This window comes from Rhamphochromis sp. 'chilingali', assembly GCF_963969265.1.
Source record: "Rhamphochromis sp. 'chilingali' genome assembly, chromosome: 6".
NCBI lineage: Eukaryota > Metazoa > Chordata > Actinopteri > Cichliformes > Cichlidae > Rhamphochromis > Rhamphochromis sp. 'chilingali'.
Window position 1 is genome coordinate 18,879,101 of NC_137933.1, and position 144,179 is coordinate 19,023,279.

Consider the following 144,179-nt stretch of genomic DNA (forward strand, 5'->3'; position numbering starts at 1 on the left):
TTATCAAGAACTTCCTTAAATACTCTGCAAAGTAAGGGAATCAGTGCGGGAGCAAATGTCCTATAAAACTCACTTAGGTACCCATCAGGGCCCGGCGCTTTTCCTGTCTTCATACCCCGAATTGCTTTGTCTATCTCCATGACAGATAAGGGTTCCTCTAACCTATCTCTATCTGCTGCCTCTAGTGGTGGTATTTCAAGGTTTTCAAAAAAATTCTTCACTCGGTCCCTATCATTTATTTCTGAGGTATACAAGTCCTCATAAAAAGATTTAAATTGATTGTTAATCCCCTTCTGATCTGTAATTTTATTACCCACATTGTCTCCTATCTCTACTATCATACCAGCAGCTGCTGATTGTTTCAGCTGGTAGCTCAGGAGTTTGCCGGCGCGCTCACCATGCTCATAGAGATCTTGTCTCGACCTAAGGTATAAATCCTCCTCGCGCTGACTTGTCAGAATGTCATATTCGGTCTGGAGCAAAATCCTTTTTCTATGCAGCTCCTCAGATGGAGTCATAGAATTTGCCCGGTCAACTTCTTTTATTGCTGTCATTAATTCTGTGGTACGTTTCATTCTTCTTTTCCTTTCACCAGCACTGTATGAAAACTATTTGCGAATTGATGAATTCTTTAAAATCATCATCAGCCAACAATCTACTATTAAGACGCCACATCCTCTGAGGTGGTGTATAGTCAGGGAATTTAAGTTTCAGTGTGACTGGGCTATGGTCAGATAGTACTATACCAGGGTATTCTACATGCATTACCATTGGGGTCAATTTCTTGTCTAACAAAAGATAGTCGATTCTAGTATAAGTTTGGTATGGCAGGGAATAAAAGGAGTACTGTCTAACAGTTGGATTTGCATATCTCCATGGATCGAATATACCATATGCTTCACAAAAGGAGTTAACGCATTGAGCAGATTTACTTAGCACACCGGGTGTTGGGCTAGAGCGGTCCAGAGTTAAATCTAGGACACAATTCAAGTCTCCCCCCAAAATCAAATTATGTGTGTCCAAGTTAGGTAGTAACGAAAACAAATCCTTAAAAAATTGAACATTATCCCAATTGGGTGCGTATATATTTGCCAACACTACTGGCATATTGAATAATTTCCCAGCTACAATAACATATCGACCGTGTTTGTCTTTTATGGCGGTTGTTTCTATGAATTGTACATTCCTGTGTATAAGGATGGCCACTCCTCGACTCTTACTCCGCTCCCTGGTCTCTTAAATATGAAAAGATTTTACTCCGTTTAGCCGGTTTGTTGATCGCCCTTACGTTCCAGCTAATCAAGTTCGTGCCCATTCCGCTCACAGCCATGTCCGGTGCCATGCCAGGAGTCCACAGCCCAACATGTCCACTACGCTCCCATGTCGTCCACCATCTGGTCACACCCTGAAGGTCTGGCAGCAAAAACAGAAAAAATAAAGGGACGGTGTCTGGGAAAAAATGGGGAAACAACACACACACATACACAAGTAACACACAACACATTGCATATATGAATACGAACCCAAACACAGTGCTCATTAACAAGCACCCTCGTGGCCAACCGGTCCACCATCTCCTACACACCAAGCCCACCGTGTGCGGCTCCGTGCAAAATATCCCATGGTTCTAAAAATATAATATCACCCTCTAAGCTACCCACCTCCTAAAAAGAGGGGGGAGGGGAAAAAAAACAAAAAAAACAGTCGGGGGAAACTTGTAGCAAAAAGATCCTTGAAAATAAAATCCAGTAATACAAAAATAACATGTAAGTAGTATAAAGCAATTTCTTAACCCTCCTGCCATCCTTTAAAAAACTCACACCCATCACCCTAGGGACCATTCTCAGCCACGCCATAAAAAGACCATATATCCATATTTTATTCCACTTTAAATTAGCCAACCTTGTAAAACTACTTCTCCCTGAAATATTCATGTAAAGTTTTAATTATATTTTCGTTGTTTTAACCCTTCAAATCCCAGTGTTATTACATGAGCGCCCTGTGTTATAAGCCCCAAAAACCAAAAAACGAAACTAAATATTTCCACAAAAAACCAGTTGAAGTAATATGTGATTGTCATTATAAGTAGGCCTTTAGATGGACCAAAGATTGGCACCAACATACATTTTGACCTGCCATTATTTTTTTTGCATTTTTTTTGCAATTTAAAAATTAAAACTTCAAGGCCCTGAGTCTTCATTGACATCCAAGAAAAGAAGAAAAAATAAAATCATATGATGATAATTTGGGGTTGAAAAATAGCATTTATAATGGAAGTCAATGGGCAGAAAATGGTCCCCAGGGTGATGGGTGTGGGGATTTCTGCTGCTCAGCCATTTTAGGCTGATTTAAGGAATTCACACTGGAATATTAACATTGACAGGTAAAAACTATCCTGTGGCAAGTTTGGTTATATTCCACTGAACACAGTGGAAATGGCAGCCATTTAACACATAGCAGTGGCACAAAAAGGTCCCAAGAAGGCAGGAGGGTTAAACAAAATATTCAAATATAAAACAAGATGAGGTGGTACTTCACCAATATTGCAAAATCCAATCACCAATATCTTTCCTGAGACATTTAAGTCCTTACACCAGTGTAGCCCTTATACGTAGCCAAGCTCAGACCAGCCCATATGTTTCACCCGGGAGTCAGCGTCTTCTTGATGAACTCCATGGCGTCTTTTGGGGTCTCGAAGGTTTTCGTTTGTCCCCCTTCTGGTGTAATCACCAGCGTTGCCGGATAACGGAGCCCATATCTGACCCCCCCGTAGGTACGCAGGAGGCTCCTTGCTTCTTTGAAGGCTGCTCTCTTGTTGTTTACTTCCTGGGTGTAGTCTGGGAAGATATGAATTCGTCCACTCCGACCTTCCGGCGTTCTCTCCATTTCCCTCGCCTTCCTCAGTATCTCCTCCTTCTCTATATAGTAGTGGCATCTCACCACGAACGCTCTCGGTGGAGCCCCGGCTCCGTCTCGTCTCGCGCCGAGTGTTCGGTGTGCTCGGTCAAGCGTCGGTGTCACCGATAGCCCCAGTTTTTCTTTCAGCAGTCCAGCTATGAACTCCGACGGCGTCTTGCCCGTCTCAGCCCCTTCTCTTACCCCCACGATGCGTATGTTGTTGCGTCGTGATCTCGCCTCGAGATCTTCACTACGTCTCCTCAGCGTCAGCATCTCCTTCTCCAATTCTTTCAATTTCGTCTCCATGCTGGTTATACTGTCAGACTGGTCGTTCAGCGTGTCATCCACTTCTTTTTTCCGCGCTTCCATCTTGTTAGCCAGACTGACGGACGTCTCGCTTATCAGTCTCACCTCCTCACGTAGCAACTCAAACTGAGCTTTAGTGTTATCTTCCACACTCTTAGCCCACTTTTCCATCTCGGCTTTTGACTCTTTTCTTCCTTTTTCTATTTCCTCCTTGCATCTCATGATCTCGGTTTTTGTCTCCTCTCAGTATTTTGTAATCTCAGCATTTGTTTTTTTGATCTCGGACATCATGTCTTGAGCCCACTGAGGCATGTTGTCGGCGCGTGCTGGGTTAGCAGTGGCCTTGCTAGCTGCGGCGGCAGTGTTGCTATCCGCATGCAACTTTTCTACGCCGGCACGGGTCTGTCGGTTGGACATTTTCGGTCATAAATTGCCCCGTGAGCACCCTCATTCACTCCACAGCACGAATCGTATTAACCGAGCTTCCTCAAAATGGTAACAAACTGGCGATATCACTATTTTGACTACTTTTACACGGAGCCTCCGCACGCACGTCTTCACACGGCAAAGCACATCCGGAAGTCCCCCCTCTTCCGGTATGATAAAACTCGCCAGCAGCAGACCAGGGAGGAGGCTCCTATCGCAGACCTGTCTCATCCGGACAGCGCGTCGCCGCACAGTCCCGCCCTACTCCACACCTGAACACGGCCTCCCTCGTCTCACCGTCAGATGCAGGCAGAAGGGCATCCCTGCCCTGTTGTGCATTGCGGCCATCACCACCCACTGTTGCCGTTGGGACTGGATCGCCGAACGACTCGCGGCACCCCACAGTCAGGCAGCAGTTCGTTCCACACAAGTGCGGGCTTGCACGCGTTCCTATTTCTCCTGCTCACCCTTCGTGCGTCGCTCCTTTTTTCCTGTCTCTGCGCTTACTATCCCCTTTAACAGGTCAACCTGGCGGCTGATAGGCCACCTTGGGGAACGCCCCCACCTCACAGGTGCCTACAATTGTCTGTTTAGTCCACAGTGGATTAAAGGAACATGGTACAACATTAACACACATAATATAAATATGAGGATAAAACCATGCAGTATAAATATCAATAAACAAACATGCAATATAAATATCACAATAAAATCATGCAAATAAAATCAACACTATGTACCAATACACAGATTGATAAAACATAAAAACACAAATTTCCACTGTGTGACATCATGACATGAATAAAATTGTAATTTTATTTAAATAAAATTTTTATTTTATTTATGTAATTAACACATTTTGAACTCTTAAAGAAATATAACAAAAGGAAAGAACCCAGTTGAACTAAAATGATCCATGTAGCAAACAAAAACTGTTGTGAGCCGCCACCCTTATATCGTCGTTGGGCTTTTGTAGCCTTGACCTGACTTTTAAAAAATAATTGGAAAAAAAGCACTATGCTGCTAAAAATTAAAAAACAGATATTTGCAAAATTCTGCGTAAATATGTATTTCACCTGGTTAATGTGTGTGGCGGGGCGTGGTCTGCAGCGCTGCTGCAGGAGAGGCGGACGCACCTGAGCGGCACCCGCAATCACGCCTGGCCGCCTTAACGTCTGTGCCATTTATGCTGTTTTGTTGTTGTTGGTGTACGTCGGGCTGTGAGCTGAAAAGCTACAGCCGGCTGTACAGCAACTGTGTGTGAAAAGTGGTCAATAACGAGATGCTGAAAAACATGTTCATGGAAACATCGTGGAGTCTGCCGTGGTATGTTTACAATGGGACTTCTGCTCCTGAACCTCTGTGCACAGCGTCTGCAAATCGGGGCTGTACGAAGTCACTTTCATCTTTACGCAGGACTGTAAGCTGTCGTCTGTGAGGCGCAGCGGTGTTTGTTTTTAACATAATTCACGGTGGAGAATAGCTGCTGACATAATATGGATCCGAAGATCCATAATTGGCCTACCTGGGGTTGAAAGTCTGGATAAATGCATGGCGTTTAGGCGGGTACACCGGCTTCCGCGAGTGTGACGCTTATTTTGAGTGATCAAAAAATAAAAGAATATAATTTTATGTTTGTATTTCAATATCACAATAATCTTCCAATTTAGAACTACAAGTTAAAAAAGAACTAACATGAATAAAATACACTTCAGCTAATTACTTAAAAAAACAAAAACAAATTTATTTTCCCAAGCCACACGGAGCCGCACTAAAAGGACTAAAGAGCCGCATGAGGCTCCGGAGCCGCAGGTTGCCGACCACTGGTCTATCTGGTGTCCCAACTACAAACACGTGGTTAAACCTGAAGTTACCTCACTGTAGGTTTGCTTATAATAATCAGTCCGCTGTAACTGTATGCCAGGCGTTTATTAGCAGCCAACATGAACGTTGTACACTCGTAACAGGAAGTACACATAACCCCCAGAGAGAACCACAGCGACACCTGCTGGAACTCTCCGTAACAGCAGCAACAGGAGGCAGTATGGACAACCATAACATTGCTGTTATCTACACTCACTAAACCTCAAAGCCTGCATCACAGTGAAGGCTTTTCATATCACAGCACATGCAACATGGACTTTACTTTCTTTACTTTTGGGAGTTTAAATGTTCATTTTCAAAATTTAAATCCTCTGGCCATAGTGTTATCACGCTTGTTTAATATACTCTTACAATTAAGAATACCAAAAGACATGAAAAATATTTTCTTAAAATTTTATTCTTGTTATTTTAAAAATATCTCTAAATTTCCAGTGGAGACAATTTAGAGAATTTTTATGTTTTACAAGAAATTTAATTCAGTCCAAATGAGTTCCAATTGAGGGCCAATTCACAATAACACAGTGCTTAACAAAGTTAGTTGAACATCACCTAATGTAAGAATTTGGGGTGTTCTTATTTCTATGACAGGTGATGTAATAAATTTGTTAAGCACTGTATATGTAGAGTAAAAACCCTACAATATAAGAGAAGAAAAACCCCAACAATCAGATGATCCCCTTTGAGCAAGCACTTGGCAACAGTGGAGAGGAAAAACTCCCTTTTAACAGGAAGAAACCTCTGGCAGAGCCAGGCTCAGGGAGGGGCAAGCCCTCTGCCACGGCTGGTTGGGGGTGAGGTGAATCAGACTGTAAACATCTTAATCAGACATGTCTTACCTGGTAGGATGGACATTTGCTGGAGGAAAAAAATGGGTTAAATTGAAAATTTTTTCCAAGTACAATTATTTAAATATGTGTTGCAGTCTGATTCACTTTCACATTTTTCCTCTCTTTTCTTTTATAGATGGAGTTCGTGGGAAGCTAGTTATGCCAGCTTTCCATGAACTCGGAACTTGTACAGACAGGAATACTCACGATTGCCCCAGTTGTTCAACACATGCAGCGTAATGAAGCGAATGACGTCTACTTTGTCGTCCTGAGAGACAAAACAAAAACCAGATGGGTTAGTTGCATAATAGTTTTCTTGACTCTTGAAAGGATGGTAAATTTAGGAATACTGTGATTATTATGAGGGAGGATATACAGATAGCAAGGGGAGCTAACCTCTAAGTACTCTGGATAGAAAAGTCTATGTGCATGTGTATAATGGCACAGTGTACTCACGGGTATCCTGAATGTTTGGAGTGGATCTCCATTTTCATCATAGACGAATGTTCCCAGGTGGACACCACTGTCGTCTAATGCTCTCTTTCCCTGAAAAGACAGAAATAAATACAGATAAAGTTGTTCTCTATATACACATATGTAAAATGCAACAGTTGAACAGTGGTGCAGTGGAAATCTGTGACTTACAAACACTGAAAACATCCTGGGAGCACTGGAGACCTTTCCAGATGGTGACACCATCTTAGAAATGTGACCCAGTGTCACATGACTGATGGCGATGCTGTGTGACAGCTTAATTGTTAAATGTCCCTGGGAACCCGCAAAACTCCAACACACTGCTGGGAGCATGGGTGCTCGACCCTACAGAGAAAAGGAAACAAAAACAGAGTTCAGTTTGGACCGCTAGTGTTTGACTATTAAATCATGCAGATGTGTGAGATAGTATCTTGTTTTTTTGTGAAAGTAGATTATACCTGAATAACGACTCTTGAGCTTACACAGGGTGGTTTTGCGGGTATCAATGTAAGCCCCCACAGCTTCAATCCACCCTGTTCTGAAAGGTAGGATGCTGAAGACTGTTCTTTAACAATCTTTGCTCCTGTAGACAAAAACACAGAGTGAGAAAGGAATCGCAAAACAACAACAAAGAAATTCTTACGTGAATTCTGATCCGATTTCATGTCTTACCCAGTTCCTCCAGAGCAAAGTTGGGCATCCTGTCCCCAACTGGAAGAAGGAAGTCAATTCTTTTTCTTAAGTCCATTAACTCCCTTTGCAGCTCTTGTACCTTCCTTTCCACCTGTTCATGTCTATTCATTAAGTACTGCAAATGAGAAGAACCATTCGTGTTATAATATATATATATAATAATAAACTGTCATCTGATTAATTTTCAGGGAATATATTATGAGCTTCATATGTTTTTTATACCTCACTCATGAACGGGGTGGAAAAGTCCATTTTCAGCCCTCCAATACTGAAAATCAATCCTGGTGCATGAAGAGAAACACAGAATAAAAAGAGAAGCTTAATCCAGAAGAAAAGCACATAGTACTAGAAAGACTGTAATTGTTTGTGGAAGGAGATCATTTACCAAAACACAAGGCCAGCATGAGGACCAAAAGTCCCAATGCCTTGATGGCTCTAAAGAGACCTCTGCTGCTGCCACTACTGTAGTCAATAAAATCATCAGTGGTGTAGTCCACAGTGTCACGGTCATCGTAGTTGTAGTCCACAGTGTCACAGTCAACAGTGTTGTATTCAACTGTGTCTTGGTCAATATTGTCAGGGATTGGACGGGGCCGTCGCCTTTTGGAAACTCTGCACAGAAAAAACAAAATCATGTAAGAAAAAATGTACATGGAAGAATAAAATGGATTATGATTACAAAACCTGCATCTATGTCAGTGGATGACAACAAAGAACATGTAGACCAGCACTAACCTGTGTAAAGTCTCCTTGTAGGAGATTAACGGCTCTCCTTGTCCGTAATAGCCGTTAGACTGAAGTCTTTGGCTTCTTCTCAACATGGCTGTAAAATGAAAGGGAAACATGGGGTTAAGTGAGTCTCTAACACAAAGCTTATCAGACTTCATAACTATGATTTGAGCATGTTTCCATCAGAAGCAAATCAGTGCAGATTCTCTTAGATATAAACTTCACGGTGCCAGCTTGTTTTGTTTTTAATGAACAGAATTATATTTGAATCACACCCATATATGAAATGCGCTCTTAATACAGAATTTTATTTTTCCAGCGTCATATTGTTATGATTCATATCATAGCAACAGATCACAACATTTTCTTGTTTTTCTTGCAAAAAATCTCTTTCAAATGTCAGTTTGTTTGTTCACAATGTAGTTTTTAAAATTCAGAAAAAGAGGAAATCACCACAGCGGTAAAGAAAAGCTCAAAGCAACTAAAAGAATTTGGCCTAAAATCGTATAAAAGGGTCTTTAAGAATTAAAAACTCTTTGTTTTTATAGTTAATATACAAAAGGAAATCAATTTTTATCAGACAAGCTGCGTCTAACAGGTAAGCAGTAAAATCACCTTTACAGTAGAATGTAGCTACTAAAAAGTGCTTTTCTGACATAATCAACTGGATATCATTTTTAAAATGTTTAGATTTGAAACACATATATTAAAAGTAAGATGTGAAGCCAAAACATACTCTGTTTTTGTACTTGCTGATTTTTAGTCTAAAGATTGCACTTACCTTCACTTAAAACGAAAGTTGAAGAAACTGAATCGCTAAGTGTGCTTTTCCGTAAATTTGGACGTTTAGCGCTTCTCACTGAACTCATCTGAACCAGAAAATTTAGGTGCAGAAGAAAAATTTCAAACCGCAGCTTTTTCAGCGACGTTACAAACAGACACATGCACAAATCGAATATGACGCACGCGCGTTCCATAAGAGCAGCACTTCGTGTGCGCACGCGCAAAGGTGTGAGCGTAGATCTGTTTTGTTTTTTTTTAATGAAATTTGCTCGAAATTTACCTTTCCTTCTCAGTCCCTTTATAAACACCGCATCATATTGTCAAAATTCATACAGCACAACACATGCACTCACGAGCCCATGTGCAAAGGTGTGTTGCAGTGAATGAAGGAAACTTTTCCATATTCACTGTCACTAATTTGTTTGATTTTGCTGTGAGAAAATTGTGACGTATATGAGAATGAGGGAAGACCACGGTCATTTAAATACGGTATTAAAGTGTAATGAAACTGTTTCTCAGAGGGAAAGCGTGGTTTTAGGAGACTCGAGCCAAACATTAGCGGGCATCATTCTAGCTTATAATCAACAACGGATCCAAAGGATCCGGGCTAGATGAGCTGGGAAGCGACCGATCCAAATCGGGTCCAGTCATGATCTGTTCCAAACTCGCTGTGCAAGTGGACTCCGATCCGGACCCGGGTCGCGGATCCGTTACAGAGCCTGTAATGTCTTATTTATTTTGGTAAAATACGTTACTTCTTTTAGGCCATCTAAAACATCTTTATTGTTGCAATTTCTGCTATCCTCTTTGCCAGATTACTCTTAAAAAACACTTTTTCTCATGGTTCTCCCTGTTTAGTTATAAGATTTTATGTTTCAAATTACCATAAAATCACAGCAGACAAAGGGTGAAAAAACAACAACATCTAAGCAAAGAGAAAGACTGCTTAGTCAGTCCAAATCAAAAGTTCAAGAGAAATGCTAGAGTCTAAAGCAAATAATCTTCTGTGTGAAGTTAGACAGGGAGTTCACTGAGCCCAGAAGATATGGGGAACAAGTCCAGGAAGGAATCAGTATCCGGCAGAGGTGTAGTTTCACATAAACACAAAGTGCAGTCAAATGGGTTACAGATTATGTTGAATCACTGTTAATATGATTGAGGAAAGGGTCAGAGATTTCAACAAATTCAAAAGTGTCAGCCAGATGATAGCGAACCTCTTCAATACACAAACGTGCAATCCTGTCACATAGCCAAACCCTAAACAAGGGGAGAGATGGTGATTGCAGGCTCTTTTAGCTACAATCATGCTGGCTTTCTGAAGGGGACGATGTTGTTATGTTTTAAAGAAATTTAATTCAGCCCAATTGAATTCATTTTAAGTAGGGGCAATTCACAATAACACTGTGCTTAACAAAATTAGCTTCATATGTTTTTCATACCTCACTCATGAACGGGGTGGGAAAGTCCATTTTCAGCCCTCCAGTACTGAAAATCAATCCTGGTGGATGAAGAGAAACACAGAATAAGAGATGAATAAGAGAATATGAGATGCTTAATCCAGAAGAAAGTGTTGTAGTCAACTGTGTCGGGGCCAGAAAGGGGCCAGAGATGTCACCTTTTGAAAATATACATGTGTATTGCAGTTGTTGAAGAAAACTTTTCTACAATCATTCCTGTGTCCCAAGTTAAGTGTGTTTCAAATATTAATAAATATTGTTCTTTTCATAAAATGTGGTTATATTTGTTCAAATATTTAGGGTTTCTCAGAGGGAAAGTGTGATTTTAGGAGACTCGAGCCAAACATTAGCGGGCATCATTCTAGCTTATAATCAACAACGGATCCAAAGGATCCGGGCTAGATGAGTTGGGAAGCGACCGATCCAAATCGATCCAAAGGTTGCCGGTTCGAGCCCCGGCTCCGACAGTCTCGGTCGTTGTGTCTTTGGGCAAGACACTTCACCTACCACGTACTGGTGATGGCCAGAGGGGCCGATGGTGCGATATGGCAGCCTCGCCTCTCTCAGTCTGCCCCAGGGCAGCTATGGCTAACTGTAGCTTGCCTGAGTGAATGAATAGTGGAATTGTAAAGTGCTTTGAGGGTCTTGAATAGCGCTATATAAATGCAATCCATTATTATTATTTAAACCAACTGTTAAGTATTATTATTCATATTGCCGCATTCATTGACCTTGTTTATAGGTAATTTCATTGTTTAATCACGTTAAAATGTTCCTAATTTAATGTTTAAAAGCACTTGAAAATCCCATGTAAAATTAGGGCAACAAACTGTATTGTCATTACTGAAAATAGCCGTATTTTTATGAGAAAGTTATTTTCTGGTATTTTCTGGTATTATTTTGGCACCCCAGCTGCCGGAATATTACTGTTTTTTTGTTCAACGAGTCATTTACACCAGATTAAATATGAATCCACAATCATTTTTTGGTACAACACCGGTCCAGAGACATTTTGCCATCCAGGCTTGGCTGGATCATCCCAAGGGCATGCTGGACACTTGCCCAGGGGACCATGCACTGTTGGGGGCTCATCCAAGAGATTAATGACAAAAAGATCAGAATTATCTTAAATATTAGATGTTGAAAAACTATTATCAAAACATAGAGATATAATTTTTTTCTTAACACTTACATAATTGGTAGAATACCGTAATGTGTATTCCACATGCACCTTTCTGCCCTTCACTGCTGAGGCTGATGGTCTCACTCAGAGTCAGCTTGCTAGTGGATATGATATTTCCAACATGAATGAAGCAGCCAAGACAGGAAACGGCAAAAATGGGGATGTGTAACTTTTATAAAACTGCCATTTTTATTCAATCAATTCAGGATGAAAACATTAACATTGACGTTAAAGTTGTTGAGATCTTCAGTGCAATGACATGCGAGCTAATCCAGAGGTTAGCAACTCACAATATGACCTTTAAAGCTTATTCAGATGTCCTCATATTGCACAAAAGACTTATTGGCAGACATCTCTCCAATTATCACCAGGATACAAGTTTGCATGTATCACTGGTTGACTTGGCTTCATAAGACAGTGCTGTCTTCTCCCAGCATCCACAGGCGGCTAGGAGGGTTGTAGTACACCAACCAGACGTCCTTCCACCTCCACCTCTTCAATTTGATAGCTTCAGGCTTGAGCCCACCATCTAATACTACGCATCTACAACAAAAGGGGGGATTATTTCTTTTTTACTGTAACATGAAAGTATGAAAATCATTTCCAAAAGGCTGTTAAGTAACCAGTATGCTGAAAGTTATGTCTCAGTGATAAATGTAATGATGAACAGAATCAACCATCTGAGATTTCCCTCATCCCTGGATGATTGATGCACAGGCTCTTTCATGTTCCTTTCTCAGGTTGCATCTGGATTTGTTTGACATCTGAAAAAAACAAACCAGAATTATGACTCATTAGTTTTGTGATTTAGAATATTTGTAGACTTTTGAACAAGTGTGCCCTCTAGTGGGCACTTTGGCTGAAGCTGTGTATGTGATGTATAAAAGTCAGATAAACCTGTAAATACCTTTAATTATCTGATACTGATTTTCAGTCAGTTGTTAATCAATAATGTAACTAATAATCAAAATTACTTCGTATAAGAAACAGTGAGTCCAGTGTAATTCATCTTTACCATTTGCAATCTGTTCTAAGAATGAGGCCTTGATGAAAATGATTACCTTCACATCATCTATGACAAAACAACAAAGGCATCATCCCTGTGTCTCGATCTTTGAAGTAATGCATTTTCTAATTCATTAGCATACAATGTTTCTAATGCATTAAACAATTTTAACAACTGCTTCAAAAACATCTGTGTCACTGACATGTTATAACAAGGACTTTATTTTCTTTTGAAACAGTGAACAATTAACGCTGATCGTGTCTTGTTTACAGTTTAATTGGTGGATCTGTGGGTGTGTCTTTGGAGCTTCAACGTGCCAGCTCAGTCTTTAAATGGTTAGTTTGTCACCTGCAAATTAATTTTGGTTTTAGGACATTTATTGTCACCTAGTTAATATTTGAAGAAACCCATAACTGCACTCTGTTTAAAAGCTGATTTCTATGTCATGTGAACTAGTCACATGAATTCCTGTTAACTTCATTTGTTGATGCTGAACTGCAGACGCACACTTTGACTCATATCGATACACTTTATTGGTATACTTTCCACTATTGTCGAGCGGTTTTACATAATATTCTTTGTACTACTGTACATGTATGTGTGTCTTTACTTGTGTAGAGTTACTTGTGGCTCCAGTTGTCCTCGTGCTCATGTTGGTTATGTCTTTTCTCCGTCTCACCTTCTCTCAAGCTTACTTCTGCACCCTGATGCTCCTCAATCAGCTCTAATGGATCTTCTGGCTCAGATTCAGCTCGAGCACTGATTGTGATACTAAAGACACTCCAATACGCATGCATAAAGCACACGTAGGCCAGGGCGGAGCTGCGGGCAGATATACGTCACGATGAGCTCAGAGGTAGGATGACCCTTTCCTTCTTTCTTTGTCCTTTGTTTCGTCTCCTATGCTGCACCATTTCTGAACCACAGTGTTACTTTACTGCTTTGTATTGAATTTAATCAAATACAATCCCAATAATTATCTAATAAAACAATAGTTCATCTTGTTAAGCTACTTAAAATACCACTAAATCATAGCTGTAGTTAAAATTACAGGACAGCTGAACTGAATTTTTATCTAAAATGTGGCGTCTTTAGTCCTGGGTCACCCACCCCCATCCCCACTCAGGCTCTTGTGTGTTTAAGTGTGTATATGAAAGGTTCACATCAGTCCTTTCCACCCTCTGCGTCTTCATTCAAAGAGTGCACACGTCCCTTGGGGCTAATGTGTTTTTTTTAATGTTTGTGTGTGTATGTGTGGAGTGTATGGCCACGACATTATTCTCATCACTGACTTTCTATGGGAGGAAAAAATGATGGTCCAGCCAGCACACCCGTTCCTTCCTGTCTTTAGAAAAGAGATGGGCTGAAGGCGAACCTGCTGTGAAGCAGAGCAGCCCTCAGGAGATCAACAAGACATGTAGAGAAATAAAGATACTACAGACGCATCAGCATTGTACAGCTTGCTCAATTTTCCAAACTAACTTTGTCAAAGAAAAAGGTCCAACTCACATTTTTCTCAGGACACAATATTAAAATATACATTGTACATACATTGTATGCTTCATATGAGGGTGGCTGTCGATCCCCAACTTCTCCAGTCTACATATTGATGTATCCCTGGGGAAGATACTGAACCATGACAAGGCGATTAGGTACAGACATTAAAAAAAAAAAATTAGTTGAATGTGTGTGATTGGGTTAATAAGTACCATGGTTATCAATACATCTGAACAAGAAAATATATGACTGCAAATTTGAAAGGACTGCCAAGAATGTGAGACAAATGTTCATTTTGAAGGCACCTGTTCACCAGGATCGACAAAGATGTCTTTGATTAAGAGAAGAAAAGTGGAATATTTCAGCCAGTTTTGGGTTACCCACCAGCAAAATGTTGTCAAATGTAGTCAAACCACATGTAAACTTAGCAGTATATTCAACCAAAACAAGCAAAAATGTAAAACTAATCATCATGTTGCACTTGTTTTTCTTTTCTTTCGTTGTTTTTTTGTCTCTACACACTGACCATGGTGCATCGGAACAATTTGATTCTCATTGATCGAGTAGAGCTGATGGCTCTCCCCTACTTGTAAAATCTGGATTTAAGCAAGTCTGTCAGCCACAGCTAGAATTCCATATTGCTGAAGCTGATTCGTGGCTCTGACTCATTAAGAATTAGTAGGTTTGCTGATTGCAGAGCATTTGTCTCATTCCTGCGGTGAGCTCTAGACAGTCTACCTGCAGCCAGCGCGAATGGAACAAAGCTGCTTGTATAATTAAGTTCTCCTGGCTGATTTGATTAGAGCAGCCATTGCATTCATTTTGCTGCAGATGTTCCTCAGCTGCTTGGAGAGACTAATGGAGGAGATGGACAGATATATGGGAAACAATTAGACGTGACATTATTGTACGGTGTGTTTGTGTACACATCTGTTCATGCATTGGAAAAAAAGCATCATGTTTGTACCTAAAAGCAGAAAAAGCATTATTTTTATTTCTTTATTTCAATTTGCATTACTACATCACACACACAGCACCACATTTGTCCTCAAATGGACATCGCTTGTTTGTCTTATCCCCTCCTCCCATGTTTCAATTAGCTCCCTTGTGATTAAATTAGGGGACATTACTTAAGAAGGACATAAATAGCAGACATGATAATGGTGCATGAGCCTTAGATAAGATATGAGCTTGTGTCACATTGTGTGCAGAGGAGATAGAGAATGCATGTCCAGATTTCATCAAAGGTTTCCTCCACAGTGTGCATTTTATATTATTACTTCACTTTGTATATCGGTGTATTTGACCATCACTGAGCAGGATGATGCACAGGGGACTCCCCCCCCCCTAAAAATAAATAAATAAATAAAAAAAATAAAAATGTTTTTTATAATACCAGATAATAAAAAACACATTTCTTTGAGGTATCAAGCATTTTAGCTGCTTTCTAGTCTGTGTTTCAGCACCAAGACAGGGTTAAGTGATTGGGGCTTGGAGCTTTACTAAAATAAGATTTCTCCTTATTAGATAGAGTCTTAATAAATGAGCAAAGGGCTTTTGAGATTGCCTTCACAGTGCCAGGGCTCCAGATGATGAGGCTAGCTTGTATTCAGTTTTTATTAACTTGTAAAAATAGTTTAAAATGTGATTTAATCACTTCAGGGTTATTTGAATTTGTCTTCAAAAGTGGGTATCCTAAAATGCAATTCACTTCCTTCTTTGCCATAACATAGTTTTAAAAATATAAAAGTCTTAAAGTGAAAATTCCTTTGGCTTGATTATTTGCTGCATTACTGTTAGAAATACTCTGCCAGATAGTGTTTGTTTAATGTTAATGTTGTAATGTTTATATTTTTACTGTACGTTATTCTTGTGGCGCCGTGGCTTTACGTGTGTTGATGCGCTTTGTTGTGAGCTGTTTTGGTGTCACAGTATTGTTGTTGGTTGCTGGAAGCTCAGTCTCTTTCAGAGCTTTAAAAAAATAAATAATAACCAATCCTCACAGCAAATGGCATTTTCCAGCAAGCAGTTTGATACCTGAACAGCTACCTTACCTCGAGTCTGCTCTTTAAATTTATGCCCGACTGCAGCACGTGAGATGTGTATCTGAATGTGCCGTCTGTAATCTCATCTCCTTGTGTCCACATTCAGGGAAAGCGGGACCTTGATTCCAAGAATTCCTGCTTATCTCTTCAGGTTGGTCTGGGAAAATGAGCTCACAAAGAAATCAGAGAAGACAGCTGAAGCAGATAAAGTGCAGTGAAGGAAAAGTGTCTTAAGACTTTTATAAATGAAAGAAATTTCCACCGGCTGCTGTTGGTAAGACCGACATAAAGAATGTTGGGGTCTCAGTACAGTAAGTGTTACTTGGGAGAAATTTAATAACAAGTCACATCACTAGACTACAGTGAGATTTGAAAACCTCTAATTAAAAAAACAACAAAAAAAACCCCTTTTTACTCCCCCAAAAATTATTGATCCCGTTTAGGGAATTCTTTGTTTGCTGGTCTCCTTTTGAGATCTAAGTGCATATTTTAACAACATCCCTTCGTAGAAGAACAGATGAAAAGAAACAATTAAAAAAAACATTAGAATTTCACGATGAAAACAAAGACCAAACTATCAATGACGCCTGCAAAGACATCCCAGGAGACTCTAAATATATCTAGTGCTTATGAATCAACAAATCTGTTTTGGTTTGTGTCCAAATTCTCTCCAGATGACAGTCCTCTGCAGAAAACCCTCCCCCAACAATCTCCTCCTCCCGTAAAGGCCTGGATAAATGGATTGACTTTTGGACAAGTGACAGTTCCCCCCCCCCATAATTGTTAATTATCATGAGTGCTCTCTGAGGTACTTTCTATGAATGGAGATGGAACTCGCTCTCTTTCTCCACCCTCTGTTCTCTTTATGGGATTGCTCCAAGTCCTCAAGGACGTCAAGAAAGGACACTGATAATGTAGGGAGGCGGTGTGGCGGATGGGTGGGGCACCTGCGTCATTCCTGCACTATTCCGGAGCTGGTGAATTTTATGGCATCGGACGCCATTAAGGTACACCACCCAAGTCTTATCTGCCCCGCCTGATCACGAGCAAGTCTGCCCACCCTCGGATGGCTCCTCCCTGAGTCCAGATGACAGAGAGTCCAGCACTTAAAGTAATGTAAATAACCAGAGAGGAGAGCTATTTTAAGATGCCATCTTTCACTGTGGACAAGGAGGGGAACAAAAATGCAAGCCAAGCGATTGTAATTTCAGTCACGTTTTTGGACGTTTTCTTGTTCCTCAGTCTGCCATCCAGCTAGCTGAAGGGCCTAACAAACAACAACACGTCTGGAGAAGCAAATTCATGTTCAGCCTGTCCCTGCATGAAAGAAAGTCTACATGTCAAAATAACTGACAGCGGGGGGGTCGCAAGTGGTTAGCTCGCCAGAATATAAGGAAATGATTACAATTGGCTGTAATACTCTAAAATAACAGAAGAAATAGATATCTGAGGCTTTTTCTGGTCTTTGTTCCTTCTTTTTGTAAATTATAGGTTATTTTTTTCTAATTTAGTGTGAGTGAATAATAATCCTTTTGGTTGAACCCCTGCAATATGAGTCACAGCAATCACATGCCATTAAGGTTGGAAACCACTACCATAAAACCCCCACAACAAGACCTCATCCCTGAAAGCTCACGGTTCTCTGTGCGTTTCGTTCCCGACTGAATAAAACAGAGAAAGCAGCTAAAAGAAATATATAAAGAAATATAGAAATGGATGTGCTTAATGGAAATATGACAACTTCAAATATTCAGTATTGAAGATCATTAAAAAAACAGACAAGAAAGAAGTGAAGTGACAATTTTCTCTTCTTATAAAAATTATTTTTATATATTTTTATAATTTGCTTTTTTTATTGTTTCAATTTTTTATGACATCAAAAATAAATAAACATCCTTCCTATCGTATATGAATAATTTTAACCAGCATTATTTGTCATCCTTGATTTTTTTCTCCACTCTTGTATGTACATAAAGATACACATCACAGAGAAAATAATCTGTACACTGCTGACAACAAGCAAACAACAGATCCGTCTGAACCTGCCACCACATTGTTCTGCAACACTTTGCAAATCATGAATAAAAGCTAGAAGTACACTATCGGATATAATCCGATTTTTTTTTTCCTGTTTTTTTCTTTTTTGGTAGAGGTTACATTCATATTCAAGTCTTAGTTCACTGCAGTCTCACCGGCATCAGAGCTGTGGAAACGAGAGCATCTGTTTTACCGAGCTTCATTAAGGCAGCTGATTACAAGATCATTTTAAACACTAGTTTACATACTTTAAAACAGTGTCTACACCTGACATTAAAGAGAATATTAGCTAATGCTTCAAGTCGGCTACCATCACTACTGCTTGTATATTTTCTACACGGCGTGGCACGTGATTCGTGCCTTTCTTGATTCACAGTAATTATGAGTATAGGTTCATTGATCTATAACGAACATGAGAGACGTGACTTCCTGTCTGTCTTTATGTGGAATTGTGTGAGAACTAATTTATATATGAAAACCCAGTTTAATAAAAGAGAAAATCATATCCATCATCTCCTTTTGCTGATCTGTTTCAGTTACTCTCACAGGCGGCGCTCTGTAATCATTTCCGTACAGCTGTTAAGGTGTGTGTGTGTGTTATTGCTTTCATCTGATTTGTACATTGAGTCTAAACAGTGGTTGTGCTGTCAGTCTGTGTTGTACTTCTGATTGAATATTTCACCCTCTTTTGCTCTGTGTGAACAGTAGCATCTTTCAGCAAGTGAGCGCCTTTCTTGTTATCGATGGAAAATTAATAATCAATTAAAAAGTCTCTAAACACAGTTTTCACCAAACCAGTTAATAAAAAGAATGAATATATAGTAGAAACAGCTATTGATAAATACTCTGAGTGTATGTATGTATGTAGGCGTGTTTGCTTTACTTCACAGAAAGACCGCTTCATGTCTTGACAATCAGCAAGCTGCTACACTATATATCCTGGCACGTAGCTGTTATCCAGTCAGGCGGGGTGCTGTATTTGTAGTCCCGTAAGACGATGTTTCTTTGCTGTCTTTTGATTCTCTGTCAGTTCAGTCAATTGCTCACTTTTTGTTTATTTAATTTTCTTCATTTTACTGCGTCATTCTTCCTCGTGGTGGGAGGAGTCAGGGCTGGACTCTTCCTCTTCCTCCTCTACTGTTTCTGTTGGCAACGTATCACGGCGTGTAAAGGCAGCCGCCAAGGTCACACTCAGCCGCGGTTTCATGGGCGCCATCTCCGACAGCCCGATGGCGTTGCCACGAGTCACAAGCGTAGTTTTATCCATGATCTCTCCGCTGTGCTTGGACACCACGGCATCAAGAAAGTCGTATTTGTGTGAAATCTTGCCACTCTCAAACAGGTACTTTGCCAGGTATGAGACAGCAACGTTACCCAGAAAGGAGGCCAGCATCGATACGGTCTTGAAGGGGAACTTTTGGACAACGATTTCTTCCAGTTCTCCGGTTATATGGTGCTTCCGCTGCTCAGTCATCCAGCCGGGGTAGTAAATGAAGGGAGGAAGCTGCAGGTAGGGCTCACCTCCGCCTATACGCAGCACCATACCAAACAGATATGCAGCTACTGAGCCGTAAGTGTTGGTTCCTTTGACAAAGAGCACACTGAGCAGCTGGGGGAAGATGATGACGTAAACCAGATCTGAGCTCAGGTACCAGAGGCCGTAAACCGTGCCGGTTACCAGGGCCATCAAGGTGGCAAGACCGCCGAATACAAAGATAGTGATACGCATCACCCACACAATTTCACGGTCAGATGCCTAAGCAGAAAGATAGAAGCGAAAAATACACGTCAAGATGAATTTTATTTAAACTTAAAGAGAAAACTGTTAGTGCATAATTACATGTGTCCAAGGACCAGACATGCACTTACTGACTGTCTGAAGGCAAGCTGGTAGATGTTCCTTGCAAACATGGAGCTTGCTGAAAGGATGGAGGAGTCTGCAGACGACATGACGGCTGCAGAAACTGCTCCCAGGCCAAAAAAGGAGACAAATGGAGGGCAAAGGTGTTGGAGGACAATGGGTAATATCATATCTGCTTCAGTTTTGTTTTTAGGGGGAATGGCACCGTAGGATGTCTGGTTCCAGTCTGAGGACGGCAAAATAAACATTTTAAAAGACATCCGTGATGAACAGAAGTGCAAAATACACCCACTAATATCTATAAATCTATACAAGCACATTCATGCAGAGAAATTCATAATTCTGCACCAACGAAATTCAACCAAATAAACAGAGAAACATTAAAGCCATAGCTGGACATGCACAACATGTTAAATATTAAATATATTTGCACTGGAGAATCACATTTGTTCTTTTAAATTTCTTGCTTCTGCAAATAATAGATATAAATAATATATATTTTAGTACAGGACAAAACAGAGCAACATCACCTGTTCACTGAGGAATCTGAAGCCAGAAAAAAATCTGAAGATCAAACTACTAATTCGGTCCCTTGCCTCCCTCTAATGTAATATTTACACAACCAGCATGGTTATTAAACTGATTGCTGTTTCATTATGGATGAGGCGAACCAGCTGCTATTTACCAGGTTCTCTCAGATCTAAGGGCAACATGGATCCATCCAGAGCAGTCCCAAACAAACACACACACACACACACACACACACACACACACACACACACACACACACACACACACACACACACACACACACACACACACACACACACAAACATACATAGAATGACACCTTCTTCTGGCTTTATACACAACATAGAAGTACTTCACAAAAGACATGAAAAGAATATAAGATAGCAGCATCAGGTACTTGGCATCTATGGCTAAGTACTGGGAGGCAAACCCATGGCACACTTTGGCTGAAACACACTCATTGTTGAATCCAACCTTCGTTTTTCATCTGAAGGTTCTTGTATAGATGTGACACTATTGTGAAGTATCAACACCTGCCACAGTATTCAGGACAGCACTTCCACTTTACCATGATGACAGAAGACAGAGCTGCTGACCCTCATCATACATACATATATGAATACACCATACATTATTGTCTCTAACCTGTGGAGGCCCCGATGGCCCCGATGAGAACGGAGGGCACAGCCATGACGAGGCACCCGAAAGCAGCCAGAAAAGAAAGGACCTGGGCGTACGTAGCCGAAGAGGCTGACAGGACTCTCTGGAAATACACTTGCCAAGGTATTCCTCCTAACATCTGCAGCACAGTTCAAATCAAGTGAATAGCACTCACGGTCAATATAATCTCATTTATTATAACCCCAAATCATAAATCTGTACAACAAGCAAAATCCTCTAATCAAAAAGATTTTTAACTGGGGGGGATAAGAAAGTTATTAAAAGCACAAGATGAGGTCATGATTGAAGGAGAAAAATACTTTTAATCATTTGCATTTAATTTGTGTTTGCATAAAAACATTTAAAAAAAACCAAACTGTGCTATAAAGTAAAACCACATTACAGTCAACTATTACAGCTTCACAGCAGCTGCCGGTAAGCGGAAGATTCATTTTGAGAGTCTAATACATTTTATTGCTGCAACAAGCAGTTATTACTATGGCAAATTCACTTTTAGATGATTTATCAGAGTAATCAGCTGGCAGAATTTGTCTCCAAAATAAAAGAAGAAACTAATACAAATGTAAATCAGTGGTTACTATAGTTCACCGATTTTAAATGCCTCTGATTGGCAGCATTCACTATTTTCAGCTCATTTCAGTCATTTTGGAGTATTTGATCAACAAATCGTCTCACAATTTAATTTATCCATCTAATTAGTGTCAGTATTTTTCCAGGGTAATAAAGCAGTGAGATAAAACATGAGATCAACAGCTCGTGGTTACAGTACCAAGAGGCAGAAGTTGTCAATCCAGACCCAAGTGTCCCCCTTCTGGACGCTGCCTATCCAGGGTGACTGGTACAAGTGCTTCACGGCAGTAACAGTGATGTCTGACACCGCAGGGTTGATCAAAGCAAAAGGGACACTGATCCACTGCAGACAAGAAAAACAAGTATCGATGGAAAAGAAGATGAGAAGAGAGACGCTGCATACAAGAAAATCCAAATAAAAGAGGGTTCTTAAAAAAATATATAGAGGTGAAGCAGTATATATTTGCATGTTTTTTGTTACACTACCGTATATTAATGAGGGTGATTTAATTTTCAGATTGGCGTGAACCTACCAGACCAACAAAGATACAAAACAGCTGCACAACATCTGTGTAGGCCACAGAGTAAAGTCCTCCAACCAGGGTGTAAAAGATTGCAATAAGCGCAGAGATGACCACGGACATCTTAATGTTGATGTCCACGATGACACTCAGAGTGGCACCTGAGATCGTGAAGAGATGAACAGATTGAAAGGATGTTATGATCACTGCAGCATCATGAAGTCAAATGATGAAGCTTGACTTCACTGACCACACCGATCGCTTATCTTGTACTGATTACAACAGTAAAATTTACCGAGGGCTGATAAGATGGCGGCAGACCAGAAAATCTCGCCCATGAGAGCAGGTATGAAGAGAAGGCCTCCCATTCGTTTCCCGTACAGCTGCTGGAACGGGTCCAACATAGTGACGTAACCTCGTGAGCGCATGGGCTTAGCAAAAAAGAGACCACCTGGTACAAAGGGTGCACACATTACATATTATGTCCACAGCCCCTGGCAGAAAAAAACAACAAACAAACAAAAAAGCAAACCTAAAGAGTCCCCCTCAGACTCTTTAGCAGAATAATACTTGTAGAGGTCTGATTAGCACCCAGTAAGTAAGAGCATTAAAGTGCTGCTTTGTTTAAATGTAAATGGGTAGAAAGATATCAGATCTGTGTCCAAATTGCCCCAAATCCTTTCTCAAGCAATATAATATCTCAGAAGCAATATAAAATCAGCAATTTGCATTATTTTAAACACAAAGAAACACTCACCCAGAACTAGACTGAGTGCATATCCAAATGGGGCTTGAGCCCAAGCCAAGCCATAATCTGGAAGATACACATACTCTGCAGTGCCATTGATGTACCCTCCTCCAACCCAGGTCGCTGGAAATTTTGCACATACACGCATCAGATTAAAGCTTCCAATATGAATTATAACGAGCAAAAATCTGAACACAAACTTGGCCAAAGTGAAATACATTTACAGAACTAATTAAAACAATCAGAAAATATTAATTTAAGCTCATTCCACTTATTAAAAGAAGAAAGTGTCTTTAAAAAAGACACCAATCTCCTTTGTGTCACTTAGTTATAACAAGTTAAAACCTCACCTGTCATGGTGAATCCACCCACAAATAATCCAATATCTCTCCCTCCGACCATGATGGTTTCGCTGCGGTCGGTGCCCTCCGCCTCTCCGGAGTGCTTGTTCTTCCATGCCGCCCAGATGCCAACGAACAGGATCAGCAGATAAAAGACCGCGATAGCCACAAGCCCCTCTACATGGATGGTCATCGTCGCAGCGGTCTTCCGCTAGGAACGGGAAGGCATCAAGACCTGTGTGGAGTCAAAGTTAAAAAAAAAAAGAAGTAATTATTTGGCTTTTATTTCCGACTTTTGGACAAGAAAGTGACAGAAGCAACATGTTGAATTGTTAGGTTGGTTTGAAATAAATGTATAAAAAATAAACATCTTTCTATGCTCGATTTGATGTAATGACTACTTTAACTTTTAAAATGGTAAATTACTTTTTATTCCCTGTTGCCGATACAGAAGCAAATTTCATGTGCTTTTCTACCTTTACAAACAAAAGAAAAAAAATCGAGGTAAAGAGTAACCACAAAAAGCTCTTTATAAAAATATGTTTTTTGGCTATTTTGGGGTAAAATCATCTCCACATTATCGCGTAAGATGAAAATGTATTGAAAATAAATACCATGTTTTCTTGGTACGGTTTATCAAAATAACATGATACAGCCCAAGGTGCATGTTGCCTTGTTGGGGAAAAAACATAGAAACGATTCTTTAAATAAAAAATAAACCAAACAAATTGTTCAGAATTCATTTTAAAAATGGTCAGCGGTCCTATGGTAATAGACTTTGGTCTGTCCTTTTCTTTGTCTGTCTCCTGTAATGAATCATGTACGTAAAATTCAATTTACGCACAGAGCGCATGAAAAAAAATCATTACCCATTTTTGACACGTTAAAAAAACAAGAAAGCGTCCTGTGCAAAAAGCTATTTGCTAAATGCTTCTAAAAATGTAGGAAAACTTGAAAAACATGCAGAACTTACCTGAAGTATTTTTAGAGTCATGTGCTGGGGCACTTAAGGGTAACGGAGCGCGTAACAGACTTTTTCTGAAGACCCTCGACCTTCCGCCGCACAGTGAGGAACAGTCAAATTGAACTGTTGGTGGAGGTCTCCCGGGTGACTTACTGAGGCTTATAAAAGGGGGCAGGTGCCGTTAGAGAACTGAAACCTACGTCAGAGAAACCAAACGTCCCTCTTAATGAGCACTTTGTATTGAAACGCGTCACAGTGTAATGGCTGATGTGAGTGGTGGGAGGGCGGAAGAGATTCCTTTACGCCAAAAGGAGGATGGACGGACATCGTTCACTTTTTAAAGAAGCTCAATAGCCTGACATGAATTTGAATGCGGCGTTTTTACGCACCAAATAATCAATATGTTGTGGGGGAGTTTCAAGCTTCCAGTGGCTCCTGCTCTTCCAAACTCAAGTGATTGATAGTCACTTGACTGCGCAGCCACACTTCACGGCCTTTTGTCCGACGTCCTCTCCTCGTCTCACAATCGCAAACAGCTTTGCTCCGCGCAAGTTTTGAGCGTCGAGGACGTAGAAAGCTTGTCCGAATGTCCTTGCAGGCGAAAAATTATAAAGAGACAAATATCTGTAAATAAAAAATTACTTTAAATATATATCACTCAAATTTTTAATTCCTAAAACCTTCTTGAAGACACTCTCATCTTGGACCTATTAGAACTCGTTTAAGTGTGTCTGCCACTTCCCCTTCAGGATATACTTGAGCTGTGACCACTTAATGGCTTCCTCTGCACGAGCTCGTTTAATCTGGACCTCTTGCCAAAACTGAGGCATCCAATTAGGATGGATCCTGGAGAGCAGCGGAGAGATTTAACGATACGCTCTGACTGGCGAGCACACACATACACACGCGCGCGTATAAGTACAACTGATATCTGATAGAGGGCTGTGGTTTTTACCAAGACAAAAGCTTGTTTTAACTGCTACCCATGTACAGCGCCCTCTTTGGGAAAGACAACATTCTCGTTTCAGCACCAAGGACAGTGGACAATATTCTAACCGCTCAGACTGCGTGAGAATCTGATATGTATGATTGCTACTTCCTTTTAATTATCATAAAGTTAATATTTATGATTTCTCTTTGAGCTCTTTTATTTCATTTGATTAAATCATACGGTCAACAAAACAGAGTTAGACATTAGTAATATGACTTTGGAACTTACCCAGTCTAAGAGTAACAAGGGAGTCTAACATGGCTTTTCAATATACGGTTAATTCTGCAAAACACAGTCAAATACGGTTTGTTTAAAGGCCAAATTACGGCGACAATATATCACAGGAGCATGTGAAAAGCTGAGTACTTGTATGATGGCTGAATTAAAAGTATGTTTTTTTTGTTGACATCTAACTTGATTCTAATCAATATTGATGCCAAAAGCTAAAACATCCGGCAGACAGCTGGAAAGCTTTCTAACGACATGTTTCACAGATGGCTGGGACACAACCCCGATACATTTTCAAGCTAAACACTGAAGCTAAGACTCTACATTTTGTTTAATGGTTGAAGTCTCATTACATACACATTCCTAATAATATTGTTACCTAAAACAGATCGGGTGTGATATATAGCATAATAAGAGCAAGCCTAATAATTGTCATGAATGAATGTTTATGTTTAAAGAAAGTAAATTGGTCAGGGCCCAAGGAGTGGAGGTTTAATGAGCAGCTGTTGCTGGCAGAGCTCAAGATGTCTGAGAGGAAAATCAAGCGCTAAGGAAGTCAAAGATTCACAGAGATGTGTAGAGAGGATTTTCCATATGAAACATCCATCAATTTCCAAAACATGAAACAATTTTTTTCTCCACAAAATGCATTCTTTGAAAGTTAGCACATAGATACAAAAGATAATAAAAAAATAAATAAACAGAGCTTCTGTGAGACACACAGCTTGTTGGGAGGATCTAAGAAGTCTGAGTTTGAATCACAGTCTGGTGAATAAGAAACTTGATCTCTCAGGGAACATCTGCTTGTTTAGAAAATATGCAGGCCTTTGGAGAATTTGAAGAGTTGACCAAACTTATAAAAATAAACAGTCAAGGTTAAAAATAAGTATTCTATCTTCCATTTCTAAGGTTTATCAGAACTTGACAAAATCCTGTCCTTAACCAGGTCTTGAAACAAGATTAATACAACCTGAGATGAACATGACATATTACATATTATTATTTATTAAGTGTGCGCGCCTCTATGCAAGCAGAGGTTTGACAGTCTGTAAAGTCGCAATAAAGTTGCACAGAAAACGATAACATCAAGTTATTCTGCTACACGTGGTTCTACAAGCTGAGTCAGTGTGTATTTAGTTGTTGACACGCTGCTTTTGCTTCATTTTTGCCAAATTAAAAAATTAGATGGTGTAAAAAGTCATGTTTTATAAGTCATCTGCAGTTGTATTTAAATAATTATATTGTGATTATTTTTAATTTTATGTGCCGATACATGAAACCTTAAAATTGAAGGTAGTGCACTTTTTTTTAACCATCACTATAAAGTAGCAATTCAATGTAATGTCCTTACAGCTAACATGAACCAGTACTCAGTGTCTGTGGAGACTAAGTGGGCTGAAAGTTACACATACACCAACTCTGTGCAGTGAAAAACATCACTGGTCATAGATTATTAAGCTCCTGATGTCAACAAGCTTGTTTCAGCTTGCTGTCCTTTTCTGTAAGCTAAAGTGATCAAATGAGGTCTGTTCTGCTTGCTTCATATCAAATCTGTCTGTGATGTTTTCTGTTATTTATTTACAACTCACAGGATTAAATTTGCATTCACATTCACAGCTGTTTGATATTGTCAACCACAGAAAGCTTACAATTCCTTTCATTTCTTTCATTGGATAATGCAAAGAATATTTTCTGCAGTACGTAACACCTGTATAATTACAATTTATAGAGGAAAAGCAGAACTCCAGACTGTGCAGTGAACAAAACAATATTTGGGATTTGTACCCTGAAAGCACCCAAAACACTGAAAATGATTCATTTTTAATTTAAAGCTCAATTAGGGGATGGATCCTGACAAACACACCCACAAACCCCCAAAAATGCAACCACACAGTCAGATCTGTACTTGTTTTTAATGCAAGCTTTCAGCCAGCTAAAGCACAGGACAAAAAGCTTGGGTTCTTGACTTGGTGCAGACTGAGCAGATGTTTTGTTTAGCTGGTCTGCCTTCTGATCACAAGTACCATCAGTCAATTCTAAGAAGCACAATGTTTGATACATTTTCCTTTCAGCAATGAAATAAGGCAAAAAAAGGAAAACGTTAAAATACTTTCAAACAAACATTACAGGCTAGCATTACAATCGTGTATGAAAATCATTTTACAGCTCGGTAACTGATCTCTAGACCCTACAGTTACTGTTACCCATGAACAAAAATACACACGACTTATTTTACAATTTTGTCACTTCGACTACAACTGGAACAATGGTTATCAAACACAAAGCAGAGCTGCATGTGATGTTAGCTGCAATAAGGTAACAGCTGTTGCTGTTTTCTTTTAATGCGGCAGTGAAATGGCCCTCTATGCAAACTTGAAAAAAGGCGACGCACTGGAATACGTGAAAATATTTGGTATTAACGACACAAACAGCAGAAGATTTGCCTATGCTGAAGATATATATGAGAGCAATAGATTGAAATGTATCCTCAGTGGCCCTGAGAAACACAAAAAGTTGAAAATAAGAGAGCATTTGGCATATGTCAGAGGTGGGAAAAAAAATCTTTCACTTATTTCCCAAAATTGTTTGACTTTTAGAAATTTGTGTGATATATGGAGGCTCTCAAAAAGCGTCCATAAAATTTCAGAGCACAGCATTTATCTCCTGCTGTAATGGCGCAGTGGAAATGAATCGTGAGTCAGTGGGGAAAAGGACACAATAAGGGATGAGATAAATGGAAACAGACTTCTTCAGTGAGAGAATGCTTTAAATATTATTTTTCCTTTCAAAACGTCCATGAGGAATTTTAAACATGAGCACTTTGCCATGTCTTCAGTCACAGATTTCTCACTGACCTTTTCCTCACAGTCAATTCATTCTTTACATTTTTTTACTGATACCAAGTTTTTTCGACTGACAAAAATACATTAATGAAAAAAAACAAAAACCCATTCTGAACATTGAATTTTGGTACAAATAAAAGACTAGACTGCGACTTCTGGCCGATGCCCCTTCACGCCCTCATGTTCGCATTGTTTTGATTTGATCTGGAAAAAAGTGAGAAGTATGGTTAAGAAGGAATATACAGCACAGGTTTCATTTATGCACTGCTATCACTTATGATGCAGGAAACCAGAATACTGACCAAGTCGTCTGTGGAGAAAATGGCATATGCTGCAGTAACATTGATTCTATGAACCTTCTGACTCCACGTTAAACTGACGACTCGATAATTAAGCGATAATGGTCAGAGCAGAGCATTCCTTTATGAATCTGACATCATTATTAAGGATATAGGAAAGGGTACACATCTAGGCATGGTTCACTGTTACACCCAAATAATCCTATTCTCCACTAACCAAGGCACACTGACAGTAAATCAGTAAGGTAGAACTAATTTTGAATAAAATCTACTAGACAGCATAACAATAAGACAACACAGCATTTAGTACTCACTGCATAATTTGATCTATGGCAGGATTTTAGCGAGAGCATTAAATGTTAAAAAAAAGAAAAATAATATGACGATGCAGAACACACTGTGCTTTGCTCAATGACATAAAACACATGACCATTCTGATATGCTGAACAAAAAGATATTTGAAAATTTTCCAAAAAAGGCATGAAAAAATAAGATTATCAACTAGTCGTGTGAACAAGACAGTTTTCTTAGGACTGTATGCAGTCATGTGAAGAACTAAGCAGGTTCGCTGCAGGTCTTAATGCTCAATTCCGATTTTTTGATCAAATCCGATTTTTTGTCTGCTTCTTCACACTACAAATAAAATGTGACAGTAAACACGCTCTAGTGTGAACCCTCAAAGCGGCCCGCATGCGCTAAAGAAGACGTCACACAAAATGCGCTCTGTTTAGACCCAGACCAAACAGTATTGTTTGACTGTTTTGGACTTTATGTTTCCCAATCTTGCTTTAAATTATAAGGTTATTTTGTTATTTAGATATGGCCTAATAATTATCCTTATTGCTGTTTTAGAGAGGAGCGGTGCTTCAAAGGATAGTTGCAGATTTCTGTAAGAATCTGCAGATTATACAGTACAAATAAAATGTTCACGTTTCTCCAACGTTGTTTTTCCAACAGTTTCACTGACATCTACACTGGATGGCCAGGAAGTGTTCACGATGTCTTCTCTGGAGCTGATAATTGGCGTCTGTCTTGTGTCAGTGATGTAAAAGACGAATTTAATGCGACATGACCGTTCAAACAGCAGTCGCTTTCTGAAACATCAGACATGTATCGGATTCAGTACCACATACAAAAGTGACCCAGATCGGATTTGAAAATATCGGATTTGTGCCGTTCACACTGTCATACTGTCATGGTCCCTGTGTCTCCCCGGCCAGCCCAGTGTGGCCACAAGTGTTTGTTGTTTTTCTCTCGCTCTCTCTCTCTCCTACCTGTCTGCCTGGGCGGAGCTCTGATTGGGCTCCTGCCCTTGGCCCACGCACCTGCAGCTGATCTCAAGCGAATTGCAGTTCTCTGGCTTTTAAGGCTGGGGCTCTGAGCTATTCGTCGCTGGAATATTGAGTAACTCTCGTTAGTATTGCCTGGCTTCCTTGCGATTCTACTGTTCCCGTGTTTGCCTTCGACTTACCCTCGTCTGTGTAAACAGGTTTACCTGGATCAGCCCTTTTGTGACCCCTGGACCCCGTGAGTAGGAAAGTGAGCTGAGCTGCTTGTGTGGAGACTGTTTGGACGAGGAGCAGAGCGAGTGCGAAGAAGTGTGTCTCCCCAGCCTATTGATCCCCGGGACCCTGGTGTTTCCCCCCTCCCTTCACGTGTATATAGCGCACCAGTGTGATTAATAAAGTGTCGTTGAACTGTGCTACCTCAGTCTGCGCCTGAGTCCGTTCCACCCCCGTGACAGAATATTCCAGCCACCATGGACTCAGCAGATTCAGCTTCCTCCCCGTCTCCCTCCGCCCCGGTCACAATGGAAGCGATCTTACAACGCCACGAGCGAATACTTGTTCACCTCAGCGAGAATGTCGCTGCCTTAACGCTAGCAGCTGCTCAGCGCACTCCATTGCCGGAACCCTCGCCTACCAGCGAACCCGCCCAGGTGTCATCAAGCTCCGCAGTACGTGCTGCCTCACCGGTTCCGATCCCGGCTGTGTGTGAGTTTAATCTCCCCACACCTGAGCTGTTTTCAGGGGATGTAGGGAAGTGTGCGGGTTTTCTTATGCAGTGCTCTCTCCAGTTTCGCCAGCGGCCTCATGCCTTCTCTAATGACGGGAGTAAGATCTCATATTTTGTTCAGTTGCTACAAGATCGTGTGCTGACCTGGGCACAAGCCGTGCTGAGCGCTAGTCCCGAAATCACTTATGATGATTTTTTGTCTCTGTTTCGGAGTGTTTTTGATAAAGGCTCCACTGCTGCGGCGGCTGGGCTCCGCCTCATGAATCTGAAGCAAGGTAAGCGGAGCATGGCAGATTTTTCAGTTGACTTTGGGACACTAGCGACGCAAGCGGGGTGGGGGCAGGAAGCATTAAAGACGGCACTGCTAAATAATGTGAGCGAGGAGATTAAAGATGAACTGATGGTGCGTGAGTTACCCTCCTCTTTAGGTGCGATCATGTCCCTATGCATCTGAATAGACGATCGCCTGTGTGCACGGCGAAGCACGCAACGTCGCTTCGCTCAGCCTCGGCCACCGAGGGACGCCTCACCGGGGCCTGGAGCGGCACGCGAGCACGGCGAGGTTGAGGAGGAGGAGCAGCCCATGCAACTTGGACGTTCGCAGCTCTCGCCCGCAGAACGTCAATGGCGTATGGCCGCCGGTGAGTGTCTATATTGCGGCCGTCAGGGCCATTTTGCCTCTTCATGCCGCGCACGGGCAAAAGGGCGCGCTCGCCAGTAGTTGAGAGAATACTGGTGGGCGATATAACGACTAAAAGTTCTCTCCCCTGGCTTATGTTACCTGCAAAACTCACCATTAAGAATGTTACCCACTCTCTTCAAGCTCTAGTGGATTCAGGTGCTGAGCAGAGTTTCATCGCTCTGGCGAAAAAGCTAAACGTCACACTACACGCCCTACCCGATCCACTTGCTGTCACAGCCCTGTCTGGGCAACGCTTGTCGGACATAACCCAAATCACAGAACCCCTGTCTCTTACTCTCTCGGGTAACCACTCAGAGTGCATCGAGCTTTTCGTGTTTCAAGCACTGCGCACCCCCCTTGTATTGGGTTATCCATGGCTGCTCCAGCACAATCCGCACATCGATTGGAAGAAAGAGAGAGTAACCGGGTGGAGCAATGACTGCTACATGAACTGTCTCAAAGCTGCACCTGCTCCAACCACATCTCCAGGGTCTGACCAGCCGGTCGAGCCCCCGGATTTGACCTCGGTCCCGCGTGTTTATCATGATTTGGCTGAAGTGTTTAGTAAAGACGGGGCGCGTTCACTTCCCCCTCATAGACCGTATGACTGTGCGATTGATCTCCTGCCTGGGGCTCCGCTTCCATCTGGTCGTTTGTACAGCATTTCTCAGCCAGAGAGGGAGTCTATGGAGAAGTATATTGCAGACTCTCTCGCTGCGGGCATCATTCGGCCGTCGTCCTCCCCAGTGGGAGCGGGGTGTTTCTTTGTTGCTAAGAAAGACAAGACCCTTCGCCCCTGTATCGACTATCGCGGGCTTAACAAAATCACCGTTCGTAACAAGTATCCTCTGCCCCTTCTTTCTTCTGCTTTTGAGTTACTTCAGGGTGCCACGATCTTCAGTAAGTTGGACTTGCGCAATGCCTACCATCTGGTGAGAATCCGTGAAGGGGATGAGTGGAAAACGGCCTTCAATACTCACCTAGGCCATTTCGAGTACCTTGTGATGCCGTTCGGCCTGACCAACGCCCCGGCCGTGTTCCAGGCTCTTGTTAATGATGTTCTCAGAGACTTTATTAACCGATGTGCTTTTGTCTACTTAGATGACATTCTCATCTTCTCCAAGTCTAAAGCGGAACATGAGGTATATGTGAGGCAGATCCTGCAGCGCCTGCTGGAGAATAGGCTCTTTGTTAAAGGAGAGAAATGTGACTTCCACATGGATTCAGTGGCATTTCTGGGCTACATCATCACCAAAGGGGATTTGAAACCTGACCCGGCAAAAGTTCAGGCAGTGTTGGACTGGCCCAAACCACCCGATCGCCGGCAGCTTCAGCGCTTTCTGGGGTTTGCTAACTTCTACAGACGTTTCATCAGGGATTTTAGTAAAGTTGCTCTGCCTCTCTCTAGGTTAACGTCACCCAAGGTGCCATTCCACTGGGACCGGCTGGCTCAGGAAGCCTTCTCTCACCTCAAGGAACGGTTCGCCACCGCCCCGATCCTTCGCCAGCCGGACCTCTCCCTGCAGTTCGTTGTGGAGGTGGATGCATCGGAGTCTGGAGTAGGGGCCGTGCTCTCCCAACAATTCGAGGGTAAGCTCCACCCCTGTGCCTTTTTCTCTCGTCGTCTTTCCCCAGCCGAGAGGAATTATGACATCGGAGACCGCGAACATCTGGCCGTAAAGCTGGCTCTGGAGCAGTGGAGGCACTGGCTGGAGGGGGCTGCACAGCCGTTCATTGTATGGACCGATCATAAAAACCTCGAATACATCCGCTCGGCGAAGCGGCTCAACTCACGGCAGGCCAGGTGGGCTTTGTTCTTCACCCGGTTTAATTTCACCATCACTTACAGGCCAGGCTCCCGTAACGTTAAACCAGACGCTCTTTCCCGGCAATACGCCCCAGTCGGAGAGGAGTCCGACCCTGGATCTGTTCTGCCTACTTCCTGTGTTATTGGAGCAGTTACATGGGAGATCGAAGAGCTCATCCGGGAGGCACAAGAAACCGACCCTGATCCTGGCACGGGCCCCCCTGATCGACTCTTTGTTCCGGCGGCTGTCCGGTCCCGGGTGCTCCAGTGGGCTCACACGGCCCGTTTTTCCTGCCATCCAGGAGTTAACCGCACCACTGCATTCCTGCGCAGGTATTTCTGGTGGCCCGCCCTCATTAAAGACTCACGGGAGTACGTCACCGCCTGCACCACTTGTGCTCAAAATAAGCACTCCAATCAACATCCGTCTGGACGTCTGCAGCCACTCTCCACACCCAGCCGACCCTGGTCCCACATCTCTCTGGATTTCGTCACTGGTCTGCCACCATCTGCAGGTAACACTACAATATTGACCATCGTTGACCGTTTCTCCAAAGCTGCCCATTTCATTGCGCTTCCTAAGCTCCCCACAGCCTTGGAGACTGCCCGACTCCTCACCACGCATGTTTTTCGGCTCCATGGCATCCCTGAGGACGTTGTCTCGGACCGGGACCCTCAGTTCACGTCGCGGGTGTGGAGGGAGTTCTGCTCTGCCATAGGAGCCAAGGTGAGCCTCTCCTCTGGCTTCCACCCGCAAAGCAACGGCCAAACAGAGCGCATCAACCAAGAGTTGCTTCGTGCCCTTACGTGCCGAATCTAAGAAACTCACCCCCAACTTCATCGGCCCGTTTGAAATCAGTGCTGTAATCAACCCTGCTTCCGTCCGCTTGGCTCTGCCACGCAATATGCGTATTCATGATGTGTTCCATGTCTCTCAGGTCAAGCCAGTGGTCTCCAGCCCGTTGTGCCCTCCTTCCAGGCCCCCGCCGCCCCCCCGGCTCGTCGGTGGCCAGCTGGTTTACGCCGTCTCGCGCATCTTGGACTCCCGCCGCCGGGGTCGGGGTTTTCAGTACCTGGTTGACTGGGAGGGCTACGGGCTAGAGGAACGTTCCTGGGTGCCCCGGTCGGCTATCGTGGGTAGGGGTCTGCTCCGGGACTTCCACCGCCTGCACCCGGGTAAGCCTGGTGGGTCGCCGGGAGGCTCCCGTTGAGGGGGGGGTACTGTCATGGTCCCTGTGTCTCCCCGGCCAGCCCAGTGTGGCCACAAGTGTTTGTTGTTTTTCTCTCGCTCTCTCTCTCCTACCTGTCTGCCTGGGCGGAGCTCTGATTGGGCTCCTGCCCTTGGCCCACGCACCTGCAGCTGATCTCAAGCGAATTGCAGTTCTCTGGCTTTTAAGGCTGGGGCTCTGAGCTATTCGTCGCTGGAATATTGAGTAACTCTCGTTAGTATTGCCTGGCTTCCTTGCGATTCTACTGTTCCCGTGTTTGCCTTCGACTTACCCTCGTCTGTGTAAACAGGTTTACCTGGATCAGCCCTTTTGTGACCCCTGGACCCCGTGAGTAGGAAAGTGAGCTGAGCTGCTTGTGTGGAGACTGTTTGGACGAGGAGCAGAGCGAGTGCGAAGAAGTGTGTCTCCCCAGCCTATTGATCCCCGGGACCCTGGTGTTTCCCCCCTCCCTTCACGTGTATATAGCGCACCAGTGTGATTAATAAAGTGTCGTTGAACTGTGCTACCTCAGTCTGCGCCTGAGTCCGTTCCACCCCCGTGACACATACCATGATTGGATATGGGTCGCATAGGGTCAAAAAAGTCAGATTTGATGCGCCTTCGCCTGCAGTGTGAACGCAGCCTAAGTGCACCCTTACTGCTTCCGTTAGAATTAAGAGGATAAGAGGCAGCCTGGTGCTGCTATCAAATACACTTGATTAATTGATGATCAGCAAGTGCGAGCACCACTATAAACACAGAAGGTTTTGGCAGTTGTTGTGCGTTAACAGCAGTGGATCTCCCAGTAAATTCACACAAAGGTCAGAGTTACATCTCAGATGCTACAGGCCTTAGTATACTAAATGTTAAAGTTCAACAGTAAAATTTGAAAAAGACTGAACAAGTATGGATTCCTTAGAAGGGTTCCCAGGAAAAAGCCTATTCTGTCTAAATAGAAAATTGCAAACTTCTGGAACAATGTCCTTTGGACATATCAGTCCAGAATAGAGGTGTTTGGCAATAATGCACAGCGCAATGTTTGCTGAAAACCAAAACACAGCATATTAGCACAAAAACCTCATACCAACTTTCAAGCACGGTGATGATGATTTAGGCTGGTTTTGCAGCTACGATACCTTGGCACCTGGCAGTCACTAAGTTGACCATGAACGCCTCTCTATATCAAAGTTTACAGAGGAAACCATCTGTAAAAAAACTAAAGCTTGGCTGAAATTGCATCATGCAGCAAGACAATAATCCCAAGCACAGCAGCAAATCTACAACAGAACGGCTGAAAAAGAAAAGAATCTATTGAGACCTTAAGAGAGCTGTGCATAAAATGCAAGCAAACCTCAATGAACCAAAACAACACTGTAAAGAAGAGTAAACCAAAAGTGGACTGGAATTTCCTCCTTCATGTGAAAGGCCAATAAAGTCATAAAGAAAAGGTTTACTTCAAGTTACTCCTGCTAAGCGTAGTTTTACACGTGGCTGAATTATGGGGTTACCATATTTTTCAGACCATAAGGTGCACCAGATTATAAGGTGTATTAAGTGAAACAAAACAGTCTGATAAGTCAAACTTTATTCAACTCATTCTTCTTGCTTCCTCCACTGCGGTACGGCCTGTATTATTAATATACTGCAACAACATGCTCTATTCCCATGTTGTTGCAGTATATTAATAACCGACTTTATATTGTGGATGGATTATCTCAGTTGTTCTCCTGACTGAAGTTCGGTCCGTTTACAGCATCCTGCCATGCGACTGCATTTGTCTCTAACCATCAGGAACGTTCTTGTTAACTTTTATCAAGTGGAAAAAGTTAGCATTCATCCTCCAGCTTCACTGTGTTTATGTTATGCAAACCTAGCTGTGTCGCTAGCGATCACGTAGCACATCATTATAAACCAGCTAGTTCAACTTTAGTAACAACTACAGAAGTCACTGCTGTTTAGTTTTCTGTCTTCATTTATGTTGGAAGTGATAGCAGAGCTGTACGTTTTAATTTTTTTCAGAAATCTCTCAGTCAGAACATGCTATATCATATTTAGGTGGAAACTAGCAAGCTAACTTCCTGTTAACTTCCTGTTAACTTCCATCTCCGTTAAAATATAATAAATTCTGTTTTCATGGATGCCTAGATGTTAAACTTAATTGTTACACCTGGTAAAGCAATAACATTGATCATTTTATTAAAGATGAAAGAATTTAGACAGTTTTTAATGCCGCAGTGATCGTTTGACCTTGGGGACCTGAAGCGGAGTTTGGACCCTGATTACTCCGCAATGCTCCCGACTTCGGTACTGTACTGTACTGTTGGTTTTTGAGAAAATTAAAGGATTTTAAGTGCGCCTTATAGACAGAAAAATACGCCTGTTAAAAAAAAACAAAAAAACTAACTGTATAAATCTTGAAAGTCATTTAAAATGTATGTAATATGTACTCTAATGGTTAACAGTGAACTACACTGTGAGATGAACTCACTAGTGGATGTCCACTTTCCCCATTTTCATGTATATTCATTCCTACTATACCTTGTAACCAGTCGACTCCCTCCTGTAAACCGTCTCCTGTCAGAGCATTGGTGGCACTGAAAAATATCAAAATACACACTGATAAAAGCACAAAGCAGAAAACCTTCAAGTGACTGCTTTGCCAAATCCACATCCTTAATACTGAGGGTGCAAAGGCAAATCGAAAGAAATCCATTAACCACTGTGTAACAAATCCCTATTTAGGGTTTTTTGTCAGTCTTGTGATTTAACATGGGATACTCTTAGTATGCTTAGCTGTGTGTGGTGTCACTTGCACAGAACATGGAATTAATTTCTTTCTTCCATGTTTAGATTTAACAATGTGCACCAAGTGACACTGTATAATTCATAATATATGAAGATAACACATATAATAAGATGTATAATATATCTTATCTGCAACCAGCATAAAAAAAGGAATAAAATCGCAGAAGGTTCCGTATATTTTTTGTTCTGGTGAAGGATAAAAAAATATTCATTTTCATTGTCAAGTGTTAACGAGCTTGTGTCAATCAATAGAGTAATTTAGTCTCAGGTCACTGAAGTAAATGTTCTAGTGTAACAGTGAAGAGATAGAAATATTTTTGCTGGGTTAATATGACATCTTGTGGCAGATGGCAGATTTATCCTGTCTTCCTCCCATCATCCTAACTGGTTACTTCCTGTTAAAGGGGAGTTTTTCCTTCCCACTGTCGCCAAAGTGCTTGCTGATAGGGGGTCAAATGATTGTTGGGTTTTTCTCTGTATGTATTATTGTAGGTTTTACCTTACAATACAAAGCGCCTTGAGGCGAGTGTTGTTGTGATTTAGTGCTGTATAAATAAAACTGAACTGAAAAATAGATGTTCATCAGAACTATTTCCAGTCATACAATATAAATGTCCCAGTATTAATATCCTGGACTTCCGCCGAGAGGAAGTGATCAGTACAGTTTGGGCATCTTAGTTCAATATGATCGTACACCAGACAATAACAAAAAACAAACTTGCATGCTGTGTAATAAAACTTGTTCTGCCCTTGAAATGGACTTTCGTATAATGTGATGCATCAGGAAAACCGCGAATGGTGCTGGTATGCTCACATCAGACTGCAGTGTAGCTGTTGTGTCTATAATAACTACACTGCTTCAATGGCAATGACATAAAAGTAAAAGCTCGTACCAGATGTGCCAGGGTTTGTCTTTGATGTTCTCCAAACACAGCAGCTGTGAGACCTTAACTGAAGTCAGAGCATCCCTCATATCCATCTTATTAGCAAAGAACAGAATGGGGATCCTCCGGTGTTTAATATCTGCAAGGAGAGAGAGATTAAAGTTTCAGAGTTGTGCTGTTAATTAGAAATGTTATTAGCTTCAAATAAATGAACAATATTTTGAAACTAAATTTAAAAAGGCAATTAAAAAAAAGAAACCTTTAAACCTGATTTAATTTTACACAAAATAAATATGTGAACAAGTGGCTAAAAAAAAAAAATCCTTACCAGGATGATTTAGTAATGTGTCCAGTTCTTCTTTGGCCACTACCATCCTCAGTTTGTCTGCGCTATCAATGACAAATATGATAGCCTGGCCTTCCCTGGGAAGAGATGAGAGATATTAATTAACGTATATCAAAACAAAAATCTTGCAAAGGCTGTTTTGGGATCACACTCACTTGTAGTAATGTTCCCAAAGGTTTCTGTATCTGCCTTGACCTGACATGTCAAACACTGTGAAAGAAAGACTAGAAGAAGAGAAGAAAATCACATGTGTATGAAGTTTATGTAAATAACGAGACAAGCAATAAAATATATTAATCTGTAACAGATGTTCAATAATGTAAAGGATGACAATACTTTATTACTGGGTTTCAATTCAATATTAAACCACAGCAGCTACCTGGATGTCTTGAACTTCTCTATGCTGAAGCCAATTGTTGGGACAATATCTTGTACCTGAGCCTGAAAAAGAAGGGCACCATGTTCTCATTAGCAGCTTCAGGTGGGGAAAACACAGTATTTAGTAGTAGCAACATTCCCTCTACAGTACTGTCTTTTTCTCATTGTATTGGCTACATCTCACCCTATCCTTGACATCCTCCTCTGTCATACCAACCCCCTGCACGCCCCCCTTCACTACATCTACAAATCTTCTCTGTGGTTTTTCACTTTTCCTCCTGCCTGGCAACTCCACATTCAACATCCTCTTTCCAGTATATCCACTATCCCTCTTCTGCACAAGTCCAAAGCATGTCAGACTTGCCTTCCTAACTTTGTCTCCGAACCGCTTGACCTGTACCGTCCCTCTGATGTAGTCACCCTAACCCTAACCCATCTTTAGCTGTGCCTCCTGTCTTTTTGTCAGTACCCCCGTCTCCAAACCATATATCATAGCAAGTCTGACTACCAGTGTGTGAATGTGTGTGTGAATGGGTGGATGACTGGTTGTGTAAAGCGCTTTGGGGTCCTTAGGAACTAGTAAAGCGCTATACAAATACAGGCCATTTACCATTTACCATCTTCTAAACCTTTCGTTTTACTATTGCTGGTATCCTTCTGTCATAAATCACCCCTGACACCCATCTCCACCCCTTACACCCCACCTTCACCTTTCTCATCAGCGTTATCAACATAAAGATGAGTGATGCAACATCTCTTGTATTAGAAAGACTTACATTCGAGGGCTTCAGTCTGTTGATGATGGTGGTTTTTCCACTGTTGTCCAGACCGAGACACAGCACGTTCACCTCCTTCTTTAAGCCCAGCCAACCCGCCAACTTGTCAAACAACCCCATTGGCTACTCAGCAACCATCAGCTGTCTTTATGACCTTCAAGTAACATAACATAAACACAGAAAGATTTAGAATACAGCAATACTTTACAGCAAGTGCTGGAGATTATACAGGGTACTTCACGTGTCCTGGAAAATTCACAACATGAGGACCTGCAACTCTAAAGAAGCTGTGGTCACGCACTGATCACCCACCTGTTGCTAATCACATGCAATGGCTATCAGAAACAAGTCAGTCCTAGGAACCCTTTTAAATGTTATACTTTAGCCTGGTGACCCCGAATGTAATCACACGGTAACTGGGCTGTGCGACATAATGTTATCTGTTGTTGTTCGATAACATTAAGCCACTTCTACAAAAATAATGAGTAATCTAGACTTTATGGGAATGGGAACGTGTCCTGTGTGGGAAACGTTTCATATTTCATTGCTAGCATAGTTACAGTACTCATCGTTAGCTCTGAGATCACCAAAGGGACAGCGAAAACTGAACAAGTTCACATTTCTGCTGCATAATTAGCATTCACACTCAAGTTGCTGCAATAACAGATGGACGGCATAACGCCAAGAAATAGCGTTTGTGTTTATGCCTCGCCAAACCCAACAACATTTAACCTTGTTATCGTTAGCCTCAGCTAACGTGCTTAGTGGGCTCTAGAATATAATTATCAGTCGCTACTGCTACTTCGTTAATCTCTTGTTGTTACTGAAGCTAGTTACCCTTAGCCAACCTCTTTCCACAAGCTTTACATCAGCGAGCCCTCGTAACGCGGTAGGCTTTTAAAGCCTAGTGCGGTACTCGATATTTAAATGAACAGTCTCAGCCATCAAGGCAATATAGTTCATCGTTGAGTTACCACGACAGCTAGTGATGCTTTAGCTATGGTTAGCTTGTATTATCCTGTGCTAAAGTGTATATTGAAGATGTACTTTACCTGTAATTTTCGCTTGAGTGTCTACGTTCGAGTCGCCCTTCCCTTCCCTTTACTTCACTTTACTTAATATTAAATCGTTTTTGCATTCATTTCTCTGCTTGCCTCTTAAGCTCCATGACCTGCTGAAAAACCCACTGAGTTATTTACACTGTGTTGCTGGGAGACCACCGAATTGACTCTAGTCTGACCCCTACAGGGCAGAACAAAACTTACTTCCAATCTGATACCTTTAGCAGCCAGGTTTTAGGCACGCAAGGTGTGTCAAACATAAGGCCTAGAAGGCAGATTCACCCCGGCAAAGACTGAAATCAGGCCCACTGGAAGGCTTTGGAAAATGTGAAGATTTTTGAACTGTATTTTACTGTATATATGTTTTACAGCTTTCTCTATTGATATGGACCTCCCCCACTGCCATTCACACTACACTAAAGTAGTGAAGTAATCGATAAAATTCCAAAAAGACAAAAAAATAAATAAATATCAAATGATTAAAAATACCTTGATTTTTAAATATATTATACATTATGGCTATTGTAAATACAGAACCGTCTGGGGAATGAGCTTTTTCTGTATTTTTACACATTTATCATGTAAAGAAAACTAATACTGCTGGAAATGTACTTCTTTTGCTTCTGTTTAAATATTTCAGGGTTTAAATGTTTAGTTGACTGTCTTTACATGGACAGAAAGGGGAGTTTCATTGGGCCAGCCCACTTAAAGATCAAAGTGGGCTGTATGTGACCCCGATTAAAAAGGTGTTTGACACCCCTGCTCATGTTCATACTGATCTTTACTGACAGTATCCACTTTCCAAAACAAGTTATTCTATTATCTAGAATAAGGGAACGAAACACACCAAAAACACAATCAAAGTAAATACAACCATGAAACAATTAATCTGAAATTATCATAAACAAGAAACATTTTTAAAAGTGAAGCAATAGTCTGTTGTTTGTCTTAATTAATCTACTGATGTCTTATAAGCAAGACATTACTAACATACTGAGAACCAAACTACTTTTATGTTAACCTTCACTGTCCAAAATATTGTGTAACTACATATTTTCACTGTTAAGTGCAAATCCCTATAGACAGTTCTGATATAAAATAATGACTGTAAGCCATAAAAAAACAACATTTCTCACAGAATCTAAAACTGTCTACATACTGAACACCTACTTTGGCCAGACATGGCTTTCACCTAGCACCTTTGATAAGCACCCATGTGACAAACTCACCTGACAGTGACACAGAAAATGTGTCAGTCTTCTGAGTGACAATTAAGATAACTTGTTTTTGAGTGAGAGATGGCATCTATGGACATCTGTGTGTGTGTGTGTGTGTGTGTGTGTGTGTGTGTGTGTGTGTGTGTGTGTGTGTGTGTGTGTGTGTGTGTGTGCGCGAGTGTCTGAAATTGGCTCCCTTGCCACTTCATTAGGTATACCTGTTCACCTGCTTGTTAAGGCAAATATCTTCTCAGCTAGTCACAGAGCAGGAACTCAGTACAGGTGAATAAGACCTGCTGAGGTTCACACTGAGCATCAGGAAAAAAGATGATTTAAGTGAAGCATGATTTGGCATGGTTTTTGGTGCCAGACATGCTGGCCTGTGTATTTCAGAAACTGTTGATTTTCCTGCCCAGTCATCTCTAGAGTTTACAAAGAACCGTCAATAATACGGAAAACACCCAGTGATCCAGCCAGTTCTTCGGGCTGAAATGCCTTCCTGATGCCAGAAGAGAATGGGCACACTGTTTTGACCAGCTGGGAAGGCAATAGTAACTCAGATAACCACTCATTGCAACCAAGGTATGTAGATGAGCATTTCTGAACACACAAAACATCAAAACTTTGAAGCAGATGGGCTACAGCAGCACAAGACCATACCTTTTGTTACTCCTGTCAGCTGAGAGCAGAAAACGGAGGCTACAGTTCAGAAAAGCACCACTGAGACTACAGTTCACCAAAAGCAGAAAGTTTTTATAGATGTTAACTGGATTGATTAGTCTTGATTTCTGTTGCAACATGATAGAGTCCAAATTGATGTAAATAGCATCCTGTTTTGCATCAGCTATTCAGAAAACTTCTATTCCATATATCAAAATGTTTCCAACACCTTGTTGACTTAAGGTGTAATCCTGTACTGGCAAAGTGTACCTAATGAAATGTGTGGCGTATGTAGAGATTGAGGCCAGGGGTGGTTAAAGTCTGAGAGAAAACTAAGTATTAAAATAGGGTTGTTTATTCAGGAACCAACATACTGGATAAAACATACAATTTTCACAAGACTTTTTGTACAAGACATACTGCATCATCATGAAGAGAGAACATACATTTCTATAAAATCTTTTGACATTCAGCGGTCTTCAGTTCAAAAAACATGATTGTATTTTACCATCCGGTCAATCTTTATTCTTTTAAGTGAAGTGTTTCATAAACCAGCTGGAAAGGTAGTTATTAAAGTCACACACTGTACCACACATCACCAAATGATTTCTCCTGTCCTCATCTTCTCTGGTCATGAGGTAAGAAACTTTAGACCATTCAAAGTCAATACAAACCATTGGATTGTCACTTGGAAAGAGAAGAGGTATTGGTGAACACTTGAATAGACACTAGAGAAAAGAAGTCCTAAATTCAAGTGAATGCTAGTATTTGCTGAGATAATAAAGAGACCGCATTTGGCCAACGCCAGAGGTTGGTTGTTGTGGAGGCTGTATTGATAATGATCCAGATGATGATGTGTGTGCTAACTAGACCACATGTGGTCTAGCAGCAGACCGCTCTCATACGAGCAGCATGTGGTACCTGCTACACCTAAGAGTCTGGTGTTTTGTGCAATTAGTTGAATGACGATGCCAAGGAACTTGTTTCCAGCTCAGTTTGTACACACAGTCTGACTCTGTGCAATGGGCTCACACTTGAAAGCCACTCTGCTGAATGTGGTGAAGCTGCAGGCGAAGGGACTGTATGCTGCTTATGATTCTCCTCTGATGGCCAATCAAACAGACTCCAATACGTCTGATGTCACTGAAGAAAGAGGAGAGAAGAGATAAGAACAGCAAACCTACTTTCTACAACAAGGAAAACACAAAACTGTAACAAGCAAAAAGTTGACGGTGTTAACAATGACCACATTTAACGTGAAAGCACAATAGTGGCAGTGTTGTAGTTTATGTTACACAGTCAGCATATGTGAATAAAACTTGGCTTACAGTACTGTGTAAAAGTCTTGAGCCAACATTTCTTAATAATTTACATCCAAGGAGGCAAACGTCATTGTAATTTTTAAAGTGGTCTTGAGCAATAGTTCTCCAAAGCTCGTCTTTGGACTGGCTGCTTTATCACTCATTTTCAGTGAAGTCCTTTATTTTTTAAGGTGGTTTACACTGACAAATTGTACAAACATAAAAAAGCACCTGAATTAGTGTTGTGTTACTACCTGTATGTCGCAAAAACAAATAATTTGTTACAGTTTCTTTAGTTCAGTCTAAAAATTGTCAATGACAACACAGTTTGTCAAACATGAGCTTTTTTGTACCAAAAAGATGATTCCCAAAGTGCTATTAGCTGAAAACCTGGCATATCTTTGCATAATATGCAGTGTGTTCTTAACAAATTAGAGGAAATTGGATAAGTGGAGTACAAAAGAAGAAGTAAAGGGCTTAAAAAAAACCCTCTACACAGTAGATGAACACTATCTGAAAGTAAATTTCTTAAGAATCAGAAAAAAGAAATTCAGCAAAGACAAGCAAAGAAGTGGTCTCAAATGAGGATGCCTGTCAAGAAGCATTCTTAACAAAGGGAAAGGAGGAGAAAAGCCTGAGGTATCAGTGTCAGTAGGTCTGATTGAGTGATGAATCCACATTTGAAGTTTTTGGTCAAACCAGCATCAGTATCTATGAAGGAGGTCAGAGAGGCACAACAGTAAGTGTGTACAACCCTGTGTAAAACACGGTGGAACCTGTGTCATGGTTTCTGGGTGCATTTCAGTCAGTGGTGTTGGGGATGTTTTCAAATGAAATCATGAAAACAGAAAATGCCATCCAGAAAATATCCGATTGACAACAGTTTCATTTTCCGCATGGCAATGATTCCAATCACACTGCCAATGAAGTAAAAGCATTCCTGGAAAGAAAAACACATAATGGATGGATTGGCCTCCCCAGAGACCAGACTTTAACATTATTGAAGCAGTGTGGGATCGTCTTTATAGAAAACAGAACAAAAGGCAGCCAACATCTAAAGACGAGCTTTGAAAGTCCTTAAAAAACCTGGAGAACTGTTCCTGAAGACTACTTAAAGAACTTACAAGTAAGCTTACCTAAGAGAGTTCAGGTTGTGTTGAAGAATAGGTAAGGTAGTCATACCAATATGACTTCCAAGTTTTTTTTTTAAAACTTTACATACTACATATTCCAATAATTCCCTATACCGATTTCCTGTTTTCCTAGCAAATTTAAGACTTTTAGCACAGTATTGCAGTTCAAGTTTCTTGACCGTGCTGTGGTTAAACCAGCAGGCACACACAGCATAAAAAATAGGATATTTAAAAAACAGCTGCACAGCACTGGACAAAACTCAATAGTTGAATCGTGTTTTTTACAGTGTCAATATTTCCTGCTTGTTTTATGCAACTTAGTTTCCTTTTAGTGTACGTTTTGATAGTGTAACTGCTCTCCGTATAATTTGGCTCTGCTCACTCTATGCTCATGATTGAAATAGAATCCAGCGTCGTGTATCCTGCTGCAAGAAAGTTGTTCTTATACTGGCTCATTTTGATGGAGTCGAGCCAGTCGCCGATAGAGATGAAAAGAGGGTAATCTGGCATGTCGTCTGGGGAGTCAGCGAAACTGATATGGCAAAGAGAAAAACACAGGAAATATTCTTTGAATAAACAGTTTAGATGCATAAGAATTACCAGTCAATCAAAATTATACCTTTACCTACCTATTCTTTTCTGATAGTTTCCTTCAGGTTCAACATTTTTATTGGTTTATGATGTGATGCACTGGGACGCTACAGTAATATGCAATACATGTCAAACCTCATAATTTTAGTAGTGTAATTATGTAGCTATAATTCTTAGACATTCCTTTCTGTGTAGTTAAATGCACCCATTCTGCATCCTGAATGTTTATGCTGAAATGCTTTTAACCGTGGTTATATGTGTCCTCATACTTTTGTGTATGTTTTTTTAAATGCATGCATAGTCATATATGCCATCATGATTGCATGTATTTTTTTCGATGTTTTTTATGTAAAGCAACATGCTATAGTCGTAACTGTACTCAAGACCAGGAAAAATGAATTTGCCTTATTTTCAGTGCAGAACAGCTCCATATTTTCCAGATTCTACACTATCTTAGTGTCTGTATATACTGTATATAAACAATGGAAACAGTCTCTGCGTTATCCGATACTTACCTCTGAACATCATTGGCTAGATTCAGCAGCCCACTGGGATTAATTATGAGTTTGTCGAGGAACGACAGCACATCACTGAAGTGTGGGCGCTGGCTGTATTCCTTTTGCCAGCAGTGTAGCATGAGCTGATGCAGCGTCACAGGACAGCCCATTGGTGCTGGTAGACGATAGCCTTCTTCAATAGATAAAATGACCTGAGATGAATGTCAGTAAACATACTGTTGAATCTCAAATAAAACAATGATTCATTCATTTGTTTAAAGAGTTACACTCCTCATACAAGAGACAGAATTGCAAGAAATTGAATGAAGTGTTGACTATACTGAGGAGTTTAGAGCGAAAAGCAACTTACGTCTTGATTGGACATCTCCCAGTAGGGCCTCTCTCCATATGACATCACTTCCCACATGACAATGCCATAGCTCCATACATCACTAGCTGAGGAAAACTTTCCATAAGCAATTGCCTCTGGTGCTGTCCAGCGTATTGGTATCTTTCCTCCCTAACGCAAAATAGAAACACAGGATCCTCTTGTTAGGGCGATATTCAGACTTCAGTATCATTATTGATGCTGTAAAATCTTCCAGGAGCTGCACTCACTGTAGCTGTGTAGGCTGCTTCGGTGTCATCTTCAAGAACTCTGGACATGCCAAAATCGGAGACCTTACACACCAAGCTTTCATCAACCAAGATGTTGCGAGCAGCTAGGTCTCGGTGAACATAACCCATTTCTGAAAGATAGGTCATACCAACTGCGATGCCCCGCAGCATGCCAACCAGCTGGAGCACTGTGAACTGACCATCATGTGCCTGAGGTGGTATTAAGACAGAGAGGGTACAAACAGCGTGTGAAGAAGACAATCTTCAGGAATGCACCATACCAGTGTGAACATGCATTCCCCTTACCCGGAGGAAAGAGTCCAGTGCTCCATTTTCCATGTACTCCACCACAATCATTATTGGTCTGCCTGAGGAAAAGGAGAAGGACTTGATTTGACAGCTCAACGGAAAGAAAAGAGACCAACTGCAAAAATGCAACCCCCCCCCCCCCCCCCCCCCCCAAAAAAAACAAGAAATGGAAGTCAAGCTGTGTAAAGAGCTTACTCTTAGTGACCACTCCCTCCAGCCTGATGATGTTGGGGTTGTTAAACTGCCCCATGATCGAGGCCTCACGCAAAAAGTCTCGTCTCTGTTGGTCCATATAACCACCCTTAAGGGTCTTTATTGCCACAGAGATGTCCATCCTGCCTGGTACACGCAAACGGCCACTGCAGACTTCTCCAAATTCACCTACAGAACACAGAAGATTTCCTTTCACTTACATAATAAAACATATTCAAAGTAAAAACTAGAAAACAGATTAAATGCTGGGTATTGTTCCTGAATCCTTACTCTAAAGTGAAAACGACAGACGAAATAAAAATGAACATGACTCAGATAGACATGCAGCCTAATCACTGGAGGAGATATATGAAATTCATCACCACTAGGCCTACTGCACAGTTAGTTGTCTGACATATTTAAAACCATGCAACTGCACATGGGTTCCACCAGATGGAGCTCATATTACAGAAACCCCTGAGAAGGGGGCACCTTCATAATTACTCAGGGGTTTATAAGCCGACACAATCTGTTCAAATTAATGAACCATCAAACTCCATTATTCAAAGCCTGCAGTGTTAGCATCTCTAAGGTCCAATACTAATATGCTTCAGCATTTCTTTTTATATAGCAGAAAAACATTACTGGCAAGTTTTGCAAATGCCTATGTATCACTTTCTTGGAAAAAACACCCGGGTTGAAGTCCGATTTCATCCGTTTCATCCGATGAATTATCACGACTTACTGATTTGTATTAGTTGTTTTACCTGCGCCTATCACCCTCTCGATGCATATGTAAGAGGGGTTTATCTCTTTGGCAAATTCCTCCACAGCCTGAGTGGGGTCTTCATATGTATCTGGATCCACATAGGTCTTTATTCCAGAAAATGGGACTAGAAGAGAAACAGACAATATAATGTATTCTTTTATGTATATTGTGGAGTAGCACATAAAAGTTAGAAATGAGGTTGAACTGCTTTAATACATGAGTACAAGTTGGATAAAGTTCTTACACATTTCTCCACAACAAGGACACACAACCAGACAGAGAGAACAGTGTTAAACACATGTGCTCAGAAGAGATTGTGAAAGGGTTTTTAAACACAAACTGAACTAAAGATGAATTCTGCCCAGGGAAAAAAAATGATAATTTTTATTGATTGAGTGAATGATTGATTTTTACACATAAGGTATGGAAATTCTCATATCTAACATTATCTAATCAGGTCCAGGAGGGTATAAAAGATCTCTTAACTTTGTCTCAGAGTGAGACGTTGAATGATAGGTTATTTGATTATGAAATTCTCATCCTGCATGACTTGAATGAGAAAACTTTCTTCCCAAACAGATATTAGTTTTATCAACCACAGTGCATATTTTGTTAATCTATTCAAAACCTGAAGCATTTGCAAGCATAAAGTCATTATCTGGCTTCTCTAAGCCTGCAGGATATTCTGTTATACTGAAGCCAGACTGTGCAAGAGAAGGTGATTCTTTATTCAACTGTGTTAGTCCATAATTGGTCGACTATTTGCGTCTCTTATATTGTGAGGTTTTTCTGTTATTTTGTCAAGGGATGGAAAAGGGGGCAGAAAAAGAGAAAGAAAGAGCTGGAAAAAAAATCCCCAGAGCAGTATAAAAAGACATTGCAGACAGTTAGAATTCTGCATCTTCCTCTCTGGCTGAGGCTGGGGATGCTGCTGCAGTGGTGTGCATTATGACTGGCACGAATGATAACTGGAAGTTGTCCGTGGTACACCTCAAGCAGATGAGCTTGGGACTAAATGTACTTTATAGCTGCGTCAGCTTGTGTTGTGGAAGCTTGAAGGCTTCGTCTACCCACCTCTGTCTCCAGGGTGTCTAAGCTCAGCTCTATAATAGAACAAGCCTTTTCTACCAGTTTGTTGAGCCTGGTGGCATCCCCCCACCTGGGTGATGGCTCCCAAGCACACACGAGCAAAGAACAAATAGCACAGAAAAAACTGGTGCGACTCATATAGATTTCATTCTACTGGATAGAAAGAAATGACTCATAAAAGTACATATGTATCAGCAAGGCCATTGTTACTGTTTGGCATAAAGTAAAATTAGACTCATTCTTAAATAAGCTGCTGAAAAAAATCTCTGTCCAACTTCCAGCACCATCAAGGAAAAGACTCGGAGAGCAGTATTAGGACAGCAGATGACTGAAATAATTATCAAATGTGGACACAAGCACCAAAATATGAGTGTTTGTTCCTCTGCAAAATCCCATTAGCCACTTAAATTTTCAAAATGTTCCAATTTGGCCATCCTTTGCATTTTATGAAACAACATTTTTCACTACAGAATGTCATATAACTGATCAATTTTGGAAGTTTTACACTTAATTTTGAATTATTTTAACAAGTCAGATGTGTTACTTGAAAACTTCCTCAGAGCTGGTTTGTTTGAAGTAAAACAAGATAACTGCAGATACACATAATATGTTACATGCTGCTCCAGTGGTCCAGTAACAGTGCTGTCCAGCTTGACGGATTACCCTTTTACTCATACATACAACTAGATTCAGATATTTAACATTCATCTGGTGCCAATGAGTGAATTTTATGAATTCAGTGCATGAAGGCTTCTTTACCCTTGGCTCAGCTCTCTCACACTGGCGCACTCTGTCATCAACGTTTTTAACGGCTTATTTTTTCACCGGCTAACACAGAGAGATAATCATGTACCGCCACACCAGCAGACACTTTAGAATCACCCGATAACCTGACAAGCATGTCCTTGGACTGGTTCCGGCCTGGAACCCTCATGCTGTGAGGTGACTGGCGGCACCACAGCGGTGTTGTACTGAGTAAGTCCTGTAACTAATCTGACTGTCGTAAGTTCATTAGTGTTTTATCCTTTCCCAGTTTAGTCTATGGTAAACTGACTGCAATTATTAGAGTGCTTTATTACTCTCACCTAACACTCAAAGTACGGCATGAGCTCCATCCATAAATGCATTTTTAACATTAACATGCAAACCTAGATGGATGCTTCAGAGGATTCAGAACAAACACGCAGTATTAATCACAGTAAGTAAGTGATCATAAAAGAGTATATGTACCAATTTTAGTTCTCATATCACCTGTAAACAATTTCCCTGTAATTTCATTTACCTGCTGCACTATAGAGAAGAACCAGATTAGTTACCTGCACACAAACAGTAGCAGTGCACACTTAGAGATGGGCCTTGTGTCCAAAGGACAAGAAAATGGTATGTCAGCATGTTACAATATTTTCCTCACAGTCTTTAATGCTCTTCTCGATCAATAAAAAAAAGCCCCAATCAAACACACACAGGTAAAATTGTTAGATTTGTGTCGAGAGCCAAACTTGTTTCCCTGCAGGCCTCAAATCGGATCCTACAAGAGCTCTCACTGAATTGCCTAAGTAAAACACAGGGCACAATAATACGTCCTCCCTATGGGGCAATCTATAACCCTGTTTTTATCTGTAATTGTAGCACCACTGTAATTATTAACTGGAACAGCAGTTTTGTCAAAAAACCAATAGTGGGTTTCTGGCAAACTGTGAGTGATTTAGCACAGAAAATAGGCCCAATCTGTGTGACAAAAGCCCAAACATAGTGAGAGGGGACTTGAAATGGATTTTTAAGAGTCAAAATCTCACCAATAGCATGCTCAATGGTGAGCGAGACAGAGGGATTTCTTTTTGTATTTTGTAAGACGATGCAATGTGTGTGTTTACTCAAAGTATTAAAACGACAAAAACAAGGAACATTGGCGCTGCAGGTTAATCTTCTGCTTTCTGGATTACTGACTGACATTAGAGTTTTAAAAATATATTTTAAAGTCCACATATGTGTATACCTGAATTTGTAGTTATTGGTGCAGGACATTTTAACTGTAAAAAACTTCTTTTAATAAGTACAGTTAACCTAATATTTGCCCTATATTGGCTGGATACCTGACTCTTACCTGAATATAAATTTAAAAATAACATTGCTTTTTAAGATTACTTGCAGTTTTCATTTTTTTGCCTTAATCAGTTCTTTTAAAAGGCTATTTGGCTTTGATCTTTTTTCATTGCACACTAACATTCGCCTAATGTAGGTTTGAACAAGCTCCAAATCCAAATCAATCCACCCTATCTACCAGCACGTGGATGGACTGTAATGAACCAGTGTCTTTAAATGCATCCTTTTGGTCTTATTTTGTTTTTGAGCCATAACAGGAATTACAAAGAATTGAACTGTAATAACTGAGTTTCATTCAACAGAAAATAAGAGAGTCCATAAATTCTGCTCATGACAATATAAAAAATGCATAATGCATAAGAATTGTTGCTCTAAGGCAAACAGTGACCACGCTTTGTATAACTTCTTGCAAAACTAAAGTCCTGGGAATTACAACAAATGTTGTCGCACTCATCTTACCTGTGTGAAATCCCACATTAAATACAGACACACACAGACACCCACCGTGTCCACTGTGAAAGCGTGTCCTCCTCTTCTCCTCAGATTTCATCCGAGCTTTGATGTACCCCTGACACCTGCACATGTAAGACACATTAACACAACAGTTAAAGATCTGAATGAAAATGCTAAATGAAGGTAAATTAGTTTTCATTATCAACATGAAGCATGACTATTTTTTCTTTTTTGCCATTTGGCTTCTCTCTGTGATCCCACATAATCTGCCTTTTGGTTTACAAAAAAATTCTATTTGAAAACCGACATTATGCCATTATGTTCTTTTCTATCACTCGTTTTAAGAGCAATTTTTGCTCTTTCCTTGATTTAGATCTTTTTTTCTTCTTCTTTTCTTCCGTTTTAGTATTCAGATCCCCACATGTTCAAACTTTCAAGGCTCCACAGATTCGGACTCAATTGACAATCAAGCACTTGTATTAAGCAAAAAGAACAATTTAGATCCTCTTTGCAAAAACTACCCAAGAAGAAGACTGCTCTTTAAAAATGTCATCATAGGATTGCATTTTTCTGAAATGTTGCACTTTATTTACACACTTTACAAGTCACTTACACAAGATAATACTTTATTGATATTTGGGTGCAGGTAAACCTGGTTCAAAGACAATGAGATAATGAATTCACACACTGCGACTCTTCTGGATTGGTATTGTTCACACCTCACACATAAAAAAGCTGCAACTATATATGAAAATCATCTCTGCAGAACAGTATAACAGGTTTAAAGCAGACACCTGGTTACCTCTGCAAAATTTTTATTGCCAGTTACAGTTCTGCAAATTGTCCAGAAAAATGGGGAATAGGTGGATGAGTTTACTGACAAATATATAGGAATACAGTCTATAATAAGAAATCTTAGATTTTATGATTCTAAAAAGCTTGAAAATGAATATTTGGTATGACCACCTTTATTCTTCAACACAGCCTGAACTTTCTTGTAATTTCTTTACGTCGTCTTCAGGAGTAGCTCTTTGGGCATCTGGAAGGACATTGAAAGCTCTACTTTGGATGCTGGCTGTCTTTTGTTCTGTTCAAAATGTTCAGTACTGTTGAGGTCTGGACTCTGGAAAGGTAAATCCATGATTGATAATGTTTCATTCTGTGTGTGTGTGTTTTTTTTTAAAATCCGGGTATGCTTTTACTGGATTTCTGCTGAGGCTTCAGTTAACAGTAGATGGATCAACCGAAGGGCCAGATGCATCTCTATGGTCACGTGTCAGGTCTGTGCCGGATTTTATTTTTCATATTTCTTAAGGACTTTCAGATATTATTGACCTGCTGTAGTTTTCTATTAAAGGGTTTTGAGGAAGTGCCAGGAAATGCCAAGTTTTCAACTAACAGTCTTTGCAAAAATACATTGTTATGCCTTTCAAACTGTGTTAACGTTGACATTCTTCAAAGATTCAATAAAATAAAAAGATACTGGCAGCCGCCACTGCTGACCTCTTGGCCTCCTAGTCAATGTACATGTTGTCTAAGTATAAAAATCCTAGTTTATCTTCCTCTTGAGTTATTGCATTCAGAAAATTTTCAGAAAAGTTGACCTCTGACCTTGGTCTTGAGGTCACTGAAATTCAAACTTGTCTGAGACTTTTAGTAGATGGACCCATGGTATGAATTTAAAAAACCTGTTTCCTTCTTCTCACCCACCAGCCTGCCCAGTCGGGTGATGACAATGATGCATCAGTGTTTTACAGCTGAAGGGTAAAAATGAGAACAAATAATGAGTTTTTGTGACAGAATAACAAAAGTAGTTAAGAAAAAATCTAAGATTGGTTCTTTGCTAAGTTTTCTGTTATATGTAGACAACCATGGTTCATCTCTTGAGTCAGGTGACTTTTTCCTTGAATGACTCATAGGTCAGTGTTAAGTGGCCTATCCCTCAAGCTCCTAATAAATACACCTATAGCAGGGCTGGGGAACTCCAGGTCTCAAGGGCTGGATGCAAGTAACATCCTGGGTCAACACACCTGATCAGTTCATTACCAGCCCTCTGTCGAACTTCAAGACATGTTGAGGAGGTAATGTAGGCATTTGAATCAGCTTTGTTGGATCACGGACACATCTAAAACCTGCAGGACAACGGCCCTCGAGGCCTGGAGTTCCCCACCCCTGACCTATAGCATCAATTTGAAAATATTACATCATCTTGTTCTTGAGTTATTGCATTCACAAGATCTGCAGAGAACTTGACCTATGACCCTCTGACCATTAAACCTACTATTATTAGATGCACCTATAGTGTCAATTTGAAACAACAATAATTTCCAAACATTACTCTGGAAATGCTCAGGTACAAGGAATGAATTGAAAATGAGTAAAAAAGCAGCGAGTGTCCAAAGAGATAAGAGACTTTCAGGATGTCTGGAGAACTATTGCTCACCAGCACTTTAAAAAATTACAAGCCAGTCTGGATTCTTGGCAAAAAAGAAACACTGTATTTACTGTATATACCTTAACTACATTTCAGGTGCAAACAAAGATAAAAGTAAACAAAGTAACAATGTTGGTGGCTCATTTCCCATACAGAGTCATTTTAACATAGATAGTGATGTCATCCTTTTTTCAGCTTTTTTGTAGACTGGAGTTTAGATATGTTCAGCTTAATGTAATGTTTGCAAATTGTGTAATCAAAGATTATCATTCGGTTTGTATCACAATTAAGTCAGAATCCAGACAGAGTATCCACACTTTCTGGCCATTTTTCATTGTTTATTAATAAGTGCCACTAATGGTAAAAACGCTGTGAACCAGAGGCAGACTGAAGACAACTTTGTGAGCCAACCTGGGGAGGTTAATGGAATGAAGAAAACTGCTGGTACATGCATTACATGCTGAGTAATTAGGCAGAAAATTGGTTCAGCCATTTGTAAAATAAGGGTGTCTGCTTGGTGGCAAAAAAGGAGTCCATTAACAGACTTCTGGTTGTGGCCTCACTCTGGAGATTATGAGAGAAAAAGGTGTGTGTGTGTGTGTGTTTCTGTGTGCGTGTGCACACAAAAAAACAGGGGATGTCTTACCGTCCAGTGATTAAAAGGAAGAGGGTAAGGATGACCAAAAGGGAAAAACCTCCTACAGATGCTGTGACAACCACCAGAACTTGACCCTGATCAGCAATATCAGGATCTGAGGAAAGTGAGAACAAAGTGACGGTAAAAACGGCAGAAAGATCATTCATCTGAATATTAAGAACTCTCCCTCCCAGACTTGATACCAGAGGAAGGACAAACTGCTTTGCGACACAAAATGTACTGAAAAGACCGACTGTGGTTTCTCTGTTACTAATTTAAAACAGTATCCATGTTTATACCCAATGAAAAGAAACGATCCAGGCATTTTGTAAGTTTCCTCTGTAAAAGATTAGTTGTCTCTCCTGAAATGAAAAGCCTATTTAAAGTTATTGTTGCGATTTGAATTGATTGGCTTCTGTTTTGACATTTGATTTGTTCTGACTAGGTTATTATAATCTTAATCTAAAAGAGTGAGATGTGCATGATGCGGCTGGATTGCAAGGAATTCATCATATTAGATGGAAAATTCAGCTGTACATTGAAATTATTATTATTATTTTTTTATCAATTGCATGTGAGTGACAGTCATTGATATTTATTTCTCCATGAATGTCTTAAATGCACTTTCCAGGACTCAGTGCGGTCCTGTGAAAAAACTAAGTACACTCTTTCGTAGGATTTAAGAGGGTAAGCAGCTGTCAGATGCTGCTAAGAAAATGCACTTTAACTAGGGGTCACCAGGAGGAGTAGTCACCTCCATAAAAGGAGAAGTTTAGGCATTTTGCAGGTTTGGAGCATTCAGGTGAGTTAACATAATGTCACAATCTTCCAAAGAGTGAACATCCCAGACAGTCAGCCCAAGGTCAGAGTGCGCAATGTCAAAGGAATTGTGAAATCCTAAGGACTACATCTCAGATGCTACAGGTCTCAGTTGTCATGTTAGATGTTAAAGTTTAGGACATTACAATCAGAAAAAGACTGAACAAGTGTATCATGTTTGAAAGGGATGACAAGAAAAAGTTTCTTCTCCCTAATAGGTTTGCAAAGCTGCATCCAAACATACTACAAGGCTTCTGGAACAAAGTCCTTTTGACAGACAAGACCAGGGTGGAGATGTTTGGCCATAATGCACAGCATCATGTTTGAAGACAATCCAACAGACCATGGCATGGTGGTGGAGGGGTGAAGATTTGCGCTAGTTGCAAAGCCACATAACCTGGCCGTCTAGCAGTCATCAAACAAATTCCTCTGTATAACATCACATTCTTGCAACAGGGCAATGATCTCAAGCACATCAGCAAATCTGGGGCCTTAACAGAGCTGTGCAAAAATGAATGCTTGCAAACCTCAATGAACTAAAACAACATTGCAAAGAAGAGTGTGCACAATATGAGAGACTGATAAAATCACACAGAAAACAATTAGTTCAAGTTACTGGTGCTATAGGTGGTTCTACAAGCTACTGAATCATGACGAGTACTTATTTTTTCACAGGACTGCACAGGAAACAAAAAACTGTTTAATCACATCTGCCTTTAAACAAAATTTCTCTTGCACTGCAAAATAACATCCTTTTTTTTTCCGGTGTTCGTCTTGCATCCATTGTCAGTATCAGCTTGGTGATATATATTTGGTTAATAATAAGAAGTAGCAGGAGACAGGGACATTTCCTTTACTGACATGTAAATGTTTCATTTCACATATATTAAACATTTACTTGTGGATAACTTTTCTTACATTTCTCCAACAGTTATTGTAAAATTAAAGTATACGTGAACTGTGCGACTTATGAGTTGCACTATATAATGTCAACAGACTTATATCAAATTCACTCTTATAGTGAAATGTGAGAATATTCAAGTGAATATGTACACATTCATCATCTAAAGGGTGCCATACATGCTTAAGCAGACCATCAGAACTGGGAACTTATGGAAGCTTATAAGCACTTAAATAAATGGCTCACGCCTCAATAAGCCCTGATGAGTTTCAGTGACTCGTAGCAAAGAATGATCATAAAACGTCTCCAAGGATTATATAGAGTTGGTAATCGACAGTGATGGCTCAACATCTGTGGCTTTCCAACTCCCTTTCTCTCTTGTGCATTGTTTTAAAACATACTCCAAATCCATCTGGAACAACAAATCTGCCTGATTATCAGTGCCGTTCCTCCCTAGCACATACAAACCACAACTCCCAAGTGCCCCATCCCTTGCAATCATACCCTCAGCTGCTGTTGTAAACTCAAAGTTGGGGCTGTATGCTGTGTAGCCAGCAGCAGTGCGAGCGCGCACATGGAAAACATAAACAGTCGAGGGTCTGAGGCCTGTCACCACAACACTGGGGGCTTTGGTCCGTGTTGATGAGTAGCTCAGCTGCTCTTGCTCCTAGAAAAGCAGAAACAGATTGCCAAACATGATAAACAAAGCCACATTATGGCACAAGAGATAAACGTGTTTTTGCATAAACCCATTATCACAGCAATGTCTTAACAGAAGACATCATTTCTGTCCTATTAACTATCAGAGCAGATGGTGAACAAAGCAGGGATAATGACACATTATGGATGCTCTACACTTATGTTTGGCTTTCTCAATTATTCACTGTGGTGCATTCTAGAGCAACGGCAATAAAAAACGCTTTTGCCACAAAGAGAATTACACATTGTACATAAACATAGTCTGAGAGAAGAAGAAGAACGTCATTCAATATGACAAAAAGGGTTTACCTTCTCATAATATTTCACTTCATAATCCACTATGTCTGAGGGTGGCTTTTCCACTTCTGACCAGGAGAGGGCGATGCTGTTTTGAGAGGCCCAGTCCTTCCTGACTACACCCACCAGAGCAGGACCTGAGGGTAAAGTGAAAGAGTGCAGGGTTTTGAGTCAGCTGTGATAAGAAAGCTGTGAGAACAACAGCGCTTCAAAGCTTGAAAATGATGTATTTTTACATGACTGGCATTTCTTGATAAGAAGTGTCTGTATCCATCACCGTGTTTCTACAATCAACAAAAAATACTTGACTTATTTGACTGACTTTCTTCCAATTGGTTGGCTTATTGAAAAGTGTCTTTATCAAAAGGGTGAACCTGTAAACACATTAACACTTTGGGAAGCATAAGCAAGCAAAAAAACACAATAAACAATATGTTTCTAGCACATCTGGGGGACCGAGAGTCGCCTGGCCAAGAAGCCCAGTAGACTGAGGAAACAAGTGATCCAGGCCATTTCCTGCTCTAGCCTCTGTGGTGAACTCTGAAGTATATTCACTGAATTTAGAGTCGGTACTGCAAAAGGGATTTCACAAGTGTCTTCAGTCATCAGAGAAAAGATGTAAGCATCAAAGAACCAGTTATACGGCTGCAATTGCAAATGAAAAGCTAAATAAACATCTGAAGCTGAACTTATGTAGTTTGTAGTAGACAATCTCAGGTAAAATAGCTGTTGTGAAATATCACAAGTAGGGCAGAGAAATGCATTCGGCATCACAGGAATACCCAAGATAAAAGTAAGACAGGGAAAAAACATTGATTTTGAAACATTTTTATTGTCCAGCTACTGTGTAATGTTCAGTCTCAGAGAGACATTTTTGTCACAGAAACCACTAGACCTACACCAACTGTTTATCATGTTTGTCATTATTGCTGAGTTTTGGGGGAATATTTTACACAAGGCTGCTGAGGACATCATAAAATCACCTAGCAGAGAGTCAAATATTTACCATCAATTATTCATAAAGCCTCTGCTTCAACACAATATGATTTGGCAAACTAACAGATCCAGTCCCCCCTGTTGCTGTGCGTGCTGTTTGAGAGATCATTGTTGGAATACAAATTCAGGAGCAGATTGATGTCATAAATTGTCCTCATGCTCAGAGAAGCAGATAACCTATTCTATACCGAAGTCCACAGACTGGATGCGGCACTTCACAAAAAGGTGACATGTCCCTATAGCGAGTCGGATGCATTGGGGTGCAGAGGCAACTCTTACATCTTGTTAAGAAGCCAAAACGTTCTAGCAGGAGCTCAGCCCAGACACAACGCTTCACAGTCCAGCGGCTCAACCACTTGTATTTATTTTTGCAAAAAGAAAAATGGTGCACACATGAAACATGGTGTTTGATGCTGACTCCTGCAAAAATGCACACTCTGGGTGACAAATATGCAACATGCACACATCTTCAGACTCAAAGTGGTTTAAAAATGTATTTCTGTGTGAGACTGTAACTTCAGATGACTGTATTCTTCTGTGATACAGATACTCCAAAATATATCCATGTCAGAAATTTTTAAAATATAATGTTGTTATAATATAATCTTGTTATAAAGACGCCATAAAGCTAAAACTATCATAAAACTAAAGAAATGGGGGTCCACACAAAAAAATCACCTGCCAGCTTGTGGAATCTTTTCTGTGACATTTTAATCAGGTAAATGTGTGACTGTAAAAATGCATTTAAACGAGAGTTGTCTGCGTAAATGTCGAGGTTGCAATTGAGAAAGATGTTTTTCAGTTGGCTTTAGTGTAATTGAGCAGATCTTTACTATATGCATAACCCACTTAGGGGATAAAACTTTGTGAGCATCGTGTTACTAGAAGGGATTTCTGTTTGCAGCATACTGTACTGTATAAATTTATGCCTTTACTGTGTGAGAGAACTTGAGCTCGATTTTTAATTTTTTTTTTTTTCTCTAAATCTCTAGAAACCTAGTGCGCACTTATGGAAGAAGTTATTTTAGGTTCGGCACAAATCAGTCTGCTGCTCAGACACCTTCTGCTATGGATGAGTGACTCAAAGAGAACAATTATGGTCATTACAGTTTAATCACAAGTCACAAGGCAAACGATAATTGACGATTGAGCTTACTCTATAAGCTCTAGTTGGTTTATTGGCAACATGCAAAAATAGGTTAACCCTCAACTTCAAATGCTCAAAGAAATAAAGAAAGGACATGGGGGAAGAAGAGGGAGAGGGAGAGAGAGAGCAAGTGAGCAGGAAAAGCTGTAAAGAAATCCCATGGGGTTGCATCTCCCCAGCATCTGAGCATATAAATAGAAGTCAGTCTTATTCCCAGAGCAAAGGAGGATGAAAACTGAAGAGAATCCACTGGAGGAAAAAGGAGAAACAGCGAAGTAAGAGAGAGAGAATCTTCTGAATCAGGACACAACATGCATGGATTCAGCATGTGAGAACTTTGTGTGACCTGTTGTTTTTGCCTTACAAAAAGAAATCATTATGATGAAGGCAGTAACAGAGCTAAATCTTTGTTTTTTTGTCTGTTTCTTGTTTCAGGCGGATCAACAGTAAGACATCTGCGGTATGGCGTAAAATCAAAAATCGACTGCCAGAGAAAAGAGCATGGAACAGACAGGACTTCTAATGTACAGTAATTCGAAGCTTTGCAAAGCTTTGCACAGGACTCTGTGCAGTCCTGTGCAAAACTAAGAGCACCCTTACTGCTTCCATAAGAATTCACAGGGTAAGTAGCTAATGTGAGCACCTCTATAGCAGCAGACGTTTTAGCAGTTTCTCTGGTTTGAAGCATTTCATTGTGTTAACACAATCCCAGGAGGGAATGTCCAAGCAAATTCATGCCAAGTTCAGACTGTGCAATGCTCAGAGAAACCGCAAAGAAACCGAAGAGATACATCTTAGACTCTACAGGCCTTTGTTAGCATGTTAATGGCTAAATTTCATGAGACTACAATAAAAAAGAATCCCACAAAAGAATAAGCTTGCTCTGTTTGGAAGGGCTGCAAGGTTTGCAAAGTTGCATCTGATTAAACCACAAGACTTCTGGAAAAATATCCTTTTAACAGATGAGACCAAAGTGGGGATGTTTGGCAGTAATGCACACTGGTGCATTTTGGCCAATCACGACATATCAGCACAAACTACTGATGCCAATTGTCAAGCACGGGGGTGGAGAAGTGATGATTTGGGCTTGTTTTGCAGCAACAGAACCTGGGCACCTTGAGGTCATTTGACCATGAACTCCTTTGTACGCCCAAGTACTCTAGAGTCAAATGTGAATCTGTCTGACAGCTAAAGTTTAGCCCAAACTGGGTGATGTAACAGGACAATGATCCCAAGCACAGCAGCAAAACTACAACAGAATGACTGAAATAGAAGAGAACTGAATAGTGAATCAAGGCGGTGCAATGGCCCAGTCAAACGTTAACCTGACTGAAGTGCTGTGGTGGAAACCCAAGAGAGCTGTGCATAAATGTTGAAGTGAAAAGTGGACCTACCCTCCTCCACATTGATGTGAAAGACTGATAGAGTCACACAGAAAATGATTACTTTTAGTTATTGGTGCTAAAGGTGGATCTACAAGGTACTGAATGATGGGGTGTGATTAGTTTTTCACAGGACTGCATAAAATCCTATGAAAAATTCATTTTTCATGTCTTCAACATTCTTTCCACGCTCCTTAAAAAAAAGGTAAATTAAACTATTGATTGATATTAGCGTTTTAACACCTCTGATATAGGTGCCGTAAAATTTGGTGAAACAGTCTCATTCTTGGTGAAAAGCTCCACTGAAATCAAATTTTGAATGAATTTATAGCATTTTTATTGACATTATGCCCTTTGGAAAATTTGTCAGCTATAGTCAGATAGAATTGTTTTAACCACCACTGAAAGCTGTTAGTGATTTCTTATTAATAAGTAATCTTCGGGATTTAAAAACTACTATGATGAAGACAAGTCATTCAGTCTGGAATGAACTAAACAACAATGTGCAAAAATCTTAGGTGACTTCATAATTTAAACCAGAAGTTATTTGATTTCAATTATTTCAGCAAAGGTTCAGTGCATCATTCAATCTCACATTCTGATAACGGTTTGATTCAATTTGATATATAATTCAATACAAGTGATTCTTCTGTGCTGTGATTCTGCAGTCTAAATTTTGACAGGCTTAACAGATAACATGTTCCGCCTCTGCTCGGCTTTCTTTTTTTAAGTACGGTTTACTATTAACCCAGAGTGGGTCTATATTTGTGGCTGTCCACAAATATTGTAGGTGGACATTTTTAATCTGTGCACCGAACACCTTACACAAATATGCAGTGACTTTCTGTGTGCCTCCTCGCAGAATACTGCAGTGAACTTTGTGGGAGGCATCTTCAGTGAGAAATCCTCTGCTGAGCATCAACTACAGCAAGCTCAGAGCAGAGTGCAGTTCACGCTACATAAATACAGAGATCATCGTGCTCGCTCTGCAACGCATTGCTGCCTTTAGAGGTGAGAGGACAACAGCTGATGACTTTGACCTGTGCAGTGAAACCAACTATGGAGCAGAGAATGCAAAAATAGTCATTGAGATGAGCAACTGAGACACCATGACATTGAAAAAATACCCCTCAGAACAACAGTGTGACAATTAATTAACCAAATATCTCCACAATATCTCATCTGAGTCAATGAAAACTATTCTATTTAAAGATAAAGTGGCACCTTAACCAGGCATTTAACTTTTCAAGGTTAAATAAGCACCCTAGGAACTGAGAAGAGAAACGATTACTAATTCTGATTAATAGCTTTAACATATTAGCAGCATAATGAGTCATTAATAAACAATTTACCAATGATGGAAGGGTAACAGAAAATATATTGCTACTTTCCTCTCACTACATAATCCAGTTAATTTTTTCATTCTGCTTTTAATTGTCTATTATTCCATAATTGCCATAATATCACAATCAATTATTCGAATCACCTTGCAGCATCTGTCTTAACTGGTAATGAGACTGTCCATCCACAGTCTCCCCCCCCCCCCCCCCCAAAAAAAAAAAAAAAAGCTTAAGCAGACAGCATTTTTCATTCCATGAACATCCCACCTTAGTTGAATTTATTTTAAACCTATGCAGCGGTTTGAAGAGTTTAACATGATTTTCAATTTTTCTTTTTTAAACATCATCAAAAAAGAGCTTCCTGGAATATTTTTCCTTAATGCATAGCTAACTCATGCATACACCGACAGCCCCTTTGTTAGTTACAAAGTAACCAACATGGCAGCAACTCAGCACATTTAGGTGTGAAGACATGGTCATGACGACCTTTTGAAGTTCAAACTGAGCATCAGAATGAAGAAAGGCGGTAAAGTATCTTTTATCTTTGGCATGGTTGTTGGTGCCAGATGGGCTGCATGAGTGTTTCAGAAACTGCTGATGTGATGGGATTTTCCCACACAAGTGTTTACAGAGAAGAACCATTTAAAGAGAAAACATCCAGTGAGCAGCAGTTGTCTGGACCAAAATGACTTGCTGATGCCAGAGGTCAGATGAGACTCATCGGACTGCTTTGAACTGATAGGAAACAGTAACAGTAACATGCAACAGAAACCAAATAACCAGTTGTTATAAGCATATGGTCATGTCTGAATGGAAAAGACGCTGAATCTTGAGGCAGATGGGCTACAGCAGCAGAAGACCATGCAGCATGCCACTCCTGTCAATTACGAACATGAAACCGAGGCTTCAATTCACACCGGCTCACCAAAAATTAGAAGAAAGGAAAACTGTTGCCTGGCCTGGTGTATCCATTTCTGCTGTGACAATTAGATGGTACAGTAAGGATTTGGTATAAACTTTGACAAAACATAAATACATCCTGCCTTGTATCAGAAGCTTAGGCTGCTGGTGGTGTAATGGTGTGGGGGATATTTTCTTGGTGTACCGTGTAATGTTGCTGACTGTGTCCTCATCATGAATACACAGCTGACAAATCTCAAGCTAAAAATAGACCAAAAATCCCAGAGGATCACCTTCCAGCACCTTATTGAATATAAACCATGAAGAATTAAGGCACTTCTGAAGGCAAAAGCACTTCCAACACACTATTATTAAGGGGACCCTACTAAAGTGGCTTATATTAAATGTCACATGTTCATTTAAATTTGCATAAAAAACTCCATGTGATGCTGAGAATCAGCTGCTGACTCAAGCAAACGTGTCATTGCACAGATTCAATAATTCAATCTTTTAGTGAATATATTTCTTATTTTTAAAACTTTGCCCATTTGTCATGTAAAATATGCAGAACAGGATCACTTTTATTTATCCAAACCACAACAAAGAAGCTGCTGTAATCTCCGTAACAGAGCTACGGTGTATGTGTTGTATCAATCAACAATCAAAGAAAAGTGAGTATTTCTGGTTTCTTTTCAGAGGAGTAATATAACAAAATGCAGATGAAATAACAGGAACGAGCTGAGGAAATGACCAGCACACCATGTAAAAGTGTGGGTGATACATGCGTGCAAATGTCTTATTTGTATGAATTTGCTTGCCTGCTTGTTTGTGTGTGTGTTTCTGGCTCTCTCTCTGTGTGCGTGTGTGTGTGTACAGTATGTCTACTGAGGAAAGGCAGTTTGACAAGTTAATCCACTCTAAACATCCTAATGGGAACATCCCCACAGGCTGCTTCTCTTCTGCTATGGAGATTATTTTTGCATTCCAACTTCCTCCCACTGGGCTTGCTGCCTTTGCCAGAGAGATGGGTGCCAGGCATGACACATACACACCTGACATCTGGTTTGCATGGTATGATGACAGCCCATCAGCACACATTTCAGTTTGTAAAAATAAAAACCTCGACACATTATTTCTCCCTGTATACTAAAGAGAATTATGAGGAATGACTGCGAAGTATTTTCTTAATGAGCAGGAGCATAAATATAATCTTATAACTGTCTGGACTCCTTGTTGTCACTTCATCATTAATGCTGCTTCATTCTCACTGCGTCTCACTGCTTTTGACACAGCAAGCCAGCGAATTCTACACATGGGCACAGGTTTTAAAATTTTAATCTGGATCACAGTTTGAAGAGTCACCCTAATGAGCTGGTTGATTGGCCGGCTCACCACTTTGGTCCAGACTGAACAGGCTCAACAAGTATTGAACAGACTACTGTAAAATGTGGAATTTGGTACAGGCATTTCCCAGGAAATGAATCCTCCTGACTTTGGTGATAATTGGACTTGAGATGTTAAAAATAATGATGCATAATTTTTTAACAGGTTTAGATTTTTTCCTAAGCCTACTTTTAAAAAATGAAAAATGAGGAGAATTAATTAAATTACTACTTTACTTTCTGTTTTATTAAATTGAAATCATGATGCGCATGATCACTATTATATAATATAAAGATTAGCCAATTTATCAATTAAAAGAACATTATTGGTCAAGATTTTGACAATTCATGAATCATTTAAATGGTTAAAGAGTGATTTGGGGGCCATAGGCCAAAAAAATTCATAATAACCTTTCAGCATATTCAAGTAGTCTGTTATCTATGAATGTTTAAATATACTATTTTACACAATTGCTGAATTCTACTTCCATTCATACATCAGGCTGCCTACGTATCACACATACAGGACCTGCTTGGCCATGGAAACCCATGAAGCGCCCAGCACCAGAGGAGGTTTGGAGCTCTGCAGTTATTGAGTCAGCAGAGCGTTGGTGACTTTTACGCTTTGTCTTTCAGATTTCCAACCATTGCAGTTCTAGGTTATTTTTCACAGCCAAATATGAATAAGTGTTCTTAGAGGTGACCCTGAGCTGCACTACACTGCAAGCATTTCACTAGAGTAAAAATTACAGCGTGTGAATCTGAAAAGTTACATGCCCACACCAGTGATTACGTCTGTTCGGACTCTTTGTCATTAAAAAAAGATCAGAGTTCAGAACGTTAAGGACATGGTTCGGCCAGCAGTGATGGTGATATTTAACCCAGCAGAGGCTGCGACTGGTCAAACCAGCTGTCACTAATTATCAGTTCAAAGAGTAATGAGAGACTAAACACGACGGGCCTTCTGTTGGTTTTTGCAGTCTGTTCTTTGCAGACAAGAGTTTATGAAATAAAAGCTTCTCTTTGCACCACCGCTGTGCAACCAAGAGCATTTCTTCTTTCTCAGAAGCAACGGTGTCATCAACTCTTGATTGCATCGCTTTAGTTTAAGGAGTCACACTCTTCCATTTTCATAACTTATCATTTATTTAAGCTCATCAGTTTGATAGTTTTGGTGCAAAGTCATCAGTATTTTGATCAAGCAGTTCATGAATAATGAGTTGTGAAATATTTAGAGGGCTTTAGCGTTTACTTGAGTTCATTAGATACATATTTAATCAACATTTGGGTAAACATTAAATACATTTAATCAACATTCGGGCAAATATTGTGCCGGAGTGTCAATGTGAGCGACCACGGGAAAGGGATCAGCCTTCAAAAGATTGTTACATCCAGTTATATGTTGTTTACATTTCCCAAGCTTCAAATATCTTCATCATTCACTCTTCTCGGTTTAAATACTTAAATAAATGTCAAAGCAGTATTACAACAATGACAACTATGATTTAGCACAGACACTCACAGCTCCTCACTGTCTCGTTTGAGCTGCTGATAACTGAGATCACTGAGTACGACTCTAGTTCTCATCAGGATTTAATCTCAATACAAACTTCATACGCATGCTGAAAGGGGAGGAAACGTGCACATACATCCCAGCATAATTTATTAATCCACCTGCTTCCCTTCCTTCATCTCAACCTTCTCCATCAATTATTTCACTACTATTCCCGACCTTGAAGTTTAAGGTTAAAGCTGAATTTCAGGTCTCTTATTTTTTACTAATTCAAGCCTGAGACGATGTTCCTTTGTGAACTTGTAGATCTAGTTGACCCCGGGTCTGCTGGGTTTCACTAATTAGGAATAGGTTCAGGTCACACTGACTCTGTCAGCAATTCAAAGGTCAGGAGTGCGTTCCATTTATTGACGCATTAAGCTGGAGGGAGAGATGGAGACTTAAGAGGTCTCAGGGTCCCCAGGAAAGAGGAAAGTAAATCCCCTTCCTCATTACTGTAATGAATAACCTAAACTGCAATGCAAAAAACAATATTCATGAAGTATGAATTAGTTCCTGTCTAACCACAGTGTATTATTGGTCAAGAATAATTACAATTATGTAAATGTAATGGGGATTGACATTTATTTATATATAACTCAAAAAATGAGAAAATTACAGTGAGCAGCAGGGGTTAGCTCTGCTGCTTCACAGCAAGAAGGTCCTGGGTTTGAATACACTGGTCATCCTGAGGCCTGGTTTAAAACTTCTTCCTGTGCCTGTGTGGGTTTTTTTCCGGTACCCCAGCTTTCTCTCACTGTACAGAGACATTGTTAGGTTAACTGGTGATTCTAAATTGACGATAGTTGTGAATCTGAGTGTGAATGGGTGTCCGTCTCTCTGTGTTAGCCCTGTGACAGACTGGTGGCCAGTCCAAAGCGTACTCTGCCTTTTACCCCTGAGAAGGGCATGAAAGCTGAAGGCTCTGCCTCCCATTCTACTTTTAAATACACTGAAGAATCACGAGTAAGCCTGCAGTCTGGGAGTGAAGGGCTCTATTGGAGTGATACGGTAGTATGAGGTCTTTAAGATAAGATGATTATAATCCATCATCAATTCTGTTTAATCTCTTATGAAATTATTAATAAATTCATCAATATGCTTTCTCGTTAAATAAACTGTATTAATACAGATCCTATTTGCAGGTAGGGTTACATCTGCCTGCTATTATTACCACCACCATTTTAAAAAAGCAAAACAACCAGAACTGGAAAACAAAACGAAAGACCGCCTGAGTGAACAGGACTTACCAGCTTGGTGTGTCGTGACGGTCACATTTGCCAGCGAGCGTGCAGTCATACCCAGCCCAGAGACCCCGTTCACAGCCTCAACGTGGAAGGTGTAGCTAGCGAGCATTGCAAAGTCCAGTATTGCTACAGAGGTGCCAGTAATGCCGAGTGGCCGTGGGATAAAGTGCAGGTCAGGCTCGCACGGCTCACACTGTGTCACAGCACCGCTGCTGTCACTCCCACCACAGCGCTGGCACAGTATGTTGTAAGTGATGTCCTTTCTGCCTCCTGTATCACTGGGAGGCATCCACTGCAAGAAGAGAGCTGTGTCATTGATGAGTGAGACCAGGTTCCTGGGAGCTGATGGAGGCCCTGAAAGAGAGAAGAAAAGTATTTAGAGACAGACATTTTTTTTTTTTTTTTGGCGACTGCACTTGCCACTTTTTGAGATGGATATTCTCCAGGACACTTATGCGACCTTGAATATGAAGCAATGGTTGGCACATGATCACCATAATCTGACAAGTTTGCACGCTGAGCATATTTTTATTCCTTAGCATGTGTGTTCAGTGTGTAGGTACAGCAAGTGTGTGGGTGGTTGGCTTTCAACATTTCCGGCTTCATTCCAGCAACTTGTGTCAATTTCCCGGCTAAAATTTCAGGGTTTTTTTTTTTCAGTTTTCACACCTGTACAATAAAAAAAAATCTGAGCTGTTTGAGTGTATCTTCAAATATCTGCATGTAGGCGTGTGAGAGGATAGCTCTCAGAGTGTAAGAGTGTTTCATTCCAGCATGATACTTGTCAGTTTCATCGATACACCGCTCAGAAATGTCCAAACTTGGTGAGCAGAAATTTAAATGTGACTCAATCACACTGTTAAAACTTAAACAGCAAAACGAAACTAAAAAAATAAATAAAACCAGAAACGATGGGGTGAATGTTGGCACAGCAGTCACAAAATTGGATTTCTGCAAGCAGGAAAGAGACGAAAGGTTTTGTAGCTTTCTACTAACTTGTACAAGCCATAGTAGTGGGGTCTTTGAGAGCCCTGTAGAAGCCTTTATCACAGTGACAGATGGTGGCCGCCTGGTCATGGCTAGAGCTGTGTAGAGGACACTTGGAGCATTTAGTGTTTCCAGCATACGCCTTGAAGGAGCCAGGCTTGCAAGCTGGAGAAAAAAGAGATGCAAAGGGTGAGTGCTCCTTATGCAACTGCATTTCCATCAGCGCACATACTCTTAATCGAAACTCCAGCTGCTTCGCTCCTCACCTGTGGTCTGACCTTATTTCCCGAGGTACTATCTGTCACCTTCTTATTAGCTCACTAAGCCACATGTCCTGTAAAGTGGCCCTTCTAAGAAATGGCACACACCTGTAAAGCCATTTCTTTTTTACAGAATAGAGAATCACAAAATCACACAACCCACATGGTGAGCTTACAAGGTTTATTAGGCCACCTGTCATAAAAACAAGAAAACGCAAGCGTTCTAGAAATCTGTCAAAAACTAAACTAACCAAATAAATATGTTATTATTTATCAGGCAAATAAACTGAATTCATGTCATGATTCAACTGAATCAGTACTTCAAGTAAATAACAACAACAACAACAATAATAATAATAATAATAAAAATGTTTAATACATTTTTATAAATCTAGATATATTTGGTAATTGCCAGTACTGTTAATTTAGGGCAGCCGTGACAAACCTTACATTGGGCAGTGGTCTAATAAATTTGTTAAGCACTGTATACGACAATATGTTGTTTAAAAACACATTAGCACACAAAGTAAAACACATGCTGATACAGTCCATTCATCTATTATCTTAATCACAATGTTACAAGAGGCTGGAGCTTATCCCAGCGGAAAATGGGCTAAAGGTGAGTCGTAATTATGTCTTCAGACTGTGAGAAGACACAGAAAAATCCAGACACATGTCCTATCCGTGATTAACCTTAGCACATTAATCCAGATATTATTCTGAATGTTTTTCATGCAACACAGTGGCTGATGGTGAACAGTACTCCTGGCAAATGAAGATGAGAGTTACTGTAGGTAGACGTTTGTTAGATGACTGGATATCAGAGAAATATTTCAAAACTAAACAATGCAAGAACACCATGCACTCACTGTGCTGTTTACACTAAATTCTGACTCCACCATCTGAATGTTACAACTCAAACTGAGACTCATCAGACTAGGCAACATTTTTTCAATCTACCGTTGTCCGGTTTTGTCAGTGTGAATTGTAGCCTCAGTTTTCTGTTCTTAGGTAACAGCAGTGGCATCCAGTGTGGACTTCTGCTGCTGCCGACCATCTGCTTCAAATTTGACGTATCGTGTGGTCAGAGATGCTTTTCTGCTCACCTCAGTTATACTGAGAGGTTATTTGAGTTACTCTTGCCTTTATCTGACCTCTGACATCAGCAAGGCTTTTTCATCAGCTACTACTCACTATTTTCTCTTTTTTAAACTATTCCCTATGAAAACTCCAGAGACTGGGAAAATCCCAGTAGATTAGTAGCTTTTGAAATGTTCAGACCAACTCATCTGGCACCAACAATCATGTCACACTCAAAGTCACTTAAATAATAATTCTTCCACACTGTCATGACCATGTTTATATACTTAAATGCGCTGACTTCCTGAGATGATATTTTCCTTAACTTTCAGTTGAACAGGTGTACCTAACAAAGTGGCCAGTGACCATATTTTTTGCTTAAGTCCTTCAAATTGACAAAAAAGGAGTAGTAGCTAAAGGCTAAATAACGATTTTTGGCAGCAATTTGTTTTAATCAGCAGGTTTAACCCAGTTTAAGGTCACTTTGTAGTCTTGCAAGTAGGTAAAAGAGGAGCGATTAACATACGAATAATTCATTATTAAAATGTTAACACAACCTGCTTCCTGCTGAAATCTCAATCCACTTACACAGTCCATTCTGCTGACCGGGTATTTGCAGTTCTCCATCCTTAGACTGTTTCACTTTACCTCCAGTGTTACTTGCCCATTTCTTTCTTTCCATCAACTCACACAACTCTCCTTTCCTTATCTTTTCAATTTTTCTCTCTCCCCCCCCCCCCCCCCCCCCCCCAACTGTTATGCTCTGCAACAATTTTCACCTATTCTTGTTTTTCATCTTTATTCCAATGTATTTTTTTCTTTTCCCATCTCTCGTCTTCTTCGTCGCTCTTTTCCCTCGAGGCTTATCAGAAGATGGAAAAACCACTGCAGATTGCCTCCTTTTCCCCAGACTTATCTTGGCACAGAAGAATAAAGCATTAATAGTGCAGTTATTTAATATTCTGGGAATTTGTGGATGATTTTATTGCCATTTTATTGCAGTTGAGTTGAGTGATTTTTTTTCTTTCTTTCTTGAGAATATATATACTTGTGGGTGGAATAATAATTAAAGAAATAGGAAATACTGTATATATACACTGAGAAATTCAATCAAGCCAGAAGGTTTATATAATTTCAGCTTCATTTTAATATCTTCATATATTTTCTGTAAGTAAGCAAAAATACATAGTAGTTAACTGACTTTATTTTTCCGTAATCACATCATCTTCATATATTGCCTAATGCATTAATGCCTCCATTGAAATACACTACCACTTTAAATTCTCTATTGACGCTAGCCTTTTTTTTATCATAAGCGTGATAAATGATGTCCTGCTGTGACACAGTCCCCAGCACTGTACAAAGGATGACTGATGGAGGATTATTACTGTTTGAAATCAATTATATTCAATTATTTTTGTGTGTGTATATAGTAATGCTAAGATATAATGTTTCATGAAAGTGATTTTTGCAGTGACACCAAATCTGTTCGTGCAGTTTCTCCAGGATCTACATACATCAGCTTTTCAATACTCAAGAGAGTACTGCATGACTGAGAAAGAAACTTCCTCCCTCAAGCTGGATTGCTGCTACTTTAGTCAACCTAGTGATGGAAACTTTCTCACTGATATTATTACACTAGATAAGACAGGAAAAACTGCAGTCTGTCACATAATCTTGGAAAATTAATGTAAAGAGAAGATAACTTGGACTATTTTAAATACACCTCCCCCGTCCTGTTCACCGAACGGAGAAACTGATCTAACTAAACACTAATCTTCAGAGTGGTATTTTTTTGTGAGTGTGGGATAAAATTCATTTCTTCTTCCAAAGAAAACTGAAATTGTATCATAGTATCCCTGCCAGTGTAAGCCTGGCAGGGATACCATGCCAGAGTTGGTACCTCTGCCAAGTCTGGCATGTAAAATAGTAGAACTAGCATAGAAAATAGCCACTTTTATGAGTATATCACATAAATGTTTATCAAAACACCCCAGACACACTACAACTTGACATTTTCTGCTCAAACAACCCTGTGCCAAGTGTGGAGTCTTTCAAGTTCCTGTTCACTATTATCTCTCAGCTCCGGAAGTGGGAGCCCAACACCAACTCTATTCAAAAAGTCCCAACAGTTGACGTCCTTTCAGCTGAGGAAGGATGGCCTATCATAGGAGCTACTGATCAAGTTCTACACTGCGGTCATCAAGTCTGTCGTGCGCAGTCTGCTTCAGACACAAAACAGGTTAGTATGACTACCTACCTAGTACTACTAGCGCTACTATAAACTCTAAAGAATGTAGAGAAAATAACTGGCGTCCCCTTGTCCAGCCTCCAGAACTCCTCAAGAACCAGTGAGCAGGCAGCAAACATGATCAGAAATTCCTCACACTCTGGACACAACTTTTTCAACTCTTCCCCTCCGGCAGGTGTGACAGATCCACCTACACCAGAACAACCAGACTCAGAAACAGCTTCCTTCCCACTGCCATTATCCTCATAAACAACTAAGTTGTACCTATGCCAAGTATTTATTATTAGGTAGTCTAGGTACTGTAGTTATTGCATTCTGCTCTGAATCTACAATGACTGTGTTCTACAACAGTTCTACATGTACACAACATTATATTTCACACATAATGCATAATCGTTGTGCTGCACCAGTCTACTTCCTTACGCATGTGTTTGTCTTATATTTTATCTGTTTGTGGTTGGCAGTAAGCCTACTCTGTGTATAATGAATCCATATATAACATATATTGTTTAGACTTTTCTAAACACCCAGTTGCTGGTAATCAGATGAACTCGATTAATTGATCAACGGCGAGTGTGAGCAACTCTAGAAAGCTTTGAAAGTTTGCTGACTTGGAGCATTCAGGTGTGTATTAACACAATGCCACAATCTTCCCAGGAGTGGATGAGAATTTAGCCACAAAGTCAGACCATGCAATTCTTAGAGAAACTACCAAGAAGAGCTACATCTAAGACTCTGAATGCCTCAGTTAGCATGTTAAAGTTCATGACAGTATAACAAAAACTAAGACTAAACAAGTGAGGCCTGTTTGTTAGAGTTGCCAAGACAAAGCATCTTCTATCTACAAAGAACATGGCTTAGGTTTGCAAACTGCAAGACCTCTGGTACAATGTCCTTTGGGAGTGGAGATGTTTAGCTATATTGCAAAATATAAGAAAGCTGTGCCTAAACAAACGTCCACTAATCTCAAAGAAGTGAAGCAACATTGTGAAGAAGAGTGGTCCAGAATTCCTCTACAATGATGTGAAAGAATGAGACATACAGAACATTATTAAAGTTATTGCTGGTTCTATTCAATTAGGGCATATTTAGTTTTTCACAGGACTGTATATAGTGGAAACACCATCAACTGAAGTGTCCTTGTATGTGTAACACCCTTGGTTAAAACAAATCTGATTGTGATCTGATCTGTGAAGGACAGTTTTTAAATCAACTTATAATTTTCCCATTTGAATCGCCAGGTAACAAAAAGATCAGTCACTACAGTGGGGCAAAAAAGTATTTAGTCAGCCACCAATTGTGCAAGTTCCCCCACTTAAAATGATGACAGAGGTCAGTAATTTGCACCAGAGGTACACTTCAACTGTGAGAGACAGAATGTGAGAAAAAAATCCATGAATCCACATGGTAGGATTTGTAAAGAATTTATTTGTAAATTAGGGTGGAAAATAAGTATTTGGTCACCTCAAACAAGGAAAATCTCTGGCTCTCACAGACCTGTAACGTCTTCTGTAAGAAGCTTTTCTGTCCCCCACTCGTTACCTGTATGAATGGCACCTGTTTGAACTCATCATCTGTATAAAAGACACCTGTCCACAGCCTCAAACAGTCAGACTCCAAACTCCGCCATGGCCAAGACCAAAGAGCTTTCGAAGGACACCAGGAAAAGTATTGTAGACCTGCACCAGACTGGGAAGAGTGAATCTACAATAGGCAAGCACCTTGGTGTGAAAAAATCAACTGTGGGAGCAATCATCAGAAAATGGAAGACATACAAGACCACTGATAATCTCCCTCGATCTGGGGCTCCACGCAAGATCTCATCCCGTGGGGTCAAAATTGATTGATTGATTGGTAATTTATTTCAACATGTGAACAATATACAAGTACATTTAGAAAAGAAATGAGAGAAAAAAATATACTATACAAATTACATACAAAAAAACATTCTGATTAATTTACATGTTGAAAGGGAGTGGGAAGAAGTATACACTTATTTAATCCCACCCCTGTCCCATAAATTATCAGTGAATATTTAGTCAGCTTCCTTACTGATATAATTTGTAATAAAAATAGTGAACAGATTTCTGATATACTATATACTATAATATCACATCATGAATTTTTTGTTTGTTTGTTTTTAAATAGAGACATTCACTTAATTTAAATATTTTCCTTTTCTTTATAGATCGAGAAGATCATATTTTTATAACTCTTTTTGAACAGTTTTATGTTTGGACATTGCTTTAATTCCATATTCAGTTTGTTCCATAGTTTCACTCCTTGAACAGAAACACAAAAGCCTTTTCTTGTAGTACGTACCTTCATTGTTTTGAAGTTACAAAAACCCCTTAAATTATAACTTCCTTCTTTCAAAAAAAACATACTCTGAATATTACCTGGCAGTTCTTTATTTTTTGCTTTGAATAGAATTTGTGCTGTTTGGAATTTCACTATATCGTCAATTTTCAATATTTCAGACTGCAAAAATAGTGAGTTTGTATGTTCCCTATAACCTGCATTGTGGATGATTCGAATTGCTTTCTTTTGAAGAGTAAAAAGTGAATGTAATGTGGTTTTATAGTTATTGCCCCAGACCTCTGCACAATAGCTTAAGTATGGTGAAACCAGTGAACAGTAGAGAATATGAAGTGATGTTCTGTCGAATACCTGTTTTGCCTTGTTTAGTACTGCAATGCTTCGTGATACTTTGGAATGAATATATCTTACGTGAGCTCTCCAGTTAAGTTTTTCATCTATTATTACCCCCAGAAATTTATTTTCACTGACTCTTTCAATATCAACACCATTTATTTGAATCTTTGCATTTGTATTTAAACTACTATTTCCAAATAACATAAGTTTAGATTTATTCAAATTTAATGATAATTTGTTTTTATCAAGCCAGAACTTCACTTTACTTATTTCATTAGTCATATCCTCCAATAAATTCTGCAGATCATCACCAGAGCAAAAAATGTTTGTATCGTCAGCAAAGAGAACCATTTTTAATACTTTGGACACTTTACAGATGTCGTTAATGTACAAGTTGAAGAATTTTGGACCCAAAACTGACCCTTGGGGTACACCACAAGCAATGTCCATACATAAGGAGCAACCACCATTTATTTTCACAAACTGCTTTCTGTCACTTAAATAACTCCGGACCCAATCTAAAACTACCCCTCTGACACCATAACGTTCCAGTTTTCTTATTAATATATCATGATCTATAGTGTCAAATGCCTTTGTCAAGTCTATGAATAACCCAGCCACATATTGCTTTTTGTCTATGGAATTTGTGATGTATTCTATTGAATCTAATAGTGCCGATGATGTTGATCTGCTTGATCTGAATCCGTACTGACTCTCAGTGAGTAGTTTATGTTTATCTATAAATTTTTCCAGTCTGTTTTTAAACAGTTTTTCAAGAACTTTTGAGAATTGAGGTAGTAAAGAGACAGGCCTGTAGTTTGTGAAATGGTGTTTGTTTCCAGATTTGTATAGAGGTATAGAAATCATGAGAACGGTGAGCAAAGATCCCAGAACCACACGGGGGGACCTGGTGAATGACCTGCAGAGAGCTGGGACCAAAGTAACAAAGGTCACCATCAGTAACACACTACAACGGCAGGGAATCAAATCCCGCAGTGCCAGACGTGTTCCGCTGCTGAAGCCAGTGCATGTCCAGGCCCGTCTGAAGTTTGCCAGAGAGCACATGGATGATACAGCAGAGGATTGGGAGAATGTCATGTGGTCAGATGAAACCAAAGTAGAACTTTTTGGTATAAACTCAACTCGTCGTGTTTGGAGGAAGAAGAATACTGAGTTGCATCCCAAGAACACCATACCTACTGTGAAGCATGGGGGTGGAAACATCATGCTATGGGGCTGTTTTTCTGCCAAGGGGACAGGACGACTGATCCGTGTTAAGGTGGGGGAACTTGCACAATCGGTGGCTGACTAAATACTTTTTTGCCCCACTGTACTTACCTGAATACCTGCTTGACCTGCTCTTATGCCAACTGCTGTTGAAAGCTTGCTAGCAGTGGAGCTCCAAGTACTGCAACCCTAAATCTGAAGAAAGATGAGAGGATCGCCAATTCCTGTTTGCACTTACCTGAAGAAACTTACAGTACCTGAGTATTATTCCACTTGGAAAATCTGTGTCTGAATGTTAAATTCCAGAGTAACAACTTACCTGAAAATACTTCCCTGATCAGAATCCCAGCTTGAAGACTGACCTCTGATCATTCACTGTTGTTATTTCTTCCTGACTTCTTTTCATTAAAACTGTTTCGACTGTGTCCTGCATTTGAATCCTTTGGGTGAAAGCTTGACAACTGGCTCCATAAAAATTCCCAAAATAATGGCCGCTGTCCCCACAGGCCATCATCAGATGATAGCTGAGGATCCTAAAGTGCCATTCGTTTTGCTGCTGGTCTGCTGAAATTACTGCTAATAAGGACAGTAAGTAAAACCAAACATTGAGCTGGAAGCTGCTGACATACAGATTTAAGATAAGGTGAAATTCAACATTAGGTGATAGCTCTCTGTGGTTTCATTGCTACAATGAATTATACATCTTGATTCGTTCCATAAAACATTGATAAGAGAAGCTATCCACAGTTATTCAAAACACATCAACTGTTGAAGTTTCAGCAGGTAACCTACTGTAGCTTGGTGAAGTGCAACATCTGCACACTTGCAGGAATGTAATGACGTACCAACCAAGAGATTTTGAGTTGTTTGGATGTGTGGGGTTGGAAGTTTTCTCTTGGCTTTACGTTGTCAGAAACAGATGGAGCTGAAGAGTATGTTTACCCTGGACTCTCAGCTTTGATATGCAGATAGGAAGTTCACAGAGAATGAGTGATGCTCTCGTCTGCGCTGCGTTACAGGCCAGAGTAAACACAGTCCTTAATGGACAGAAGAGGGGCACAAACACTCAGACACACCTAAGAGATGTATCGATTCCTCATTTCCTATTCCATTTTACTCAAATTTAAAGGTCACAACTTCAGGCTGGAAGTCATCAGTGAGCAACCTACTGTCAAAGCCTGTAGCTCTGTGGCATGGTCAGGGTAAGTGGCAAAAGACAGAAAGCAACAAAAATAGAGACTAAGCAACTTCAGCTTGTTGCTCCTAAATTGCTTCATTTGCATTTTTACCATTAACTTTATTTAAAAAGAGGAAAACTGTGCTGGATTAGGTGGAGTTTAAGTAAAAAATGCAATGCATTTTTAAGAAAATTAAGAAGATTTTGCTGAAACCATAATATTTTCATTTCTCAGCTTCTGAGACTTATCACTTATCCTACTGGTGGGTTTCTGGTTTCGTCTGCATATCGACTCTGATTCACATGAAATCTGAAAAGACATCTCTATTAGCTTCACCCACAATTCACTGCCTCTTTATGAATATGCTGCTGTGACGAAAGGATGTGGAACAAATAGCATTAGCACTATGAAGTTGCCTTATCTAGGTCATGATATAACCAGCCTATCTCTGAGTAATCCTCTTGTGGCTGACAACGAATGAAAGGAATAGAATAATAAGACACTCGATTGAGATGTCAGAACAGTCTGGCAGAATGCTATTGGGGTGGAGAGCAGCTTTTGATAAGCGCTGATGCCTTTGTTTAGGCAGCTGGGAGGGAAAGATGGACGTGTTAGTGCAGAGCTCTGCTTATATTTGGGAGGCTGGGGCTTTCCCTTTTCTCTCTCTCTCTCTCTCTCTCTCGCCCTCGCTCTCTCTCTCTCCCCCTCTCTCTCCCTCTTTTGCTCTTTCCCCATGCTGCCTCTCAGACAGCTTTGATCACAGTACCCTTTGAAGCAGTGTTCCAAAATGAAAACGAGGAGAAAGCAGAAGTCATCGCAAGTTCATGCCTAAACTTCCTGCAACTCCAAGCAAAGTGCACATCTTCATTACTGCATATGCTCTGACGGACCTATGGAAATTATTGATGGGGGGTTGGAGGGGTGATTGGTCATAAATCATTAATTATCATGCCATTATGCGTTGTTTCTACTCATCACCACTTTAAACCCTAACGGTAAGTTCGCTGACGCTCTCGCTGTTTCAGATTTCCACAGTAGACCATCCCTGATAGAAATAACCTGACGTTTCTGACCACAGCAACAACCGCAGCAAAGAAAAAAGCAACACTGGTTTCCTTCACTAGGGACCCTACAGTAGATGCGTGAGTCTAAGAGGAACACCCATTTTGGGAAATGCACTTGTTTTCCTTCAGACAATCTGATAATAAGATCAATATTCGTTTCATGTTCATGCATCCGCTGCAGAGATGGGAAAAGGCCCAGTCGAAGCAAAGACAACACACAGGAGGGTACTGCTTTTGGTAAATGCTCAGCCTGCCTCTTTCTTTTTGTTTGATTTATAGATGTAGTACTTACTCGATTAGCTGATCACAAAAAAACCTGATCAAATATTTTACTAATTGATTTTACTAATTGAAGTTAAATTTTGAAATATTCCACAGTTACAGCCCGCAAAAGTTATTAACAACTGAAATTTAATTAGTTATTTTATTAATCATTTAATTAATTTTTAAGATGTTGTTGTTATATGTTGAAGCTTTTTTTTATGCCAACGATGCTTTTGATTGCAGGATGTAACCACATATGAGTATTCAGTGACTGCATCATAGCCTTCATCTACAATCGCATTAATTAACCTTAATGTCACCATTGTTGTTGCTTAAGTATTATGTGCATGCAGCCGTGTATGCTAAAGCTGATGTTGCTGCTAAAGAAATCACAGGAAAAACACTTCATTAGTTACAGCTTGCTAGGCCATGGTTGCAGCTTTTTGCCTTCAGAACTAGTTCTTCACAGCACAGATTCAACAAGGTACTGGAAACAGTCCTCAGAGATCAGTGTCTATAGTAACATGATAGCATCACACAGTTGCTGCAGATTTGGCAGATACAAATCTTTCTTTGTACCATATCCCAAAGGTGCTCTATTAAATTTAGATCTGGTTGACTGTGGAGGCCAATGCATGTTACTGAGTCAACTCAATAACATGCATTTGTTATGTGTGACATGGCACATAATCCTTCTGGAGTCAGCTATCAGAAGATGGGTACACTGTGGTCATAAAGGGATGGACACTGTCCGATTGACTGTGGTGTTTAAACTATGCTCAGATGGGCAGGATACAAGACAGGATACATCCATGCGTTCATGGATCTATGATATTTGATGTATTTAGCTATCCAACTGTTGCAGCAGAAATCAAAACTCATGAGACCAGGTGTGGTTTCTCCAGTCTTCTACTGTCTAATTTTGGTACACCTGCATGAACTGTAGCCTCTGTTTCCTGTTCTTAGTTCATCAGAGTGGCACCTGGTGAGACCTTCTGCAGCTGGAGCCCATCTGCTTCAAGGTTCAACAAGTTGCTCTTCTGCTTACCTTGATTTTAACAAGTGGTCATTTGAGTTACTGCTGCACTCCTATCAGCTCAAAGCAGTCTGGCCATTATCCCTCAACATCCCAGCCTAAAGAACTGCTGCTCATTAGATAGTTTCTCTTTTTGAAACCCTTTCCTGTAAACCCTCAAGACTGTTTGTGGAAAAATCCCAGCAGATCTGCAATTTCTGATGTACACAAATGCCCATCTGGAACCAGCAACCAGGTTCTAAGTTCCTTAAATCACCTTTCTTCTTCATTCTGGTGTTTGGTTTGAACTTCAGCAGGTCGCCTTGGCCATGTCTACATGCCTTAACGCACTGACTTGCTGCCAAGTGATTGGCTGATTAGATATTCGCATTAAGAAATAATTGAGTAGGTATACCTATTAAAGTGGCTGGTGAGTGCGTTTCATCACTATTCTTCTTTCACAGTTCTTTCATATCTCTGGATAGTTAATTTGATTTGTTAAATTTATAAACAGCATTTGTCAGTTTAGGTTTATTAGAGTGAGGATCAGACATTGTGATAAAACACGCTAACACAGACATCTTTTTCAACTGCCAAGTGGGTTGAGTACATTTGAGAGAAGCAACTACTGGCAGCCAGAGGGGATGAAAAAGGAGAGCAGAGATGGAGAACATATAAAAGGGACACCATGAGAGTACTGCTCCTAAGCTGGCGTCTCATCTGGAATCTCTCCTGACAGGCTTCTGTGTTGTTTAACTTGAGATGATTGAGAGCGAGCGAGAGAGAAAAGATAAATAAAAGGAAGATAAAAGAGAAGAAGATAAAAAGAAAAAAAAAATTACACCCGAGGAGCAAATAAAGGCGATATTAGAGCCTATCCTACATATCAGCTGTACTAATGACTGCTGGAGTTCTCTCTGTAATGCTCTGAGTAACTACATCACCACAGGGTTACTACATGAATTTCACCCCAATCAGCTGTAAGTCTATAAAATATAGTAAGGAACACGGAGTGCTCTTCAATTGTAATCATGCACTGTGGCTCAATTTAGCTCCTGCCATAATTACAAGTAAGTCTGAGTCTTGTAATGAAAGGGAAGGTTGAAGAAAGGTTTAGCAAAAACTAGGTGTGAGCTAAATTAGCTGTGAAACTAACAAATGAAGGCAATTAGCCAGCTAGCCCTCCATCATTGTCTAATTGAGAGAGCAGGCCAAAGACCATCTGAAACAAGTAAACAGTTTCTTTAAGTCCTTTGTAATCTGTTCAGTGGATCACATTTAGGTTATTTTGATTGGACTAATTATTCTTCCCAGTTAAATTTACCCTTCATTCAAATTTGTGTTGTACAGTTATTTCATTTTTAACCTTAATTTATATTTTATTGATTCTTAGTTAAATTTAACCTTTTTAATTTTTCATATTTATTTCCTATCTTATTCATAGCCTTTTCCTTTTTTGTTTTCTTTAGGTCACGAGCAGTTGTCCAAGCATTTCACTACATATCGTACTGTGTATGACTGTGTACGTGACAAATAAAATTTGAATTTGAATTTGAATTTGAATTTGAAGCATCCTAACAAGAAGCTTCTGTACATTTTTAGGTATCAAAGGGCAAAAAATCAGACCTAAATACCAGAAATCCACAAACGGTTTCATTTTACAAGAAATTACTTTCCCATTTCAGCCACATAATTGACAGAGTCCAGAGAGGGATCTCATGAGAGCCAAAGTAATGATTCCGAAAACTCTGAAGTGATACACACAATCCCTTCCTATTTGCATTGTTTGTGATCACGTAGCAGAAAAGGATGGCAACGAAGGAAAGTGAGAGTGTGAGTTGAAATGGTGAAATAAAAGAAGAGAGAAAGGATGGGGAGTGAAGCGAAGAGTAAACAAAGTGGACAAGAGAGACGAGACGATGATGAGGGGGAGGCGGGGCTGAAAAGGGATGAAGAGAAATGGGGATGGAAAGGATCAGACAAGGATGCAGGATCTTAGAACGAGAGGAGGGAATATCAGTCCTGTAAAGTCAAACTCTTGCAGATGACTGGGAGGCCCTGGAGATCTGTGAGCATGACGCATCCTCTCCTCTCCTCTCCTCTCCTCTCCTCTTCTCTTCTCTTTGCTTTTTTAGCACACTGTTAGCATACCATACTTCTCTAAAATGAGTGCAGACAGGAACACACACAAATTCCCAGAGGGTTCCCAGAGGAACCCACCCGAGGGATTAATAAAGTTCTATCTTATCTTATCTTATCTTAAATGCACACACACACTCAGAGATACATCTCGGGCTGCTTCTCACCTTGGCAGTAGCCGTCCATTTCCTCGTGGCCAATACTACAGACACAGCGGCCCAGTGGTACCAGCCAGTCTCCATCAGCACCACAGTACAATTTGGGCGTGTCCCTCTCTTCTGCGTTCTCCACACACGAACCTCTCACTTCCACCAAAGAGGATGAGTCCATTTGTGGCACTGTTTCAGGAAACGCGGCCAAGTTTCTTAAAGTTGAGGGGCACCGTTTGTAGAAGACCTTATGTGAAAGAGGAAAACACAGTGTTCAGGTTAAAGAAGTAATACTGAGTTTATGCCCAGTCTATGCGAGACTGAGTCATGCAACCCTGTTCACTGACCTTTACAGACACAAGAGCAATACAAGCTCCCACATCTTGGAAGGCCAGGTAGAATCCCTTCTGTGTGATGGGGCCCACTTCCCTGACCTCGGTGTTAAGTCGAAGGACACGATCTCCAAGATCGGTCTGTGTAAAGCTTTCATCCGCTGCTATGGTGTCCACCTTAAACCAAACACACGCTTTACTCACGTAAAGTCACACAATGACAGTTCTGTCACATGACAAGAATAAAAACATGACAACCTTAGCATAGTCAGTAGGCCGGAAGCGTGTGCTGTCGGGGAGCGGCCCGTCTGTCTGCAGGTAAAAGAGATTGAAGGTTTCCTTACAAGTACCAGAAACCCAAGGGATGGAGTTGCAGTCTCTCAGTGTAAAGCGCAGCTCCACATATACCTGAGGTAAAACATAGATTAAACAATTACGTCAGTATTATAACCATCAATAATTTCATACAAGTGTGTTTATGTTAAGCCCTTTATTTAACAAAACGAAGCCCATTTCACAAGCTCTCTTCAAATCACCGTAACTCCGTTTTTTCTTCTACAGACAAAATTTAAATGGTTTTGGGAAGAAGAGAGGACACACTTTAAGGGGATATTGTACAAGCAAAAATGCAAACATAATAGGACTCTATTAGCACATACGGAAAAAAAAAAATCTCCTTCCCCATAAGAAACACGAAGATTATTGCTTTATACTTTCAAATTGTGCTTCATTTGACTATTTTTATTACTCTCTAAGTATTTTTTAGATCAACATATCCACTAAAATCTTGCATAATTTTTAAGTTAATACTGATGCACAGCCATGCTAACAAACTTGTTTTTATGAGCGACACCGAGCAAGGTAAGAACAGTTCAGCATGTTTCTCCATTTGTTGTGCAGTAGCCGTGCCTCAAGGGTGGAGAAGCCGAGTGAGCGCAGGCCGCTGTGGTGGCACACGATGCCTTTAAACAGCTTGACAATGGTGTTAGTCTTGCCCATGGCACTGATTGGCTAATCATTACTCCTCCCCTGAAGCTCAGTGGACAGATCGTTCTTCTATCAAGAAGCCACTATTTCAAGTCACGATGCCAGACGGCTCAGTCCCCTCGAGCGAGCGAGTGCATTGATTTAACAGTCTGTATGCGGGCAATTCTCAGTCTACAAAAAGAGGTAAATGTGAAACTTGGTGCAGCAACATAGTTGTGTTTCCCACCAGCCAATGTGCACAGAAGGCATCTTACTATATCTTTGTTACAATAGACTCTGTGTTGACTGTAATAGAAATCGGTCCTAAGCAAAGTGTCAGGTTCTTATAGCTATTTGTCTGTATTTCCCGGTAGGTTATACAGAAGACTGAACTTCCTCCAGGGAGTGTGACTCTTTCTCAACCTGGGGGCAATGTCAAAACCACAAACAAAGATTTCTATTCAAGTGTTTGTCTTTGCACAAGTTTTGTGATGTAGTCCTGACCCTCTGTGCAGCTTGTCGCTGGATCCACCCAGACCGCAGCCAGTTGTTCTGGTTTGGCTCCATTACATGGCAAACCTGGAAGGTGTGTATAGGTCTGTTCTGTTCATCCATCTCTGTGATAGCATCCCACTGATTAAAACAAAAAAAAGGATAAAGTTATTATGTGCAATGTGTCACGACACTTTAACTCTATCATTTGCAAAATAAAACTAGTATTTTTGTTAGAAAATTAATATTCTGGTGTATACATAAAACAAAGTATTCAAGCTACATTCATAAGACCTGTGTCTGTTCTGGGTAATCAAAAGAATCTCTTTAAACCTGTTTTATTCATACTCAAAGCCAAATAAAATCTTTCTTTCATATTTTTAGTACTTTTCCACCTTTATTATGACAGAAACAGAGGGGAGAGATGACAGGAAAGTGAGAGCAGAGGGAAGACATGCGGCAAATGGCCCAGGGCAGACTTGAACCCGCGCTGCTGCGTTAGCCTCATGTCGTATGGGTCGCTTGCTTAACCCGATGAGCTAAAAGATACCCTAAAGCAAAACAATTTGTTTATACCACACACACAGTCAAAATAAAACACAAACACATTCATGACACAATCGTCTTTGGATTTTATCAGTCACACTGAGACATGACAGGACATTACAGACTCTAAATTTAACTGTAAAATCAAAGGCAACATGCAATTCATTTGATAAGGTCAGCATCAGGTCAAAGCCAGGACACAGGGCAGACTTTGCTGTCATCCTCCTCAAAGAGAGTGCCCTACACTTCCTTCTTGTGCACCATGCTGAGCTGAGGACATGTTTGAAAGATAAAAGGCTGACACTTGTTGGTGCCTTCAAAACTGAAACTGTCTTTAGCACCTCTGTGTTTCTGTATTTCGCTGCCTTGTTTTAAAGGACCTGTTATCTTCTCTGTATTTCCTGATAATGGTGGCCACAGAGCATCTGCTGAGATTGGATTGTAGTCTTTGTCCCGATTCCCTCGTTGTCATTCCACCAACTAGGACCTGGTCTGTCACAGCTACTTAAATTTCCTCTGAAATTACCGGCCTTCCTTTTTTCTTCATCCACCGCCTCACCTCCCCCACCTCTCAGATTTGTTTCCATCCATAGCTGGCATCCATAACTTTTAACTTTTATCAGGACTTACCATTGCCACTTGTGGTTACCATCACGCATCATACGTACAATACATCACTGTTAAATGTGTTTTACAGATGTTTTTTGGGGGGGAAATGAGTCAATGACTTGTTAACTATAAATTGTTTAAGGCTTTGAGTGATTTAATAAATTGGCTAAGGACACTGAGCATTTGGTTTTGAAAAGGGGATTTAGTGTTTTACAAAATCAGAAAAACTGTAAACCATCAGTAATTTGTGGATTAGTGAGGATTAGCTGATATGGATATGGGTATGGACTATATTGGTATAGCAACATATTAGCATCAAATGTGCTAAAATGGAGATTATATTAGGATATTATAATAAACACACTCATGAATGATCTAGTTTCTGAGCTGCTTTGTATAATGTATATAAGCCTTCGTTGCTTGTAGTGAAACTTAATCTGTATAGAAACATGACATTTGAGAGACACAAATTCTCTCACCAATGTTTTCAAGCTGTTGCATCAGCCAGGCTCTCATTTGTCTGCTCCGCTTTAACGGTGTGATGATCAGAGCTTCAAAAGCCCTAACATTTATTGACAGATCCTCTTTCTCACAACTCCTGTGGCATTACATGGGCAGCTGTGATTGTGCCAGATGCACAGCTGGACATGTAGTTATAACTCAAGAACATGAGACACACTGAAGACATGCCAGTGCTTTGACTTGAGTCTGAAACTTACAGCATGTAAATCATTATTTCTATTGTATGAATGGTGATAAGACATTCTGTAAATGACTTTGCTAAAAGAAAATAATTTATTTTCTGTGACTAAAAGTCAAAAGGTCAAATTGTCATGATCCTGGGTCTGCGACCATGACAGTAATTTGTGTTTTCCTGAGACTATTAGTGATTTCTGGACTGAGGTTTAAGATATGTATTTCCTTATGCTTCTGAGTTTGCTTAGTTCTCTGCTCCTTGTTCAGTTGAGTCAGTTCCCTTTCATATCTAGTCTGTCTCTGTCTTGTCCCTATGTTTCCGTGTCTCTTTCGCTGTCTCTTGCTCTCTCTTGCCTCCGTCATATCACTGTGAATCAGTGTTAGTGATTTCCTGTTTTATTGTGATAGTCACTTATCCGGTGTGCATCGTGTTCAGTTTTTCTTCCCTTGTGTCATTAGTCAGACTTGGATCATCTGTGTTCCCTGGTGTGTTTAATCTCCCTGACTTCCTTGTGTGTATTTAAGTCCTCAGTTTCCTTAATTCTTTGTCCCCGTTGTTGTCGTCTTATCCCCTCTGATTGTGTGAGCCGTCTGTTTGGAGTTTTCCCTGTCACCCGATTTAGCATTCCTGACTTCCTGCTTTACAGTAAATTGCTTTATGACCTGTAAACTAAGCAATAAAGCTGCTCTTTAGTTCAGACCTGCTTCTGAATGTTGGATTACTGAACTTAGAAAAGATCAAGCGGGTGCAGAGTCTGCATTGCTTACAGAGATGGGTGGTGTTTGTTCCTGTTCCTCTTTCCTAAATTCCTCACATACAATGTCTTAAATAATCAAGCCCCACCTTATCTTAACGACCTCATAGCACTGTATCACCCCAAAGATGCAGTTGGCTCTCAGACTGCTGGTTTACTTGTGGTTCCTAGAAGTTTTAAAAGTAGAATGGGAGGCAGAGTCTTCAGCTTTCACGCCCCCTTTTCTGTGGAACCAGTTTCTAGTTTCTAGATCTAGCTTCTAGATTCAGGAGACAAACACCTTCTTTACTGTTAAGATTAGACTTAAAACTTTCCTTTTTGATTAAGCATATAGTTAGGACTGATCAGGTACCCCAAATCCTCCCTTAGTTATGTTGCAATAGGACTAGGCTGCTGGGAACTTCCTATGATGCTTCTTCACTTGGGTTTTTCAGTCTTCACATGCGTATATAGCACATGCTTCCATCCCCCCCCCCCCCCCCCCCCCCCCCCGTCTCTCTCCCTTCACCCCAAACCGCTCAGCCTTTCCCTGAGCCTAGTTCTGCTGAAGGTCTTTTCCTGTTAAATTTTTTTCCCCTTCCCACTGTCGCCAATTGCTTGCTCATGGGAGGTTATTTGATTGTTGGGGCTTTCTCTGTATTATTGTAGGGTCTCTACCTCAAAATACCAAGCGCCTTGATGTCACTGCAGTGTTACAGAAACCAAACTTAATAGCATTTTCATCAATTCAATCAGTTGTAAATTTTCATAACTAAATTTATCTGAGATTCTCTCAAAAGTATAGCTAATAATATAATGTGTAACTGTGTAACAGAAGTACCGTAATGTAGCTACTTCTTATAGTCTAGATCAGGGGTCGGCAACCTGCGGCTCCGGAGCCGCATACGGCTCTTTTGTCCTTATACTGCGGCTCCGGGTGGTTTGGGAAAAAAATTAGAAGTATTTAGCTGAAGTGTATTTTATTTGTGTTTAGTTCTTTTTTTAACTTGTAGTTCTAAATTGGAAGATTATTGTGATTTTGAAATATAAAAATAAAATTATACCTTATTATTTTTTCATCGCTCAAAATAAGCGTCACACTCGCGGAAGCCGGTGTACCCGCCGAAACACCGTGCATTTATCGAGACTTTCGAACCCAGGTAGGCCAGTTATGGATCTTTGGATCCACATTATGTCAGCAGCTGTTCTCCACCATGAACTATGTTAAAAACAAACACCGCTCACGCCTCACAGACGACAGCTTACAGTTCTGCGTAAAGATGAAAGTGACTTCGTACAGCCCCGATTTGCAGACGCTGTGCACAGAGGTTCAGGACCAGAAGTCCCATTGTAAACATACCACGGCAGACTCGACGATGTTTGCATGAACATGCTTTATAGCATCTCTTTATTCACCACTTTTCACACACGGTTGCTGTACGCATACAGCCGGCTGTAGCTTTGCAGCTCACAGCCCGACACATACCAACACCAGCATAAATGGCACAGACGTTAAGGCGGCGAGACGTGATTGCGGGTGCCGCTAAGGGTGGCGGCTCACAACAGTTTTTGTTTGCTGGATCATTTTAGTTCAGCTGGGTGTCTTTCCTTTTGTTATATTTCTTTAAGAGTTCAAAATGTGTTAATTACATAAATAAAATGTAATTTTCTCTGTAGCACTTCATGGATTTCATAAGCAACACAGCTTAGTTGCTCTGTGGATTCTTTTAAAAAGCAGTTAAAAACTTTTCTTTTCAAACAAGCCTTTTGTTGATCTACATATTTTATATTCTTTACATTGTTTACATTTGATCTTTTACATTGTGTATAATATCTATTGATTGTATTGTTTATTTTAATATTTGTGTACAGCGCTTTGTGACTGCCTGTCTGTGAAAAGCACTTAATAAATAAACTTTACTTACTTACTTTAGTTGTTCACACAAAGAATAAAAGTAAAAAAAACAATATATACAGTGTTATCTTCATTTTAGATTTCAAAAAGTATTTGCGGCTCCCAGTGTTTTCTTTTGCGTGGAAACCGGGTCCAAGTGGCTCTTTGGGTGTAAAAGGTTGCAGACCCCTGGTCCAGATATTTTGCAAGCAAATGGAAAATAGGTGCAGTTATTTGGAATAGTTTTCCAGGCTTCTTGAAGGACATTCAACGCTCTTTATTTGGATTTTGCCCTTTGTTCTGTTTTCCTTCAATGATGTTGAGGTCTGGGCTCTCAGGAGCATAGTCCTCAGTTTCTTTTGCTGCTTTGGCAGTTTGTTTTGATTGTCTGTCATTGGCAGACAAACCTTTTTCTAGACGGTGAATCAAAATCTGATGGTACATTTCCTCATTCATAATTCCATCATTTTTGACAACATCCCCAAAACCACTGGCACATTGTACACATTCAGTGTTGTAGCCCTCTCCCGAACTCCCCCATACAAACATCAGAACCCTAAGAACCCAGGAACATTTTGCACTGCACTGCGTTTCAGATCTGCACTGTTGAACATTATCTCTGTCTTCTTTCTGTCTCTATCTTTTACACTTGTCTGTTTCATAAAATGTATTCATGGCACAGACAAAAACCAATACAAAGGTGAAGCGTTTGACAAGCCTCATCTTAGCACTGTATTAAAGACTTTCTGTTAACAATACCTTACTGTGGGTCCTATCAGAAGGGAGACAAAAACAAGCGGCTTTATGCATGCCTTATGGAATAGTGGGGACTTTACTGTATCTCCTAGATAAGAGAAAATGCATATATATGCGAGAGTTGAAGAATTCTACAAAATAGGGCATTTCATGTTGGCCAGATACAATGGTTCTGGATTGGAAATAGAGGCTTTGCAGAAATCCCTGAATTTGGACAGCACTTCTACACAGATTTCGACTGCAAGGGAGTCACTATCCAATAAGCCTCACTCTGGAAGCCTCCTCTGCCACTTCTTCAAAGGGTGGCGGGGCTGAAGCTTCCTCCATGATTGCACACTATTATTTCCAGGTCACAGACCAGAGCGTGGAGATCGTGAGAAAGCCCAAGTGTCTACACTGAAAACACTCTGTGGCTGGTTATTGATTTCACACTTCGCCATTATGTAAAACTGTATCTGTGACATCCACAAAATGGGGTGTTCAAAAAGAAAAAAGAAGTAATATGCAGTGCTCCTGTGTTGAGAATTTGATATGCATACATTTTAAAACACACTCACACATATCCACACACACAGGCAAGTCACAGATTAAGTGTTCTCAAATATAAATAATTAAACAACACTTTAACCTTGACTGGAGTGTGCAGAAGCAATTAATCTTCTATTAATTAAGCCATCTAAATAAGTAGAGCTGGGCGATATATCGAGTTTTTAAAACATATCGATATATTTTTATACGAGATATAAGATGTGACAATATCCTTTATATCGATATAGTCTATGTTACGTTATAATTATAGTTGTGGAACCGCAAGTTTGCCTCTCTTTCGTCCACTTTTGTCTCTACGCAACGTTACTCCGCCTCGCCTTCACTGAAGACAACTCCCCCCCTACCCCATCGCTTCACGTGCAGGCAGCGACAAGACGGACACGGCAAATCTCCGTTAACGAGTTACTGCGCATCGCCCCATGCGTGGGGCTGGACGGCGTCAACGTGCTAACGAGCTAAACATGCTAACGAGCTAACCGCGCTAATGAGCTAACAGCGCTAACCCTAAAATCCTTTCATTCTCTCAAAAGTTGATAGCGCGCCTTATGTATGAATTCTGGTTGTGCTTGGTGGCCGCGAACCGATTTTATGTGGTACACGGCGTTCAGCAATCTGTCAAAAATGTTTGAGTACGACTTTGGTAAGCTACGGAGCTGCACCGCTTGATAGATTGTCGGCGCATTACGGCTACCGAGGAGCTTCGCGGAGTGATACGTACTGTGCATCAACGTAATATTACCGTATTGTGTGTGTATAAGGACCATAAATGGCACCTGTAAGAGACGTGGTTATGAAGCGGATTTCAAACTCCAGGCTATCAGTCACACAGTAAAACTTGGGAACAGAGCAGCTGTAAAATCTGTCTGTCTTTGTTATTACGCTCAGCGTCTTTTAGTTTACATTTTGACTGCACAATTGTGAGCTCTTTGTTTAGCACAAAAACAACCTTGTTTTCTTTTATTTATGGAGCATTATTATTTAATGAATGCTCATAATTTAATTTTGAGTAATTTTTCATGTACATCTGTGCTGTATGTTAATAAAAGTGCCTGTGTGACATCTGGGACACAGCTTTGACTAAGAACTCTTTTTGTTCTTACTTTATGGCTTAAAAAAAATATCGAGATATATATCTTATATCGCCATCCAGCTAAAAAATATCGAGATATGAATTTTGGGTCATATCGCCCAGCCCTATAAATAAGCTCTATGTGACACTCATGGGCCAAACGATTAATCAATCATATTCACTCCCTCTTTCATTTGGACCTCTGGCCTCCCAAATATGTTGTGCTTGTAATTTTATAAGGGGACTCTGAGGTAATATTAAGATGTTTAATGATGCACAGACATACCCTGTTTGTTACGTTTGCATGAATATGACCTAAAAAATAAAAAATAAATGTATTTACTCAGGAAAAATCCAAAATTCACACATTTCCAGTAATGCTTCGACTGCATCCAGTTGCAAGGCCTCTGCAGGACTTATGCCACATGCCACTGAATCAGTCACTTAAAAGATTTTGAGCAGACGTAAAGACAAAGTCGGGGAAGTTTCTTCACCATACACGGTGCTCTGTATATCCTCATTACATTGCCCTCCTTACAAAGCTTAAAACAGAAAGTGAGTATCTTATTACAAGAAGCAGACTTTCTGGTTTGCATAAGATCAGCATTAAGTAATTGGAGTTCCATTATGCATACAAACGAGAGAAAATGGTGATTTGTCACTCCGTGTGCCTCAGTGTTCTAAAATGCACCCTTGGGATGTGGCATGGTTCAGTGCAGGGAAAACAAAAATGCAAACCCTGAGTTTGAAAGATGAGCTGCAACCCACGCTCTCCGAGGCAATCAGATATGCACCTACTAATCGCTCTGCCTATTAGTCCAAAGTTTAGCAGACTGTGGAATGCAGAAAGTAGGTTTTGTGTACAAAGTGTAGATCTAATTAATGTACCGAACTCATAGTAATGCTGCAGTGTGAGGGAGCAATACAACAATTGCCTCATAAAAATGCTCGCTGCTGGCTTAGTAGTGAGGCGGACCATACAATGAAATACTGATACTTAGTTTGGGGCTACGGCATTTGATTTCATTAAAAATGCTCTCGCTTTATATGAAATACAACTGAAATCACATTTATTGTCATCACATCGAGCTTGATGCTAAAAGACCTGCAACTATTACACATGTGGCTGACTTTTAGTCCTCCAGATACACCTTCTCCAACTCCAGCGCCTTCAATCTGCATACAGATAGTTATCAGAAGGACAGAGGAGGATGGAAAACACCATGTAATACTTCATCACTATTTATAGCAAGAATCGCAGTACCTGTTCAGGCTTGAGACAGACAGGCGCATAGCACCTGCTCAGTTTACATGAATTTAGTATGGTGGCCATATCAATGTATTCAAGAGTTTTGGGGTTGTGGTTGATGTACCTTTAGAAATAGTTCTGCTCAATTACATCCATAGGAATTAATAATGTTTATCGGGACTGTGCAGCTGAACAGCTCATAATGTTTTAAAATGTTCTTGCTATCAATTCTCTTAAAATTAACAAATATAAAAATATGCAGTGCTGTGAAAAAGATTTAGACAAAGATTACCTGAGTGATTCACAATATCATCACATAAAGATCCAGTTTTTAAATGATGATATGTTTTTTTAAAGAGAAAACAAGCAGTTCAACTTGGATGTTGTCGGTGCAGGTGTTTGAACGCAACATTTTATTGATGATACTTTATCTGAATGAGGACACCTCAGTGAGGACAGCCGTGCAGGTCAGTTTAGCTGCACAGTTTGTGCATGTACACGGATCAGCCACAATAAAACCAAAGGCATGTGAAGTGAATAGCCAAGAAACCCTGGGTAATAGCATTCATGTTGATGTTACCTTAACTTGTACAACCTAAAAATTACTGCAAACTCAGCATACTACCCATTTCCATGTTACTCACCGACGGTTTTGGCCTGCCCAGCAGGATGGTATTCAGGACTGGCTCAAGGAACATCAGTAAGTGAGAATGCTATCCAGCCTCCAAACTCCCCATATCTGAGCAATGGAGTCTCCACCCCACCATCCAAAATGCCCACAGGATGTGCTGCTGTTAAACGCAGTCTCAGGCACCTACTAGCACCACCCCAGGGGTTCCAACTGCTGGGAGCTGTTTTTGTGAGAGCTGCTGTGCACAACATGAATCAGTGGGTGAGGCTGGGGCTTGGTGTATATCCCAATATATCCTTTCCAAAGCCTGTCCGGACGATGCCTGACGAACTATTCCTATTTTTTCGGTTAAGTAGTGTTCGCTTCCTGCTTTGACACACCAATGATGCATTACGACACACTTTAGCTCTCGCTGCAACTGCTTGAGAAGTAGTTGAAAAACAATTTGATTTTGCAGCGATGTTCAGAATGGAAAACTTGCTACGTTGGGTTTTTTCTTTCTTTCTTTCTTTCTTTTTTTTTGCTTCCAGCAGTTTATGTACTGAGCTCTTGACAGAAATTTGACAGCTTGCTTCAGATGGAACTTTTGCCTTGCAGATACAAACATCATCTTTCAAATCAGCTGATGGTTGGACAAAGACCAGGCTTACATGCATGAGAAAAAAGTTTTCTTTTTTACAAATGGTGGAGTGAACCTCACCTTTGGCAGCATATTTTTTTTAGAGCCAACTAAGTCGTTAAGCACTTAATTAAGCTGGAAAATTAAACATTCGTTGCAGATTTATTTCTATTTAATGTCCTCAATTAGAAGTAGATCTGGACCTTTCCTTGCCAACATATGGCTTATGTAATTATTTAAGTCAGTGATGGCAAACTTTGTGAGAAAACAGAGTGTACAAAGTCATAAAAGCAGTGGAACAAGAAGTTAATGCTGACAAAACCTCTTGAATCACTGGAGAAACGAACAACAAACAAGGAAGTTTTACCACTTCCTTGGGTAAAACTGTTCCAGCTTCTCATTAATACAAGTATCTAATCAGTGAACCAAATAGCAGCAACTCAGTGTCTGAGGTTTAAATCAAACATCAGGGTGAGGAAGAAATGTGATTTAAGTGACTTTGAACATGGTTGTTGGTGCCAGATGGACTGGTTTGAGTAATGGTTGACCTACTGGTGGCAGGTCTTTGCTTCGACCTGTAACGGTAACTCAGATAACCAAATGTTACAACCAAGGTATGCAGAAAAGCATCTCTGAATGAACAACATGTCAAATCTTAAAGCAGATTTGCTACAGCAGTACACAGAAACCTGACACTGCAATTCATATGGGCAGTTCACAAACTTAGACAACAGAAGATTGGTCTGATAGGTATTAATTTCTGCTGCAACATTTGGAAGGTAAGGTTAGAATTTAGCATAAACAATATGCAAGAAGAGATCTATCTTGCCTTATATCAACAGTTCAGACTGTTGTTGGGGTAATGGTGTGCGGGATATTTTCTTGGCACACTTTGAACCCCTCAGTACCAACTGACAACCGTCTCTTCATGATCATCAGCTACAGTGTGTCCATCTTCTGATGTCTGCTTCCATATCACAAAGTTCAAATCACCTCAAAATGGTTTCTCGAACATGACAATGAGCTCACTGTACTCAAATAGCCTCTGCTGTCCTAGGATATATACCTAAAGCCCTCTTCTGCACACAATTTGATGGTACATGCTGAAAATGATTCAACATCAATTATTGACTCACTTCGGGCCATTTTATTGCCAAAACAAAAAAATGTATATTTCAGACACCCCTTCTCCAAGATATTTTTAGTTACCTAGAGGCAATGTTGTGCAACAATAGTAAAAAACAAAACAAAACATAATAATAGAGAAAATAATTAACTCATGTATCATAACTCAACTATGCAAGAGCAATAAAAACATCAGAAAAACTTCCAAACATCTCAAAAGATTATGAAACAAAGATCTGAAAAACATTTGAAACATATTTACATATCTGTAAATATCTACACAGAGGTGCACATTACACTTTGTACGCATCACTTTGGTGTATCTGTGCACCCAGGTACCCTACATCTTCCCTTGTTTGACTCCATTTTACTCATATAGTGCAAAATCACAACCTTTATTGCCTCAAGGTGCTTTATATTGTGAGGTAAAGACCCTAAAAAAATAAAGAGAAAACCCCAAGGAAGAAACTTCCAGCAGAACCAGGGTCAGGGAGGGGTGGCCATCTGCCCCGACCGATTGGGTTGTCATATTTTGTTGGCCAGAGTGATGCATTGTCCAAGAGGAGATCTTGATTTGAAATGGGAGCTGTGGGCCTGCTTCTTCTTCTTCTTCTTCTTCTTCTTCTTCTTCTTCTTCTTCTTCTTCTTCTTCTTCTTCTTCTCATACTTTCGAGATATACCACCATTGGTTCGCCCTCTCTTCTTGTTTTCTTTTTTGGACTTTTACAGACAATTTGGAATTTGGGACCATGTTTTCACTTGCGTCTACATCTGGAAGCTTCCCAATGTAAATCTCAAAATTGTGTTGAATGCCTGATCCTTTTGTGATTCGGCGCTATATAATTAAATTAGAATAGAACAGAATTGAACTGAATTGTTCCAGCAACATGTGAAATGTGCACAAGTACATGACATTCTCCCACAGGAAATATCCCTCATCGCACCATATTGCCCTGTCAGAAACCTTCATAAAATCTGAGAAAAAACCCTTTCTACAATTTCATATGGTCACTTATTTACAGTATTTTTTATTTACAGGTCAATTACAAAATATTCTTACGTTCTTGTCAAACCATGTGGTCATGTGACCATGCGTCAGAAAAGGATGCCCCACCATCAAATGATGCTCGATAGTGACTCCCACAACTTCCACTGCACTGAAATTTGATGCTTTTTCAAACACTCTTGGCATAGTTTAAGTTCATATGTACTGAGCACAAGTCTTTAAAATCTCTTTTCCCAGGGCAACACTGTGCTGTAGAGGAGTAATAAAGTGAATGCAACTTATAGCAGTATTTCAGATGCTCTAAACATCTTTTCTTTTTGATAAGAACAAGTTTATTGATCTTTGGCCACCTTACCAGACTTTTAGACAGAATTCTGTCATAGTCATGGGTCCCTGTGTTTTGAGTTTTAGAAAGTTTATAGTTCCTTTGGGGTTTTATTCTTTAGTTCTTGTTACTTTTGAATTCTTGGTTCTGTCTACATCTTCAGTATTGATTTACATTTAATTCTTTGTGTTTCAGTCTAGTGTATCCCCCCAGTACCCTTGTTAAGTCTTTGCCCCCCACCCCCATTTGTTACTTCCTGCTTTATTTTGGTACTCCTTTGTCTCTTGTGCTTTGTTGAACTTTATTTCCTCCTTGTCTCGTTACCTAGATTCTCTTAACCTGTGTTTCATTTTGCCCCAGCTGTGTTCATTTCTTCTAATTGCTCTCTTGTGTATATATATAGAGGTGTCTTTCTCTCAGTCCTTCTCACAGTGTCTTATTTTACTTCTGTATGTTTTTGCTGCCAAAATTGTTAGAGTCTTTTATGTTGTGATGTTTTTAGTCGGGTTTTTTGACTTTTCTGTCAGTTTAAATAAAGGCATCTTTTCAGTTTATCCTGTTGCCTTAATATTCCACATTTGGGTCCTCCTCCATGACAGCTACACTAAGAATAATACAGAAACAAACTGAAAATGTATCTACAGTGTAGGCTTTTGTTTTTTCTTTTTTTTTCTTTTTTTTTCTTCCCTTTCTTTATTCAAATCAGGCAACAAAGTATATATCTCCTTTACATTGACATAGTTTTTTTTTCCTCCCATTTTCCCCTTTTCCCTTCCGCTCCCCTCTTTTTCCCCTTCCCTTCCTTCCTCTCCCCATCCTTTTTACATAAAATATAATTACCATTATATAAACAATCATAAACAATCATATCTATGTCTATACATACACATTTATTATCCCAAATAAGTATATTCAAAGGAGGGAGAGAGGGGAAAAAAACAAAAACAACAACAACAACAAAAAAACCCCAAAACAAACGAATCCCCCCCCCCCCCCCCCCAAAAAAAAAGAGAAAAAAAAAAGAAAAAGAAAAGGAAAGAAAAAAAAACAACAACACCTGCGTAGGCCCATAGGCTTTTGAAATGCCTCCACTAGGGTGAGTATTTATTCCTTCATTTTTTCCACAATATTTCTGTATATCTGTTTCAAAGTTAAAAAGACAGAAGGATACTAAATAATGAATAAATAAAGGACAACTATTTGAGTCACTGCAGAGAAGAAACCAATTGGGTACAACCAAAAAACAGTTTATAAAAGAACAGAAAGACAAAAAAAATTAAAGGTAATGGAAGAATTTGAGAAACTCAAGGGCAGACAAGTGGGAAGCAAATTGTGAAACTACCTGATAAGAGAGACATAAGACTGCATACGGGAACTAATAGGCGGGAACTATTAGGAAATTAGAGGTGGGAATAAGACGAGGAGAGGAAGTGTAAAAAAAAAAAAAACTACACAAATAAATAAAACAAAAAGTAACTTAAAGACAGACAGGGAGCCCCAGAATGTAGAGACAAAGGAAAGTTAGCAGAAACAGTGTAAATTATTATTATTATTTTTTAAAAAGTATAACAAAAAAACCCCGAAATCATAAGAAATCCAAAGAAGCCGATTTTAACCAAATATGAAAACCAAAAATAATACATAACCTGCAGTTATCCCAGCTTTAGCCAGCATAGGCAATGGCTGCACCATGGAAGGAAGTACAGAACTGATTTAAACTTCTGGCTGGGTTTGTATCTTGGACTCAAGCATCTAAATGCCCCCGAGGATTTTTCTTTCTTTTTTTTTTTTTGCCAGTGCAAATAATGAGTCACTTTTGGCCATTTTCACTTCAGCTCACTTCCAAGGATATTTTGATATTGGCAGCTGTGATGACTGGCATCATATTCTCTCCAAATAAAGGAGCAGGTTAGCTGGTATTCCTTAGCTGTTAACAAGGAAAGATAATTTAATGATTGTCAAGATGGGGCAGCAGTTTTTGGTTATCACATGCAATGTTTTTATTTTTGGAAAACCATCCATGTTTTAGTAACACATCAACAGGAATTTATGTAATTAGTGCACAAAGTCAGAAATAAAAGTTAATCTGGAGTTTCCCTTAAGGTGAAAATCAGAGAATAAATAGTTCATGTTCATAGGTGCTGAAACATTAAGATAAATGACACGTGCACACATGCACACACCTAACGACACTGCACAGACAGATAGCATTGTATTAAAAACAACGGAGGCGGCACTCAACCTGGCTAAGAGATTTGAGGTTTTGATTAAAACAAGGCAATTTGTCATTGTCAGACTAAAGGGAAGGGAGAGAGTGGTGTTATGAAAATGTCATTAAATCTCTGTAGTTTTGATGAATTATTGATTTGATATGAATCTAGGTGGTGGAGTTTTGCTGTGTTTTTGTTCAACCAATTAATGGCATTGCTGGTCCCCATAGCAAAAACGCTGTTTAGGCTGCGTGCCAGGGAGGAGAAGCTTTTTCAATATTGGTATTTGGCCCTGAAAATATCTCAGCCTTTTGCTGCTATTTATTAGTTTTGCTCGAAAGGATTTATTACACTTTTAATAATAGCCTGAAAGCACAAACAGCCCCCACCCCACAACCACTTTGTGTCTTGAATTAGACACGAAGTCATGAAAAAATTATTGTTGCTGCTGATGGTTGCTCAGTCCCCGATGAAATATTTGTAAGAATGAAATCTACAGCAGCGCTTCTCCTTCAGGCTCAGACCTAAAAGAATCATATACTGCAATTAAATTAGTTTAATCTCTAGATATTGTAATGGCTTGTTTGAATCTGTATTCATTACATATAAATGTTGTCGCATATGTTCTATAAACAACAAAAGCCGAGAAAACCAGATGGTTTAATAATCAACATACGTGAGAGAATTAGATACACATAACAAACGTGAACAATGCAGTGCTCACACTCCCTGGACACTTCATTGGATATGCCAAACTGTTATTGGGTAAGATCCCCTTTTGCCCTTTAGAACTGCTTTAATTCTTCACGACACAGATTCAACAAGGTGCTGGAATCATTCCTCAGAGATTTTTGTCCATGTTGACATGACAGCATCACACAGTTGCTGCAGATTTGTCAGCAACACATCCATGATGCAAATCTTTCATTCTATCGTTTTCCAGTCTGCTCTGCTGGATTGAGAGCTGGTGACTGTGGAACACAGTGAACTCATTGTCATGTTCATAAAAACCAGTCTGAGATGATTAGAGCTTTGTGACATGGTGTTTTATCCTGCTGGAAGCCACTATTAGAAAAATGATAAACAATACTCAGGCAGCCTGTGGCATTTAAACAATGCTCAGTTGGTGCTAAGGGACCCTAAGTGTGCCAAGTAAATATCCTCCACAGCTTTACAACATCGCCATCAGCCTGAATTGTATGATGCAAGGCAGAGTGGCTCCATGCTTTTGTGATGTTTAAGCCAAAATCTGACACAACTACCTGAATGTGCCTCCAAAAATGGTCTTCTGCTGGTGTAGCCCATCTTCTTTAAGGTTTATTTTATTGTGCAGAGAACAGAGATGGTATTCTGCATAACAATTGGTTATTCTAGTTACTGTTACCTTCCTATCAACTTGAAGCAGTCTTGCTTCTCCTCTGACCTCTGAGCCAGAAAACTGCTGCTCACTGAATATTTTCTCTTTTTCTGGCCATTCGCTGTAAACCCTGGAGATGGTTGTGTGGGGAAATCCCAGTAGATTAGCAGTTTCTGAAATACTCAGACAGCCTGTCTAGCACCAGCAACCATGCCATGTACAAAGTCACTTAAATCTTTCTTCCCCATTGTGATGCTCAGTTTGAACTTCAGCACGTCATCTTGACTATCGCTTCATGCCTAAATTTTAATGAACGCGATATGATTGGCTGATTAGATATTTGCTTAAACCATTTGAGCAGCAGGTGTACCTAATTAATATCTAATTGCGTAAATAAATTAAATCAAAGGAAGAGTGGACTTCTACATGTTTACTTACTCATAGTTACGAGGTATAAATAATAATGTTATATATGAAGCTTTAATAGTGTAATACTTTAGTATTTAGTCTTTAGCAGCTGTCCTGTGATTTTTAACTGCACGAAGACACCAATTTATTTATTAATTTGAAGTTTGTCTTTTCATTTATTTGATAAATCAAGAGAGTTTGGTACGAAGTGGAAGTGGGTCAGAGGAGAGCTGCTCTTTGACCATGTATTTGAGAATGGACATCTACTTTTCAGCAGACCTGTACTTATTTCTTGATAGACTGGCTCACGATGCACCTGCTCTTAAGTTATGTTGTACAAGACATCTAAACAGCTATAGGGAAATTATAGGGTCCTTATATTTTTTTGATGCTGAAACACGTTTCGCATTTTAGCTCTAACTTAAATGTATTTGTTGTGTTGCTAACTGCATTAACAGTTGGGGAAATAAAGCTATTTTTATATGCAGTCTCTCTTTTTTTATAGGCAGTGTAATTGGATAGCTGACTCAAAAGCTGTTTCTCAGACAGGTGCTAACTGTTCCTTCATCGGTTGAGCATAAATTAAGCCGTTAAGAGGTCTGTAGATGATTCAAAGTGTTTATTTGTTCTGAGAGGTGTTTCTGTTAATCAACATGTGGTCAGAGGAGACCTCAGTGCAAAGCAGAACAATGTGGAGTGGCCAAATTAGCAATTTAGCATATTTTGAGGGGAAAAAAATATGGGTGATCAGAGCAACAGAAAAAGACAGCAACAGAAAAAAAACAGTGATGATCACAGGATCTTTTCAATGGTATGTACGCCATTATTCAAGTCTGTCATAAAGGAAATACAGAAAGTTCACTAAACTAATGACTGCTCTCCCTAGCAGAAAAGACAGATCAGGCTTTCCAAAAAGACAAAAGCTGAAAATAGGGGAGCTGTTTGATAATGGCTATAATTCCTTAGCCTCTCCAACTGAAACTGAGAGTCTGCACTTTAAACTTTTAAATTATGCCTGCGTTCAATAATATATAGACCGAACTGCACTAAGTTTATTTCTTTAAATTCACTGAAGGTACTTTGAGTTATCTGATTAAAGGGTTACACTTCCAGTTTTGAGTGAAACTGCTTTTTCCCTGTGGAAGCTTCTTTGAATAGAAGCAAATGAATGCGATGTAATGATATTCCTGTATCGCTTAAGTCGCAGATGTGCACACCCACACAGTAATCAGAAATCCTGAGGATGGATCAGATTTCTGTGCGTAACAGTATCCCTGTTTCTTTTTGAGAAAACTGGTACACACATTCTGCTTTCTCCAAACCAGCTCAGACGTGTGAAATGAGCACAGCGAGTTTTGAAAAGCTGCCGACAGAAACGGCTGCTGTGTTTGCATCAACCATACTGCTGATGCAAACACAGCTCTCATGTCTACTGATTTTCTTTAAAGTGTGTTGATTTTTCCGTCCCAGCAGCAAAATTCACACATAATATTTATTATTAGTATTATCATTACTACTAATAATGGCTAGACAGCCTTCAGAAGTCTGGAAATCATATTGTCTGGATTTGCCAGGATTTTTTTAAATGAGGTGTTACAGATTTATTATTCAAAAAGCAGAATTGCAGAAAAAAAGAGTACTTAGATTTTTTTATTTAAATAATTATTGTATTAAAAATGCACAGATTGTATAATTAAAATATATTTAAAGTACATGAAGTAAACATGCTCCTTTTCAGAATCATATACATGATATCATTGGAGCATCATTTTTGATTAAATACGTTAAAGAGTGAACATCTCTTTAATGTTGCAGCTGTTGATGATTTTAATTGCTGATTGGTAGGTAGCTTGATCTATAACTATGCAATTAATCTTAAAAAAACAACAACAACAAAAGCAAAAGGAAGCATAACATGTGAATGTTTTTTTGTTTTTTTTAAAAAAGAGCATGTACATTAAACAAGTACTTAAGTAAATGTATTCAGTTACATTCTTACTGCTTCTACCCATGCTCTCATCTAATGTCGTTGGGGGACTAACAAAGGTCTAGTCCGGTGGTTTTAGTGTAATGGGTTCATCCGCATAAATGTCAGAGCCATGGTTTGCAGCACAATATCGCACTTTAATGAGATTATCAGTGTTGTACACTTCACCTGTCAGTGGTTTTAATGTTGTAGCTGTGTGTGTATGTCCAGTACACCCTTCTCATATAGGTGGTGTACTGTGCGCTCCTGCATGACATCTGCCACACGGCTGACCTGCGAGCTACGCTGTCACTTGCTGTCCACCTCCAATCCACTTGTTGCCTCTGAGTCAACCTTCCTCTAGGGGCAAACTTAGCATATGTTCTTAACCCCTGCTGTGCTGTGTTTTGTGCTCCCACAAGTCACCATATCATTCTTCAGTGGATGTCACATTGCTCTAACTGCTGTCAGGAAGGCTGCCGTATAAAACACGCCGCCTGATGCCCACAGGATTTTTTTTAATAAGACACAAGAACTTGTCTCCTGTCTTCATTTGACTCAAATGCAAGAAAATCTAGTCTGCTGTGGCTCAAGTTTTCGATTTTGGACAAGAGAGGTTCAAATTGTAGCCATCATTGGTCTACCATGTAAAAAAAAAAGGAGGGGGGGGTATCAGAAGTTTTTTTTGATCAATAAAACCTTAAACAGTTAATAGCCTTAATTCAAGAAATACCAGGGTCACTCACCCCATTGACAGGATAAGTCTTCCAGTCCAGTTCTCCCAGTACCGTTGTGGTGTCCAACAGAACCACTAGATAGGGCAGAGTGGTGGAAAAAAAAGAAAAGGTCTCGTAAAATGAAGGAGAAAAGTTAGAAGTGAAAGAACAACAGCATAGATGCAAAGAATGACAGGATAGAGCAAAAAGAGTAAGAGAGCGAGTGTGTGAGAGAGGTTGGATGGTGAATTTAAAAAGAAGAGAAATGGAGGTGACAAAACAGGAAGAGAGCAGACAATAGTTATCAAGCTGTCAATGAGGAGCTGACAGAAGTGTAAGGCCCTTATCAAATTCAACCACCTATGAAATAACAGCTCTTAGGAAAGTCCAGCGCAACACCAACACAAATCTGCTCTCTACCTCGCTGAAGTCTGGAAAAATTAGTACTCTCCTTCTCAGAGGTCAGAGCCAAAGAGGAATAAAGGGGACAGGTGGAAGTATTATCAAACTTTATTTAACTCAACAAATCAATAATTAAGATTAAAATTGTAATAGTTAAAAAACTACTTCAAGAGATATATGGTCAGTGTGGGATCATTTATGAATTGTTCAGTAACATGTTATAACATTTTCCTACTGCATTACGTTTTAAGTGTGATGATCTACTAAACGGGACAGGCAAAAAAAAAAAAAAAAAGAATTCTTAAAAATGTCGAAGAAGCTCCTTTAAGCAATTACTTTGATGTTCCTCCACCTATAAGAAATGACAGAAGGAGTCCGAACCACAAAAGAAGCACGTATTCTCGGAAAAGTGGTTGCAGGAGGTGAGCTGGCTTCAAACAAATGATGAATGCACAGAGATGTGGTGCAGAATGTGCCGTGAAAATCCCACTCTAGCGGACAAAAACAGTGCCTTTTATATGTACGCAAACGCGCGTTGCAACTTCTTATCTGGTGCGCGTCTTTTATTTTGACAGCGAATGCGCACCTGCGGACCACTTATGTGCACCCCTGTTTATTAAAGCCCTCAGAGCTCAGCTGCTGGGTCGCTCTCCTCGTTGTGACATGTTTTTGATGCTTTCCAGTTTGGTTTTGTACACCAAACAACATTGCATACACCAGGGATGTCAAACATTTTACACTGTGGGCCACATACTTTGATGTTAAGTGGGCCAGACGAGTGAAACTCACCTTTGTGTCGGTGCAACAATGTTTAACGATACATTTATTCCCTGAGATATCTTATTGGGAGTGAAAGAAGTGCAATTTCAACAGCATGTCAGTTTGTCTACATGATAAAGACATGTTCCTGTAATAAATGGAAAACATCTGTCAGCATGACTCTTTGGGCGGAAACAATAAGAAATTACTGTGTAAAATTAGTTCTATTAGCTCATTGGACAGACTGTCCTGTAATCATAAGTAAACATCCTGTTTTTTTTTTCTTTTTCTTTTTTTGGTTTGTTGGTTTTACTGTGGATTCATTGTAAAAAGAAATAAAAAAAAAAATAATAATAATTTCAAAACATTCTCAAGTAAATAGTGAAAAAACAGGAACTTTTATGCCATTTACTTGTTCATCTGTTGGTTTTTGTAGTATAACTGAGTTTGAGGGAGGTCTTTATCTGTCAAATGCTGTAAAACTTACAACAATACAGTCAAAAGTCCAAAACTTTTTATCATCCTTGTTCCAAAGCCCTCCAGTGGGCTGGATTGGGGTCTTTGCTGGGATACTGACCCTCAAGCCTTATGTGTGACACTCCTGGCACACACCATTTCTCCACCCATGGACTCATGTGGACTACTGATTGCTGATTACACAGGTCCTTTCTCTTTTTAATTAATTTAAAATACTTTTTTTCCTAAAATGGCATTCCCGCCTTTGTAGTGTATGGATTAGTGTCCTCTTCATGCACCTCCTTGTAAAAACAAAAAAAAACAAAAAAAGAAAACGCAGAATTTGTGTATAAGTTGTGAACATGTTAAAAATCTGAAGAGTTTTGGTGCTTGATAAGGCAAGTGGCGAGATCCCCGTGATTTCACGCTGAAAGGCACTCACATTCCCTTCACAGTGTGCTTCCATACTTCCAATTGGGTGCCCATTAATTTCTTCTTTGGCAATATTTGACAACGTTCACAAGTGTAATGTATTCAGTGATGGTGACCCATGGCAGCACGGAGAGCTCTTGCTATAAAAAATAGCACGGTAAAACAGAAACAACATTTTATCTCATTTCTGCAAGTCTTTACAACAGTTCTCCCCCTCCAGTCAAGAGCATTAATCAATGAAATCCCATCTATGGCTGTGACATCATCTCTGTGAGTGCACAGTCACAGCGCCTACCCACAGGCGCACTCACTCTCTATTGTGAGTGAAAAAGAAAGAGATAAAGCCCACCTCCGACACAGTGTGTTTGTTCATTTAGCTGTGATCACATGCAAAAATGTTAGCAGTATGACGTCAGGTCAGTCCCTTTGCTCCTTTGCACATCCATTATGGAGTCACGCCAAGAGTTTATGCTCTAATAGCTAATCTGACTCAGCGACCATTTGAAAAGACAAAAGCACGGAGCAGTCTGATTTCAGCATTAGTGTTAGTGGTGGTGTTTTTGCATGAGCATGTTAACAACAGTTTATTTGTGTGAATCCACGGCTGCATTGTGTATACAAATGTAGCAATCCCTCGCTGTCTGCACTCTGGTCACGGCTCAGGCATGAAGAGAGCCATTATCTGGCCCTTGCTAAGCCCCCTGAGCCAATTTGATATGATGAATGTGCAATTTCCTTTGTCTCCACACAGCCAGTTAATTACAATCTCTATCAATAAAGTATGTCCCACTTCAGTGGTCGACATTATAGACCAAAGAGTCACATCTTCAGACGACCTGTCACTCTAGTGTACGGTGGACTTTGCCAAATCTGGACTAATTTAATGGGGTTGTGACTGTTTTGAGAACAAGTTAGATAACCAGAGTAGATACACTTTGAGGGAGACTTAATGAACCACTTTAGTATTTACAGAGACTTCATTTAGCCTTGATTCCCAGCTGGTAATTAAGGTCTGAATTATAATAAGGTGGCCTTGCCTCTGTTCAAAAGGAGGACATAGAGAGATGTAGGGAGGGAGCCTGTGAGACAGACCAAGGGAGACAGAAAGATATTGATTTGGACCAAATTAGAAGAGTCTTTGATGATCATGAGCAATGTTCCACGGCACGTTTGGCAGCACAAAATTTTCCAGTAACTCCCTTCTCTGTCCCAAAAAGTTGATTCTGTTCAGCTGGACGCAGCGTTTTCAGTGGGAGAAAAGTTTCGTCACTCATCCAAGTGACTTCTTCAGGCTCAGCTGACTGCAGTCCCTTCTCTGTCTGTCTCTCCTTCTGTTACACATATACATAAAGCCAAGCGCACACACAAACATACATGCATAGCAATGTGGGAATGAAACTATTAACTTCCACAACTATCTTTTGAGCCAGGAAATAATGGTCCAAGACCACAGTGGAGGCAATTTGATACACCGTTTTTGTTTTTCACGCAAGCACAATTACACTGGTAATCACTTATCAGGAGTCCAAATCACATTAGTTTTGTCTGTGCATTGCTTTAGAAGCATAATAACCTGAAGCTGGTTTTTTTTTGTTGTTTTTTTTAAAAAAGGTTCTGCACTATCGGATTATTGCAGAGGCACACTTTGGGAGATGTACGGTGTGGCTCTGCAAAGCTTTTGGGACAAATCTCACTGCAACATAATGAAAGGGTTTGATGGCTTACAAGAGCTGTCCCTATTTGAAGGCAGGCTGTTTTGAGTATGTTCTGTAATTTTAACCATTACGTTGATTGGTTACATTTCCTTTCATCGGCCAATGAAACCTTTGCAACTGGAACTGCCATTCCTGTAGCCAGCTATTCATACCAAGGTAAAGGGCTGTATATCATCAGACAGGACATTCAACAATATTCTCCTTCTGAAATCAGAAACATGCTCTAATATTTCTGTATGCTGTAACGCTTTTTTATGCCATAGCAGATGGTCTGAACGGGATCAAAGGTGTGATCGGGGACTTCTGCTTCTAACAGTAAAACAATATCCTGTGTAATGATCTCCCGTGTCCTTCCTTTACCCGAGACACGTTGGGTGTCTGCACATTACAGGAGTTATGTTGCAGGCTGTTTCATATCAGAGGTTTCCTGCGGAGTTCAGAAGTGCCATGGGGCTGTTTTTCCGAGAGTCGGTCCTTGTTTTAAAAAGGCGATGTGATGCACATTCCTTTCAGTGGTTTCCCAGTCTTTCACTAATCTACAGGTGACAGTAACGCAACAAGACACGACTAATGATGACAAAGGCAGGGGAGAAGAACACTTCAAGCTCATGAATTTTTGAAAGAGGCTTTGCAATTGCTTGATAAGTAAGGAAATACGCATTTACCATTTTCTCACTTAACTGTCTGCACCTTCCTTTGAAGATTTCCATTTACAAGAATATCATCCTACACTTTTATGTTGTAAAGAACTAAAGAACCTCTGTTGCTTAGCCTTCTTTGACCTCTGATTCTTGTTGTCTAGTAAGTGCACAGACCAGAAGGGTTTGGTTTTTTGTTTTGTTTTTGAAAGCCTAATGCAGAGACAAACTGTGTTTTAAGTAGTAGTTTGCAGAATATGTCTGTGCATATATGCATGCGTGCATATGTGTGTGCGTGTGTGTGTGTGTGTGTGTACTCGCAGGTGGTTCATTAACACTATCTAGACACTGAGTATTCAGGATCCCTAAATATTTTAGGATATGTATATAAGGTATGAGGATAAGGATACTCCACAAGGCTGAGCTCCACCAGGGTGACAGACAGTTCTATAAGGACCCCTGGCTTTTTTTTTGTAGTTTCCTGGATGTGGTTAGAGAAAGCCACTGGGAAAAAAATGAATCATTATTTTCTATGAGATGATAATAAAAGTGGACAGCAGCATCTAATTCATCTGACTCTGAGCACAGATGATGCAGGTTCCTGAAAAAGTCATTCCAGCGTCTGTCTAAATGTTACTGCTGATCAGATGAAATGATCCCATAGAAAGGACGACATGTCAGATACCTGCTTCGTAAAATACAAAGCAGATCAGTGGATAAAGAAAAAAAGAGTTTTTAATTTGGTGAATATTTCATTGGCAGTAATTGTACCAGATGCTAGTTTCAATAAATGATTTGAGTACGAGCCATTTATCAAGGAAGAACATTTACTTTGTTCTTTGAGAATTTTTGCATTTTTATTTTGATTGATCAGAGGAAAAAAAGGGCAAAAAAATGAACTCAAACTCCTGGACTCACTGTCTAATCATAGTTTAACCAACACAGGTAAACACAATGTTTGCCTGTCACACCGTGGATCTCTTCACAAGCTGAAATCATGGCTCCGTTGCAGCTTGACCTTGTGGCCTCTTCTTGTTATGTTAGGTTTAACACTTGTTTGAAAGCTTTTAATCTGCTCTGTTTACGGACAACGAAATTCTATACAATTCAATGTTTTTGTACATTTTTTATAAAGTGCCCCGAGGCAGCTGCTGCTGTGACTTGGCATTAAAAAAATATAATGTAATTGAATTGAACTAAACTGAAAATCATGCCTCACAGTAAAATAAATAGAATGTAGAAGTATACATAATCTTAAAAAGAAGCAGCAGTGACAATATTAGAAAGTTTTTACTACTTGTACTGTGCGATGTGCAGTGTGTACATGTGTGTAATCGCCTACAGTGGAGTCGGTGCTTTCACAAGGACATGTGTGATGGAGGCATGGAGCTCTGTAGATGAGCTGCTCCTCAGTCTTTTAGGTGGTTTGTGTTGACCTTCATCCACCACACAGCAGAGGTTCATACAGGAAGTGGGTTGAATGTTTTTAGTGCCACAAATTGTGTTTATGTCTGGGGGGTCTGGTTCACCTTCACCGTGCAATTATTGTTGTTGTGTTATTCTATTTACTCCATTTTATTCTATTTGTTATTTTAATGCTGGCCTTGGAAACAGATTCAGTTCTTTCATTTTTTTAACATGTTGAATGACCACCTAACGATCTGTCGAATTCCTTATGATCATCAGCTGGACAAATGCTGCACTACATAGTGGCACAGCTGGTAGAATGGTTGTGATGCTGAGATTGTTCAGCTCAGGGCAGTAGGCTGTCTCCCCTATAAGCACCACTACTGTGTTTCCAACTAACTTTATAATGGCACGAATGGGGTTACAGTCATGGGTCAAACGTTTGGAGAGCATTGGGCTCAACATTAACCCTGTGAAGTACCCTTTACTTAGAATAGAGTGAAAGAGGTTGGTCAGAGACAAAGTTTATGATGCAGGTTTTTGCAGTTTGCTGACCAATTTCTGAAGAATGATGGTGTTTGATGCAGCTCTCTGAAGTCCACTGACATAACGGTTTCATCTTTTAGTTGAGGATGAGATGAGAGGTAGGCAAAGTTATACGTATCTAGCTTAGTGGTAGAAGATGCTTCTGATTTGTGACAGGGCATGCTTCTCGAGAGATTGATTGATTGATTGATTGATTGATTGATTGATTGATTGATTGATTGATTGATTGATTGATTGATTGATTGATAATACTTGTGAGATGTTCCTCACCTGGCATTAAGACCAATGTTGGGTCCTCATAGGGTGGGGTATTCAGTTGAGGAGACTTGCTGGTCTGGTCTGTCAAATGGGGAAAGAACTGAAAAGTGTCAGACAGCTTGCAGTCATCACTGGGTGGTCTTTTTGTCCATCAGTTTATACTTAAAACCTTTCCATATGCTGTGGGATGGTTTGTTGTAAAAATAGTTCACAATGTGCTCATGTGGCTTTGAAGTTTTCCCCATGATTCAGGCTTGTTTGTCACTTTATCTGACATCTGCATCCCACTCCCTGAGTGGTATCCTCACACTGCTGTTTATCCATGGCCTCAGGCTAGGAAACATAGGAAACACCTAAGAGGTGTTTTTATGTTAACACATTTTCTGTGCAAAAGTTTATGTAACTAGGGACTTAACCAGCATGTACCTCTAGGCCTGATTCTTCTGCAAACAAATCCCACTCTGTGTTATCAAAATTGTGCTGCAGCACTGAGGTGGCTTCCCCAGGCTGTACTTGTACTGTCCTGATAGCTGTTTTTTTGTTTTTGTTTTTTTGTTTTTTTTTGGGGGGGGGGGGGGGGGGGGGGTTGTGTTGTTTCATTACACTTAAGCTGGAGTCAGACTTAGGGAAATGTGGTCTAGATGTAAATAAGACATTTTAATGTAATTTGAGTAGAATAGACTTTGGGTCTTGTTCCCTCTTGTTGGAAAGTTGACATTTCAGTGGATAACCGGCTTAAGATCTGGTTCAAGTCCCTGTCAGCTCATCATTACTACCATCATATAGCTTTTTTGGTGTTAGCTTAGCATTACCATGCAGAGGAATACTGCCATGGCTGTCACCGTCATGAATTCATCCGAGAGAAAAAATGTTCTGCAACTGAACAACTCCCAGTCCAGGCAGCTGTGTTTTTCACTGTTCCTCGGGTCCCTCATCTGGTCTGCTCTGTAAACAAAACTAGCATCTAGCTCTATGGCTGCATCACTTTTGTAATGACTGTCACACTGTGCATCATTATTCTCAGTCGCATCTCATTCTTGTTTACAATCCAACAGGAACTACAAGGAGCAGGCTCAGAAGCGCCGGTTTAAACAGGTTCACCCAATCATGGGTATTATATGTCCCCCACGGCACATCTGGCCCTTTGGTTGTCCCTGACCATCCATGTGAGGTCAATGGAAAATTAGGATTCCCATGTAAATAAGTATAAATCATTCAGTTTGTCCCATTTGAACCATCAAATACTCTTTGATAAACTCCTCCTCACAGAATTGCTCACTTCATTGCTTTGTTCTGAAGGTGAATTTACATATGTTTATGCAAGCAAATGCAGCTTCAGTATAAATGCATTGTAACAGATGTTTATAGAAGTTGTGAGATTGCTAATCCTGAAAGATGTCAGCTCACATTTAAAAAAAGAAAAAAAAAGAAGAACAAGAAGAAGAAAGATTGATACAGAATGTAGAATTTTAAACAAGACATGGACTTATTTGTAAAGACAGAGGTAAAGCTGTGTGCTTAGTTAGTTCGTAAACAGCAGATTGCTGTGTTTAACGATTACAACTTGAATCACCATTAAGAGACTAAACACGAAGAGAAAAGTGGGAATCTCAATCTTTTTTAGCAAATCTGCAGAAGCAACAAGAACTTTTTACTAAGCTTTACACATCTAGGGATGGAGCAGTCAAGTCCAGATTTGTCATTTCCTACAAAATCCCCAAAAAACATCTCTTAGGGAGTTTCTCAAAGTGTGTTTGTTAGATTCTGATGCACTAATATGCTGAAAAAGGATGCATTCGAGAGTATGGCTCTTTCCTGGTGAACCAATAATAACAACAATTATTATAAGGACAGAGGACATTGCAGGAATTTTGGAGTTTGAAGGCCTTTACTTACAGGATAAGTAATATCTGTGTGAATATTCCATTATTACTTCATTAAAAATATTTTTCAGGCTCAACTATTCTTAATTCAGCCGTTCCCTCTGACTGTGTGGTTTCGTAGGATGAATATGCACTTTTCATTTCTTTGAACCAAGCTAAATATTTTTGCATGTGAATAAACAGATCTTACCAATCAGACCACTGCATTTGACAAGTGTAGCTCAAAGTGTGCCTCAAAGACACACCAGTACTGAATACACAATCATATAGAAATAGTAAAATAATACTATTTTACCTCAGACACACAGCTAGACACTGCTCCAGGTCAATCGGCTCTCCAAAATTATTTCTCTGCTCCCTCAAATGTGGTCCCAGCTGTGTTAACAAGAGCTAAATCTGCTCCACAGACATACTGAAATATGTACGAATGCAGTCGGGGTACAGCTTAAACTCCTGGACCAAATCATGAAATTCTTCCTGCTGCTGCCTTCTCTTGAGAACTGTGTGAACCCAAAATCTCTGTTTCACCCTTTTCTTGTTTAGAAACATCAGGACCAGCTCATCATGGCTTGATGTTGACTTTATTTTTTTCATAAATTTTTGTCTTAGGATGAATTTTCAGCAAAAATGCAATAAGTTCAGTGTGTATATACGTCATCTGACAAGTTCACATCTGAAAAATGTTAAATTGCCCATCACTTTTATGCAATAGTGTCTAATGGCCTTTAGTTAACCTTGAATATCTATGACACACAACGTATGTATCTTTGTACTTGGGAAAGTGAAAGAGTGTGAGAATATGAAGGAGCTAGCACAGTTAAAGTGGACCCTCTGTCTCTTTAGCAGTAAATAGTTCTTTGTTGTTAGGCTAGCTGCACTTGAATGGAAAATCCAGCTGTTAGCCGTAATGTTCGGGATTGTTAAGCACTTTATAATTGAGAACGGTGTCTTTTTGAGTCACTGGACTGATAAGCTGGAGTGAGACACAATCACAGCTGATCCAGTCCAAACATCCATCAGCATGTCTGCAGGAAAAAAAGAAAATCTCCAAATTGGAATCTCCTTTTCTCAAATTTGGACTTTGCTTTTCCTCACTTCTAATATGACGTAATCCAGTCAGTGACATGTGACATGGAAAAAAATGTCTCCAAAAAGTGTGGTATCTCTTCCTCAGAGCCTCTGTTTTTTGGGGGGGATGTTTTTGTCCATCGCACACATCGACCTATTTTTCCTGCTAATATGCTGATTCCATTCATGATCATGCTTTGGTAAGAAACACAGTATGTCTGTGGTGTGATGTGTAGTAACCTGTTATGTTATAAACTGCTTGGATGTGCTTAGGGAAAAAAAGAGAATATTCTATTTCATAAAATAGTGCTGATCCCATCAGCTGATTGCGCCGCTCAGTATACCCGGCCAGAGGAGGAGAAATCAGAGTTTCTGACTTGAGTTTGTCCTGTGAACCACTCGAGTCACCTAACTCAAACAGACCCTCCTCCACACAATCTTCATTCATAAAGTGCTTTGAAAAGGCAAACATTAGAGCTAACAGGTGTTGGAAACAAGTGTTTCAGTGCAGCTAGCCAAACAACAAAGAGTCACTTACTGCTAAAAGAGAGACAGTGAAAGTTGATATCCTCGGTATATCCTCGGTTTCTTAACATAAAGCTCATTGTTACATCCAATACAAAAGTGATCCCCTTACAGTGTTGGGTAAGTTACATTAAATTAGTAACTTAGTTACATTACTAGTTACTTCTATCAAAAGTAACTCAGTTACTTCAAGTTACTCGTTACTTTCAGAGTAACTAGTTACTAGGGAAAGTAACTTTGGTTTTACTCAGAATTCTCTTGTTAATGTGTTGCTTCTGTAACTGGATACCCAGCAAGATTGCCAGTCTTCTAGCTTGCTTACTTGCCACAAGTGCACTGTGCCACCTACCAATAGAACGGGAAAAATAATGTGCACATTTCCACGAGAGAAATCCCACACCTGATTCTATCCTAGCCTGCTTTTTACATCCAACACAAAAACTGCAGTCGTGGTGCTTTCGATTGTACTCAGAACTCGGAAATTCTGCCTTTCGAATAGGAAGATGTAGGTAACACCAGACTGCAGATGAGCTGCATACAGGGCTGGACTGGGACAAAAAAATCATCCCGGGCATTTTGACTAGAGACCGGCCCACCATTATAGGAAAAATCATAAAGCCTTTGAATGAAAATAAACACTGTTGTGACAGTGATGTACACTGTTCTGATGGTATATATGTATCAATCTATCAATGATGCTCAATCTATCATCTGTCAGCTACTTAGAAAAGGATCCTGGGGTTATTTGTCTCTCAGAAACAGTTCATAACTTCCCTTCAACTCATTCATGTCACCTAAAAGGTAAACCTGTTTCTCCATCACAGCTCTGATGATTCAGTAAGGACATCTCCTGGTTTCATCTTCATGTTTCCCTCTGACCAGATATACAAACCGACATCATGACCAGCAGGTTTACAGCTGTGGCTCCAGCAAACATCAGCTGATACTAGAAATTAATATTAAATAAATTCTAACAATAGCTGATCAAGCTTAAAAGTGCTGCTGTTGTTTACCGCGACATCTGCTGGTTTCCTCTTTCTGGCGCAAAGTGAGCGATAAACAAACAAGAGAGAAAAGCCGATCAGCTGATCATTGATCAGTTTCATGATTGAAGTAGAAACAGGAGAGGGAAGGGAGAGAATGAGAGAAGAGGCAGCTGTGCAGCAAAGACACAGAATAACTCCAGCTTTGTGTCTTTTTCATTGTAGGGACAAACTGTGTTCCTTTTCACCTCAATACGAAACGCATAATATTTTCTCTGAATACGAGACGATTCCGTTTTTTACGGGACGGTTGGCAACTCTAATAATTAACATTATGAACAAAATAAAGTTCAACATCAGTAACATAGCACCACCCAGCTGTATAGAAACTCCGTCATGCTAGCTAGCACGCAGTACGAAAAAGTCAGCATAACAAAAATAAACTCCACCTAAACTTGGTTCATATCTGACCCAGATGGACTGCAGGTTATAACTTCTTACCTGAAGTTCAGTTCACCTGATACTCGGACCAGCGGCCGCTTCGCGTCTCTCCTCTTGCCTCCCTTTTCCTTCATCCACCTGCTGGCCTCCACCACTTGCTAATGTTATTGAATCTGTGGAAGCTCCGCGATAGCCACCACACGAAGTAACGAATAACAAGCCTATCTAAATCCCAGTAACGAGTAACGCGTTCCCGGTTTTGGCATAATAACTAGTTACCGTGCTCGTTACCACAATAATAACGTAGTTACTGTAACGCGTTACTTAATAACGCGTTAGTCCCAACACTGTTCCCTTACAATGCGATCTAGTTTAGTTCCTTTGTTTTTCCCTGAATTATTAGTTCTGTTATTATTTAGGTAACATAAACTAATGTAAGTCTATTGATTGCAGCCAAACAACCAACCCAGTGATGTCAAGTTCTGTACTGACACAAGATGGTACTAAATATGTTCTAAAAACTTTCACGTTCAACATTTATTTCTTAAATTCAGCTTCACAGACAATTGAAATCCATGTAAGTTTTTGATAGCAGGGCTCCTTGGTGTAAATTAGCCTCTGTACACGAAGCATTTCATGTCCTCTTTAAAGAGTATATGGCAGGGACTGATTTCTCAATGGATGCAACATCACGCTTGGCTAGGTTATGAAATAGACAGCCATCAGTTTTAACACCTGCCAGTTTGTCCCGAGTCTGACTGGGAACAATGCTGCACTGTTAAAGCAAGTGCAAAATAAAAGTGTCTGAGATTATCCCAGAGCTCTAATTCATATTATTTCATTTTAATATACATCAGGAGACGTTGTGTAAATCAGTGCTAAAAATTAGCCATGTTGTTTAACTAAATTAGTTAACTTCCCCAATGCGAAAGCACTGAGTTATATATAATTTATTTCACATTTGGAGGAGTATGAGAATGCACATGGTGACATAGGCTACCACACAGCTGTCAGTTTCCTCAGCCTTGGCAAATTCCTAAAAGGAGTTGAAATTCTCGGGTTTGTGAAAGGAAAGGTAAAGTTTTTGATGTTATCACGCTTCCATATCAACCTCAGACATCGAACCTGACTTTAATCCCTTGTTCATACCCAAAACAGACTGAATTTGTCTCACATAGAAAACAAGACTGAGAAAGATGACGTAATTAATTAAAAGAGTAACACTTTGTATGAAGGTAAAAATATTTGAAATTCAGCAAGAACTTGCACAATTGTTTTTGTTGTGCATGTTGATTAAATGGTGATAGAATGTGTGTGTTTTGCCTCTGCCTAGTTCATATTTTAATTGGCTAATTGTAATATTTATTCTCATCAGTAATAGTTTATAAAGAGATCAAATTAATATTACTATTAGGCAGAATTGAGTTCAGCTTATTTGTGCAGCCCTACAAAACAGTTCCAGTTTTTCATGTGGCCCCTTGAGGAAAATTAATTTCCCACCCCTCGGTTACCCTAGCCCACTTCCTGCACTTTTCTTCGTGGTCGTGCCACTTCATTAGTGGGACAGTTATTCCTGTGGAGAATGGTGTGCACAACATCTTAAGCAGGATAAAAACTGCGTCAAATACAAGATCCACGTCATAGTCCCTGATAGATAGTAGAAAGATGGTAATCGACGCATATGTAACGAAGGCTGCTATTTTGTTAATGAACAATAGATTAAGAGAACTGAAAACGTGAGGGTGACAGCAGAAGAGAGCTGAACACCTGCATCTGCACAAGCCACCATTACAGTTCTCTTCACTTTACCCATTTTTTAATCTGTTCTATGGACCCCTTTGTGGGAAAGGGCACAGATGGTGAACACACACATTTTCTTTTTTTTTATTGTTAATTGTCATTAGAATAATTATTCTCATGTTTTAATTAAAGCATGCATGACTATGCAGACTTATCTGTGATAACACTACATAACAGTGCACCAACTATTTATCTACCCTTCATGTGGACCTCAATGAAGTATAACAGGAATGACAACTTGTCTGTGTTATGTGCAACTCTCCTAGTATAATTCTAACCAAACGACCTCAGGGAAACAGACACCTGTTTGGAGCTTCCAGTCTTCCCAGTGGATACCTGGGAAAAGAGTTCCTGTTCCATCCACAGGTTGTATGTTAAAAAAATTAATAAACCTAGATTTTTGTTAGATAAAAGCAGACAAATACAATCCCAATAAAATCTTTTACTCTCTGCATGGAGTGTTTACCTGACAAATGTAATTTGCCAGTAGAAGTCAGACTACAAAGAGAAACAGAAAGCTTCTGGTGAAAATCCTATCCTTTAGAGATTCTGCATGTTCACCTGCATTCATTTGTCGTAGAAATGAGCCTATAAGCAGGCTATATGGGCTTAGGTTTAGCAGTTTGTCATGTAGTAAAGTGTCATGCAGTCTGAAAGACTGCAGACTGATTCTACTTCATGTACCAGATGAGCAATTTTAATTTAAGTCAGCAGGGGACATGTGAGTCTGGGATCCACTTCTTCTCAACACTTCCATGGCTGAACTGCTGTCCACAGGAATCTAATAAAAGCAAGACTCTAGACTCTAAACCGAAACTGACAAAAGAAAGACTCCAAGGAATGAATTAGATACTTTACTGGAAACACAAACATGTCAGGCTCAATTGCTTACAAACTACACTTATTTAAGGTTACTCACAAGTTGGAGAGCCTCTCATTAGCTAAGAACAAGCCTAACCTATTATGTTACAAAAGAGCCTTGTTCTGACCAGCACATCAACTGTGTAGTTTTGCACCACAGTGTGGATGTCTGTGCTGAATTCCCACTCCTATACATTATAATGCAAAAAATGCTGCTTCCATATTACCGCCTATTCTTGTGAGAACGTTGACTTTACAGAAATGCCGTATAAGAGCCTCGTCTAAAAGGTTCTCTTTTGACAATAAGCAGATTGAAATTATTTATGAACAATTAAGTTTAAACGGTAATTTACCACTCCCTTTAACAATCTTCAATATACTTTATAGAAAACAAATATGTTTTATGACTCAATTAAAACCCCCACAGACACTATCTTCTGACTCTCATTTTCTTTTTTTCTATGAGGGCATAAACATGTGATTCACATTCAGAAAACTCACTCAGACACATTGCACCATCTAACATAGATTAGCTTGTTCACACTACATTTTAAGCACCTCACGATGTCATTTTTTCAAGTTTCCCCTGTGTGCATCCCCTCTTCTTTAAGCCTGTCACCACCACAGGCAGACAGACATCCTGTGGGGGAAAATGAGTGTGCGCCCACACACACACAGACACACACACTCCCACAAAAGACAGAAAAATGTAGTGAAGGAGACTTTGACATTTGGCTAGCGAAGCTCCTGTCATCTTTGAAAACGTGTATCCTACACATTAAACATTCAGGAAGGAATATTAAACTGACCTCTTTGCAAACGTGCAAAGAGGAAGATGTCAAGAACAGATTGCATTAGGGCAACCATTTACCCATGTGACTTGCAAGCACAACGAAGGAGAAATAACACTATTATTTCCTGTCTTTCTCAAACATATGCAACTGCACACTGATGTCAGCATGACTTGAAAATGAATCCTGAAATATGGAGAGCTATTCTGATGTAGCTACTGTCAACCACTGGCCCAGCATAATAAGATTCACCTGCCTTAGAGGAATCCTCTTCGCAATATAAGGGGCTGCCATTTACAGTAGCACTGAGTGGTTCCTATAGCTGTGGTGATGTTTCTGTGCACTTGGAGGTGAATAAGATGTCATTTTGGCTCAAGGAGCTTCAGCCTGTAGACCAAGCATTCACACCATGGAGCAGACAGCCTCCATGGTGTGAATCTTTTTTTTTGTTGTTGTTTTTTGCAGTTGAACTCTCGGTGTGTTGTGTATTATGAAACTGAAATGCATGTGCAGTGCTGATTCTTTTTAAACCTGTGCCTTTCCACTGAAATGACTGTATGTTGAGTGTTTAAAAAATTTCACATTAACAATAGTATCATTTTAAGTCAAATGATCTGAAAAACTTCCTGACTTAATGTTGCCTTTGGATGATGTGTGCTGTAAGCAATACAGGATCATTAATTAGGACAAAACACAAACGTATTGAAACCAAGACTGACATCTATGGGTCCGGCCGACAAAATGAAAATCTCAGATGCATTTTCAGGCTGCAAATGCAGAGTGCACTTTGAAATCCGTCAAACGCTAATGTTGTTGTTATTGTTTGACAAATGCCGGGAAGCTGCATAAGAGAGAAAATTCCACAAATCACAAATAAAAAGCAAATCCGTCAGGCTTTAATGGGTGAACAAATTATTAACTTGTTTCGTTAAATATTCATCATGCACGTGTTCTCAAATGTTGAAAAAGGCTGTACTTTGCGTTTTGCGTGTGAGCGTGCGTGTTGTGTTTTTGTTTGAGGAGACTAATTTGGTGCATCCACCCTTGTTCTAAGTGTGTGGTCATTGTGACGCCCTTTACTCACCTTGATTTGAGGTTCCCGGGTCCGACAGGATACTTTTAAGCAAGAACAAAAACACGCAGTATTTCCCACGGGAGCTCATCGTTGAGTCAGACAAGTGCGCTCAGAAGTGAAACGTTGCACAGACTCCTAAACAGATCTCCTCGCTGAAAAGGTAAGGTTTGTATCATAAAGGAGGATAGAGAAAGCCCCCCCAGCCCCCAGTATCCAGATTCAGGAGGTCACGGTCGCATCCACGGGAGTTCGTTCTTTCTCTCTCTCTCTCTCTCTCTCTCTCTAGGCACGCATACCGGACACCTCCGTGTGAGCACGGGCAGACGAGAGATGTACACCGCCAGTCTTTGTGCGCAAAACCCCGACAACTTAAGCTGCAGTAACTTAAATGATAACAATACTTAATTCGATGAGTATTGATCTGTGAACCTCAAAACACGCACAGGGTAACGTTTGCAAGCGCACAAAACGACAAAAGTGTCCAAAAGCGAAGTTCCGACGATTGTGTGCGTGGCAAAGTCAGTGGGCAGCGCTTGTTAGTCAGTGTTTTCATCCCCAACCGAGAGAAGAAAAAGGGAACAATCCCGAACGACTCACTTGCAGCCGGTGCATCCCCTGTTGTGTTTCTGTATCACTGCGTGTATCTCGCGCTCCCTCTCCCTCCTCTCAGGATAGGAGGGATGCTCTGGCGCAGGCTGAGGAGCTGTTTTTTTTGTACCACAACCAGACATTCAGCTGCCAAGTCCTTGCAAGCAAATAAAACTTGTTCTTGTTGATATGTGACCTCATTTCTCACTTTACATCATGTAAAATGCGTCATTTCCATCGGCTTCTGCTGTGGTATTGATTCCATGGGACGTTAGGGGATATAGAGGGAAATATGAAGCCATTATTAGACTAGTGTATCAATTCTGTGCTGTGATGTAGGTTATACCTGCATTGGATTATGTTGTTGGAATAGTAATGTGTCTGGGGCAGTTTCTATTTATGGTGGCAGGGAGGAAGGAAAGCAGACAGATATGGTTTAAGTTAATACAGAGTATGATGGACTGAATGTGCACTCAAACAGACACACACATAGATCTTGCAGTGGGTGTCTTAATAGAAATGAACCAAATTAATGATTTACAGTTACACTGTAAGCTCTGGATAAAACATGTGTAGAGAAGACCTTCATCTCGATTCCAAAGACCCATCCTGATTAATGGCCTGTGAGCCTCAAGCTGTAACACAATAGTGGAAACAACTGTTAGAGTCTGCAGACAGAGGGATGATATAATCACCGTATGGACTCCAGAGTTACAGGTCAGGTGAGGGATAGTAAATGTGCTCCAATCTGGGGCCTTTTAGTGGAGTTTGCATATTCTCCCTGTATGATTTTTCTAGGTACTCCACCTTCCCGTCACGGTCCAAAGACATGCATGCCGTTAGATTAACTGGCAGTTCTAAACTGACTATGAGTGTGAATGGTTGTCTGTCTCTCGATGTTAGCTCTGCGATAGTTTGACAACCTGTCCATGATTACTGAGACTAACTTTGGTAAATCTAATTGTTATAACCCAAAGCAACTTGAATGCTTTTTTTTGTTAGTTTTTTTAAATCAAGTTGTTTATCAGGAAAAAGGGCAACTGAATGAATCCTGAATGGAGAACATCTGCTGTCAGTGGCTTCTTGTTTAAGAGAATGCATTTACTTTTAATTAAAGTTCTAGATAATTTAGCCAATTTTAAGTAGACAAAAAATATTAACTTTCAAAATCAACTTTTTTAGATTCCCTTTCTTTAACTTTGTTTTTATAACAAATATAGAGCTCATTGGTTCTTTGGCTATGACTCAAGTGGTTACCTAGTGTAACATCGCCTGCTTCTTTCGGCACTAACGATACAGTGGTGCTGTACACAGCAGCCTTTCTTGGTTTGTTATAAAGTGTAATGTACATAATATGGACACTGCCAGTCAACAGAGTTTAAGCCTTCTGATAATGTTGCTGCAGGTCTCTGGGAGTCGTGTCAGCCTCCTTGACAACAACCACATAAAAATGATGGAAACACCCCTGAATCTCACAGACAGTGAAACCTGAAAATGACCATATTTTACAATATATTTTAAAAAGAGAAAAAGAAAAAAAGTAAAGTATTTGCACTTGTTTTCAGCGTTATGTTTTTCTCTTGTATCCTCCATTTGAACTGCTGTTTGAAAGACTAGTGGCTATTGATCCTAACGGTCAATTTTAAGCCATTTACTTCCCGCAGAGGGAATTGAATGTAACTGCTTTCCATATTTTCATGATTCTATTTTTGCTCTATAAGCAAACGGAGTGAGTGCATTTTTCCTACAAAAAATTTTTTCTCAAAGAATGAGTCCTCATTAAAATCATCCATTTCCCAGAAATTTAGTGCAGATATTCAATATTTCCTAATATCTCCGAATTTAGATGTCACAGTGAGTGGAGGTTTAATCTATAAACTATGTTGTCTGACATCGGTATGCAGGCACCAGAGGAGTGAGACATCAAGCATAAAGGGGAGTACACACAGGAATAGACTAGCGCTGATGTAGCCACCAGAGACCCTGAGATGTCAATGACATTTGGAGACATGTGGCAACGACAGGTGAAATAACTGCTTCTGAAGTGACGTTGATGACTAGATATTGTTGACTGACAGATGACGGACTGTCCACTGGTGACTTGTTTTCTACTAAAAAGTGATGGGCAGAGAGGGAATCGCTTTATATAAGGATGGGGCTTTATGAACCTAAAGAACTATTTAAACTATTATTTTATCAGTTCATACCTTTACATTTGATGATATCTAGCAACAACCCTGTCAAGTTTGACATTGATCATATGAATGAAGTGCAAACAACATTCATGCACATACGGGGAATTCGTAGATTTATTATATTATACATAAATGGTATAAATACCAAATGAATGTGTGCAAAGGCAAATTATCTCAGCAAATGTCACTGTTGTGATTGTTTTAATTATATTGGCTTGTTGCCTTTTGTAACAGCAGCATCATTAACGCCTCTCAACTTTACCTTTTACCTGCCACACATGGTTTTAGTGTGTTAACTTTAAAAATAGCACACAACCAATTCAACCTTGAATCGAAAGCACAGCTGTGGCTTTACACTAAAGCACCTGCCAAATGAAGAAGTGTGAATAGAAAGAAATAGTACTTGGCTGTTGTTGTACAGCAGGTGATTTTTAAAAGTAAAAGTCATGATAACTTTAATCAAGCAAACCCATGTCTCTTGATTACTGCCGACGGACCCTCGTAGCATAACCACTGAGGGTCACAGCAGCGGAAAAAGCACCTGCTATTTTAATTCATGGGGATCTAACTGGCAAAATGTTATGAATATCCATCATATCGTTGCTGAGATACTGTATTACCATCTAAATGGCTGACTTTATTACCCATAGCTGTGACAGCATAGCTAAAAACTGTAAATCACTAGTGTGTGGCCAGTGCAGTTTTGCAGAAATTTTAGTTCTTGTTTTGACAATGCTCCACCTGTGTGTTAATTTTCATGAATATCAGCCAACTACAGGGTCCACAATAACAACAAGCAGCACTGGCATCACCTTTGCCTCGGGACTCACCTTGTTGGGGAAATAACATTTTATGAAATAAAGGCTGAAAATGGCTAAAAGTTCTTGGTTTGTTTTTTAGTAAAATTACTGTGATTAACTCAAAGTAGACATTACTCAGTCACAAGAACAAATACCACAAAAAGGATAGCAGTGTGGTGTAGTGATTCCTCAAAGTCACAAAGTGAGCAGAGTGGTTGTGAATAGAGCAGCTTTAACAGTGAGAAGTCTTTCAAGATCCCAGGACAGAATGACCTGTGAAAGAATAAACCCTCATTAAGTCCTGGATAGGGATTATCACTCTTCAGCTGCAGACTGACTGGGACCATTAAGAGCTTTAGAGCATCATTTCCCGCAATCCATTTACTCTTACACATCTCCTCTGCTGTAGGACACCACACATTGTGCTGTGTGATTATTCCTAATGTTGTCTGCCTGTCAGGCTACATTTTTGTTTGTCTTCTACTTTTAGAGTACCCATTCCTCCTCTCCAACTCTCCTCCTTTAGCCTTCGTTCTGTCTTGTCACACTCTTCCGCCTTTCCTCTCTGTGTTTTATTCTCTCTCCCTTCAGCCTTGTTGTTCATTCCCTCTGCCTCCCTCACCATGTCCTCTGTTTTTCCCCTTTCTCCTCCCTTCCACAAACAACCCACTCCTTCCCTTCAGATCTTGTGCTGTTTTACCGAGCCACCTACGCCCGCACTTCTTCCCCTCCGTCCATCTCATTCTGTTATGTGTGACCTCTCTCTCTCTCTCCCTCTCTCTCTCTCTCGCTCTTTCTCTATCCTTCTTTTCCTCTCATTCTCCCACTCCCTCATTCTCTCCCCTCCTCCCGTCTTCCTCTCTCTGAATATTTTATGATTTGGTGGCACAGTGCTGAGGTGAGGAGCCTTCCTATGTCTAGAGCTTGCACAGCACAAATATTTACTCCTCAAGCCGAGCTTAGTTGAGTGTTAGGACAGTCTAACACTGTGTGTGTGTTTGTGTGTGCATGTGTGTGTGTGAGAGAGAGAGAGTTTGCCTTATAAGTAACAGTTATTACATGTGACATTGGCCCCAGAGGGGGAAGAAGGTCTTTGGTTTCATCCTTCTCTGATCTTACTGCTTCATTGCACAACTCTGAAGTGTTGCTAGATAGATAGATAGATAGATAGATAGATAGATAGATAGATAGATAGATAGATAGATAGATAGATAGATAGATAGATAGATAGATAGATAGATAGATAGATAGATAGACAGGCAGGAAGATAGATGGACAGACAGACAGGCAGGAAGATAGATGGACAGACAGACAGAAGTTGGATAACACTGGGACAGGAGAAAGGAGGAAAAGAGGATGAAATGAATAAAAGCAGCAGATAACATGTTAGAGAGTGGGGAATATCACGTTAGCTGCGCATTGACAAATGTCTGTTCTGTTTTGGCTGGCGAGAATGGAGCTCAATTGCAGGTCTGGAAGAACATCAAAACACAATTAAGAGCTGACATGGAACTGGTCATGCAGAAGAGTGAGGACAGGGGAAGAAGAAGAAGTGGAGCTAGGGGAAGGAGGAGGAGCACTCAGCAAAGAGAAATGACAAGCTATCCTGATGTACGGGAAGCAGACGCAGAAACAGAGAGACAACACTCTTTTATTGGCTATGATTAGGAGAAAAAAGTTGCTCGGAAATTGATTGTGGTGCAGGTGTGAATGTGTGCGTAAATGCTTTAAAGGTTAAGTTTCTTACTTGTTCATCATACAAATGAACAATTTTTGTGTACTGGAAATATGATTTAGAAAGACAAATTTAATTTCCCCCTAACTGGATTTGAAATTACAATGCATAAACTTCTCTAAAGTCAGTGTGCAGACTGAAGAAATAATGGCATATTAAATCCAAATGAATACAGTTAGGTCATCCATGGGTAATCCATGGGTTCCTTACAGGCCGGATTTCAGCCTCTGATTCCCCCCGAAAAAATAAATAGATGGAAATGCACTGTCACGTTGTGTAACTTTATTCCAGAGTTCAACAACTGTGTGACAGACAGTTGCACATGCATTTGTGATCCCCACAAAATGAATTGTATAGTAACTTTGCTAATCCCAGACTCTTCCATTCAACAGCATTACAGACAATCAGCTACAATTAAGCTTCAGCTGATACCATGTTGTGCTAATAACATGGTATCAGGTCTGCTGAATGTAGCACAGCTGTGTCTCAGACCATTTAGTAATAGATTGTTATTGGCCCTCAGTCCACTTATTGTCAATTAGTAAAAGTTAAAATTGGTGCTTGAAGGCAGGTGGCCAGTAGTTTATTATAAAAACATGCACCAGGAGGAAAAAACTAATCCCAGGATGGAAAATAAACAATCTCTCAATTAGAGCTGGGCGATATGAGATTTTTTCATATCACGATATGTTTTTTTCATTTCAGGCGATAACGATATCTATCACGATATAAGCCAAATAACTATATTTGTAAGATTTAAATGTGCCGTTGCTCACAAGTAAAATGTGAAATAATCAGCAGCTTGTTTTTATTTAAATATTTATTTCCCATAATAAGTTCAACAGGGTAGATCTACTTAAGGAACATGAGACTTTTTCAGATAAATAAAGGCAAATATTGCAAACTACACAAAAGGCAGCCACTAAAGCGTTTAAGTTTCAAAATAGAACAAACGAAACAGACTACTAAATTGTCAATTCCACTTAGAAACAAAATATTAATTCTAAAAATAAATCTTAGTTTGTTTTACAGAAGAACAGACAAAACTGACTAACTTTTGTCAATATCAAATAAACTGAGAACTAAAAGGAAATTCTCAATCTCTCCTTGTTGTATAGCTGAGCTTTTCAAACAGTTTTAACAGTTACTTTAGTCTGACAAAAGCCGAATGACGAATTAGCGCTTCCAGTCAGAGACTGAGGCTACGTCCACACGTACACGGGTATTTTTGAAAACGGAGATTTTCCGTTTTCGTGTGACGCATGCACCAGTTTATTGTATTTCCAGACTTGCTTTCGGCACAATTTACAGTGCACGCTACTCTGTTTTTTGTCAGACTTGAAATAGCCGAAATACCTTCACCCTACGGAACTTCTTTGGCTCTTCCGTTCGACAATCTCTCCGGCATTGGAACCATCATCTGTTTTCTCTTTGGTCACGCTCGGTTGATTTTTCTAGTCGGCACACTCATTTCCTCCATTACGCGCTGGCTCCATTACCCGCTGGCTGCTTCCCAAACAAACACACGTGCGGCTTGGCACTTGTGCTGTACGTAACAAGTCACGCGACGTGACGCTGCGGCTGTGATTGGTTCGGCTCTGCGCTACTTAATTTGGATTGGCTGACCTTTTTTTTTTTTTTTAAGAGGACAAGAGCGGCGAGGTCTATCGCGATAGCTTAATTTCTCTATCGAGTAAAAGTTATATCGCGATACATATCGTTATCGTTCTATCGCCCAGCTCTACTCTCAATTCTGCATTTCTGTAACCTGTGCATAAACCGAAATGTCAAGAAAGTGATTCGATTGTTTTATTATTTATTTATTCTTTTAAATTTATTCTTTATTTCATCAGATCACGCCAAGGCCGTGTCACCTCTCTACACATTGTTTTGAATGCACCTCAGTCTTTTTATAGATCATGAATTTAATTATGTCGGAACAAAATGTTCTTCATTTTGAGTCACAGCCCTTTCTGTTACATTTTCCATTAACATTTATTCCTTTCGAAAATTTTAATTATTATGAAGTGGCTGTATTGCAAAACTTAAAATATTATCTACACCTGCAAGTCCAAGAACTTACAAATTATAAAACCATCAGACATATCCAACTTTTAACATTACACTTTAGTGGACTGTTTAACTATAACTATTAACCAACATTTTAGCGAGTTACCGCTGCTAATAAACAGCTCTGCGCTGAAAGAAAGGGGGTTATGAAAATAAAGTCATGTGTACGTTAAGTTTAATTTCCATTCTCGGCTCATTCTGCCCTTTTGCAGGCTTGTAATGTTTGATAAATCTCACTTCCCCTTAGGGGGGAAGTTTCATTTTAGTCAAAAGCAGAAAGGTCACAATTAACATCTTGTTCATGTTTGTGTGATCCTGGGAAAATAATTATAACTGTGAAAATAAATAGATACGGTACAGATAACATACATTCAGCCCTTTCAAAGACATGCAAAACAGGACACTCTTCACATCAGTCACCATCGCCACATCGCCAAAGAAGAAATATCACAAAGTTTGCGCAGACGAGTGTTAATAAAGTTGGCTACACTGAGTCTGACCTTAACTTCTCTAAGATATTGAATAACACTGTGACAGCATTAAGAGTCAGTAGAAGCAGAGGCTTTATCTTTATTGTGTGAGGGGATATAATTACTATTTTTGTTTTGTTTTGTTTGTTTTTTTAATCAGAGTTTCTAAGCCTTTATTTTATGTCAGGTTAAACACTGGATAAAACTAATTAATTGGGGTAATAACGATATCTGGTTTGGTTATAATTCTGTTGGTTTTCTTTTTTATAATTTTTTAACAAAAATGGATCTTATATCTCCGCATAAGCAAGGAAAAAACCCTTGAAAATGGAGCGCTGTGTATCAGGTAGCGAACATAAAGCACTTAAATGAAAATCAACTTCAACAAGCAAATCATCTGAAAGATCTAAGAGAATTTGTTAAAACAAAAAGAAATGCTTCATTTTAGTCTTGTGTGGGTTGCTCAGAGTTTTGATTAAAGGTGTGGGTGGAAGTGGTAGAATTACAGTATCCTTAAAAAACGTGGACAAATGCAGGGCAAAGGAGACATGGCAGGCCTGAAAACTATGTACAGCAGATGAACAGTAAAATTCAGCAAAGCCCTGACAGAGGACCTGAGAGATCAATCTGTCCCTTCAAATCCAGATCCGATCCATCTACTGTTTACTGAAGCCTCATCAGAAATGGTCTTAGTGGAAGGGGGAGAAAAGGGAGAAAAGACTGAGATATGCTAAATTACACAGGCACTGAAGTGGAAGTGGCAACAGGTCTTATGTAGTGATGAATTACGGAATAAACAGGATAAATGAATACTAAGTTAAATTAATGAAAACATCTATGTTAACTTGACCACTTTGAGATCTCGAACAGTGCATCCAGCATGCAATCTTTATATTTTATACTCTGAAAACTTTCAAATTTGTCAACTAAAAAAAAAAAAGACCTTTCTTTGGTTTAGAGCTCACAAAATTTTCAATTTCCTTTCAAATACGTGTTACATATTCAGCTCAGCATCTCAGGAGTAAAGAGAAGGTGAGATATCAAACATCTAGAGGACATCACATAAACTGCAATGTTCCCCCTCTCGCTGCCTACTGAGCTAATTTCCTTTGTTCTTAAGCTCAAAAAGGCTTTTAGTCGATGCTTGACCACATTTGAGCACCTACGAACACCTGTTGTTACACGATCGATGTTGGTGGCAGGAGGGGAAGCCCAGATTTGTGGTTTAGGAATTGGATTGAAGCTGTGTCTAAGAGGCCCAGTGGGATGCAGAATCCTCTGAGTGATTAAAGGATGTGAAAGGCTTCATGCCCTTCAAAAGTATTTGATAGCTACAGGTTTGCACACACTATTCTTCAATATAGCAGACAGCACAAAAACTGAACTCTGAACAGAAGTCATCTGTGTTAAAATTGTCAGACTGAAAGCAATTTTCCAGGATGGCCTGCAGCTTGCATGTTCCTTTGTAACACTGTCTGTTTATTCAAGCCCAAATAGCACTATTGGATAAATTGTTAATAGCTTGACATCTATGAAAAGCTCCTTCGCTGGCTCATTCTCTCTTTCTCTCTCTTTTAGGATTAAGCTCAGGCCCTGTTTGAGCCAGTGGGACCCATGTATCAGTCCTCCAGGGGGATACTGCAAAGAAGTGTCATCAGGCTTGTGCCTTCTTGCTGACCAGAGAGAAAAGTACCATAGTGTGGAGGTAAACACAGACGACACGAGAGCTTTCGATAAACACTGCTCGTTTATTACTCATCACCACAGAACTGAACACTTTCCCTCCAAAACACAGCAACAACACTTTCTGAGAACTGGGTGTGAGTGGAGCCCTCCAGTGGTCCACCACACATGCCCCCCCCGAACACCCAGTAGGGTCATCCCCTAGTCCAGAACCCTTGCTTTAATTAAACGTCCAGAACAGCTGAACTGGGGAGGTGGAGAGCTGGCGGAGGGGAAACGAGCCTGAGGGCCAGGCTGGCACGGGCGGTCAGGAAAAATTGAAGATAGCTCGGGCCCCGCCAGGTGGGGGGCGCTTCCAGAGGAAGAAGCAGGGTTGTCCAGTCCAGTGGAAGGCGGGTGGCCACGGCGGAGGGCCTGAGCCGGCACCACCTGGTCATCCAGAAGCACATGTGCTGGTTTAAGTCTGTCAATAGAAACAGCCTCCTGCCGACCCCCAAAATCCAAAAGGAAATGCTTCCGGCCCGGTTGAATAACCCGAAAGGGGCCGTCATACAGTGGACGCAGCGGAGGCCTATGAGCGTCATGCCTGACAAAAACAAACTGCGAAGAGTCCAACGACCTCGGAACAAAGGTGTCAGGCACACAATGGTGTACTGGGCCAGGAAGAGAAAATGAGTCTCTTGGGGGACGGAGAGACAGCACAGAGGGAGCGAAGCACGGGGGTGGGCTCTCAGGCAAGAATTCCCTGGGGACCCAGAGGGGCTGACCAAGGACAAGTTCAGCCAGGGAAACCCCAAGTTCTTCTTTAACCGCACAGCGAAACCCCAGTAAAGCCCATGGAAGGCGGTCAACCCAGTTGCCATCTGTGAGAGAAGCACGGAACGCGGCCTTAAGCGACCGGTGGAAACGTTCGCACATCCCGTTGGCCTGCGGGTGGTACGCAGTGGTGCGGTGGACCTTGACCCCCAGGCCGTCAGCCATGGCAGACCAAAGCTCGGAAACGAACTGGGGGCCCCTGTCTGAGGTAATGTCGGCGGGGGGACCGAAACGCGAAACCCACGTTGACAAAAATGCCCTGGCCACTGCTGCTGCTGTAGTGGACGCCAGAGGCACTGCCTCAGGCCAGCGGGTTGTGCAGTCCACTACAGTCAAAAGGTGCGTGAAACCTTGTGACTGCGGCAGAGGACCAACCAGATCCACATGCACATGATCAAAACGCCTCCCTGGAACGCGGAAGGATTCGAGGGGCGCCTGTGTGTGCCTATGGATCTTAGCGCGTTGGCATGGGATGCACGCGGCTGCCCAGTCTTTCACCGATTTACGAAGGCCCGGCCAAACGAACCTAGAGCTGACCAGCTTGACCGAGGCTCGGACGCCTGGATGAGAGAGGGCGTGTACGGAGTCGAAAACGCGACGACGCCATGAAAGGGGAACTACAGGGCGTGGACGGCTGGTGGAAACATCGCAAAGCAGGCTAGGCCCGCCGTTCCACATGGGTCTGTCCTCCAGTACAAGGCCCGTTTGCACAGACCGAAGGGCAAGGACGTCCGGGTCGGCCTGTTGGTCAGCGGCCATAGCCTCAAAGTCTATGCCAACATAAACAGGAGAAACCAGCACGCGGGATAGACAGTCAGCCACGCAGTTGGACTTACCAGCCACGTGCTGAATGTCCATTGTGAACTCGGAAATGGCTGCCAACTGGCGCTGCTGGCGCCCGCTCCACGGATCAGAGACCTTGGACATCGCGAATGTCAAAGGTTTATGATCGACGTACGCGGTGAAGCTCCGACCCTCGAGAAAAAAACGAAAATGCCGTGTGGCGAGGTGTAAGGCCAGCAACTCCCTGTCAAAAACGCTATATTTGCGCTCACTGTCTCTAAGCGTGCGACTAAAAAAAGCGAGCGGTTGCCAGACACCGGAGACCCGCTGTTCTAACACTGCGCCCACTGCCACGTCCGACGCGTCGGAGGTCAACGCAATCTCCGCCGACGGAAACAGGTGGGCCAGCAGGGCGGCGTTTGCCAGCGCGGTCTTGGCCCCAGAAAATGCCTGGATGCGTTCAGGGAGCCAATCAATCGGGTCCTTAGCTGTTTTACCCTTCAAGGCAGCATAGAGAGGCTGCAGCAGGTGCGCAGCTCTGGGGAGAAAGCGGTTGTAGAAATTGACCATCCCCAAGAACTCCTGCAGCGCTTTAACGGACGCAGGACGCGGAAAAGCCGAAACGGCCCGGACCTTGTCTGGCAACGGAACCACACCGTCAGCGGAAATGCGGTGGCCCAAGAAATCCAGAACCGGCAAGCCGAACTGGCACTTGGAGGGGTTGACGATCAGGCCGTGTGCCGCCAAGCGCTGGAAAACCTGATGCAGATGGGACGCGTGCTGACTCTCAGAGCAGCTGGCCACCAATATATCGTCAAGGTACACGAAGACGAAAGGCAGCCCGCGCAAAACAGAGTCCATCAACCGCTGAAAAGTCTGGGCGGCGCCTTTCAGGCCGAATGGCATGCGCAAAAATTCAAACAGGCCGAAAGGGGTAATAACGGCAGTTTTGGGGATGTCTTCGGCGCGCACGGGAACCTGGTGATACCCCAGCACCAAGTCAATTTTAGAAAAAATCGAGGTGCCGGCGAGGTGGGCGGAAAAATCCTGGATGTGGGGAATGGGGTAACGGTCATTCTCCGTGACGTTATTCAAACGGCGAAAATCCCCACACGGCCGCCACCGACCGTCTGACTTGGGCACCATGTGTAGCGGAGAAGGCCAGGCACTATTCGAGTGCTGCACTATGCCGAGGCGCTCCATTGCGACAAACTCTTCCTGAGCGACGGAGAGTTTTGCGGGGTCAAGGCGGCGCGCGCGTGCGAACACCGGGGGACCGACCGTCGGAATATAATGTTCAACCCCGTGCTTCGTTGCCGTGTTCAAGAAATTAGGAACAGTCAGTGAAGGGAACTCCAAGAGCAAACGCTGAAAAACATTCCCTGAAGTCACTAAATTAGCCCGATTCAGGGGCTCGATGGCGCGAGTGAAACAGGGCATTGAAGAAAAAGACAGTGCATCGATTAAGCGTCTGTTAGCGACATCGACCAGCACTCTGTGGGCACAAAGAAAATCAGCGCCCAAAATAGGTACAGAGCTAGCGGCAACAACAAAGGTCCATTGGAAATCCCGACCATGAAAACAAACAGTCACGAACCTTTCCCCGAACGTTGCGATGGGAGAGCCATTAGCCGCAATAAGCTGCGGTCCGCAGCCTGCTGCTAAACTGTCGGCTCTGGACGGGGGAAGGACCAGGAAACGTCTCCCAGAGCGCGAGTCTTCTATGAAGAGCAGTTTTTCTTTGTCGCCAGCGGTCGCGGCCGCTACAGCGCGCTGGCAGGGTCCATGTCCCAGGGTCGGAAAAGCGCAAGGCGGCAGGCAGCGGTGCGCTCTGGCGCCAAAACGCTGATGGTAGAAACAGAGGTCCCGTCCGTGGTGTCGCTGTGCCGCGATCTTTGCCGTCAGCGAAGGATCGGGTACGTCGTGGCAGGTCAGCGGGGAAGTGGAAGGCGGCGCCGGCGAGGCTGGAACTAGGTGGTGATCGTGGAAAGTGCGGGTAGCCAGGAGAATACGATCCGCGTCCTCAGCCAGGGAGCGATAATCCTTCGTGCCCAGAAGCGGAGAGTTGGTGAGGCCGGCTCTCACGGCTGCCGGCAGCTGTCGGAGGAAGATGTGGGCGAAGAGGAATCCCCCATCGTCCGGTCCGAGAAAGGATAGCATATGCTCTATCAGTTCGAGAGCCGTACCGCCACCCAGGCCTGAGAGGGAGAGGAGCTTCTCGGCTCGCTCTGCGTCGGTGAGGGCATAGCGCCGAAGAAGCAGCTCCTTAAGGGCGGCGTACTTCCCTCGGGTGGGTGGGTCCCGGAGGAGAGTCAACGCACGACGGGTGGCTAGCGGGTCGAGAGAAGCCACCACATGGTGATATTTCGTATCGTCAGCCGAGATGCCACGAAGGGCGAACTGAGCCTCGACGTGCACGAACCACGACGGGGGATCGTGAAGCCAAAAGTACGGCAGCTTGAGCGCCACAGCAAACGTAGCTGCAACCGGAGACAGAGAGCTGGCGGCTGCTGATGCATCCAGAGCGGAGTCGGCGCCACCATCGGACTGCAGCATGTTCGAGTCAGGGGTCACCAATGTGGAGGTAAACACAGACGACACGAGAGCTCTCAATAAACACTGCTCGTTTATTACTCATCACCACAGAACTGAACACTTTCCCTCCAAAACACAGCAACAACACTTCCTGAGAAGTGGTCCACCACAATAGTACCATTAATTTTTTTGGACTTGAGAGTGATGTTACGACTCTGTGATTGGGGAACTGTCGAAGGCTTCGGCCCACCTGGATAAGCTGTTTAGAAAATGGATGGATGGATTTTGTCTCTTCTTCTGAGTTCTCAGTTATTTTTAGTAGATACATGATGCCTGGGTTGGACCCCCTTTTGCCTTTAGAGCTGTCTTCCTCATGGCACAGATTCAACAAGGAGCTGGAAACATTCCTCAGAGGTTTTGGTCCATATTGACATGACAGCATCACACAGTTGCTGCAGATTTGTTAGCTGCACATCCATCATGAGGATCTCCCATTTTATCCCAAAGGTGCTCTTTTGTTGCCATCATCCATATCCTTCAGGGTTCAATTTTTTTCAACACCAGAGATACCTGTCTGCAGGCTTTTGTTATAACGAGTGCTAATTTGAGTTACTGGTTCCTTCCAGTCAACTTGAAGCAGTCAGTCCATCATCCTCTGGCATCAACGGGGGATTTTTACCTTGAAAACTTCTGTTCAATGGATACTTTCTCATTTTCGGACCATTCACTGTAAACCCTAGAGATGGTTTTGTGCGAAAATATCAGTAGATCAACAGAACTAAAATACTCAGACCAGCCAGTCTGTCACTAACAACATGTCACTTTCAGAGTCACGTAAATCTAATTGCTTCCCCATTTTGATGTTCATTTTGAACTTTAGCAGGTTGGATATTTGTGTTAACAACCAGCTGTATGTGATATATTACTGTCAGATGTTTGCTGCTGTTTGGTTGCCACTTTGGTTCAAATCTCTAACAAGTATTGAGTGTATAGCTATGAAATTTTAGACAGATATTCATAATTTATAGCATAGCAACCTTAATGAATTTAATGAACCTCTGACTCTTCTAGTAAGCGGTGCAAATTCGTATTTATCCTAAGAAGAATCCCAGCATCTACTTTATGGATGGGCAATTATGGCTCACAGAAGGATGACTCATACAGGGTTTATTGATCTTCTAACATGTAATGCAGCATTAACATGAGCTTTGCGATTGTGGTTCTGAGTACTTTGTGCATAAAGATCAGCTAGCAGCTCTTAGTATTGTTTAAAAAATGCCTTCATTTTCATCATACTTGTTCAGTTTTTCTTGTATAGTCTAACATATAAGAGTTTGCCCTCCTCTCACCTTCCTTACATTCATCTTTTGGCTCACTGGTTGCAATAAAGGTTGGCAGCTCTTTTGACCCGCTGTCTCTTTTTGCTTCCTGCCAGCTATTTCTTTTCCGCTTTATCTTCCACCTCATTACCTTTTAGTTAACATGATTAACCTTACTTGTCTGCAATTTGTCTTTAACAAGTGTCATACATTGTACCATGCCTGAGTAAAGATTCAGAATATAACATTTGCAGTGATATCCAGTTATTTTCTCCAGCTGGACTTTTTTGTAATGTTCATGAAACATATGCATCCGACAAAGCAGAGAAAAAAATGTTTCACTGCACTGCAATACATCCTCACTTTATGTTGAAGACTGAGATTTTTATATTATGCTCATTAATTAGGTGTTAATTGGGCAAAATGCAAATCCAACACATTTTGTGTATCAGACTAAATGTGTTGGATTTGAATAATTGGACTAGGCTGCCTTTGGCAAAGCAAAACAATAATTTTATACTGGTTAAGCAATATACACTGAAGATACACTTTATTAGGTATACCTGCAACTCAGTGGATTTAGGCAAGTAGATACGGCCAAGATAATGCGCTGAAATTCTAACCAAGACACTTGACATGACAAGGTCTAACTCACATTTCCCATTCTCTTACTAAAAGCATGCTGGGAAAACCTGAATTGCATTTCTGACAGTGAGTTCATTAAGTGAGTACAGTATGCAAAATGATGGATGGGTGATGTGGAACGCTAACGTGTATCTATTAAAACTACAGCTGGAACTTCTTTAATAATTTAATCCCTCTAATTTTCGGATTATTGATGGGCAAAGGAGTGGACAAAACATGGCCAGGAAAAAGGATTGAAGGGAATTTAAATGGTAGAAGAAGATAAAAGATTTATGTTATCATTTAATTGGGAAAGGAACAACTAGGAAAAAGAAATAAGACCATTTCTCACAACTATAAACCTGATTTTTGCTTCAGACATCCTGATGTCGTAGTTGCTTCACAATTTTGTAACATTTTTTTTCTTTCAGAGGTAAACTAATCTGCTTCTGACTGTAAAAGCAGTCGTGATGCATCTGCCACCTTTTTAAAAGTGTAATTTTTCTTTCTTGTGTGTAAATATCTTACTTTTGAAAATGTTGCCCTCTGCGTTAAAAGAGATATTCTGAGGGTTTGTAATTGGTGTAGGTCATGCTGGAGAGGAGCTAATTTGACACACAAGTCTAGGAAAGTGATTATACACTGCTTCACAGTGTGACTAAAATCTCCAAGCACCTTTTAATAATAAATTTATTATTCATGATGATAATTGAACTACTTCTGTAGAACCATTTAGTCACCTGCATTATTCATTTAAACTTGCTGTGCATAATGAATGTGGCAAAGCAGCAACAACAGAAAAGGCTGTCTGTGTCTGTTTTCAATCTTGGACCGATAGTTCCCGAAAGGCTTTCACACTTACGCTTCTTGTTGCTTGTTGGCACATTTTTGCTGACATAAATTAAGAAATAATCAAATTTCTGATTGTGCCAGTTCAGGACGTAGTTTGAAAGGGTGACAACTTCTTGATTATTGATTAGGCACTTGTTACATGTCTAATTTAATAAAACACGTCTACATTGGTGTACACAGTCCATGATATGCGCTCTCTCTCTACCTCTTTGTACGCAAGAACATTAATTTCTGGTGCACAGTGCAGTTCAGCTAATGTTCAGCTATGATTGTCATTATTGGCCCAATTACTTAGAGTCTCATGGTGCTTTATTTTAACAAGGAAACAGTCCCCATGGATAATATGAAAGGAGCAGTGGTGCTAGGCAGGTTACCTTTGAAATATCAGGGCTGTTTTTGGATTCGAGCCTTTACTGCGTTGGCTGGGACTCTCAAGGTTTTAATGCAAGGCTTTGCCCAATGCTTTTTGGATTTTGGACTGACATCACTCCCAAATAAGTACTATATATATATATATATATATGTGTGTATATATATATATATGTTGCCCACTTATGCCTTCTTCTTCCAGTAGCCCACTTCTCATCAGTTTGTCCTGGTTCCTCAACGCCTGATGTTAATCCAGGCAACGTCCGAATTGGTATGGCTTAATTTTTCTGTCTCTCACTCATACCCAAGGTAGGCTTGGTTAGCATGGGGGGTTATAGAAATCCTACCAGTGGCTGGACAAAGCTGGACTGAAAGACAGCACAGAGACACTAATCATGACAGCACAGGAACATGCTCTAAGTACAAGATCCATAGAGGCTGGGGTCTGTCTCACCAGGTGCAGGCTCCGTAAACACGTCCCTGAGACACTCATGCCTTCTGGCAGCGCGATCCCCTTCTTTTCTTACCATCCGCTTATTCAGTCTGAATGACATTCTGATGTCTTTGCTGTATATCATGTTGAAACAGATAAGTTACACCAGTAAAAGACCAAAGTTGGAGTGACTCCTGTTAGCTAAGAAAATGAATGTGAAGCAATGATTCATTCAGGCAGGAGAATGGAAAAATGTTGTCTGGTCTGATGAGTCTCGATTTTGGCCGTAACACCAAGATGGCAGAGACCGAATTTAACGTAAACTACATAAAAGCATGGCCCCATCCTGCCATGGTGAGGGGATATTTTCTTGGCACATTGTTCAAGTTCACATTTATTTATATAGCACTTTTAAAACAACAGCTGTTGACCAAAGTACTGTACAATAAAACGGACAAGGCAATAAACATAAAAAACAGAATCGTGTTTTAGAAGAGTATAAAATCATAAAAAGAATAATAGTAACAAACTCACGATGAATCAAAAGCCAGAGAATAAAAATGGGTCTTTAGACGACATTTAAAAGTATCCAGTGTTGGGGAGGATCGGGTATGCAAAGGCAATGTATTTCAAAGTTTGGGGGTAGTCACAGCAAATGCCCCGTCTCCTCTGTGTTTTAATCTGGACCTAGGGATAACCAAAAGCATTTGGTCTGCAGACCTTAAGGATCTTGGAGGAGAATACCAGGTTAGGAGATCAGCAAGATATGTAGGGGCTAGTCCATGCAACGACTTAAAAACATGTGTTAGGATCTTAAAGTCAATTCGAAAGCTGACTGGCAGCCAGTATAGTGAAGCAAGTACAGGAGATATATGATCTTGCTTGCATGTGCCAGTTAGGAGCCGGGCTGCAGTCGGCCAATTGATGAAGAGGTGACACCAGAGTAGAGACTATTACAGAAGTCAAGGCGAGGTGAGATGAAGGCATGGATCGCTTTCTCAAAATCTCTGAAATAGAGAAAAGGCTTAACTTTTGTAATTAGGCGAAGGTGAAAGAAACTGGTTTTGATTATATTATTTATCTGTTTAGCAAATGTTAAATTGTTGTCAAAAATCACCTCTAAATTTCTTGCAAATGGTTTTTTATAATTTTCTAAGGGGGCAAAGTCATAATGGTCAGAAGGACCAGTTTTCTGTTCATTTAGATTTAGAAAATTTAGAGCCATCCATGCCTTTACATCTTCTAGACAATCAAACAGTCCCTTCAGAGGAGTCACAGTTTTTCATTTTAGTGGAAGGTAAATCTGAGAATCATCTGCGTAACAGTGAAAATAAATTCCATATTTTTTAAAAATAGATCCCAACGGGAGCATATAAATTGACAAAAGGACTGGACCAAAGATAGAGTCCTGGGGGACCCCACAAAAAAGGGTTGTCTTTAGAGAAAGTCTGTAAAAGTATTAGATAAGTAGGATTTAAACCATTCCAAAGCAAACCCTTTAATTCTGGCACATTGTTGTAGTCGAGAGATAAGAATCCTGTGATCTACTGTGTCAAAAGCAGCACTGAGGTCTAATAATATTAAAATAGCAGAATCTCCCAAGTTGGTAAAAGTTAAAAGGTCATTAGAAACTTTTAAAAGAGTGGTTTCAGTGCTGTGGTACGTTTTAAAACCAGATTGGAATAGTTCACCAATGTTGTGTTGGTCTAAAAAGGTCTGGAGCTGCAGAAGGACAATTTTGTCCAGAACTTTTGACGAAAAGGACAATTTAGAGATTGGGTGGTAATTTGATAGAACTGTTGAGTCCAGATTCTGCTTTTCAAGGATGGGTTCCACCACAGCATGTTTAAAATCAAAGGGAACAGACCCAGACTTAAGACTGCTATTGACAACAGAAAGCAGACATGTACCAACAGTGTCAAAAACATATTTCAGTACCTAGGTGGAATGATATCCAGGGTACATTTTGAAGGTCTCAAGTTTCTGTCTACTTTGTTAAGTAATGAAAGTGATACTGGCTCGAAGTGATCAAAAACAGCCAAGGTTGGTGTATAAACACCTGGGTCAGAAATGGGAGGAATAATGTGGGATCTAATATCTACAATTTTATTAATGAAAAATTTCATTAGATTCTCACTTGTTATGTTCACTGCTATATGAGGATCAGCGGTGGGAGGATTAAGAACTGAGTTTGTAATACCAAATAAAATCCGAGGTTTATGACAGTTGTTGGACACGATCTTGGAAAAGTATTTTGTTTTAGCTGCTCTTACAGCTTTAGCTGCTCTTACAGTTGGACACGATCTTGGAAAAGTATTTTGTTTTAGCTGCTCTTACAGCTTTCTGGTAACTTGACAGGGATTCTCTAAGTGCTTCAAACGACACTTGGAGACGGTCCTTTTTCCACTTTCTTTCTGCTTTTCTACATGCCCGTCTGCATTCCCTGGTGTCATTATTTAACCCTTGTATGGTGTTCGGGTCTGTGAGACCCGTGTTCAGTTTTTTTCAAAAGAAAAATTAAACAATTAATTATTTTTTCACGTGTAAATGTGTTGTGTCTTTCCACTCACTCCACTTGATTATAACTGATTTATTTATAACATTTTATATAAAAGAAAAACGAGAAGCACATTAATTCATAAATGTGATCTAACAAAGGTAAAGGGAAAAAATTAACCATGTTTGCTGTTCATATGTCTTGTAATTGGGATGAAGTAAACATCTGTTGAGTAATTTAACATAAAATTGTTTGATAGTGTTAATTTGGAAAGCCAAAACTCTAGAGGGTCCACCAGACCCATGAACACTGGCTGAGTAACAAAAATACGAACACCACACAAGGGTTAACCACAGTTGCGTTTTAGGTTTTACAAGGTACAAGGAGCAATGGAATCCAGTATTTCCAGACAAGCTGAGTTGAACAGGGAAAGCAGACAATCAGTGGTCGAATGAGTGGTACTGTTAGTAGGTAATGCCTGATTTAGATTTTTGTAGGAACGGGCGAAGCGATCTGCATCCGAATTGATCGTACGAGATCGGAGTTTGTGCACAACAGATCTACCAGGCTGACCCAAAAAGGGAAACTCAAATAGGACAGGTATGTGGTCTGAAAAATTTATGTTTTACAGATTTCAGTGTCAATGAGTAAGAGAGTACAAGATCCAGGGTATGACCGTGTTCGTGAGTTGAGCCTTAGACTGACTGAACAAGAACAAGTTCAGAGAACGGGCTCAACTCACCCAAGTTCAGCCAAGTTTCGGTTACCAGGAGAAAGTCCAAATTCCGAGTGGTGAAAAAATCATTCAAAATGAAGATTTTGTTGGCTAGTGATCTAACGTTAACCAGGGCCAGTTTACCTAGCGTGGAATGCCCCGCTGGCCGGGATGATCGGCATAGGGGGAGAAGGTTTTGATTATCCACTCCCGCTCTGCGAAGACGTGGGGACGGATGCCGAGGGTGCTGGATATTAAGATGTGGAGTCACCGTTATAATCCAACGGGGAGCCGATTCAAGGGAGCTCCAGGAGATAAACCATTTGTTGTCTGGGGCAAGGTTCTTAAGAAGAATACAAGGATTAGTCACCGGAAATATCACCATGCATGCCGCCACACAATTTATGAATTTGACCAGTATTCCGGCTCATTTCCCTCGCCTTCTGTGGTGTTTCTTCCTGAGGGGAAGGCTAGGTGGATAGCGGCGGAGAAACAAAGTTATGGTTTCTACCACAGGTGGAACACGGAAATCCTCACATCCTGGGGGCTTTCGGTACTGTTCCTCGACAGTGGCATGGATGTTTAACAGCGATTTGAAGTCGTAGACCCGAAGAGAAGGGCAGTATTAAAGAAAACATAAATTAACAGAGCTAGTAGAAACAGTACAGGTAGCAGCTGATGGCTGTGGTCCTCTCAGTACAATATAAGTATCATTTAAACACCACAGCCTACCTGACTATTGTTGTTGATCATGTCCATCCCTTTGTCCATCCCCCCCACGGTGTACCCATCTTCCAATGGCTGCTTGCAGGATAATAATGCACTAAGTCACAAAGCTCAAATCATGTTAAACTGGTTTATTGATTATGACAATCAGATGGCCTCCATAGTTACCAGGAACAATGGAACAATATGGATCATATTAATCTTTATATATTAGAAACTATGATTTTGTTAAGTCCATTCAACTTTAGAAATCCACTTTATTACTGTTTCCTGGATGTTACAGTTGATTATAACATTTTGGAGAACAGCTACGCTTAATATTAGTTATTCAGAACATGGTGATATTTGTGCCTCATATAACAACCAGTCTTTAAGCAAGGGATGCCTTTGTGACTAATAATCAAATGACAGAGCTACACATGGGGATATGCGTATTAGATGAGGATTAGAAAAGAAAATCACTTGGATGTAAGTTTTTTCTTTATATTTCACTACCTACTTGTTACTGGTACTTGCTATTAACTTGGGAAACTCATATTATGGTTAAACATATTAGGCTTTACAGCAATGGGATTACTAAATGGTCACCTAAGAGATTTTTCACTGAGGTTAATTTGATGTGCCACAAAAGGAACAGTTATGAATGATTCAATTACCAATGTCTAAATTCCATTTTCCTACTTACATTTAATTATTCTGGTAGCGTTTTTGCTGGCTCGCTGTCACAAGGTACAGCTTAATGGAGGCTTTTCTGCTGTGACTAGTCAAAACATTTCCAGGGAGTATGTGCACCATTTACATTACATTGATTGTAATGAGACAAAAATCCACTAAAACTCCTATAGTTTCAGTAACCTTTATGACTCAACATTAAATGAGTTTATAATTTTAATTTTTTTGTTATTTTACATTGATACAATCACAACCTACAACTTGTTTGTTGCATTTAAAGTATTGTCATTGCTTATGGTTACCAGTTGAATTAATACAGCTGAAGGGTCTATACATCCGTAGTCCACTGACATTCTCACTGTGCTTATTGTTTGCATCTGTGAGGTAGACCAGTTAGCAGGCTTGCCATAGAGTTTGGTGACATTAAAACAATCTAATCTAATTTGCTTATTTGTATTATTGTTAGTCAGTTTCATAGAAAAGTAGATAAAATAGAGCCTACAACAGTTGTTGCTGGCCAAGAGGCAGGGTACAGCCACAGCAGAAGTTTACAAGTCTGACTAATAAACCACACTCACATTCAAACCAGGCCAATTTAGAGTCATGACGTAAGATAAGATAAGATAAGATAAGATGACCTTTATTAGTCCCACAGGTGGGAAATTTGTTTTGTTACAGCCAAAGTGCAAAGTTATGTAGCAGAAATTAGAAGACACTGGAATGGAATAAAATAAAATACTATATACAATAGAATAAAATAGAATAATATAGAATAGAATAGAATAGAATTCAACTTTATTGTCATTGCACATGCACAGGTACAGGGCAACGAAATGCAGTTTGCATCCATCCAGAAGTGCTTTAGTGATATAGGTATATTACAATATATATTAGCAATAGTATAGATATGTAAGTATATTACAGAAATGGGTCTATTATGGTATGTTATAATGTACACGGTATGAAGTATGTTGTGAATATTCTATAACTAAGTATGTACAGGCTGTAGTGAGTACAAGCTATGTACAGGCTATGAACAGGATATAAATATGAAAAACTATACAGAATATGAAATAAATAACTTTACAGAAATCTGAGATATACAGCTATACAGAAATGGGAACTATGCAAGTTGTAAACAGTTGTAGGATTAAAGATTATTGAATGTACAGAATGATTATTTACACAGAGCTATACAGTAGTGCAGTTAAGATAAGTGAGATATAATTCCTACAGAGGCTATATAAAGTGCTAGTGGTTGTGAGTGGTGGTTCACTCCATGTTATTATTGTGTGTTTGAGGGTACAGTTGTCCATTGTGGGGGTGTGTATGTTCAGTCCATGAGTTTAACGTGGGTCAGATGTAAGGAGGCAGAGTTCAGGAGTCTGACAGCTGTGGGGAAGAAGCTGTTCCGGTACCTGGTGGTCTTAGTCCGGAGGCTCCTGTGGCGCCTCCCAGAGGGCAGGAGGGTGAAGAGTCCATGTGATGGGTGACTGGGGTCTTTGATGATTTTCCCAGCCCTTTTCAGACACCGCTTCCTGTAGATGTCTTTTATGGCAGGAAGTGGTGCTCCGGCGATGCGCTGGGCAGTTTTCACGACCCTCTGCAACGCCTTCCGGTCCGAGGCAGAGCAGTTCCCGTACCAGACTTATACAGTTGGTCAGGATGCTCTCGATGGTGCAGCGATAGAAGTTCACCAGGATGTCTAAGGACAGGTGGTTCTTCCTCAGAGTCCTCAAGAAGAAGAGGCGCTGGTGAGCCTTCTTGACCAGCTTGGAGCAGTTGGTCGTCCAGGTGAGATCCTCGGAGATGTGGACTCCCAGGAACTTGAAGCTGCTCACACGCTCCACAGCCGTCCCCTTAATGTGGATGGGTGGATGTGGGTCAGCATTCCTCCTGTAGTCCACGATGAGCTCCTTGGTCTTCTCGGTGTTAAGCAGCAGGTTGTTTGTGTCGCACCACTCAGCCAGACGATCCACCTCCTCCCTGTAGGCGGCCTCATCGTTGTCACTGATGAGGCCAATCACCGTGGTGTCATCTGCAAACTTAATGATGGTGTTGGAACCATCAGTATATAATATATACAACAGAATAAAATAGAATACAAATGCTATATACAACTGAGTAAGAAAATACAAAAGTACAACTTTGTCAGAAAAAAGAATTGCACTTATAGCAGTCTTATTGCACACGTGTGGGTCTGTGTGTGTTTGATCAGTTGAAGTCTTTGTTGTAGAGTCTGACAGTGGGGAGGAAAGACCTGCGAAATCTCTCCATCCCACATTGTGGGTTCCGCAGCCTGCCACTGAAGGAGCTGCTCAGTGCTGTCAGTCTCCTGCATGGGGTGGGAAATGTTGTCCAACAGGGATTCTCCTGTCACTCACCACCTCCACTGAGTCCAGAGGGCATCCTAGGACAGAGCTGACCCTTCGGATCAGCCTGTTCAGTCTCTTCCTTTCCCCGGCAGAGATGTTGCCACCCCAGCAGACCACACCATAAAAGATGGCTGAGGCCACCACAGAGTCATAGAAGGTCTTCAGGAGAGGGCCCATGCAGAGGAACCCAAAGATACCCCACGCAAGAACAGGGAGAACTTACAAAATCCATATAGCAATGCCCGAGCCAGTGTCTAATAATAACTATTAAATCCCTCATGACTATTTTCAAGAAGAACAACTTATAATTAAAGTAATTCCACTGTGAATTGAACATGGATAAATGTGAAAATTACCTCAGTAATTCAAACCACCCATGTGCTTGGATTCCAAACAGTGGACAAGCTGACAAAATTCATTTTTGTGGAACTCTTTGGTAAAGGTTAAGAAATGATTGTGCTTTTGAATTAACTACAATGATTAAAAGTGTATCTAAAGTTACCGTGGCCTCTCCATGGTTTTAAAGCAGATCACTCCCTGACATTAACGAAAGGCGGGGAGGGGTGGGGGGTTGTATTTCATGACATGAAAAAGGAAGGATACAAAGGAATCGGTATCACTACAGGATGTTTTCTCCCTCTTGCATGTATAGGGATTTGTGAGTATTTATGCAGCCGCTAGTGTTTACGTTGTGCTCACTACAATAATGGTAAACACTCTTGGATTCTCCTCCATCTCTTTTCCACAGGGTGAGCGGTTTTCAAAATGTATGTTATAGGTCTTGAGTGCTGAGTGCACTTGTAGGTTTCACAAGAACATCAAAACACAATCAAGTCGTGTGGATCCCCGAGGCTCGGGGCTGGGAGCTAGCACTTAGGGAAAGAAGGGATTAAGGCTGGAGTAAAGGAGGGACTTCAGAAACAGGGAGATGAAGATATAAAGGGAAGCAGAAGGATGTGCACTTAGGAAAATAGATGAATGAAAAGCTTTGGACAAATGACTTTCCACCATGACTTCCATACTGTTCAAACCAGGTGATCTTTAAATACAAAGCCTAGATGATATTACATTGTTCATATTAGTTTTTATAGGAGGTAGAGTTTATGACTAATTGATTCCCTCATACATTCATTCAGACGTTTTTACCCTCCTCCTTCATTAAGCACTGAGTTCACTGAATCGATCCAAAGCTCAGCTCCAACCCAGAAACCTCTTAAATTACTGGTGTCACAATTCACTACTGAGCTGAGTGAACTCTGACAGCCAGAGAAGGGGATTAAGGGAAAATTAAAAGACTTTTTTTTACTCTCTTTTCTCTTTTTCTTTTTTATGGTCAAGAAATCCTACTTCATTTTGTTCACTTTTGAAGCCTGAGTGTGAGGAATGGTAATTGAGCCATCACTCCATGAAAGAGAGAAAGATGAATAGACAGCAGAGAGGGAGAGCGAGAAGGGAGAAAAAGTGACATGAAGTAAAACTGTCTCACGGAGTGAGATGAAAGGAATCAAACTGATGTTCCGTAAATTTTCTTAATTTGAACCTGTAAAATTAGCAACAAATTTCCCGCTAACTGATTTTTTTTTTCATTATGTGTTCACTCTCTTGAAAGCTTGCGTGGTGCAAAGGTTAGGCAATTAGACACTGTCCAGCTGAGGAAAAAAACATAACAAATTTAGGGTTGTGTATTATTTGGATTAAAAAAAAATCTTAAAGTGTCAGTAAATCTATTTAGAATCTTAAATTCAGGCTTAGAGGTTGGACATTATATTTAGGATACATTTTGAAAACATGGATGTTTGTTTGCTTAGTAAAGGTTATAAATTTGAATCCTAGGTAACTTACTTTTTGAGTTATTGCCTTCACGAGATTTTCAGAAAATCCAAGAGTTTTCTGTTTGGAGTTTGCAT

At 40.5% G+C, this 144,179-nt stretch overlaps 4 protein-coding genes across 4 annotated transcripts; all 4 read right to left on the reverse strand.

Moving 5' to 3' along the window:
• Nucleotides 1-6,022: 6,022 nt before the first annotated feature.
• Nucleotides 6,023-8,329, reverse strand: LOC308398879 (SUN domain-containing protein 3-like; the record flags this gene model as incomplete). Its single annotated transcript, XM_080885747.1, has 8 exons — nucleotides 6,023-6,609; nucleotides 6,798-6,887; nucleotides 6,987-7,160; nucleotides 7,274-7,398; nucleotides 7,488-7,623; nucleotides 7,731-7,789; nucleotides 7,894-8,120; nucleotides 8,244-8,329. The coding sequence occupies 8 exons, from the start codon at nucleotides 8,327-8,329 to the stop codon at nucleotides 6,499-6,501; spliced, it is 1,008 nt and encodes a 335-aa protein (XP_080741873.1). The 3' UTR covers nucleotides 6,023-6,498.
• A 9,766-nt stretch (nucleotides 8,330-18,095) lies between these two features.
• slc5a7a (solute carrier family 5 member 7a) lies at nucleotides 18,096-27,426 on the reverse strand. The gene is made up of 9 exons (XM_080884623.1): nucleotides 24,472-27,426; nucleotides 23,508-23,733; nucleotides 23,167-23,280; nucleotides 22,705-22,860; nucleotides 22,422-22,570; nucleotides 22,088-22,231; nucleotides 21,283-21,436; nucleotides 20,115-20,332; nucleotides 18,096-20,001 (listed from the first exon to the last, which is right to left on the reverse strand). Exons 2-9 carry the CDS (start codon nucleotides 23,689-23,691, stop codon nucleotides 19,327-19,329), a joined length of 1,794 nt encoding a protein of 597 aa, XP_080740749.1. The 5' UTR covers nucleotides 23,692-23,733; nucleotides 24,472-27,426; the 3' UTR covers nucleotides 18,096-19,326.
• A 154-nt stretch (nucleotides 27,427-27,580) lies between these two features.
• arl6 (ARF like GTPase 6) lies at nucleotides 27,581-40,943 on the reverse strand. The gene is made up of 8 exons (XM_080884624.1): nucleotides 40,778-40,943; nucleotides 39,726-39,879; nucleotides 38,951-39,012; nucleotides 38,727-38,795; nucleotides 38,554-38,648; nucleotides 38,235-38,364; nucleotides 37,075-37,130; nucleotides 27,581-28,728 (listed from the first exon to the last, which is right to left on the reverse strand). Exons 2-8 carry the CDS (start codon nucleotides 39,843-39,845, stop codon nucleotides 28,703-28,705), a joined length of 558 nt encoding a protein of 185 aa, XP_080740750.1. The 5' UTR covers nucleotides 39,846-39,879; nucleotides 40,778-40,943; the 3' UTR covers nucleotides 27,581-28,702.
• A 2,678-nt stretch (nucleotides 40,944-43,621) lies between these two features.
• On the reverse strand, nucleotides 43,622-118,153 carry LOC308398709 (ephrin type-A receptor 6-like). The gene is made up of 21 exons (XM_080885482.1): nucleotides 118,025-118,153; nucleotides 108,601-108,669; nucleotides 102,006-102,070; nucleotides 83,523-83,651; nucleotides 82,311-82,460; nucleotides 82,068-82,229; nucleotides 81,739-81,967; nucleotides 68,448-68,603; nucleotides 67,455-67,805; nucleotides 57,518-57,642; nucleotides 57,014-57,176; nucleotides 54,799-54,904; nucleotides 51,770-51,840; nucleotides 48,072-48,197; nucleotides 47,308-47,493; nucleotides 47,110-47,171; nucleotides 46,804-47,013; nucleotides 46,556-46,705; nucleotides 46,204-46,397; nucleotides 45,480-45,629; nucleotides 43,622-43,806 (listed from the first exon to the last, which is right to left on the reverse strand). The coding sequence occupies exons 1-21, from the start codon at nucleotides 118,101-118,103 to the stop codon at nucleotides 43,692-43,694; spliced, it is 3,048 nt and encodes a 1,015-aa protein (XP_080741608.1). The 5' UTR covers nucleotides 118,104-118,153; the 3' UTR covers nucleotides 43,622-43,691.
• Between the last annotated feature and the right edge of the window lie 26,026 nt (nucleotides 118,154-144,179).

What these genes read in the sequence shown, in the direction of transcription:
- LOC308398709 (XM_080885482.1), bottom strand. Translation starts at nt 118,103, where the DNA reads ATGAGCTCCCGTGGGAAATACTGCGTGTTTTTGTTCTTGCTTAAAAGT. An exon ending in GGCCTACTGACTATGCTAAG is followed by an intron (nt 82,230 to 82,310) that starts GTTGTCATGTTT and finishes GTTTGGTTTAAG; the next exon opens with GTGGACACCATAGCAGCGGA. An exon ending in TTCCTTTTAATCACTGGACG is followed by an intron (nt 51,841 to 54,798) that starts GTAAGACATCCC and finishes TTACATGTGCAG; the next exon opens with GTGTCAGGGGTACATCAAAG.
- arl6 (XM_080884624.1), bottom strand. Translation starts at nt 39,845, where the DNA reads ATGGGGTTGTTTGACAAGTTGGCGGGTTGGCTGGGCTTAAAGAAGGAG. An exon ending in ACAGACTGAAGCCCTCGAAT is followed by an intron (nt 39,013 to 39,725) that starts GTAAGTCTTTCT and finishes CTTCTTTTTCAG; the next exon opens with GCTCAGGTACAAGATATTGT. An exon ending in CACATTACTAAATCATCCTG is followed by an intron (nt 38,365 to 38,553) that starts GTAAGGATTTTT and finishes CTCTCCTTGCAG; the next exon opens with ATATTAAACACCGGAGGATC.
- slc5a7a (XM_080884623.1), bottom strand. Translation starts at nt 23,691, where the DNA reads ATGACCATCCATGTAGAGGGGCTTGTGGCTATCGCGGTCTTTTATCTG. An exon ending in TTGACAACTTCTGCCTCTTG is followed by an intron (nt 21,437 to 22,087) that starts GTACTGTAACCA and finishes ACTGTGCTGCAG; the next exon opens with ATGTTAGGAGGAATACCTTG. An exon ending in AGCTTGCCTTCAGACAGTCA is followed by an intron (nt 20,002 to 20,114) that starts GTAAGTGCATGT and finishes CTTTCTGCTTAG; the next exon opens with GCATCTGACCGTGAAATTGT.